The sequence below is a fragment of the Phyllostomus hastatus genome, unplaced genomic scaffold (genome assembly GCF_019186645.2).
Source record: "Phyllostomus hastatus isolate PE091 unplaced genomic scaffold, TTU_PhHast_1.1 phas_contig_5, whole genome shotgun sequence".
In the NCBI taxonomy this organism is placed as follows: Eukaryota; Metazoa; Chordata; class Mammalia; order Chiroptera; family Phyllostomidae; genus Phyllostomus; species Phyllostomus hastatus.
In genome coordinates, this window is record NW_025333897.1 from 4,415,076 (window position 1) to 4,556,093 (window position 141,018).

Genomic DNA, 141,018 nt, shown 5'->3' on the forward strand with positions numbered 1-141,018 from the left:
TGGTTGTTAATGCTATTGTTGAGTTCTGTTTACATTTACATTAGTGAAATATTATGTTATTTATGTTATTAAATATTTTACCACATTTCTTGCTCAAGCTTTTTTCCTATTTTCCTCCACTAAAACCTAGATGCATCTTATGGTCTGAAAAATATGGTATATGTACAACCCATGGACATGAACTAAGGGGCAAGAATGTTGGTGGGAGGTGAGGTGTAGGACAGAGGAGAACAAAGGGGAGGAAAAAATGTAACACTTTAATAGCGTAATCAATAAAATATACTTTAAAAATAATGTGTCCAGAAAATGAGAAAACAAACTACAGACTGGGAGAAAATATTCTAAAACACATATCTGATAAAGGATTGTTATCCCAAATATACAAAGAAATAATAAGAATGAGCTCTCAAGCCACAAAAAGACATGAAAGGAACTTAAGTGCATATTGTTAAGTGAAGGAAGCCAACTTGGAAAGGCTACATACTGTATGATTCAGACTATATGATCTGGACAGGGCAAAACTATGGAGCTAGCAAACAAAATCACTGGTTGCTACAGGCTGGGGAAAAAGGAGAGGAAGAGAGGGATGAATAAGTAGAGTACAGGGCACTTTCAGGGCAGCAAAACTATTCTGTGTGATATTATAATAGTAGTACATATTATTATACATTTGTCAAATCTATAGGCTATACAACAGAGAGACTGAACTCTACACAGTGGACTTCAGTTGATGTTAGTCAAAGTTGGTACACTGATTGTTGTGAATGCAGCATACCGACACTGGATGTGGATGGTAGAGGAGGTTGTGTGTGTGTGTGGTTGGGGAACAGGGTATAGAGGAACTCTGCTTTCCACTCATTTATGCTGTGAACTTAAAGCAGCTCTAAGAATTAACTGTTAAATTAAAAACGTTAAAGTGCCCTGAGAATGTATGCTGGTTTTTCCAATTGAAATTCAGAATTATTAGGTGTTTACTTAAACTTTTATTTCTTATACCCAAATCCCTTTTTCTCATCCAAGAATCCTGAGGCACAGGAGATGACAGAGCTAGAATATCCAATAATTACTCGTTTACTTCACCTCATATTTTACACACTTAGTCTCAGTGTGAAACACTAATGCCACCTCAATCACCGTCATTCCTGAAAAAAGTTTAAATTTTTCCATATGCTTTCTTCACACTCTTATCCTGCCCATTTATAAATAGCTGTGCTATATCTAGATTGTCAGAGCACACAGCCATTATGTACTATACTCTTTCGTTTTAATCTTCTTTTATTCTTAACCCCACAAACAACCACATATTTAATGTTCGCTTCCTCGAGTTGATGTCTCTGTAATCACTTTGGTTCTCTGAAGCACATTCTCAGATGCTTCCTCCGGAAGGACTCATGGGAACAATATTTCCTGAATTTTACGTGCTGGTAAGAGTTTGTACCCTTTCTCCTTGAAAGCCAGTTTTCTTAGATCCCTGGTTCGTATTTTATATTCTTGAGCATCTTAAGTATGGTATTCTATGTTCTTGTGGAACAAGCATTGCAGTCAAAAAGTTGACAATGATCCAATTTCCTATCCCTTATAAATCATGAGCTATCTCTGCTTACTTAGAGGATTTTTATTTTTCTTTAAAGTCTTGCTATTTTCCTAAAATTAAGCCCTGATGTTGGCTGCTCTGGGTCAATTGTCTCAGGAATGTGGTGTGACCTTTAGCATGTAGTTTCAACCTTTTCTTATTTTCTGAAAGACTTTCTTGAATTATTAAAATTTATTCTGTTTCCTGCTTTTGTCTTTTTCCCTTGGGGATGCCTATTCTCTGTATGTTGAATCTCCCCACCTAGCTTCAAGGTTTATTGCTTTCTCTTGGATCCTTGTATCGTGTTCATTTCTTTCTGATTTCCAAACATGTCTAGTTTTTCCTTCTTCTGTTTCTTCTAAAGCATTATCTGTCATGTTCACTTCTGTATTCTTTTTAGTTTAGTCTTAATTTCTGAATTTTTTTCTTTTAAACCAATTATTTCCTGAGTTTTTCATTACATTTTGAGTGTTTCTATTTCTGACTTATGTTGTTTGTTCATACCTGGTAACATTTTATTCATTTCTTTTAGTTATTTTTTGAAAGTAGGTTATATCTTGTTTCTTCTTTCTTTGGTGGACATGGCTTTCTGGTGTGCTTTCCTTTGTTGAGATGGTGTTCTACTCATCCTCTTTTTTCTTACTTTGTGTGGGTTATGACTTGATCCTTTTCTGTTGCACATTTTTGTAAAGATTAAATTAATTTTTCTGAGCTTCTAGGAGGAGGTCAAACTCAAGATTGTTTTTCTAATTTCATAAAGCTCCCGGCTTCATCTCATTTACTTCAAAGATAGGCAGTTTGTTTTCCAAGATTTTGGCTCTTACAAACATTTTCCACTTGTATCTGGATCTTCTGTCTCCTTCTCCTCTGCCGTTCATGCTGTGTTCAATTTTGATTCTTCTTTCAGCAGTATCTCCTCAGGGTGGCACCGGCTCTGGAAGGAAGACCTGGCCCATCAGTTTCAAGAGCTCACAGGGGCCAGGCAGCTCCAGTCCCTTCAAATCTTCTTGCCTGATGCCCTGTGCACTTCCATACTATTGGAGTAGACAGAATGCCTCCCAGTTTGACATACTTTTCTAAAATGGGATCTCTGTGCTCTCCAATAGCTATTGGCTATTTTGGGGTGCTTCTGTTCACAGGCATGACAGGCACCCTGTTTCTTTTCTTTGCTGGTATTTTGGTGTTTGAGGGGATACATTGCCCACTAGTTTTACTGTGGATGTTACCCACAGATTTTCAGTCTTGCTGTGTAGTTGGTCTGTTTTTATTAGAGGATTCAAAGATATTCAAAATTATACCTCTAATACTGCCACCATCGTCCCCAAAACACCCAAGGAGGATTTTCATACTGACACTTTAACGCCACTGGGAAATGCTTTATCACAACTAAGCTGGAAGAGAAAACCTCAGTAAGCAGTCATTTGAGTAGAGTGTCTTATGCTAATTATGACATTGCAGCCGACCCTATGAATTCTCTCAGCCCCTCTGAGGTCAGCCCAGGGGCAGTTCCAACCTGAAGCTCCTGCATCTCTCTCCTCTTTCTGGAGCATTCTCTGATGGCACCCAAGCTTGTTGGCTTGCCTTGTACTTCCTGAGATCACTCTCAAATAAACCACCCAGACCTGAATGGCTGTCTCAGGTTTGCTTCTGTGGAAACACAACCCCAGGTAGATGCTAAGCTGTGTTCCATGAACCTTGTCTGTTTCAAACATCTCCCATGTAGTAAAAGCTGCTTATGATTTTCAAAAGTGGAATGATGTTAGTTTAATGTTGTTAATAGCTTTTAGTGAGACTTTTTTTATTATACACAAATAAAATGCTTGTCTCTCTTTGTCTATGCCCTCTTTATTCCCTCAGAAGGCCCTGGTTGATTAGCTGACTGCCCTCGACATTGTCTCTCCTAAAGCCAGGCCTGTTTATCAGAGTTCAACAAGCCTACCTTGTAATGACAGAGTCGATCCTTTTCCTGGACATGGAAATGAGAGTCCTTTATCTGCACGTGCCAGTGTATCCTTTGTGTTTAACACAATGTGTATTGAATTATCATCCCCCTGGTTCTTTGTGACTGTGAGTCTTAAGAGTAAGAACAGGCCAGGTGAATTAGGTCAAGTCAAATGCCACCTCCTCCATTAAACCCTCCCTGATCTCATGGGAAGATACCTCAGTCATCTGTCTTATGGGTGCCTTTTAATATGACTTGCATTCTAGTCTGTCTGCCTCTCTGCCTGTCTTCCCCCTTGACTATGAGCTGCTCTCCCCTTTGCCTTCCCCCACCCTGTCTCCAGAAGTCCCTCAGCAAAGGTTTGGCTGGGCCGTGTGTGTAAAGTCAGGTGACTCAGACATTTGTAAAAGGGCCTGGGCTTTTATAACCTTGAGCCTGGACCAGCTGGTGCATCAGGTCAGCACCTCTCTCACTGGGGCTAAGCAGGGCCTGTGTCCGACACCCCTGAATCTTGGACAAGGTACTGAGGCTGTGATAGGCACAAAGGGTGGACTCATTTGAGCTCAAGACATCATCTCTGAGACCAAGCAGACAGGAAACTCTGTTTGAGGACAGGAATGAGGGACAGAGTGTGACAGGCTCCTTGCTGGGAACTGCAGGGCTGCCTTAATGCTACAGGGCCCTTTGCGTGGTGTCAAAAGAGGAGATTTGGGTTGTCTTGTTTTTTTAAAGCTAACTTTAAACACTACTGACAGCAAGATGTCTCTGGCACGAAAGCCGAAAGCCGACAGGGAGGCAAGGACTCACTGTTTCCATAGCTACTGACAGGACGCCACTGGGCAGTGCTCTGAACTCCAGAGCATGCCGGGCTCTGCCTGCAGGATGAAGTTCCTGGGCTCTGGGAGAACTCAGCAATGAAGTGGAGGTTGCTTATCTCAGTTTCTGCTGAAACTGCCTTCTGTTTTCAGAGACAGTGTTTCATTTCTCCCGGCGTCCAAGGGTTTCCCTGCAGAACACTCTTGCACCCAGAAATCAATCCTGTGATGCTGAAGATTCCCTTCCCCTACACCTTCTGCAGATTGTGCCATCTTCTTCCGAAGCCTGGTGCATCTTCTTTGGTGCCTTCTCAGCACTGAGGGATGGTGTAGCAAGGCTGGGGCGGGGGTTTCCTGGCATGGACAGGAGGGGCTGAAAGTAAACTTTAGCATTATCTATTTCCAGCTTGGGAAACCTTTGGAGGGCCTGAGAAAGCAAACCCTGTCAGGCATTTCCAGTTTCTCCTTCAAGGGAATGTGCAGGGCACGGTTTCTCTCCAGGCTAACCTGGACATGTCCTGTTGAGTGAGTGTCCTTCCACCAATGCTGTGGGTCAGAGAGGGGCCTGGTGTGGGTGCTGGACTGGGGCCAGCTTTCCTCATCTGCTTCCTCGGATGTCCCTCTGAAGGGAATGCTGCTGGACGGATGGCTCCTTCTGATCTTGGCTCTATGGACACACCAGCCACCAGGACATAGTCCTCAGTGCTGGTGGAGAGAGACTCAGGCCGCCAGGTGTTGTGTGGGCTCCTGGCACGAGGTGAAAGTGTTGCTTGCTCAGGGCCTGAGACGGGCAGAGCCTGCCACTGTTCTTCCAACTCCACTGTGGCCGCCACGAGGTTTGTGGCACAACCTGCCTTGCTAAGAGGGTGTGAGAAAACCTTGAGACTAACCAACCTCATATGGGAGATTTTTAGTCGGTCCTTGGCAAGCAGCAATTGCTGCTGAGCTTAGTGTCCCCTTTGCACTCCAGCTCCAAGGGCTCCAGAACGAGGCCCGTCCAGCCTGGCTATGAAGTTGCCACATGCGTGTCCTCTATCTTTGTATCCTACCTCTAAGCCCATCTGATTATAAACCTCCCAGTTCAGGGAAGTCTTAGGGTGCACATCTTTACCCAATGGCATGCTTCAGTGTCATCTGATACATGTTTCTGAAGTGTTCCTATAGAAATATTTTATTAGTTTAAGCAACCTTTCATTTCCTTTCAAAATCTCCAAACCTGATTCTTACTACTAAGCATTAAATTTAGAATAGCATTGAAGTTTGCACTTTAAAAAATGCTTCTAGCTATCTCAGGAAGTCAGGAGATACTTAAGCTCCATTTTTCTACCACATGATGGAAAGTGATGAACTGATTTATAACCCCTGGTAAGGGCACAGGCATTCTGGAAATGCACTCTGGGCGGTGGTGCTGGAGAGATTCTGCTCTCAGACACCCCACTGTCTGTCTCAGGCCCCACAGAGTCCTTGGTGACGCTGACAAACCTACAGTCACTCTGCTCTGGGGAGCCACCAGCCACCCGGCAGGCACATGAAAGGAGGCTGAGTCATGTCAATAGCAGCTAAGCCGGAGGGAGTCCCAGAAAATCAGCAAGCTCTCCCAATTAGGGGGCGTTTAAAAAGCAGTGCCATTTATTTGTGTCATACAGTAATTTCCTCATCTTAATAGTTACCTCAGTTAATGACTAGCAACATATGGTCAAAAAGGTCAGCCAAGCACATCTGATGGACCAGAGAGAACCGTTACTAATGAACTTACTGATATCTGGATGCAGATAGATGCACAGAGACAGCACGGAGGCAAGAGGAGTCAAAACTCATTTGCTCTCCCAGGCAGGGGGATGTGAGCCCGCAAGCCTGTTTCCCACTATCTTTGACTGACAGTGAAAGAGTAAACTTCAGTCCAGCCCTGCAGGACATGAATGCTGAGTTAGCTTGGCCCAAATTAAATAGCCTTCACTGAATTGTGACATAGAAATATTCTAGAATTTGAAACTCTTTAGCCCAAAGTCAAGAGGAAAATCTCTATTGTTTCAGCTCAGGGTTCCCCATGTAGGCAGGCCACTGGAGGCTGATTGGGCTCAAAGATTTGTGGGAATTCACTGAAGGAGTGGGACCAGTAGCCGACCAGCCCAGAGTGATTTTTTTTAATTAAGAAGCACCAAAATGAACTTGAGCTTGGCAAGAACTCAACAGAGAAACCAGGCTGGCTCTGAGCCCAATTTACATGGATGGGCTGGACTTGGGCTTGGGCCTGGCTCCTTCCTGGACTCTGGGGTCAACAAAGGCCCATTTGCAGACCTGCTTATCTTAGGTCGGGGGAGAGGGTGTCCCTCCTGGAGACCCCAGTGGTTCTCTGTCCTCCTGGATGCTCAGCTCCCCCTCTACCCTGGGAGATCCCCCAGTGTCTTTTCAAGGAGCCTCTCCCTTTTTGCTCGAGTTAGCCACAGTCACCGTCTATTGTGTGTTTCCCAGAAAACTGGATCTGTTCACTAACTCTCGTCTGTGCTGAAGATGGACTCTGGCATCACCTTAACCTGCCTGAGACCTGCTCTTATGCCCTGAGGGATGATGGTGGAATTTCAGAAATTACAACAAGCATATGTGATGTGGGGGTGCCTGGAAGCCCCAGCAGCGATGCTAATATAGGGGACTCTCACACAAGCACGCTGACGTCAGGAAACTTCAGGCAACTTAACACAGAAAAGAGCAAAGCAACCCATTTTCTCCAGCTTCTTGGAAACCCAAAGGGTGACGAAAAGGGAGAAGGGTCACGAGGAGAGTAGGCAAAGGGCAGGGAAGGGACATTCATTCAATAAGTTCCTGGGTGACTAAGGGGAGCCTCAGGGCCTCCTTTCCAGATGAGAAGTTTTTAGGAATCATGGAATCACAACCCAGGCCTGCAGGGGGCCTAAGAGCTACAGTTCCCTCACTGTTCAAGGCGGGGCAGTGGCGGGGGGCAGGTAGCCATGGCCACCATCCCACACCAGGGCCACAGCAGAGGCAGCTGGGAAGGCTGCTCTGTCCTGGAGGAGGAGTCTCCCATCTGGACAGTGCTCTGGTCAGCATGTCACAGTGTGTTGAACTGACTTGGGAAACCTTGGGGTCATAATGTTTCAGAGCCAGCACAAGGCCAGATGTTTGACACCCATGCTCTGAGGTGGCTGATCTATGACTCAGAGGAGGTGGGGACCTCACTTTCCAAATGCTCTCATGCCTTTCACACGATCTGAGTGCCCCCACTGCTATGAGCAGGGCAGGGTCTATTGTCCTCATTTTACAAACAAGGGACCAGGTTGGGGAGGGCTAGGAGGCATGCTCCAAACTGCCCATCTAGCACCCTGAAGAGCTCAAACAGACCCTCTGGTCCATCCCATTATTCTCTTCTTTCTCCCATGGTATTCAGAAAGACAGGTGTTCCCAGACCTGCCGCTCCAGATGGCTCCCATTTCCTTCCAAGGGCAGCACTCTGGTTCTTCTCACAGCGACAGAATAGAAGGTTTAGGACTCAGGCCTCAGTCCTGTACCTGGTTTACCTGCTCTTCACCACACACAAGGTGCCTCCCCACAGGGCCGTCGTCAGTCCCTGCTCAACAACGGGCGGAAGTTTTTGCTCCAAGAAATGTCCAGGGCTCACGGGCAGAGGAGGAGGCACTTTGCCTGCTGCCCACCTCTAAACCTGGTCAGGGCCCCTCCTCCCAGGCCCATCCCTTTGGCAGCAAACACAATGCCTGCTGAATGTCTCTGTTACCTTTTCTGGGGCTTGGGTTGTGGACTGAAGGGGCCACCCAATGAAAATATCTTTTCATCTTAGGAGGGGTGCAAAGGGACAAGTCTGCCACTTATCTTTCAGAGGAAGCACACATATCAAAAACTGCAAGTGGGCACAGGGTTGTTGTTTTTTAACCAGGATTTGCAGCATTTTTTCTGCCTCCCTTACTGCAGAGGCTGGGCCCAACTTTCATAAAAAAGGGTATGCAGCCCTGGGCAGATCTTACGTCGGAAAGCTCGATGCACAGCAGTGCCATCGGCTTCAAGCCCCCCTTTGGGGAATGAGCCCAAGGACCTATCAAAACAAGAAGCAGTCTGAGTGACAAATGGAAAGCATAGCAGATGCCAAAGGAATGCAGCATTGTCGATTCCTAGAGGCGTCTGCCTGGATATTAGATGCAAATAACTGCTAATAAGTAGTTAGAGAAGCTAATGGACTAACTGTCCTTCCCAGGAGGATCACTGCATGCAGATGCGAGGGGAAACTGAGATGGCCTGACCAGCCACACTTGCTGCTGGTGTGGTCTGGGCGAAGTCTGTGCAGACTTGTCCTGTAGAAGCAGAGCCTGCATAGACTCGTCCTGTGGATGTGCTTCTGGTGTGGAGCCTCCTCCTGGCTGTAGGGTTGGCTCCAGGGAAAGAGACCCCTTCTCATTCTCTCCCCTCTCACTGCCTAGTGAGAGTGTGTGCATGCGTGTGCATTGGCCCAAGGGAGTGTGCATGGTACTGAAGAGCTCCCCGGCTTGGTTAACCAGGGGCCATGACCCCAGGTGGTGAGAAGGCTGCAGGTGTGGGGACAAGAGGACACAGAGGCAGGTACAGGGCCAGTGCACTTGGCACACAGCTTTCTGCTCACTTTACTGCCACCCCACCTTTGCTCACCATTTTCTTTCCTCCCACTCTGCTTTGACAGCTTCTGGATGTGAGTTGGATAAGGACCACTGTCCTGTTCCTCCTGACACACTTGAGTCCTTCTACCTTACATTCCCTACAATCTGCACCTGAGTAGCGTGATTCCAGCCATATGCATGGCCCACCCCCACAGCCAGTGGAGCAGGCTGGGCCAGTGCCCTGAGGCAGCCACAGTCTCTGAGCTCAGGGTCTGTGAGGGGGAACCCCAGCACTGCACTTACCTCACTTTGGAATCAGCAGCCCCTGGTCCTGGCTCTGCATTTTCATACCTGGATTTCCTCATCTGTAAACCAGTACTGGTAATGCCTATGTCCTTGTTGCAGGAATTAAGGAAGATCCATAGATAATGCTGGCAAGCTTCAGTTTGCCATCTCATTGTTCCTGTTCTGTCTCTGAGCACCTTGAGCTCACCTCAACATGCATATGGCCTCAGGGCTGCCTGGGGCAGAGTCTGGGTGCCACCCAGGCCTACCAGAGCCCTGGTTCTGGGAGTGCCCAGCTCTTCCTCAGGAGAGGCTCTGCTCTCCTCCAGGGCTGCCCCAGCCATACCTTCTCTGGCTCTTCAAGGGCCACGAGTTCCCCCGAGTCCCTGCTTCATCCTGCACTCTGTCAGCTGATGGACTCACAAGGCCAATCAAGCAGCAGATAAAATGGGAGGAGGGTAAGCACCCCTTCACCTTATTTACTAAAGGTTCCTCTGAAGATTTTTTTAAAAAAATACTGGATGTCCCTTCATAACTAAAAGGTGACTGATCTACATAGCTTTACCTAGTTCCTGTGAGAAGCCTGCCCAGCCTCCTTCCTGGCACTTGCTTGCCCCCTGCACGGGGTTGGGGTGCGGGGGAGCTACCTCTTCTCAAGAAGACCATGAACTGGAATCAGAGCCCCATGCCCCTTCACATCCCTGTTCTGTGCTGGTACTGTATGGCTGTGGATCTGGCGCGTCCCCTTCCCAACTCAAAGAGATAGCCTGCAAGGGCGAGCCTGGGTCATGGGGCACTTTTTTGGTTGAATCTATAGCCCCAGGAATCGGTCATTGCCATGGACAGCGGGCTGAAGCAGCGCAAGACCTTGGCTGAATTTCAATAAGGCTGGATTTCTTAGAATCGTCCTCGGAATCAATCCTCTGTGTTTCGCCAGCCCCGCGCTCCCAAAGTGTGGGGTCCTGGGCCCGCAACACTGCCCAGCTGTGGGCATGGCTCACTCTGGCGACGCCTTGTTGTTTCCCCGAATCGGCGCGGGCGTGCGACCCACGGAGGCAGTGGCAGCGCTCTGACCGCCGTCTGGAGATAAGTGACGGCCGGGAGGCCAGATCTCAGGGAAGCCGGCAGCTGCGCGAGGCCCACGGCACGACTTCCCCCCACCCCTGCCCGGCCGCGCCCAGCGGCGGCTCCTTCCCAGCGCCCAGCCCGTGGGGCCGCGGGAGCCGCAGAGTGCGCGTGGGCGCGGCGCCGGTGAGCTCCCGGAAGCGGCCAGCAGATCCTAGGAGTGACTCCCTCGGTGCCCGGCCACCGTGGTAACCCGCACCACCGCGGGGCGGGGCCCAGACCGGGGGCGGGGCGCCGGGCGGGTGCGGCGCTATTTCCAGCCTTGCGGAAGGCTTCGCTGGCACTTCGCTGGGAGCCTTCCCGGCACTCGAGCCGGCTCCCGCAGCGCTGTGCGATAGAGAGAGGAGAAGGAGGCGGCGGGAGGTGGGAGGCAGGAGGCTGGAGACGGACCGGGACCCGGGCCGGAGGAGGAACACGCCGCCGCGCCCTCACCCTCTCCTATGCGCTCCGGCCGCCGGCCCCACGCTGCTCGCGTCACCCACCGCTGGGAGCCGGAGCAGGCACCCGGCCCTAACGTAGCTGGGGCGGAGGTCCTCCTCGCTTCCCAGGAACCCCAGAGCCAAGCATTCGCCGCGGAGGACCACTCCGGGGCAGGAGGCGCCCACGGCCCCGTGAGCGAGCGCCGGCTGCGCCAGGTAAGTGCGCTGCTCTCCCGCACCACCCCTGGCCCCGCCCTGTGCAGGTTCACAGCCGCGGGAGCGCGGTGAAGGGTCCTGAGAGGGCCCAGGACTGCACTGCGCCCTATCCCTGTGAACCAACGCGGATACGAGTGCGAAACGGTGGGCGGAGATAGGTGCGCAGGGTTCTGGTCTGGCAGCACTTTGGGGACCGGTTCCAGTAGTGGGAACCCGCTCTTGTAGTGGGAACTTTAATTAGACTTTTGCTTCTTGGATTTCACTTGCCGCGTGTCCATGAACTGCCGCCCCTCCGGCTCCCTGGATCCCTGCGGATCCTATGCTCCTCTTCCCAGCTCCGGGTGCTCGGCGCGGGGAGGCAGCATCGGACTTGGAGAGGGCCGGACTTAGGGCGCCCAGGGCTTTCCCGCGCGCTCGGGACTGGGACTCGGGGGCGAGTTTTGGTGGACAGGGACCAAGGAGGAGTTAGAGACTGCCTCGGCTTCCTACCAGGCGGTGGAAGGTGCCACGGCGCTCCATCGCGCGCGTCCCCACCCATAGCCTCTCCAGGGCACCGGCCTGTTTTGTACTCGAGGCGAGCGTGTGTGCATCCGTGATTGGTGAAGGTGTGTGCGTGCGTGTGTGCAGGAGTGCGGGAGTCGGAGTCTCGGGCGGCTCGGGTGGGCGGTGAAAAAACCCGCTTTGCCGCGGGACCCAGCCAAGCTGTGGCGGCGGCAGCAGCAGCAACCCCAGCTGCTGGCTTCTAGTTCTGTACACCAGTTCTGGCCTCACCGGAGGCCGGCCGCGCCGGGCCGAGGCGCCTGTGCGGGTTTTGGCAGTGCCAGTACTGGCGCTTGGTTCGGAGGTGATTTCTCTCCCTCCTTCCGCGCCGGACTGTCCCCGCCCTAACTTTCATGGTGCCGCTTGTCTCCGGACCCAGTGACCCTCACTCGGAGCCGGTGCGGCGGCCGCACAGCGTTCTCCGCTGTGGGCACCAGCTGTCTGACCTGACCGAGAAGTGCGGGCCCGTCCTGGGGCTCCCTGTCCCGCAGCGGTCTCTGGTTGTGAGGTGGACCCCGGTTCCTTGGGCCACCGCCCTCAGCAGGGACTGGCTATACTGGGGAGAACGGGCGTCGGGGCCCTCCCTGTGTGCTTGGCCGGAATTTACCCCCGGCGGCAGAGCAGGAGCGAGATGCAGTGGAATGAAAGGGATCCCAGTCTCTCTGGAGCGGAAGGTGGGAGGGGCGGTGGTGAAGGGGTAAGCGGCAGACTAGCCCCTTCGGAATCTCCGGGGTGTTCACAAGATGCACTACCAAGTCCTCTTTCTCTGGGTAAGCTGACACATCTGAGTTCACCTTGACCCTTGCCCGTGAGGTGGGGAACTTCTCCTAAGTCCTGCCCTACGACGGCAGGAGTGTCCTAGTCCTTTTAAAAATATCCGGTCCTCATGGCATCCCCTGCTCACCCTGTGTCCCTGTCCCAAAGGCAAGGCAGACAGGCTGCAGGGAGGTGTGACACTCTGGTCCCTCCAGGAGACCCTCTTTTGATCCATACAGGCCACTGTGTACCGCCGGACGGGGTCTGGGGAGCCCTGGGTGGGGCGAGCGGGAGAACATTCTAGAGCCTCCCTCGGACTTGCCTCTGGGAAATGGCCCACAGGAGAGAGAAAATTCAGACCTGAAGAGATAGGGCTTATATGGTGATCAATAACTCAACAGCATTTGAACACAGGAAACCTCAAAGTCCGACCCCATCCCATCGCCTGGCCCGTTCATCCTGGGACACACGGATGGCACTGCTTATTGATTTTATTTACCTGGAGTCAGACTCCACAAGAGTGAATTATGTTCCCTAGGTATTGATTGCTAAAAGACCCCAAATTAAAAAGTCAAGGCTTTCTTAAAGCAAGGTCAAGGATTAATTATTTATAGAGAGACATCAATCAGCCAGTGTTGGGGGCTCATTTATAAATTGCTTGTGTGGGCGAGAAAGGAGCATCTTCTGACTCTGCTCCCGCTGGGAGGGGCGCCCGTCTGACCTCCTGGGTGTGGCCAGCTCCCCTGGACTGGGACCGAGGAGGTTGCCTTGTAACTCAGCCTGCCGTCGGGGACGCCTTTTTAATCTTGTAGCCAGAGTGCCACTTGGGAAATTTCAGGCATATTTGCTGTGTTTCCGTAATGAACATTTACTGATTACAGAGTATCAAGGGAATTTCATTTTTTAAACATTTATTCAAAGCTGTGTTTATGGAAGCTAATAAGTCTGGGAAACTTTTTTTTTTTTTTTTTTTTTTGCCGTATGGTTGTTGGGAACGTATGCCTGGTGGGTTCATCTCAGAGTGTACTTCCAATTTGAAAGGAGGAAAGTCAGACTCTCCTGATTGAAAACATCATGCTCTTTACTCCCCGTTCGTGCCGACATGGACCCGATAGGCTTTTTGCGGTTTTCAGATTGCAGAGATGGTCACTTAGAGCTTTTACCATCGTTTGCTGATGCATCTCTTCGGAGGCCCTGGAGGTGAGCTCTGGAGCCTTGTGGGGGCTGGCAGGGGAGGTGTGCTGCCCCATCACCTGCCCGGCCTGGCGTCGGGGACACCGGCTTCACGGCACCGGCTGTGCTTCCCTGATTTACCAGCGTGTGGCAGCCCCGGTGGGCACATATGGAGCAGGGACGGAACCTGTGGACAGGAGCATGGGCTCAAGTTCATGGCATCTCTTTAATGAACAACCTTGGCAGTGAGAGTCAGTAAACACTGGGGGAAACACGTGGCTAGCCTTTCAGCCAACCCGCAGACGATGAAGCACAAACAGGGGATGTGGCAAGCGCTGGCCCAGGGAGAGCAGTGTGGCCCTGCTGCGGGGCACCAAGAAATTAAGACGGGAAAATGGAGGATGGTTCTCTGGGTGTGTTTATGGCAGTGCTGTCCTGGAGCCCCAGGAAGTCACTGGGGAAGGTGGCCTGTGTGGGGACAGTGTGGCCAGGGTAGGCTGCCTGGCTCTGTTTGGGAGTCACAGCCAGGACTTGCTTGACTCCACAGTAGCTGTGTTCCCTCCATCCTGGGAAAAGACTGCCCAAAGGCAGAGGAGACTTCTGGGCTTGGACAGTCAAGGGCCAGAGCTGCATGAGCTTAGGTGGCAAGGGACACAGGACACACCATCTCATTCCTTCCTGGCTGGAGGATGCATGACACCACTGTTGGAACATCACTGTGGCGGAAGATGAGACTTACGAATTGGCCATGGGACAATGTTGTGACTTTCACCCCATACACACTTCCTGTCATTTGTGGTCTGGAGCTCTAGTCTGCACCCATGGCCGTAAATGCCGCCTTGGCCACCGACATCATGGGGAAGCCCACGTTCAAGTACGTTGACACCTATAAGCCACCCTGATGCCATTTCAAAAGCCACCTCGCAGGAAGCCAGAGTGTCTGTACGCAGGAGGTGAGGTGCTGCGCATGGCAGACTCGGCTGCACTCCCAGGCCAGCGACCAGGGTCTCGGCACTCCCGCTTCCCACTCTGAACGGTTGGCAGCTCAGCGCTTCATGCTGCCCACGGCTGGGGCAAGCCACCAGAGCTGGCTCTGGTAGGTGACATTTATTTTAATTAAATGGGAGTTGTCAACGCTGAAACCTGAAGCCAACGGACCCTCCGTCCCCCGCTGTCCGTGTCAGGCCCACTGCCCGCCTCCTTCGTTCTGCCATCAAGGGACACGTGTTGGGCATGTGTTTGGTGTCTGTCATTGTGCCAGGCTCTGGGGACACGAGAGGAGAGAAGCTAAGAGTGGCCCTTGCCCTTGTGGGGTTTGTAGTCTTGTGGGACGGAAAGTTCCTCATCACTCCTTTGTCGCTCATGGATGCAGGCTCTGCCAGAAACACGATCACTAAACATACAAGTGATCACGTGAGATTCAAGCTGATGACAAACACAGGAAGGGCACGGCCAGGGGAGAGTATGAGACCCACAACAGAGTGGTCTGACCTACACTGAGGGGTCAGGAGGACCTCCCTGAGGAGGTGACTCTCAGCTGAGACCTGAAGAAGCTGGAGCTAAGCAGGGAGGGGTGGGAGGAAGAGACAGAGAGAGCTTTCCTGGCACAGAATGTGAGTGAACGAGAAGGAGTGTGGAGCATGGTCCAGGAGCTGTGACTGAAAGAGGGGAGATGTGGTTGGAGACAGGCGGAGCTCTGGCCCCATAGGGCTTTGACAGTTGGCAGAGGCGGGGGTCAGGGGACCGGAGACTTGACTCTACCAGCTGCTGCAGAGGAGGGAGTCCAGTGAGGAGGGAGCTGCAGTAATCCTGGAAGAAGGTGACCGTGGCCCTAAAGAAGAAGGGGTGGACACGAATTCACCAGGGCTCGATGCTGGATCAGGTGGAGGAGGAGATGGAGCGGGTGGTTGGGGCTGTGGCTGCTGGATCAGGGCTGGGAGCTGTTAGTGCTCTGACGCAGGGCCCTCTGGACCAAGTGCCTGTCCACTCTTGTTGAGTTACGTCCTTCAGGGCTGGAAGGGGTCCAGTAGCTGCCCATGTGACCCTGCCCACCTGGCCCATCTTCCAGCTTTCCTCCAAGCCCTTGGGTCTTCTGCTGCCTTCCCCCATGTGGTCACCATTTAGCCCTGGCCCACTGTGAGCACTCAGCAAGTGATAGCCCTGCACCCTGTGCCCAGTGATCTCTCGTGAGGACAAGTTTCTCCAATGCCCACATTTCTCTTGGCCTGGGTGTCATCCACTTAGCTTTCTGGTGCCCTGGTAAGTCCTTGACCTGTCATCCACTTGTATATGGCCTGGCAACTGGCTGGCACCTGCCCTTCCCTCATTGCTGGCCTGCTCTCCTTTTCCTCTGACCTGCGGCAGTGAGTCTGCACCTGCTCCCGCCTTCTTCGAGGGGCTCTGCCCAAGGCTCAGAGCTCCCAAATGCCCTGGGATGTTGGTGTGCCCCTCTGAGGCTGTCTGTAGCTCAGCTCAGGCCCCAGCATCCCTGCAGACATCACAGGGTCCTTGCAGCTCTGTCTTCCATAGCTGGGGTGGGACAGCGGGTCTGTGAGTCACCCCACTTCCCGCTGTGCCCACGCTGCTGGCTGCAGGCCCTGATCCAAGTAGCTGCTGAGCTGCAGGCAACAGCCCAGGTCACTGTCACCTTGTCCTCACTCTACCTGGGCCTAAGCCAGCTCCTCCCTGGCTGGGCCAGACTCAGGGACAGGAGGGATGAGAGCCAAGAAGAGGATGCTAAGAGGTACAGATCTACTGCTTGGACCCCTGGCCTCTCTGGGCTGATTCCTCCAACCCGCGGGCTTGTTGCATGGAGAGTGGACTCATCAGACTGGTCTTTCTTCCTGTTCTGGCCACTGCCCTTGCCTCCATGGACCAGTGGACGTGCCCAGGTACTTATCAGTGGAAAGGCGACACAGGAGAGCCCCTCTACCAGCAGGCCCTAGCCAGAGCACAGGCTGAGTTGTACTTGGCAGACAAGTCCTCCCACCTTCAAAGCTGCCTCTTCTTGGGGGCTGACTCATCTCCCAGGACGAGACCCATCTGCCCAAGCCTGTGAGCACTGAGACCCTCCTTCATCCCTGAGAGGTGGGGGCTTTGCTTTCTGTGTTCCTGAGGGGACCATCCAGGCACCCAGCAAACACTGGCAGGGGCCATTCCATGTGCAGAGCCTCCTGCCAGGCCCAGAAGAGGCTGAGCAAACATGGGCAGGTCACCATGCTGGTGGGAATAGTGCTATCTCTGGCTGCGTTGGCCTTGCCTGATAAGATCGGCATGGAGAAGGTTCTAGGTGATTGCTGCTGGCAGGCAGAGTGGGCTGAACTGTGCATTCTGTCTACACTGGTGGAGCCAGTGTGTAATGCAGTGTAATGTCTGCACTGGTTGAGTCTAGAATGAGAGTACCTTCCATGTAGTCAGTGCCTGTCTCGCCCCCTGCTGGGGTCTCTGCACAAGGTTCAGAGCTCCCAAACTCCCTCCAGCTCAGTGAACTTCCGTGTGCCCAAGCTTAGCCCAGACCCCCGCTTCTAGGCAGACAGGGGCCCTGTGCATGCAGCAGATCCTGTCTCCCAGAGCTGAGGGTGTTGAGTCTAGTGTGCCATGCAGTCTGTCCACACTGGTTGAGCCAGTGCACAAAGCAGGCACTGTCTACACTGCTGGAGCCCAGTTCTTGCTGTAGGCTGTCTGTTTACACTGGTTGAGCTCAGGCAGCCTGTCTACACTGGTCACGTCATGTGTTACACAAGCCTCTGTCTGAGCTGTTTGAGCCAGCGGTCAAGGCAGGCACTGTCTCCTGGTAGGGCCGGTGGGCCACACGTCCAGCCTGTGGCTAGCAGAGGCCTGTGTTTGGGGCTCCTTCTGCTCTTCGAACCAGGAATATTCTTTTCTCCCCTCCCACATACACATCTGGGTTCAATTTAAGTCCTGCTTCCAAGGAGCTTTACTTGGTGTCCCCTCAGCTGTCCCTTGCCTCACTCCAGCCTCTTCAGCAAAGACTGGCTCAAAGCAGGGAGTGGTGTGCATGTGGGGCATAGTGAGGCATCATGACCTCACCTGGATGCCCCTTTCCCCACTGTGCTCAGGGGCTAAGCCAGCGGCCCCCAAGGGGTACAGAGGCTGCCTGCTGTCCATGGTCATGGCACCTCGCCATCCCTCATCACAGCCACTCACACGCCTTTTTCTCAGGAAAGCCACCCAGGTGTGGATCTCTGCTTCTGTGTGCGTGGTCAGCTACCCCTGCTGCCATACAGCGTCCATCTTGCCACCTCCTCTCTTAGCTTTTGGGCCTCCAGCTCCATTGCTGTTATTTCCCCTCCCGGGGGTTGGCCTTATCTACAAATTCAATTTCGTGACCATTCATGCCTGTGAAAGCACAATCTATGCCTATTATTCAAGTCTTCTCAGTTCCCTGTGCCATGAGTTGAAGTGTCAACTGACAACCATGGCAACCAGATCCACCTCACGCAACCCCTCACGCAGGAGGTGTGGCTGAAGCCAGTGCCCGGGTGCAGATCTCAGCTTCACCACTTGCTCGCTATGTGGGCTAGGGACTCAGTGTCCTCCTCTGTAAGATGGGGGTGACAATAGAAACCACCTAAGAGCCATGTGCCCAGCTGCCAGCCAGCCCACAATCAAAGGCAGCTTATAGTGTTATTATTATTATCATTATCATCTCCTGAGTTTGGTCTCTCATTTGAGGCTCAGCCCCTCTTCATCTCAGGTGCAAGGAAGCATGTTAATCAATGGCCTTGCCTGGTGACGTGACAAAGGCTTGTGAAGGGGCATGTGAATTCCACTGGCTAGTCCCCTCAAGTCCCGCCCTTTCTAAGCAGTTTCCTATCAATGGCCTTTTCCTGTTCTGCATTCAGTACATTTAACTTTTTTTATTCCAGCCCTGGCTGGTATAGCTCAGTGCCTTAAGCGCGGGCCTGCAAACCAAAGGTTTGCAGCTGGATTCCCACTCAGTGCCAAGCCTGGGTTGGGGCCAGGTCCCCAGGAAGGGGCGTGCAATGTGCAACAACACATTGATGTTTCTCCCTTTTTCTCCTTTCCTTCCCCACTATCTAAAAATAAGTAAATAAAATCTTTTAAAAATCATTTTTATTCCAAATACATTATGCACATGAAAAAGTGCACAGACTGTGTGTACAATACAGTGAACACCAGCAAACAGAAGCTGCCGGTGTGCCAGCACCAGACCAGAAGTCAGAACATGACCCTCAGCCCAGAGGCCCCGGGGCTCCTTCCAGGCAGCACTTGTGCACCTTCTAATAACATTGCTTGGTTTTCCTTGCTTTTGAACTTGATATGAGTGGAATCACAAATCTGTACACTTTTGTGTCTGGCTTACCATCATTTGTGAGATTCATCCACATTGCTGTGAGTAGTTGTGGTTTGTTCACGCTTATTACTGCAATTCCATTGTGTGAACATGCCCAACTGGTTTATCCATTCTCCTCTTGAGTGACACTTGGATTGTTCAGAGTTTGGGGCCCTTATGGACAGTGCTGCTGTGGGTACACATTCTTGCCTGTGTCCCTTGAGCACACACACACATTTTACTAAGTAAGCATCTGGAAGGAGGGCATTGGTGCCCGTGTCCATCCTTGGCAGGTGTTGTCAAGCAGCTTCCTCTGACGTGGTTGTGCTGATCCCGCCCCTTGCCTCTTCCGCAGAAGCGTTCCAGTTGCTCCACGCCCTTCCTGACACTTTGTGTGGTCGGCCTTTTACATTTCAGCCTCTCTGTGAATATATAGAGGTATCTTGCTGCGGTTTTACTCTTATTTTTTCAGATGACTAATACAGTTTATTTTTTTGCCAAAAATGTTTTGAACTTGAAAGCATTATTCAACAAATTTGAAAATTCACTTCTATCTCCAAATTGTAGATGTCTTAAATGGTGGCGGTGCTGGTGGTTCACTCTGTTGGGTAGGGGTGAATCTGGAAGGCAGTGGGTGAAGTGTAGGCAGTGTCTCTCTGGGTGAGGCTGGGAACCCCGTCTCCTGCCCTGAATCACCTGGGGAGTTCACCAGGGCTGCAGACGCTGGGCCCTACCCCAGCCCCCAGTCACCACACGGACCCCTATGGTCCATCAGTCTCTCTGGGGCTCACCTTTTTTCTTTCCCTTCACAGATTCCATGATCACTGAGACCACCTTGTCTGTCATGCTCACTGCTGTGTCCCATTGCCTAGAACAGTCCTGGCACAGAGTGAGACCCCAAAAATACCCACTGAAAGACGGTCCAGAGGACCAAGTGCTACCTGTGGGTTTCTGCCCTCTCCCACCCTGGCCGACTTGACTAGGACTTGTTGGGAGCCTGGGCTGCCATGAGCAGGGCTCTGGAAGTGGGGCTATCATACCCTAGAAGGGTGTCCTGTTCTGGGGCTCTGTGCCTCTGAATGGCTTCCCCCTTCTCCAAAGCCAGCTTCCAACCAGGCCTGCAGTGCCAGGCCCCAGGCTCTGTGCTGGCGCCCACAGGGCCATGGTCATCCCCTGCACTCCAGGCACTGGCTGTTGAGGAGCATCCCCTGGGTTACCTCTTTCCTGAGGGGCTTCTCTGTTATTGGGTCCCTCTGGAGAAGCCTGAAAACACTCCCCCTGCCCCAAAACAGCTTTCCATCCCTGCTCTGTTTAGCCTCCTCAGCTTTTCTTTTTCTTTCTCTTTTTTAAAGATTTTATTTATTTATTTATTTATTTATTTATTTATTTATTTATTTTCAGAGACAGGGCAGAGGAGAGAGATAGAGAAGGAGAGACACATTGAACGGTTGCCTCTCTCACGTCCCCAATTGGCCCACAACCCAGGCATGTGCTCTGACCAGGAATTGAACCGGCGACCTTTTGATTTGCAGACCAGTGCTCAATCCACTGAGTCCTTAGCTTTTCAACACAACCTTTTTGTGGATGACATGCCCTCTGGTCAAGCGAAGGCCGTGTCTGTGACCACCTGATCCACCTCTGCTGCATCACATTTTGATGGGGACCATGATGCAGTGTCTTTCTTTGGCTGTGGCTTGTCCCCTTTCTCCTCACGTCTGACACAGTTATTTGGAAAGCAGCCTGGCCCTGCGGGTGGGAGCTCTGGGTCAGGTCCCTCAGGTTCAAATCAAGGTTCTGCCCGGCCGTTGCCCGTAGGGGAGAGAGGCAGATTCACAGTCAGCTCTGATGCAGCCAGCAGGTATGGCTGGGGTGGCTGAGATCTCTCAGGCTGGAGAGGGAGGGCAAAGGTTCTGGCAGGGGCGTCTGCTGGGTGCTCCACAGAGGAGGGAGGCCTGGGCTGGTCTTCAGAGATGGGGAGGTAGGAGGTGACACCTCACGGGCCACTCAGTGTGGGCCTCCCCGCCACCCATCAGCATCAGCAGTGTGAAGCCCTCGAGGAAGGAGGTGCACTGAGCCCCCAGGAGACTGAGGTCTAGTTGACGCAAGTGTGAGGGCATGGAGCAGTGAGCAGAGTTCACTGGGGAGGTTTCCGGGAGCCCAGGGCCGGGGTGGGAACTTTGCCCTGGTGCCGCTAGAAATTCTCTCCAAACTGCGGGATGACGGAACATGAACAGTGTGGGCCAAACACCAGTCACTCCGAAACAGGGCGACAGAGAATGCACAGCACACATCGCTCTGCGGCGTGGAGGCCGGCATGCCAAGATGGAGGAGCCAGAAGGAGTCTGGGAAAAACACCACCTTCTTTTGTGGGAAGACAGATTAGAAAGGTTTATACTCTTCTGTGATAACTAATATGAAAGGTTTATCAAATTTTTTTTTAAAACCTTGACACTTTCTCCAAAATTGATTTGAAGACTTGGCAGATTTGAGGAATCATTCAGTAACGTTTTATGGGTCGATGCTAATTTGATGCAGCGGGCCCGTGCACTGCGCCAATTTACTGCCAAAGCAACATTAAGCACCGACCTTTCGTGCGAGGTTTATAGGCGGATAGCTCATAAAGATGCACGCTTGACAAGTATTTTGCTTCTCTTAGGATGTGCAGTATGAAGTGTTTATCAAAAAGCAACTAAATCACCCCTGCCTGTTACTGGTGAACAGTCTCTGGGGTTTCAGTCTTGGATGCCGCGCAGCCCTGCCCCACTCTGGGTCCTGGTCCTGGGAGCCTGTGTCTCCGAAGCCTTGGCAGAGGGAGGTCGAAGGAGCCCTCTGGGGCAGAGGATGCCCTAAGGGACCACTTTGGAACTAACTTGTAACCCAGGACATGCAGGGCCGGCAACACCCTTCCGAAAAGGAACCAGAGGTTGCACCCAAAGGAGGGCCATGGCTCCGAGCAAGCCCACCCCCTGCTCAAGGTCCCCCCGGGTCGATGTGTGCTGGACCCACGCAGCTGTCTCTGCTGCTGCCAATCTGCACGGTGAGAACCCCTTCGGGGAGCAGATCCTCAAGCTTTGTTTTGCATGTCAGAAAGGAGTTAACAATACAGATTATCAAAACTCCTGTCTTTCTCCACTGAAAGCTCATGTTTTCCACCAAGGAAATGCGTACTAACATGGTATCCATCCCCTCCACCCCCCTCAGTCCGTCCCAGTGTTAATTACCTGGGCTTAATGAAGAAGGTCGCTGGCGGGGGCAAGTGCACAGACTGCTGTCAGCACAAAGCCTCCTGGGTTCTCGTAAGGGGGAATTTGATCTTGGGCAAATGTCAGGGTGTTTTTGAAATCTGTGTTATGATATCAGCTCTTTGCCAGTGTAGGGCTTCATCTGGATTTCATAAATATTGTATGGGGCTCTCTTACAGCCATCTCGGCCAGCTGGAGAACACAACAGCCACCCCCCCACACACACGCGCACACACGCATACTCACTCACACTCACACTCGCAGGCACCCCACTGCAGTTGCAATCTATTGCAGAGTTGTCATGAAAAGCCAATTGATGATATTTCAATCACAATGTTCCTGTAACAAATTCCATTCAAATTCCCTTGGAAAGGGAGTTAAGGTTTCCTCCTGCTGCTAGGAGAATGATATGCTAAATGTAGCTTCCTGGGGCCCTGGCAGCCATCCAGGGCTTTGTAATTCATAGTTCTCCTTCGTGGTTTTCCAAGTGACTTTGGAACCTCCAACCTGGTGGATTCCTTAGGTTCACACGTTGCCCTTCAAGTCTTGGGAGAATGGTCCCCAGTGTGAGCAGCGAGCACCCAGCAGGCTGGAGCTTGAGAGAAAGGATGTGAGCAGGGGTGCCCAGAGAGCACATGGTAGGTGACTGGAAGGCTGCTTGTTGCTGCTGACCTGTCCTCTGAAGCTTGTCAGCCACGAAACAGTCCACTATTGTGTTTAAAGGCAGCCCGAGGGTGACAGGAGCCTCTCCAGCCCCAGCACACCTCAGGTAATCCTGCCAGAGAAGGGGAGGGACAATCCACAATTACATTCATCAGCTAGTTTGGGTTGGGGAATAAACAAAATGGCCCGAACTGCTGCTGTTACAGATTCTCACAGAGGAGTGGCATGTAGGAAAGATTAATGTACAATTAAAACCCGTGTATGGGTAAATTACAGGGTGACAGCTATCTAGTGCAAACACCGCAGCCATGTAATTAGGAGTTACAGGCTCTCGAGGATGGATTCACCGAGGAAAGTGCTAGGAGCTCTCTGAGGGGCGGGAAGGGCAGCGACGGGCGATGGGACAGCGTGGGGGCATGCAGGTGGCGGGGAGGAGCCCCCACAGCATCTGGGGGCAGTCTGAGGCCTGATGGGGGCCCAGCCCGTCCCTGGCTCAGGCTGCCTCTCCAGCCTCCAGCCTTCCCTGGAGCCACCCTGCTCTCCCCCTCCTCACCTTGGGCTCCATGGCCATGAGCACCGTGGATGTCTTCCTTTACGTTCTTAATTTCTCCTGCTTTGTCAGCTTTTTAAGGAATATGTTACATTATGTGGAAATTGGATGCTAACAAGATTTGTATGAATAAATTAGACTCTTAACTTTTTATGTTATTACAAAATTGAAATGGACTCTAATGACAGTCAGAATTAATGTTCTGTTTCAAATAAATGCCGGGATGTGACTAAATTTTCAGTGCATTCTCCTGGGTTTGAATCTCTGGCCCTTCCTACGGTCCTCGCCTGTGAGGGGGTCTCCCTCAGAGCCCCTCCCCTTCCAGTGAGGCAGCCCTCTGTCTCCCACCTGGCACGGAGCCCAGGGTGCTTCCCTGATGACCTTGGGGTGCTCCACCTTCCATGGGGGCTGCTGGGAAAACCAGCTGCTGATGCTCCCAGCCACACCCAGAACAAGAACTGTCCTCAGCTTCACAGGGAGGGTGCTCCTTGTCCAAGGTTACCCGAATCCTGTGTCCAGGGACTGGCTGATGGGACACACCCAGACCCGGAGCGCCCTGGCCCCGTTGCAAGGCGTGGCAGCTTCTCCCTCTGCCTGTCCCTGCCCTGGCAGAGAAGGGACCCATCCCTTCCCCGGTAAAGCCCAGATGGCCAGGGAACTCAGCCCATGACAGCAGCTCCTGGGGGTTTCTGGTTTTCCTAAACCAGCGGCCAGGTGAATGTCACCTGCTGGGATCAGAGTTCCCAAGGACCAGGATTGTTGGTTTTTATTCTGTGTCCCCTTTCTGAGCCCAGGGCTGGGGTGAGGCACTGGCCAGGTGTTGACCTCGGTCCGGTCCCCAGAGCAGGATGGGAACGGCAATGGGGCCAAAGGGCTGCTCTGGGTCCCAGGGGCCACCTCGGGCTCTGGGTGTGGGTGGACTCGGAGGGATTTTCTGCAATAAAAATCCCAGTGTCCCAAAGGGGCAGGGAAGAACAGGGACAGGGCACTGGGATGCAGGCACCTGCTTTTACAGCTGACAGTGGTGGCAGACAGGACCTGGTGAAGCGGGAAGAGAACATGAGGCAGCCCAGGCCTGGGACAGCTCAGGTGGAAAACCCAGTCCCCAGTGCAGCTGGGCGAGGGAGTGGTGAGGCCCAGGGATGCCCAGGGACACTTGCCTCTTTGAAGGGGCAGTGGAACTCAGCCAGCTGCCATCACAGGGAGCTTGGGGGTTCAGCATGACCAGATGGTAGATTTTATATGCAATAGCTTCCCTTCTAAAGTCTGGAGACACATTCAAAATTTAAAGTCGAAGCCCCGCACTGACCAAATAATATGTCTCTGAATTGCATTTGGCTTCTGGGCCGGAGGAATTTGGAATCTAGGGCTTCGCTGGCAAAGTGGACACTTCCCCACCTTTGGGCCAGAAAGTGAGGGCCAGAGCCCCAGGGAGGGACAGTGACTGCTGAGATTGCTGAGACTGCTGAGACTGCTGAGACTGCAGGCCTCGGCTGCAGAGCTGTTGGCTGCAGGTAGCTGAGGCCTCTGTCTTGGATCCCTACCCCCATCTGATGGAAGTGGTTTTTCACCACAGGGACTGCGCAGCTGAGTATGGCTGGATACTGACAAGCCCATGCCAGGCCACTTGGGCCACTTGATTTGAGGCTCAGTGGATAACGGGGTAGCAGAGGGGCCTGTGCAGACGCCCACCCCACATCCAAGGGACCTCACCTCAGCACTTCTGCCTCCACCTTCATGAGTCTGAGCAATTCCCTGCAGGAATGCTGTAACCAGAGCAGAAGTAGGAAAACAGATCTCACCACCCAGCCCCTCTCTGGACCTGGGGCTCCAACACCTTGTCACAGAGAGGAAGTGTCTTATGTTTAAAGCACTTTATGTACATAAACTCAGAGGTCACATGCGTTTTAGGAAAATGCAGTCATTTTTATCCCTACTGTGCACAGCCTGTTTCACCACCTTATGTGCCACGGACGCCCCTCTGAGGTCGAGGTCTATTTCCTTCCTCCTTTTGACACCTGCATGGCATTCCTTCGGATGAATTTATCATCATTCATACAAACTGATCCCCCCTTGGACACTTCGGTGGTTTTCATTTTTGTTTTTCGGTTTGAAAGAATACCAGAGTGACCATCCTTGCTGTAGCCCTTGGTCATTTCGGAATAAATCCCTGGCAATAGAATTGTTGGCTCAGAGGATGTGCGAGGTTTGAAGACTGCGTACTTCCAACAAATCACCTTCCAGAAGGACCCAGCGGTGCACGAGTGTGCCTTTTTGCTCACCCGCAAATCTTCGTTTCTTAGATCTTTGTCCATGTGATAGGTTAAAGAGGGGTGTGCTTAATGCTTTTTAAAAAGTAACTATACTTTATGTAGTTTAAAAAGCATAGCTAATACAAGGTTTATAGTATACCTAACGGCCCTCTCCCTCATTACTCACTGTACCTCGCCCTGCAGGCCAGCTGCCCAGAGGTGACCACCTAAAACCCTCCGAGCTGTTTCCCCGCAGGTGCTACCACGGCTGCATGTCTGCACAACATTCGCGTACTGCAGGTGTGAAATGGCCAACGTCCCAGTACCATCTAGCGAGTACTTACTCTTCGCTTACTCCTTTAAAACGCCAGCTTCATCATCTGCTTCATTCTTGTATGTCCTGGGACTGCTTTGGGACTCTTTGGGTTCATTCTGTTTACTATTGTACCGGAACCCACTATTTTAATGGTTGTAGCTCATGAACACATTTTTACTATCTTAGAGGGTGAGTCTTCTCTCATTATTCTCATGTGCTATCACATTTTTATTCTTTTATGGGCACTCTAGAAATTCTGGGCCAAGTTTCCAGTAATATCCGATAGAAAAATATATTGGGATTGTGTTTCATTTATTGATAAATTTAAGATGAATTTTCAAGTAAATTGGTATTTTTACTTTATTATGTTTTACCATATTGCATCTTCTGATCCATTTATTCAACAAATATGTATTGAGAACTAGCTGTGTGGCAGGCACTGGAGGATAGATCAAGAAACGAGGCAGAGGAATATCCCAGCCTCCATGGTGCCAACATGGGAGTTGCTTTGAAAAGCCAGCAGGGTAAGGGGGCATTAGCATGGGGCTGGAGGGAGGGTGGGCCTTACTGGGGAGTGAGAACTGAGACATGAGCAAAGACCATATCTGAGGGAAATGAGGGCATGGGCCACGCAGATGACCTAGATCAGTGGTTCTCAGCCTGGGGCAGTGGTGCTCCCAGGGGCATCTGGCAACATCTGGGAGTGCTGCTGGCATCTAGTGGGTATGGGCCAGGGATGCTGCTGAACATCCTGTGATGCATAGGACAGCCCTTACAACAAAGAATTATCTGGCCCCAAATGCTTATAGTGCCAAGGTCGAGAAGTCCTAAACTAGGCAAAGATTTTCCAGGCAAAGGGGACTGTTCGTGAGAAGTCCTAAAGCAGGAGTGAGAAACAGCAAAGAGGTAGAGCTGTGGGGGGGGGGGGGCGGCGGGCAGGGGCAGCTGGGAATGAGGCCACAGAGCTGGGGGTTGCGGGGGGTCAGGGGGAACATGAGTTGAGCCTTGCCAGGCAGGGCAAAGAACCTGACTTTACTCCCAGTGAGGTGGGAGGCGACTGCTGGGTTTTGAACAAAAGTGTGTGTGATTGAATCGCCTGTTGAGAGAATCACTCTTGCTGCCGTGATGAGGGACGTAGAGAGCTGGCAGGCTGTTGCAGTAAGAGATGATGGTCTGGGCCGAACTGGGGGCAGTGATGTGGAGAGAACGGGTCAGGTTCCAGATATGTTTTGAAGGCAGAGCCAACAGGATTTCCTTATGGATCAGATGGGATGTGAGGAAAGAAAGCTTTTGGTCTGGGCAACTAGAGGACAGAGTTCCCCACAACCAGGTTCAGTTAACAACATACAGTACCGTGTTTGCGATGTCCTTAACACGCCCAACCCCAGATGCTGGAATCTGGTTGGGTGTACCAGTCCCTAGTTACAGAGAGGGGTTAGAGCTGGAGGCAGAAATTTGGGAGTTGTCAACACATGAGTTTTGAAGCCGTAAGACTGACTGAGGTCAGTGGAGGAGCGAGTGCACCTATGTCAAATTCTGGTGGCAGATCAGGTAAGACGAGGACTGAGGATTGCCCTAGCAGGAGTGGCCCGGCCCCGGTGGAGTGGGGGAAACACCGTTCTGATGTAAGTGGGCCTGTAGGAGGACAGGAAGAGACTGCAAATCTCCGATTAATTCATGTTTTGCTGCAAAGGAGAGCAAAGAAATGGAAAGACAACTGCTGAGGGAAGAGGTGTTGAGGATTTTAATTTTTGTTTTTGTTTATAAGATGCAGCCAAGTTCCTAACAAGGTGAGAGAGCATCGGAGCTGGTAGCAGGGGAGGGGTCAGCCCTAGGAGCACAGACATTTACCCTCTGGTCCGATCTGGGGAGGCAGAATAGCAGGTGTAGACACAGTAACTGAAATCTGAAAATATCTCTCTCTCTCTCTCAGACACACACCTTTCTTGAGCTATAACCACATATGATTCCATTCACCCATTTAAAGTGCACAATCCAGTGGTTTTCAGTATATTCACAGAGCTGTGAACCATCCACACAGTCAATTCCAAAACAGTTTCACCACCACCCAGAAGCCCCTGCACGCAGAGCAATCACTCCTCACATATACCTTCCTAGTCCCAGGCAACCACTCATCTACTTTCTGTCTATAAATTGCCTATTCTGGACACTTTAGATAAATGGAATCATATAATATGTGGTCCTTTTTGGCTTTTTTCACTCAGCATAATGGTTTCTCTGTTCAGCTACATTGTGGTACTTCGATCCTTTTTATGGCTGAATAATATTCCCTTGTAATGTATTTACCACATTTACTATCTTATTCTTTGATCAGTGGATGGGCATTTGGGTCATTTCCACTTTCTGGCTATTGTTAATGAAGCTGCTGTGTACACATGCCTGTACGAGATTTTTGTGAACACGTTTTCTTTCCTTTGGAGAGTGGAAATGACCCACATTTGGTAACTCTAGGCTCACTCTCTTCAGCACCCACCAGGCTGTTTTCCAGAACTGCTGCACCATTCCACATCCCCACCCTTGGGGCCGAGGGCTCTGACCTCCACCTCCTTGCTAATACTCCCTGCCATCTGGCCTTTAGATTATAGCCATCCCAGAGCACGTGAAGGGGAATTTGGTTTGTACTTAGTATTTGACGTCATTATGGTTTTGATTTGCATTTCCCTGATAATGAAAGATGCTCAGCATCTTTTCATGTGCTCATTGGTCATTTGTATATCTTTGGAAAATGTCTAGTCAGATCTTTTGCCTATAAATTAATTTTCTAAGTAACCGAGTCGTAAGAGTTCTTTGTATATCCTGGATACGAGTTTCTTATCAGATATATGGTCTGCCGGTATTTTATGCCATTCTGTGGTGTCCTCTTCCTTTCTGGACAGTGTCCTTTGCAGCACAAGTTTTTAACTTTTGTGAAGTCAAATTTACTACTTTTTTCTTTTGTTGCTTATGCTTTGGTATTATGTCTAAAAATGCCTTGCCTAACCCAAGTTATGAAGATTTACACCTGTCTTTTTTATTTATTTGTGTTATTTATTTGATTTTTCTTTTGTTCTTAAATTTACTGGGGTGACATTGGTTATTACGATCATAAAGATTTCAGATGTACATTTCTATGACACAGGATCTTTATATTGCATGGTGTGCCCCCCACTAGAAGTCGAATCATCTTCTGTCACTCTATAATTGGCTCCCTTTACCCTTGACCACCCCTCCACCCCCTTCCCTTGGGTGACCACCATCCTGTTGTCTGTCTGTGTCTATGAGTTTCAGTTTTATATTCCACATGTGAGTGAAGCCATATGGTTCTTAGCTTTTTCTGAGTTCTTTAGCTTAGCATAATATTCTCAAGGTCCATCCATGTTGTCACAAATGTCATATTTCATCTTTTCTTATGGCTGATGGTATACATGGACCACACCTACTTTATTCACACCTCTATCAAAGGACACTTTGGTTGTTTCCATGTGGCCACTGTGAATAGTGTTGCAATGAATGTAGGGGTGCCTATATCTTTGTAAATAAGTGTTTTTCAGTTTTTCGGGTAGATACCCAGAAGAGGGATTGCTGGGTCGTATGGTAACTCTATTCTTAATTTTTTGAGGAACCTCCATACTGTTTTCCATGGTCGCTATACCAGTCTACATTCCCTCCAGCAGTGAATGAGGGTTCTTTTTTCTGTGCAACCTCTCCAACACTTGTTATTACTTGTCTTTTTGATAACAGCCATTCTAACAGTTGTGAGGTGGTATCTCATTGTAGTTTTTAAAAAAGATTTTATTTATTTTTAGAGAGAGGAGAGGGAGGGAGAAAGAGAGGGAAACATCAATGTGTGAGAGAAACATTGACCAGTTGCCTCCTGCACACTCCCAACTGGGGACCTGGCCCAAAACCCAGGCACGTGCCCTGACTGGGAATCAAACCAGTGACTCTTTGTTTCATAGGCTGGTGCTCAATCCACTGAGCCACAGCAGCCAGGGCTGATTATTTTTCCTGTTTAACTTTTCAGCTCTTTCTACCAATTTGGAAGTCACACATTCTATTTTTTTTTCTTTTAGTGATGGCCTTTACATTTTTAATATGAATGTTTGGCTTAATACAATCTGCATTAAATCAAAATGTCCGCCTTCCTCCAACACAAAGAACTTTAATTCTGATCATATTCCCATGTCATATCTTTTGTCTAATTTTAGTACCATATTGTTAATATACACCCCTAATTTTATTTTTTAAATTTTTTTAGATTTTTATTTTTATTTTTTGAAGATTTTATTTTTTTATGTTTTAGAGAAGGGAAGGGAAGGAGAAAAAGAGGGAGAAAGACATCAGTGTGTGGTTGCCACAACCCAGGCACATGCCCTGACCGAGAATCCAACCTGCAGCCTTTAGGTTTACAGGCCCACACGCAATCCACTGAGGTACACCAGCCAGGGTAATAAACCCCTAACTTTAAAAATCATTCTTATTACATACAATTAAGGATTATGCAGACTTGCAGCTGCTTATCAACTGTTTTGCTCACCTTTGCTGACTGTCTGTCTCTCTTTGTCTCCGGGTTCCGTTTCCAGCTGCGTCACCAGCCCCCCTCCAGTGATTCTGTCTGGGGAGGCCTGTGGAGCCCTCCTGAACTGTGTTCACTTCAGTGCGATTTTGCCCCAAATGGTTGAGGTGGGCACAGGATTCCAGGAAGGTAGTTATTTTCCTTTGGCCCTTTGAAGGCCTCCTCCCTGGTGTCGCCATCTCCGCTGCCCCTCAGAGAAGCCTGGATGAGTCTGTCAGGCCTGTGGGTGATGTCTTTCTCTCCAGCGTTTCCTTCTCTTTGTTTTGATATTTCTCAGCTTCACTCACAAGTATCTGGCATATAATTTGATTTTTCCTGCTTGGAAGTTGAAGCACTTATTTATTCAATCTTTCAGCTTTTTTAAGTTCTGAAAAGCTTTCAGTCATCATGTCTTCAAATAGTTCCTTCCCTTTGTTCTCAGCATCAGCCTTTGAATTGCCAGTCACATGTGTGAGGGGCAGAGTGCACAGTGGGGAAGAATATGAACTTTGCACGTAGCTACCTGGATTTGACTTCACCTCCATGCTTAAACCAACAGTTGAGGAAAATTACTTAAACTCTCTGATTATCAGTTTTCTTACCTGTAAGTTGGGCATAACAATATTACATACACTTGGGTTGTTGTGATGGTTAAATGAGTTAATATATGTACAGTGGTTAAAAGAGTCTCTGGCATCTGGTCATCTCCATGCGAGTCCTAGTCGTCAGTGTGCCCTGGGGCACCCCAGAGACCCCACGCTGGCATTGGCGTGTTTGCCTCGGGGTCTGCGCTGTGTGTTTACTGGAAGGGTCCGACTTTGCTTCAGTCCCCAGGGATTCGGTCCCTAGGGATTCAGTCCCCAGGGACGCGTCTCTGCCGGCATCTCCATGACTGCTGGTGTTATGTTAGACTTCCTGTCCCGTTCTCTTCCTTGTGACCTCGGTCCCCGCCTTTCCTGTGGACGTTCTGGGTGGTCATGTTGGGTTTATCTCCTGGGTCCCCACATCTCCTGGTTTACTAATTAACCTGTTGTTAAACTCCTGGATTGTGTTTGTCATTTGAATCACTGCCTGTGGGCTGATTTTCCCTCACTGTGGACCATTTCCTTGAGTGGATTATAATTTCTATATGATATTCTGGGAAAGCAAAAATTATCCAAACTAATGTAAGACTGGTGATTTTTAAAAAACGGTAGCCCTGTGCTTTCTGGGTTATAAAAGTGTTGGGATTCTTGCACGACCACATAGATAGTGTAACTTGGACTCCACGGCCATGGTGCAGGCTTGGCATTTCCGTTCTTTCTGGAAACTCTGCCCCCCTAAGATTATTGTATTTCCCCAGACGGGCTGAGTTTTCCATCCCCCAGTTCCAGTGACGTGGGTTACCTGGTAGAGCCTGAGCTGTGTGCAGGAGCTCCATCCAGCTCCTTGTCTCGGGGGAGTGTAGGCTGCATCCCCAGCCCCTCGTGGGCACCAGCACCCGGTGCTGGCCTCTGCAGTCCACCAGCAGTTGTTCATCTCTGGGGCACGGGCTGACAGATGATCGATCGCTAGCTCTCGCACCTCTTCATTTTTGGCACCTAAGGATTTCCTTCCTTTTCTTTCCTCTAGCTCACTTATGTATTTAATTATTTTATATTGTATTTTATCCAGCACTTCTGTGCATTCGGAGCTAGGGGTGTTGGTGGCAGGGGCTGCCTGTGTCTGCCTCGATCTTTTATTTAGGATTTTTACATCTAGAGTGACAAGCAAGATTAGTCTGTGGTTTTATTTTTGTTTCATCTTTGGCAGGTTTTTGTACCAGGGTTATGCGTTATTCATAAAATTAATTAGGAAGTTTTTCTCCTTTATCCTCTGGAACATTTTAAGTAGCATAGAAAATTTCTGTGCCTTGAAGGTTTGAAACTTCCCAGGGAAATGTGCCCGAGGACAACACCTCTGGGGAAGAATAATTGTTTTCCACTTGTTTCCTATTCAGCTTTTCCACTTCTTAAATCAGTTTGTATGACTTCTGCTTCCCTAGGCTATCATGCTTCAATCAAGGTTTTTAAATTTATTAGCATAGAATTCCACATGGTATTCTTATATTTTAATAATTTGCATGTCTGGTTATCCTCTTTCTCATCAGAGTTGTTTCTCTCTCTCTCTTTTCTTTCGTGATTAGAGTTTACCAGACAGTTGTATATTTTATTGGCCTTTTCTAAGGTACTACTATTGAATTTATTTATTCATCCTACTATTAAACTCTTGAAAATCTGCACTTCCTCCTTTCATCTTTAATCCCTTTTTAAGGTTTATTGTCTTGCTGTCTTTCTAATGTTTAAGCTGAATGTGCAAGTCATTTATTATCTTTTTTTCTTAAGAATAAAATTCTTAAAGCAATAAAATTTCCTTTGAGTACAGTTCTGGCCATATTCCATAAGTTTTGGTATGCATAAGTTGTCATTATCATAATTTTTCATACTGTAAAATTGCTATATTTATTTCCTTTTTGATATAAGAGAGGTGTTCAGGAGAGTATTTTAAGGCTTTTTATATTTTTCTTTTGTTATTAATTTCTAGTCAGATAGTATTGTATCCCATACATTTTTTAAAACTCCCATATTTTCATGGAACCTAAAATGATGCTGATTGTAATGCGTACTGTTATTTTTGTACAGCCAAGAGAGGGGGAGAAAACCACTACTAGTTAAACTCTAACATTCCATCTATTGTAAGATGTATCTTGGCTTCAGAGATGATGAGAGAAAAGTGCATCTTGGAATGTATGAAACATGGGGTTTATCATTCATTTGAAATTTAAGTAGGCTGTGGTGAGAGGCAGTGACCTGTGCTATATTAGTTCCTTGCAATAACAGAGTGTAACCTGGTAGGGGGTCAGTTTTTGGAAGTGTTTTACAAGTACTTGAACATAATACGTCTCCTCTATTTGCTGGTTGTAGGAATATATATATTCACACCCACACATATTTCTGCATATTCCCTATATGCACACACTTACATGCACATATAAAATTAGTTTTTGAAACTGCTCTTCCAATTTTCTGTATGCTTGTTAATTTTTTTATCAGCTTGATCTTTCCATTTCTGAGTGAGACCTAAAACTTTAACAGTAGATTAGTGAATTTTCCTTGTAACTGCCACTTTTTGCTTTATATATTCTGAGGTCCTGTTGTTAGATGCCTACCAGTTCCTGATTGTTATATATTTTTTTATTGTTCTTTTTCTCATTATGTTGTGCCACTCCTTACCCCTATTGATTGCTTTTTGCCTTGAAATCAAGATGATCATGTCAGCTTTTCTTTGGTTAGTACTTACTGGCATTCCACTTTCTATTGCCTTATTTCCAGCTATTCTGTGTTGCTTTTAAAAGGTTTTTCTCCCCCACCAAGTTTGATGGTCTTCATCTGGCAAGCAGTAGGCTCTCTATGTGTGTGAGCACATGGGTGTGAAGGTGGCAGAGAATGTGCTGGGAAACCTGCATACTCAGGTCTGGAACTCAGCTCCGCTCTCTACCAGTTGTGGGCACTGTACACATTCCTTAGCCTCCTGGGGCCTCAGTTACCCATCTATAAAATGGGATAATAATGGTACCTAGCTCATGTGCTTGTTTTGGGGATTAAATAAGCTGACACATGTAAAATGCTTAGACCATGGCCTGGCACATAGCCAACATCATTAAGTGTTAGGTGGACTTAATCCCTTATTATTTATTGTCCTCACTAATATTTTAGATTTATTTCCATCATCTTACTTATGGCTTCTGTTTACTCGCCTTTATTGTGCTCAGTCCAAGCAATACATTTTTTTTCTCTATTGATTTGAAAACTATAGATTTTCCCATATCATTTAATTGAGTACCCTTAAAATGTTAACATACATATTTAACTATAAAATTTTTTAGCAAGTCTAAAGTTATTTCTGTCATCCTTCAAAATAATCAAGGATCTTTGCACATGGGACTGCATACTACACACTCTCTCCCCCCGTCTTCCTGCCGTCAAACTGTTAGTCAACGATTGTTTTCTATCTTAATACAAAAATGCATTATTAATTTGTAGAGTCAATAGTTAATTGAATTTGCTGACAAATTTTACCAGTGTTCATGGTTTTAAAATCCTGCTCGTGCTCTGTGATCACTTTTCTTGCAGAAATGTATCCTTCAGTAATTCTTTCATTTTAGGTGGCAAAATGTTTCTGCTTTGCCCACATTCTTGATAATTGACCAGAAGGGCCTTTATTTTCCTACACTGCTCACCAGAAAAACGATATCCCTCCACTGTCTTCTGGGCACCTCTTGAAGCTCAGATGGCTGCTGTTAGTCTAACTGTTGGTAGATGATATCTTTTCTTTCTGGTAAACTTTACGGGTTTTTTGGGAGGGTTGGTTTTGATATTCTAGAGTTTTACCAAGATGGGTAAATTAAAAATTTTTTTTACCGTGCTTAGCACTGTGTGTATGTTCTCAGTGTAAGAAATCGTATGTTTCTTTAATTCTAGAACATTCTTAGCCATATCCCCCCAATTTATTGCTTTTTCTACTAGTACCCCATTTTTTTCTTCTGAAACTCTGTATCAGATAAATGGGGCAATTCCTTTTAACAATTGCATAGGATTCCAGAGTTTGGATGGACCAAAAATTAAGTAAGCATTCTTCTAGTAATGGGAATTTATGGTTTTCCATCTTTTTTTTCTGTTAAAAACAATGCTTTAGCCAGCATTTTAATCTCTCTCCTTTTTTGTTAGACTCTATTTTTATTGCATTATGGTGAGGTAATGACTTCTACTGAGATTTTTTTTCTATAGTCTAATACGAGCCCATTTGTCTAAATGGTCTATGAGACTGAGAAAACTATCCTGTTTGCTGAGCACAAAGGTGTGAGAGGGAGTGTCAGATTTTCATTACTGAAATCTTCAATATTCTCACTTAATTTTCTTTGCATAATTTGTTCATTTAAAATGTGTTAACACCTTTATGACTGGGGATCTGTGAAGTCTCCTTTTTGCCCTAATTGTTTGCTACGTTGTGAGACATCTTGGTGCCTGACTTAGAGGTCCCTCCACAGGGCTGACGCCCGGCACCTCCCTGGAGGCTTCGTGGGCCTCCTCTGGGGGCCCCTGGCCTCTACCCAGTGCCCTGGTCCTTGAGGGGCCGCCCCGCCCCGCCTGTCCTGTGTCCCTGCGCTGGGCGTGCAGGATGCCTGCCTGTGCCTGGTGTGCTGCCGCGCCTGGAGCAGTTTCCCTCCATGGATACAGGCTCCGCCCCACTCCATTTTTACATTTGTTCAATTCTTTTGATGGAAATTGGGAGAGAAATTAGACAAATGGTGCTTGTTACCATTCTTAACACAGAAGTCCCTCTCCTTCTGACAGCTTCTTTTCCAAGCATGAAAGTTCTTTCCCTTGCTCAGGTTGACCCCTTCTCTAGTGCCAGCCTCCCCACGTGCACAAGGTCATGGCAGGAATGACCCTTTCTAGCACCTCTGGCCCCTCCCTGGGGACTCACAAACCCTGTGGGGCTAGCAGCCTGGGCTCGATTCCAGGGCGGAGGCTCCCCACGTCCTGCTGGTCGGCAAGGCCCAGGACTGTCTCTGCCAACAGTGCAGGTCTGCCGAACACCTGCGGTGGGCCCAGCACTGAACCCGGCGTGTTCCTGTGTGACCGCATCAAGTTCTCACAGTTAAGCCCTGAGGACTGCTAACGAGGAGGACCCTGAGGTTAAGCGCCATGGACGTGGTCATCCAGCCGACCAGTAACCCAGGGGGATTTTTAACCAGATCCTCTCTCCCTGGCCACCTCCTGAATTTCAGCTGGAGCAGAGCTCAGCAACCCCGGAGCTCCTCTCCCTTCCCCCAAGGGAGGGTCTGTGGGGCTCTTTGCACGAGGGACAGTCTGGCTTCCTATGGCTGGACTATCAGGAGAAAGGCAATGCCCACTGCCCAGCCACATTCCGCCCCTGCCCCAGCCTCCGGTGGAATCCCTGCTTCTTTGGCCAGATATTTACCCGGCACCACTCTGGCGGCCTCTGGGTGGGCGGAACAGCTGCCTCCCACAGATCTGTTCCCCACCAGCAGCCAGCATAGATCTTTTTTTTTAATGCTCACTTGAGGACATACTTTTTTCATTGCTTTTAGAGAGAGAGAAACATCAATCGATTGCCTCCTGTATGCCCCAGCACCGGGGATCAGGGGTTTAGGATCGAGCCCACAGCCTAGGTATGTGCCCCTACCAGGAATCAAACCTGCCACCGTTTGGTTATGAGATGAGACTCCATCCAACTGAGCCACACAGACCAGGGACAGAATGGGTCATCTTGTTTTAATTTTTATTTTATTTTTTAAACATATTTTATTGTTTATGCTGTTACAGTTGTCCCAGTTTCCCTCCCTTTCCCCCTCACAGGCTGGGTGGAAGGGGGCAGAATGGGTCATATTAAACAGAAAATTGCCGACCTGTCAGAGGGAAAGGTTCACGCCCATCCCACCAGACCCTTGACTGGAGGGCCCTCCCCGTCTCCCACCCCGTACCTGCCCCACCCCTCCTTCAGCTCTCACCTGCTGTCCTAGGTACAGGGCCTTCTTTTGCCCAGACCAGGGCCACGTACCACAGCCCGTCGCTGAGGGACTGTCTGCCTCCCTGGGAATCCTGTGTGGGCTGGCACAGAGGGTGTGCAGTGCTCAGGGAGGGTTCGTGGAACAAAGGGATGGGGTGAAGGTGGGGGAGTGGGTGGGGGCCTGGGACAGAGGGGGAGGTAAAAGGGTGGGGGTACTGTTGAGCCCCGCTCCAGGCTCTGCTGTTCTGAATGCCCGCCTTTGCTGCGCGTTCCCAGCGGGTGCCAGCTCTGAATGCCTGTTTAAGTCACTCCACGAAGCCCAGCTTCTCAATCTGTTTTGTATTTGCCAGGGCCAGATTCATCTTCCTTTTTTAAAAGTCAAGCTTCTGAGACAGTCATTTAAATTCACAATGATTCTTCTCACAAATAGCTTCTCTGAATGGGGCGTTCGGAGCTGTGGATCTTAGGGACTCTGCCAAGAGTCCCCAAGGGTCAGGCAAAGACTCCTTGACAGGGGGCTTGCTGTCAACGACAGGGGGATCCCAGGGTGGGGCTAGCTTCACTTAAATGTGGTGTATGTCGGGGGTTGGCAGTCCATCTGCTGAAGGTCACTTTCTGAGGTGACCTGTGGGTCCTGGGTCCTCTTTCCCGGGCGGGAGGAGAGCTGGTTCAGCAGCCACTCCAGATGTTTGTCTGCACTGAGCCTGGACATTGCAGTACCCACAGCTTGGAATATTCTGCACAGTTGAAAAGCATGAGGTAGATCTGTATGTGCTGCCTGGAAAACACATCCAAAACGTATTGTTAAGTGAAAAAGCAAACTGTGAACGATGCATACATCTCTACTATTTGTGGCTAAAAAAACACATACATGCAAAAAAAAAGCCACAGCTATATATTCACCATTTACACAGTTGTAAGTACATATCTAGAAAGCAGTCTGGACTGGGTCAGTGGCTCTCAAAGGGTACCTTTGATTGTATCGTTCGGGGACTGTCCTGTGAGACTGCACTGCTGCGCCCATGTGTGTGGTCTGGACAGACCAGTGGAGTTAGGACTGGGGATCCGCGGGACTTACTCTGAGCTTCTGGGACTTTCACTTTGCTTTCCTCGAGGGGTGCTGTTGGATGCCTTTCCCAGTGCTCATTGGATATGCCATAAAGCTTTCTGATGGACACATTACAAGTAAATCACATCTGTAGTTTAGGTCAGAGGTAGCAAACTTCTCTTTAAAAAACCAGATGGTAAATATTTTAGGTTTTGTGGCCCAGAAGGCCTCTGCTGAGACTGCTCAACTCTGACTCTGTAATACGAAGCAGCCATAGGTAATAGGAGAATACGACAGCAGGTGTTGGCCTGTGGGCCGTAGTTGGCTGACCCCTGGGCATTCAATTGACCTGTGAGGCATGGACAGAGAGGAAATAGAGACAAACAGCAAATGGAAATATTTCAGGAATTGAATCAGAACTATCATGTTGAAAGGATTGTTCAAGGACCTGCCAAATTGGAACAAAACAATGAAAACGTTGCTTTCCTCAAGCACTGTTCTGTAGCCTCTTCCAGCCAGACCCAGGTGAGGCCGGGGCTGTGAGGCCAGGGAGAAGGGCCCCATGAGGGCCCTAGGGGAACAGGCCCTCTGGGAGGGGCCCTGGCACCTCCCTGCTCCTGTGCAAGTCTGTCAGTGGCCGGAGCTGCACATGGTTGGCCCTCAGGATGGTTTGATGATGGGAATGGGGCTCCAAGGGGCATGCCCAGCCCTAGGAGACAGTGGACAGGGTCGGGCTTGGGGCAGATGAGTGACATCCTTAGGCTTGGGGAGGAACTAGTGGCATCCTTGTGGCTGGATGCCGAGAGCCTGGCTTCTCCTGGGGCCAGCCTCGGCCCCTCCTGGCTGGAGTGCCAGAACCACTCTGCCTGACCCATTTCTCAGGGTCAGGGCTGAGGCTAAGCACTGTGGGCTGAAGGACAGGCAGGACTTCCTAGTGCCAGCTACGTGGTCCATGTTAATTGGACATGTGGTTGCAGATGGAACACTTGTGTCTGGGACTGGGCACCTCATGCCTCATGTTACCCAGAGGGTCAGGGACCCCTGGGGCCAGTGCGTTTTCTCTCCTCCATCCCCCCAACGCCCAGAAAGCAGCCCTCCACACTGACGGAGTAGGGAAGTGCATGGCAGGGAAACAATCACTAATAGGACCGAGGGCTTCTCCTCCCAGACTCACGGGGAGAATTCTGTCTGCTGTCTGCCTCAGTGTGGTCAGGATGGTGAGACAGAGCAAGGCTTGGAGGGAAGAGGGGACAGGGTCACCCAGGGAGGAGCAAAGTTACCGCAGCTGAGAGAAGAAGGGAGTAGGAGCTGAGAGGGGCTGGAGCGCCCAGCCCGAGGCTGGGTATGGGGGAGGAACAGACTGGGGTGTTCAGGGAGATGGAGGAGGAGGGGCTGGCTGGCTGGCTGGCTGGCTGGCTGCTGCGCACATTTGCAAGACCTCAGATGGGGAAGAAGAGGGGGCTCTCACCAGCAGCTGGCTGTGACCAGTGGGATCCTGTCATCACAGAGAGTGTCAAGAATAGGTTTAAGTGGGCATTTTTCTGAAAGGGACCTCAGGGATGCCGAAGCCAGCCTGGGGCCAGGCCCTTGCACTCACAGGCACACACACACACGTGGCACACCTCTGGGTTTGGACATGCCAAGGCCAGCCCAAACGGGCACTGCCACATCATTTCACCTTGAAGAAGGAGGGTCATAGCAGGAGGGAGAAGGGTGTATTCGTTCTGTCTGTGTCCTTGCAGACAACGGCCAGCCCCATGTGGATGTCACCCAGAGACCCTCTCCCTGGGTCCGGGCTGGCTGTGGACAGGTGGTGGGAGAAGCCACCGAAGAGGACACTTCAGTGAAACGCCAGGAGGCACACACTCCCCGGCCGGGAGCCAGAGCCCGTTCGCACCCTGGCGCAGCCCGAGGCTGGCACCGGTGCCGGCTCTGTTTGGGAACATCCCAGCAGTCGCTGCCTCGTCTCTATTTTGGTTCTGGCCGCTGCCGCTGCTTTCTGCACCTTTCAAGACGTGTTCCTTCCTTTTGGAAGGCCGTGGTGCCGGCTCCCCCAGCTCCTTCCCGTTTGGGTAAATTAAGGAACAAATGGTGCCAAATTGTTCTCATCTCTTTCATGAGATTATTCGTCACCAGCTTATTTTCTCTCCCTCCATTGAATGAGTGCATTAAAACTAGAATTCAGCCTTTGCCCGAAGCACAGACGGTGCTCCCTTCATAATTACATCCTCTTAATTGGCATCTGAGGGCCCAGCTCATTTTAAAGCTTGTTGGAAAATGTCTCAGGCACATTTGATTTTTTTTTAGGTTTAAAGGTCAACAAGAATATCTTACCTTAATTTGACAAGTGTGCAAGAAATAATGCTCGACTGGTTTATGTTCAGGTAATGCACAAAGAAATCCATAAATCAAGCTGGGGGAATATTAGATGATGCCGTATCGGAACCATCTGCCTTCGTTCTCAGAAGAATCGATACCACAGAGAAAGCGCCGAAGATGTAGTGATTTATGCTCTCGTGTCGGTGGAGAAATATTGGTCATTTCTAAAGTCACTTCCTGTCATCCTAAAACAATGGGGCCTGCGGGAGAGAGTGAGAGTGGCCATAACCCTGCACGTGTCACAGAGCAAATCTGGCACTTGGTTTTGATAGTCTCTGCTCAGAAGCGACGGCTCTGAGGTCCCTCTGTGCCCAGGATCTGCCCCTTCCACCCTCGTGTGCAGACCGTTGGATGCTGAGGTGGTGTGGGAGGGAGCTGGCCCGCAGCTGCGGCGTGGCTGTTGCCAGAGGATGGAGGCTCACAGCTCAGGGACCCTTGGGTTTCCATGCCAGGCCTGCTGCCTAAAATCTGCCTTCCCTTCCAGAGCCTTTGCTGGCCTTCTTCGCCCCTGCGCTGGGAAGACGCAAGGCCTCAGGGAACTCCATCCTCTGTCATGCTGGATGGCGGGGCTTTCAGACCGAGAAGTCTAAGTGGGAGTAGGTGCTGCAGCCTTGTGAGGAGGGAAAGAACATCTCTGAGCGATTCGAGTTTGGAAAAACAAGTGGCATTGTTTCACCACCTTTCCCAGAGGTGGCGGCCAACAGCAGCCCTTCCCCGGGGAGCTGGGAGGAGGCGCAGACCAGGCAAACCCCAGCAGGTGTGTTAATCTCTAGGGAGGGAGAGGAGGCTTTGTGAGGCTTGCAAAAGAATATTTTGTAATTGGAGAGGTTTATTGGGAGGGGGGTTCAAAGTGTTTTTCGAATTATATTTCCATAAGCTGTAGACAGTAAGCTTCTCACAATTTTCCTGGTCAGGAAATTCAGATGCAAGAGATCCTGAGACTCCGCTGTGTGGCACTTGCATTAGATGCGCTGTGGACTGTCACTGAATAGTGATGTCATATGCATGGCAGTTCCCATCATGTGCCAGGAACGTAAGTGTCTTCTGTTTTAAGGTGAAGCTGTGCTTTGAGGGACAGTGTGATTTTTGTGTTTACCACGGGCTCGCACACGAAAGGGACCAGGAGCCCATTGCATCTCCAGTTTTATCCTTTCCAGGAGTTGAAGGTGATCCTAAGTCCCACACTGGAAATCCAGGTGGGATCATCCCCACCACCACTGGTGCAGTGCCCTGCACTCCTGACTCTTTGTGCTGGGCAGACCCACTGTCGCATTCCTGCTTCCCAGAGCCCGGGCACGGGCGGCACCTGACCTGCCACCCCATGCTGACCGCCAGCCACGGAAGTCACACTGCCGCCTGCAGACCAAACCCGCCCGAGGCTCAGGCCTCTCGGTTTCGCTTCCTCTGTCCCCTTCAGGGGAGCTGATGACGATGCACGAGGGCCCCATCAAGGGTGGATGCATGTCTACTGCAAAGATGGGGCGCACCTTCCCTGAGGTGCTGGCAAGTTCTGGGCAGTGATGCCCAGCCACCTTTATACCTTAAATCCTGTTGGATTCAGGTCACATGAGATTCATTCTAAAACCGGTGGGTTTTATTATTTCTTGCAAAACTCCCTTCTCTGCCTTGCAGGACAGAAAGTAGCGACAGCACACATCATCAGGATTGGCTCCCATCCATACAAAACCTTACAATCCTGACGGTATAGATTCTGGCCTTGTTGGAAACTCCCCTGAAACTGGCACTGGGGGCATCAGACCTTGTGCTGGCAAAGAAACTGAGAACTCGGCCCAGGGGAATTCACTGGGAAGGCCAAAGCAACAACGTATCGAGGTTGGCAAGCTAAAAGTCTGCCAGAGGTCGAATCTGTTATTTGGCTATTGGTCGCGATGAATGGATGAGGAAGGAAACCATGCACAAGCAGCCAGGCATGTGTGACATGTGGAGACAGAGACCATTGGAGAGGGAAGGCTGCTTTCCTGAGCCTTGGAGATCACCAGTAGAATTGATTATGTCCCTGAACTGGAGTCAGATTTCTTCGAAATAAATGAGCTGAATTGAAAATAATATTAGATTTGCATTATGGGTGTTCTTGCAATGCCAAATTCGAGACAAGGACTGTGTGTGTGTGTGTCTGTGTGTGTGAATACAAGGAAAAACCTCACAAATATTTTCAGAATATACTCCATCATTCTCTGCCAAGCTTCAGCTTCTAGCATTTTGCCAGTTTTTTTTAGAAGACTTCAACCTTGCTAACAATGTAATTAATGATGTAAAAGAAATCCAACCAGCCCCAAACACTGCCAAGCCCAGCGGTGCCGTTTCCCTAGTTCTGTGAGGGTCTAAATGCCAGTGAAACCAAGCTGCATGCCGGGTTCTTTTGATCTGAACTGAAATCGTCAAAGGTGCTTGGTGAGTAAATAGGCTGAAGGTAGATGTTACCATATTTTTAATCATCAGGGAAAAGACCAACTGCATTAAACTTTCAAAATCGATCATTCCGATGTGCTTGGCATACTCAGCAGGCATGATGGAAATAGTTTTGCAAACACAGAACTTCAGAAAAAATGCCCACCCCACTGCTCGCCACAACACACGCCTGTGGTGGTGGCCCACGTCCAGTGCTGGCTGCGGAGGCGTGGCGCCCAGAACAGCTGGTTACTTCCCCTTCCTGATGCAGTAGGTGCTGGAGGGCCAGTTTCTTGGGAGCCCTTTCCAGGGGTGTCACGTTTCCCTGAGGCTCTGCCTTATCCTGAGCTCCTGAGACATTCCCTGGTGACCTCCGAGGAAGCTCCACGGCTCCTGTTTCTTGCTGGCATTCGGGTTTTGCTAGATGACAGGCAGCAGAAGGTTGTTTCTCCAGCTCCAGGTGGACAGACTGGCCTGAGAGAGAAGCACTTTGGGGAGCTCTGTAGCACGATCGAGCACTCCTCGTGTGCCAGGTACTCCTTCAAAAGCAGCACCCTCATCGCCCACTTAGTCGTTATCACAACCTCGCAAGGTAGCCATCACTACACCCATTCTGCGGGTGAGAAAACCGAGCACAGAGCACTGAGCAGCTCACCCAGAGTCACATAGTTGGTAGATGATGGAGCCAGGACATGGACCCAGGCAGCCTGGCAGCTCCAGGGCCCTCCCCCCAGTCATCACTGTGTCACCTCGTCCCATTTCTATTTCATTCACACCTACCAGGCAGCTGAGTTTCCTGCCCTTCTCGAGGGCCAGGCTTAACGTGAAGGTAACATAGTTTTGCTTTTTTAAGATTTTATATATTTATTTTTAGAGAGAGGAGAAGGGAGGAAGAAAGAGAGGGAGAGAAACATTGATGTGAGATAGAAACATTGATTGGTTGCCTCCTGAATGCAACCTGAACTCACAACCCAGGCATGTGCCCTGTCTGGGAATCAAGCTGGTGACCTTTTGCTTTGTGGGATGACGCCCAACCAACAGAGCCACACCAGTCAGGGCAAGAGTTACAGTTTTTCAGGATGTAGAATGCACGAGGAAAGCTTATGGCCAGCAAGTAACCTAAGACATAATACCATCACAGCATCAAAACAAAAACATGTAATTTTTTAACATCAGAATAAAATGTCCTCTGAAAGTGTCAGTTCCCATGAGAATGGCAGACATGGGTCTTCATGTCACAGCTGAAATTTCTCACCAGGACTTAAGGGGTCCTCTCCCCCGGCCTCCCTGCTTCTGCCCTTGCCTGCTAATTTGGCCAGAGGGTCGCTACTGAAATCCAAGTCACATCATGTTCTTTCTCCACCCCCTCCCACTCAGAGTGAAAGCCAGCGTGCTTTGAATGGCCCACATCACTGGCCCCCACATTACTTCTCTGACCTTATCTTCTCTTCTTTATGTTTGTTTCTCCGCAGACACACTGAGTGCCAGGGATGCCTGCACCCCAGGGTCTCAGTGCAGGTGGTTCCCTAGACACCCCCATGGGTCAAATGTCACCTTCCTCGTGAGGCCCATCCCACATGCTTAGGTCTGGAGACGTTCCTGGGGCTGCCGGCCTTCCCGGCCCCCCTCACTCTGCCCTGTTCTCCTTTGCTCCATAGCCTTCCTCACCCTCTGAGGCTGTTCATGAGTGTCTAATTTACTCAGTTTCTAGAACCCTCCTGGTTGCAATGGAATTCTATGAAGGGAGGATCTTTGTCTGTTTTGTTCACCAGTGGATCCCAACTACCTAGAACAGTGCCAGGCACAAAGTAGGTGCTCACTAAATATTTACTACATGCGTGGTTTCCTCTAGAGGGGAGGGGAGTAGGAGAAAGGAGTACAAAGGAGACTCCAAATATTGGCCATTGCTTATTCTTTAAGTTGAGGGTAAGTGCACTGAAATATTTTATAATGAATTTTTAAGGACCCAACAGGGCCCCAAAGTAAAATGTACAGATGGCTGGTATCAGCAGGGCAGTCCCCTCTCCCTCCCCATCCAAACACCATGCCTCATCCTTGTGTATCGTCCTGTGTCAGTGGCTGTAAGGACAGGTCCTTAGGCAGCTGTTTGTAATGGGGAGGATGTGGACAGACAGGAAAGAAACGCTGACCAGGGGCTCTGACTTTCAGGGCAGCTGGGCTTGGAGGGGGAACAGAGCGAAGGGAGCTGAGCTGACCTGCAGGCGGACTGTCGACACACATTGGAGATAGCTGAGAACCAAGACAGAGCGTCAGCCAGGCTCACGGTGGCCCAGGGTCGGCTCCTGCGAGCAGGATGCCTGGGGGTGGGTGTCTGGTGACCTTGGCAGTGGGCCTGGTGCCCTCCTGTTTGTCAGAGGACAGACTGGAAGAGAAATGTTTCCTGGGCCACCTGGAAGGGCTGAGTCAGGGACCTGGTCCAATAGGTTAGACATAGGCTTGGCCTGAGCAGGTCTGTGACTTCCTGCACCACGTAAGATCCCCAAATGCTCGAAAGAAGAGCCAGTTTCTGAATTTGTTTTAATCACGATCAGTTCATGTCTATGACCCTGATGGAGTGAGTGCCGGCGGTGTGGATGCTCTGGCCCAGCCAGGGTGGTGGTGTGCGGGCGAGGTGAGCTGGTCAGTGTCCCGGCCCTGTGGCCGGGAGGACCTGTCTCCCCCCACACACCAGGCAGCTCCCAGGACGTGATCAATGCCTCTGGCGAGCACGAGTCCTTCAGAGGAGCGCCATTGATCAGGCTAGACAGAAAACAAGTGGCAGCGATCAGGGCGAGTGAATATTCATTTGGAAATGTCGGTGAGCAACTGGGATTATGCCTTCGGTGACTTGCCTGGCAGGATCGATCCCTGAGGTGAGGTGACCCGGATGTGTGCAGAGGCGGAGGGCTCAGGCCAGGGACCTGGGCAGAAAGCGTCTGGAGCAGTGAGGGTCCACAGTTCCCATTTCTCTGCTGTCCCACCCCTCCTCACTGCCCTTGAGGTGCCGATGAAAGTCGGTGCTGATGAAAGTCGGTGCTGACAGTGTGTTTGTGGAGTGAGGGTGGGCATCCTAGCTGGGGCCTTTGTCTTCAGGTGGGTCACTCTGCAGTGGCCACTAGGCCTGGGGACATCTGTATGCCTGGGAGGGGTTGAGGGACTTCAGGACACACAGTGCTGGTCTCCTGAGCCGGCTTTGGTCCGAGGCCCCCTCTGCCCCCTGCACACTGGCTGTCCAGCTGCAACAGCCTCCAGCCTCCAGCTGAGAACCCCACCTCTGCCCCAGCTCTGCTGACATGGGGGCTAGGGCTAGGGAAGGGTGTGAGGTTTGCGACCAGGGTCCCATGTCGTGGTGCCTCCTCACCCTGGGAGGGGTGGGTGGGGGTGGAGGTTTGGGTTTGCCTACTTCACCCTGGGAGCCCTGTTCTCTGGCCAGAAGCTTCCTAGACAGAGGCAAGAGGTCATCACTGCTGACCTGGGAGGCCAGGGACCCTGTCAGCTCATTGCCAGGTGCACTGCCACCGAGGTACAGCCATCCTCTCCCCCTCAGGCCCAATTAACCGTCTGCAAGAGCTGCCACTGGCATGGGGAGGGACTTGTTCTGCTTCTCCATGCAGACTGCTCAGCTAATGAGGGGGTTTGTGAAATTTTTAATTATGGCTTCCATGCCTGGCTTAATTATTTGCATATGGCTTTTGCAAGTGAGAAGAGGACGCCTGCACACAGCGCTTCTCCCAGCCCCACGTTTGACTTTAATTAAAGGCAGAACCTGAGGTCTTTCCATCACTAATGATTGTGGAAAATTAGCTTCCCATTCCCAGGGGTCGCCAGAGCGATGCACCCCAAGGCGGAGAGGGGATGGAGCAGGGGATGGAGCGGGGAGTGGAGCGGAGGCACAGATGGCAGATGGCCCTCCTGGGTGGCCACTCCTGAGCCCCCCTCCAGCCCACCCTCCAGCCCACCCTCCCCCCGCCTTCCCTCCAGGCCCAGGTGGAAAGGGGAGCCTTGCTCTGCTCTGCCGGGAAGGAGGCCTGACCCCGGGCAGCGGCTGTGGGGAGCTCCGCGGAGCTGCTCCTGGTCACTCTCTGGGCTGCAGTGGGGCAGCTTTCACTGCTCGGAGGGACCGGAGGCTCTGAAACACCCGCACATGGGTGCACATGTCCACTCCCACAGGTGCTCCCCTGGTACACAGGCCTCACCCGCTCCTCCCCAGGATGGAGTCACAGAGACACATCTGCATGTGCACACACAACGTCACAGAAGTGTTTACATCTGAGACGAAGGCCCTCTCGGGGCCTCCCTCGCTCTCGCTGTCCCTCAAGCTCTCGTGGAGGCCAGGGTTTGCCTGGGAGTCGGTGGGCTGCTGCAGCGGGCCAGATGTGGCTCGGCTGGGTGGGCTGCTGAGAGTGGTAGAGTGGACTTGACCACCACCCTGCTGACCGACACAGGTCTGTGCTGGCCTGTGTCCAGGGTATGGCTTCCCCAGTCACATGAGGCAGGGTTAATGCTGGGAGCAGTGGAGAGCATGTTCTTTGGAATAAGACCAGAATTCACATCTGCCTCCACTTATTAGCAGTGTGGCTTTGGGCAGGTTACACAGTCTCTCCGAGCCTGTCTCTTTATCTGTAAAACGGGGGTTGTAATTGCTCATGTGGCTTTTGCAAAGAGCAAAGGAGAGAATGCGTAGTGGACTCTGGCCAGCTCTGTTGCCCCTCCCCCTTGGAGGGGCTGACCCCCTGGCTAGCTTCAGGGAGGGCTGTTCCACCCACTGGTTCTGGTAACCCAGGTCTGCTCCCCCCAAAACAGGGTACTCCTGCAGCCTCTGGCATGGGGTCAGGGAGGTGTCTTTGGCTCTGGGGCCAGGAGCTCTGTTCCACGGCTGGAGGTGGGGCTCCCTCTGTCCTGCCGGATGTGAGGAGGATTCCTGTAGGCTGGGCTGTGGCTGCAACTGTCATGCAGTCATGAAGGAGCCGTCTGAGAACAAAACCTGCCCCTAGGGCAGAAGAGCAAAGCCACCGGAATGACTTGGGTGCCCGGTGACATCATGGTGCTCTGGGACTCCCACCGAGCTGGGTTTTTTGTTATTCCCCTGCAAACACGTCCTGGTTGTCACAGGCTTCGTGTCCAATGCTCAGGCTGACACCGTCTGCACACGATTGATGGCAGCCAGAGAACGAGGCAAAGGCCTGTCTCCTGGCAACACGCCAGGCCCCTTCCGAGGATACCGCCCTGCAGGCCAGGGCTGAACCAGGGGCTGTGTCAGGTGCCGGGGCTGCCAGAACAAGGAGCATGGACTGGGGGCTTAAACAACCATTGTTTCTTAGAACCATCGGAAACCAACCGTGTTTCTGCACTTGGACCCACTGTCTTGGAGGCTGGAAGTCTGCAACCACGAAGGTGTCAGCAGGGCTCCTTCCTTCCGAGGGGGGTGAGGGACAGTCCGTCCAGACCCCGCCCCTAGCTTCTGGGGGCCGGTGGGCCCTCTTCCATGTCCCTTGGCTGGGAGAGCTCTGCTTTCATCCTCACACAGCAGTCTCTGTGTGCATGTCTCTGTCCAGATTTCCCCTTTTATAAGAACAGCAGTCCTACTGAGTGAGGGGCCCACTCTATTTCAGCACAACCTCACCTTAACTAGTTACCTCTGCAATGCCTCTGTCTCCAACTAAGGTCACATTCTGAAGGACGGGGGTTAGGGCTTTGACACATGAAGTTTTTGCGCAGGGTTGAGGGATACAGGTCAACACACAACAGGCACACCTGACACAAGTGGGTGCACACGTGTGTGCCACCACTGGGTGGGGCTTCCGAGCCACTGCTCCTGTCACACCGCAGCGGCCGTCCTCCGGGCCAAGGCTGCACCCTGTGCCTGGCCCCACGTGTCTGCACGGGGGCCACCCAGCTCCTGCCCGGGTGTTGGCAGGTGGGCCCCAGGCCAAACTCAGCTTGGACCTGAGTTTCGATTCACTCCAGTAGGTTTTATTAAATGGGCATTGCTTGCCAATTAAAGAGACAGGAAATTTCAAATGAAAATCCGGGTTCCCGTGTTGGAAGATCAGACTGAATGTCTGGGTCTGCTACCGAGGGTCATTGGCTATGTCGTTCTAAAAACAGTTTTCATTAGAAAAGCGTCAAATGGTTATTACAGGAAATGGGCTGCTCCAATAAGTATTCCCTGAAGACCTGTAATTGGCCACTCTTGGTCTCATCATAAAAACATGTATTTCCCCCTGTGTCATCCTCTTTTCTTCAACCGTGTAAGACGTCAGGGCTCGAGTGACCCTCAGATGACAGCGTGGCACAAGGGCACAGTGTGGGGCTTGTGTGGAGCCTGTCTGCTCCCAGGTGCTCCCAGTCAGCTGTGTGCCGCCTGTACCCTCGGCCCACCACTCCAGCCACTGAGTGCCATGTCCAGGAACCATAAAGGGTTAGCACCTTTTCTGTGCCCTTGAAGTGGAAGGATGAGGACATCTGGGGCCCAGAACAGCACAAAGAGGCTGCAGACTTGGGGATAGAAACACCAGACCCCCTTCTCTATTATTCAAGATAAGCAAAGAAGTCGACAAAGCCATTTGGCCGGAAGGGCAAGACCAATGGCAGAGGAGCATGTGCCCTGCCTGGAGAGCACGGGGACCCAGCATCCCCCTCTGCCGTCCCAAGCCCCTTCCCCTCCACTGTGGGACAGCATCTCCCCGCAGCAGGGATCTTCACAAACAGTCCCGTGGTATCAGTTTACCGGGGACTGACTTAGCCGTTGGAAAAACGGAAGCTCAGAGATGTAAAATGATGATGCCCAGGGTCTCCCAGTGAGGAAATGGGATGCTGAGAAGCTGATGCTCTAAGCCCAGTGCTCTTTTCTCTGCACTAGCCTCTGTTAGCTGTGTTGGAGGAAAGCCCAGGGGACACACACACAGGAGGGGTACCTCACCTGGCCTGAGGGTCGTCAGGGAATGATGAAAGATGAGACTGGAGGTGGGAGGTCAGAGAGACTGGTTACTCACGGGCCTTGTGGGACGTTCTGAGACATTCAAACTTGGACCGTTGGGCAACTGGAGGCCCCAGACGGTTTTGAACAAGAGGGCAACAGTAAATGTACTGCACTGCAGGGGCTGGTGTGGATGCAAGGAGCTGTCCAGGCCCGTGGTGCTGAATCAGCCTCACTGAGGGGCTGGAAAAGAGAGGCAGGACACATCTGCAGGAGGCAGAGCTACACTTGGATGTGAGGGAACGGGGAGGGAGGATTAGAGTGGGCCTACATTCCTGGCTTGTCAGCACCCTGTGGTGAGAGGAAAGAAAGGCACTGGGGGTCAGAGTGGCAAAGGAGACTTGAAGCACAGGAGGTCAGCTGGAGACATGAGGCAGAGACTCACAGAGAAGACTGGCGCTTGTCTCATGCATAATCACTCATTAGAACTTCCAGGTCACTCCACAGCCATAGCCCCATCCCGCTAGCCCACAAGAGACCCAATTATCCACAGAGCAACCGGGATAAGGCCAACAGACTTGATTGTTCTGCCACATTCTTAGTCTTTGAGCCTTCAGATTAGAAGAAACCAACTTGTTTTGAGGAGAGCTCTGGGGGAAATCATGCTGGACTATTAGGAATCGAGTATGTGATGGTTGGCCTTGGAGCCAGTTTAGGGAGGCCAGCCTCCTCTCAAAGAGGACAGCTGTGCGCGTGCGTTGTGTAGACGTGCAGGGCACACCTGCTGGACTCCACATGGCCTCAGTGCCAAGGACCCAGCTGGCCCTAGTGGGCAAGTGTCCCTTACCCTCCTCACTCCTCTTGCTGGCTCTCTTTGTTTCCCACATGTTGCCCAAGTACCTACTCTGTGCCAGGCACTATTGGCAGCAGGGTACACAAAGCAAGTCTGCTGGGGCCTCCTGTGCCAGCCACAGGGAGAGGGATTCCCTGGGAGGGAGCCAAACCTGCTTGCCATTCCCTCCTGCTTTGGAGTCTGTGGATCTCCGTTAGCAGCTGGAAGGCAGTGGCACCCCGTTAGAGGCCAGGGCATTCCGGGTTTACTCATGCACTCCTTTCTGTTCATGTTATACTCCAACTTTCAATTTTAAGAAGTAAATATGCAATTTTTTTCCTTCCTGTAATTTTCCCTGCTATGGCTGTGAATGTCAGAGCAGCTGGAAAATGTGAATAGCTCAGTGTTTTCTAAAAGTAAAAGCAGGCTGCACAGCATCGTGCCTCCTCGTTTGCTGCTCTCAGCCAGATCCCAAGCTCTGCTGCGGGGAGATGCGCTTCAGGTTGAACTGTCAGGGGAACTTTAACCCAAATAATGTGTCCCCGCCTTCCATTAGCAATGAGATAATTGCCAGGGAGTGGACGTGCGTGTGGGTGCATGCATGCGTGTGTGGGAATCTGCTTACACAGTCAAACTTTCTGCGTTTTCCTCTGGAGACTTTCGAAGGGCAGGACAGTCTGGTACCTACTTTTGTTTGGGAGAAACAAGTCAGACAGATCTGGGTGGCTTAGTTGCTGCATAACCTTGGCCATATTTAGTCTCTCCGGGTCTTAATTTCATCATCTGTGAAACAGAGTGGTAGGCTTGGAGATACGCTGCTCAGATCCTCTTTCTGGAAGGACTCACTGATCACCCAGGCAATATGTGGGCAGCAGCCAGCCCCCAGCTGTCAGCTCCTTTGGGATCTACCTTGGCTTCAACAGACAGCCTCATTGAAGGTCGAGCCCTCTCCTGAGCAACCCATATCCAGCTCCTGAGGAAGGGGAGGCTGGGAGGTGCGGCCATTTTGCCTGCCGGGTGACCAGAGACAGGCCGCACCAGCTCCAGAGCTCCTCGTCCAGGTGTGGCTGGACCTGAGTCCCTGCTCAATTTCTTCTGCCCGCCTCAGCATCCTCCCTCTTCCCTTCACAGGTGTGGATCCTTAATACACACCTTGCACCCCAAGCTCCATCTCGGCATCTCCTACAGAGAAGCAGACCTGTGACAGATAAGGACAGTGATCTTCACAAGATCACTGTGTAGAAACTACGTAGGATGTTTACCTGTGGCTAGTGTAGTGCCTGGAACATTAACAGAGCATCATAAACGTCTACTTCTTTCCCTTGCCTTCCCTAAAAGTGGTGACACTGAGTCCCAATCCAGGCCTCAAGCAGGCACTCGCTGCCTGTGCCCTGTCTCATCGGTTTGGATAAAACCCGGAGAGGAGAGTGGTCCTGAGAGGCTGTGCCAGCTGCTGAGTCTGAAGGCCCAGCCGAGGGCCCTGGAGCCACTCTCATCCCTGGGAAGCTCACGATGCCCGGATCACAGTGGCCCTCTTCAAGGCTCCTTGCTGAAAAGAAATTGAGCATGCAAATGTTCTTTTATCATAATCACCACGTATCTACAAAGTAATTCATAAAAGTGCTGGAAATATATTGGAATTCAATATTGTTTTAGCCCAAATCAATATTAATAATTGTTTGCATTTTTAAAGTGCACTTTGCAATTGAAAAATGCACAAAGATCAACCAGTAGTTGCTAACACATCAAATTTTCCTATTAAAGGCATAGTCCCTTAACTTTAAAATGTTTCTCATACAACAGAGGATGGCGCTGATCCATGAAAATGGTTGTTTATTATTTACGTGCACGACATTAGAATTTGCTTCCATTATGCATGAGCTGAAAGGCCAGTAGCTTTTATTTTAAGTTCTTGATTTTTAAAAAAATTAAATGTTCTATTTTAAGATAACTTTTGATTCACATATGGTTGTAAGAAATAACACAGAGGAATCCTGCGACCCCTGACCCCACTCCCCTCCGTAGCAACAGGCCACACGACTGTAGCGCAGTGTCACCGTGAAGACACTGGCACCCAGAGTCAGGATTGAGCACATTTTCACCCCTGTGAGGATTCCTCATGTTGTCCTTTTAAATTCTTTAAAAATTAATGCTCTTTAAATGACAAAGGTGACTATAAATTCAGTGGGATCCCCCTCATTAGCCCTGTTTAGATTTTTGCCTGGAAATGATTTCTATCAATAAGTGAGGCACTGTCCCAGCTGGGCTCAGTGTGAGTGGTCACCTCAGTGCCGGGGTGTGGGGGGACTCACCTCAGCCAGGCAGGCCTCGGGAGCACGGCGTTGTGGATTGGAAAGAACCTGAGGAGGCAGTTTCCAGTTCGACACTTGTGTCAGGGGCCTTTGCTCCCTCCACAAGGACAAAGTCGTCTCAAAGGGAGATGGCGGGGCAGCTCTGGTCCACAGGGGCCCAGCAGCAGCCCCAATTTGTGGCCAGGGTGTGGGTGAGGGACGTTCTCATCAGAGGGCCACCTGCTCTGCCTGAAAGTGGCCTCATGCAGATGAAGTCAACCAGGTGGCTTTTGTTCTCCAACACATTTGTCTCACACTGGGGTTACAAGGAACTTGGGAACTCACCCACAATGGATATTTTGGCTGCAGACTGATTACAAGATTCATTTATTTTACTCCAAGGAAAATAAAATCTTGAGGGTCTCACAGGTTATTGGAGGAGCAGCTAGGCCTAGAACCTGAATCACTCACTCCCCACTCTTAGTCCGTGTCCATGCCATGAATGACATCCTGCTGCCTGACCCGCCTTCCTGGGGCCACAAACTCAGCTCCCTAAGTCCTGGTCATGTTTCACGTGGTCATGAACTTGACCACTCTGGTCCTCCTCAGCTCCTGGGCCCACACCCAGTCACCTGTGGGGTGAGTGAAACTAATAAGTAGAGAGTGATTTCTGCTAGGTATCAACCTTGTGTTTGCTTTCATGGATTTGTTTTATTGTGGTAAATGCATATGTAAAATGTTCCATTTTAACCATTTTTAAGTCCATAGGCATTGAGTACACTCACATTGTTGTGCAACCGCCACCACCATCTGTCACCACCATCCATCTCCACGATTTCCCCACCTTCCCCAGCGGAATCTCTACGCTTGTTAATTAGTGACCCCCTCCCCCGGCCTTTGGTAACCACTGCTCTACTTTGTGTCTCTGAGTTCCGCCACTTGGAACCACACAGTATTGGTCCCCCTGTGACTGGCTTGTTTGACAGCACGGTGTCCTCAAGCCACACTCATGCTGGTCCAATTGACTTTCGATCGACATAGTCAAACTGTGCTTTTGTTCAGGAATTCTCTAATATGATACTATATATTTGGAGATAATCCATTTTCTGACATCTAAATGTCTTGTGTATTCACACATATATTACATGTGTTAAGGGGCATGGAGATAGAGTGAGTCAACATTTACCTCTCCCGGGGTATGAATTAGTCCTCAAGCCCCACGAGCTGACGTCTGGCTGGTCCAGGAGGGTTCGGAAGTGCCGCCCTGGCGGGACCTGTCACTGTGTGGGAGCTGTCAGGCTCCGTCAGGCTCCTGATGGAGCCCCCTTCCCTGCCTCTTCTTCTCTCATGAGTTTGGGCTACACTTCGGACCTGATGCTAACCCAGACCTGGCCAAAGCAAACCCACAGCTCCCTGAAACATAAATGACCTTTCTAAAAGTCCGGGTTCATGGACTGCCTCTCGGCACATGGACACCTCCCTCCGTTCGCCGCCGTTCAGCTGCCTCAGGGGCCACTGATCCCCTTGCTGTGCCAGGCACTGCACAGCAGCACTGGGACCACGAAAGTGGGCAGAGGCCCCAGCCCTGCTCCTAAGGCTCTGAGAGCCTGGAGCAGGCCTATGAGTGCTCGCCACTCTGTGGGGGAAGGGCTGTAAGTGAGGGGCACACACGCATTTTGGGTACTGAACCCCCTTCCAGACTCTGCCATGGTGGGAGTGGGAAGGGTCTTGGCTTCTCCACTTGCCCCATTGGCATAAAATGCCCTGAAAATAGGGGAAGTACTGGACAGAGGTGGCATTTATGGTGTGGTTCTACTCCTAACAGCTGTCAAGGGCCTCGCAGTCTGTGGCGCCTGGGCCAGGCTCTCCGGAGCCCCTTGCCACAGCTGTGTGTTTGCAGGCTTCCCCCCAGCATCTCTGTGTGAGCGCCTGCGGGAAGCTGGGTGGCGGCGTTCCTAGTGGAGCCAGTAGGGCAAGGCTTTGAGGCTGTCGGAGCCTGATTTACGCACCTCAGCCTCTGCCTTAGCACTCTCTTCTCCCCACTGCACGGAGCGTGGGGCATTAAAGGGAATATCCGCGTTGTAACAGAGAGGTGGATAGCGGAGAATTGCCTGCCCCAAGAGTGGGGTGCAGCCTTAAGGGCCTGGAAAGACAGGGCTGGGCCCTGGGTATTTCAGGACCCAGGTCAGCGCTCCCCTGCTAGAGCCGTTCCGGACCGCAGCCCCGCCCCGCAGCCGCGCCCCACAACCCCGCCCCGCAGCCCCCTGGCAGCAGCCTTCCGTCACCTCGCAGAGCATTGCAACTTTGTGCCTGTGTGGGAAACCTGGAGGGGCTCGTCCCCGAATGCGGTGCCGCCGCCGCTGCCATTAGAGCGGTTTCAATTAGCTGCAGGATTTTAATGATCTGAAATCAAGGAGAACCCCATCTCAGAAGTAAAGCAGGAGCCGCACACACGGAAGAACTTGTCTAACACAGATGGAGGTGGTGTTCTCGGGGTACTGGGCTGTGTGCTCCGTTTCAACACGGGGCAAACGAGTTCCCCAGGCAAGGAGGCTGCGGAGGGAAGCGGTGGTCAGCCCCAGCGCCGCCCCAGCGGGGGCCCCGCTGCCGCCAGGGCTAACGCTCCGTGCCGGTGCCGGATTCAAGGTGAAGGCAGTGCCTGGCTCCATTCTCCTCAAGTTGCCATAGCAGCCTCTCTCTCTCTCTCTCTCTCTCTCTCTCTCTCTCTCTCTCTCTCTCTCTCTCAATGAGCAGCTTCTCCTGGAGCCCTCAGCCGGGAGGGAGGGACGTCATTGTTTGCTCCTGCCCCTGGGAGGAGGAGACTGACCAGACAGAGAACTTTCCCAGGCGGGTCTGCACACCAAGTGGGTGCACCCATAAGCACGTGCCCCGACGCCTCCTGCTGCCTCCCCTGGGGAGTGGGATGGGTCCCCACAGCTGGAAGGGGCCCTCTGGGTGGCTGGGGAACATCCAGGCCTTGGAGCAGCCTCAGCCCAGCATGTCCTTGGAGCCGTCCGTCCGTGCGTGCGCCTGCCAGCCTGTCACCACTGGAGGTGCGTGTGTTTTGGCTGAATTCCCAAGTCCTTGCTTGTGCCCTGAAGTGAATTTTCCAAAGAGACACATTTGAAAATCAGATCAATGAGGAAATGGGAGGAATCCTTAGCCCTGTCGTGTGTCCCAGGAGGTGTTTACAAGATTAATTGGATTTTTTTTCTTACAGTAAAAATTGGTGACGCCGTTCAGGTCTCAGAGAGAAAAGCCACCGGGAGGACTAGGAATTGTGATAAGGGCAGGACCCTCTGGAAACTCAGTGGGCTGTTTAATTTTCTTGCTGTACCCCACCCCACACTGCTCCTGTTATTCGAGTTTCCTGGTCTGTGGGTCTCGGAAGGGAGGCAGGGAGATGGAGGAGGGTGTCCTGTTTGTCATTGGAACAGAGGGGGATGCAGTGCGCAGTGAGGATGCTCCAGTCCCAGGTTGGAGCAGAGGCCTGTGACTGTTTATGGGGCCCTGGGCAGTCTGGGCCTGCCTGGGACCGTTCCCAGCATGCACCACCCAGGCAGCAGCTGGGCTCCCAGGAGAAGGAGGTAAACAGCCTTTGGACCAGCATCTCCCTGTTGCCTTGAAAATAACCCGTGACTTTGGAGACAAGGGCCCTCAGGGGAACAATAGATCAGTTGCATACTCTCTGCAGTGTCTGGTGGTGTATTGATGACCGCCCACCAACCCCCCATTAAAGAAAGGAGATTCTTACAGACTCTGTGCCGTTGGCCCCCTCCTGGGGCACCCAGACCCAGCCAAACGCCAACCAGGTACCCAGAAGGGGAGACGTGCTAACCTTTTGATTCCTGTTTGCATGGAGCAGGGAGCTAGCTGGCTAGATGGTCTCCAGCAAGAGCACTGACAGGAGGGTGTGAGGCTTTGGGGCTGGGCAGAGGAATCCTCAGTTCCCACCCCCTGGGTGTGCAGAACATGCTTGTGCTCCCCCAGGGCCAACACAGGGAAGGGGCCCCAAAGCTGCTCATGAAATGCCCTGATGTCAGAGGTCCTCCAGGATCAGATTGGCCCCCTGGCCTGGGGTCAGGTTCCGGAGGCCTGTGTAGCTGCAGAGTGTGTCTGACCCCACAGCCCCCAGGATCAGGGCTCCATGGCACTCTCCTTATAGCTAGGGTCTTGCTGTGGACCGTCAGTAGTGTGGGCGTGCAGGTGCTCACCAGTGCACACTCAGGCGTGTATGAACATATGTGGTAGTGCATGTTGCCTGTGTCCTGTCCCCATTGCATCATTGTGTGTAATGTCATCCCCCTCTTTCAACTCTGGGAATCCCAAGGGGTTAAGCCAACTGCTGGGTGGGGGCAGAGTGCGGGTGGGAGAGAATAGCTCCACCTCCCCCATCAGTGGCTCATACTCCCCCGGGAACTCAGGGCTGGCCCGGTGGGCCCTGCGTGCAGTGCCAGGGGACCACATGGCAGTGAGCATGCTGTGGGCAGCACTGAGAAAGACCTTGTCCTTCAATAAGGACAAGGCCTGAGGCCTGCACTGGCCCCCAGGACAGCTCCATCCAGGGAAGCCCCAAAGGGGGAGGCCATGACCCCACATGAAGGGTATCAGAGTCTGAGTCATGGGGGATGAGGACATGGGGCTGCCCATTTTCACCCACTGAAAGACCAGGGCAGGGGGTCCCCGGTGATGGTGGGAAGCAGCAGTCTTTCTCTGAGGTGGGGGCTGTTGCAGTGAGGTTGGGGCAAGCCTGAACCCCCAGAGCCAGCTCCAGAACAGAGCTGAGCCTAGCTCAGCACTACCTCCCCAGCGTAGAAGCTGGGGGGGTCATGGGAACCACCTGTGCAGCACAGCCCAGAGAGAGCCGAATGCAGGCATGTTCCTCGTGCATAGAGGCCTGGGGCAGGCTAATTAGAGTTAACTGAGTGAAAAAATAATTACAGAGCCTGCAGAGGGGAGAAACCAAAACCTGCAATTTAGTGCTCCTCAGCCCCAGAGCCTTCCTGAGCACCGTCCAGTCCTTGGGATTTGTGGTCCAGGCAGGGGAGAGGGGCTTCTGTTATTACCACCTCCTGCCTCACGCCCCGCAGGCTGGACTCAGAGGGACCGTAGCTGGGACTCCCTGCCCCAGTGCCTGGGTGCCAGGTCAGGCACCGGTTCCCTCTGCTTGAGGAGACCCTAACAGAGAAACACCCCTGTGCTAAGCAGACATCTCTCCTCTGGCCTGTGGCCCCTCCAGCCCCCACCTGTGTCTCAGAGGCCGCTGGGAGCTGCCCACTTGGCTCAGCCTCCCTCAGGCACTGCCCTGTTTCAGGATGGGTGAAGCCAAGGCTCCTTGGGTGGAAAGAGGGTGGTGTGTGCCCTGACTGTGTGGCTCAGTGAGCGGTGTGTCATACCGCAAACCAAAGTGTCGCTGGTTCAGATCCTGGTCAGGGCACACACCTGGGTTTTGGCTGGGTGCCCAGTTGGGAACATGCAGGAGCAACCAAACAATGTTTCTCTCCCTCTCTTTCTCCCTCCCTTCCCCTCTCTCCAAAAATAAATAACTAAAACCTTTAAAAGGGAAAAAAGAACGAAGGTGGTGTCCTGGGCCCAGGCGGGTAAGAACTGGAGAAAGCGGGGGCACAGAATGACCCTTTTCCAAAGGGGCAGTCCTGGGGCCCCTGCCCACCCGGTGCAGCCTCCCATGCGGGCTCTGCTGCAGCACCCGGGCTGCCCACTGCAGGAACTCACATCCTTCCTGTAGGCAAAGGGCCTTGGGTTGCCCCATTTTGACCCATAGCCTGGCCCAGCTGGGGTCACAGGTTGATACTGGGGCCCTGGGGATTCCTTCCCCTTCAGGAGGGGCCCAGGTAAGGGGCGAGTTGCCTGCAGGCCATGCGTCTGCAGTGGCCCATCTGCAGGAATGTGAGGGCTGTTGGCAGCGACCTCTGAGCCTGGGATGGGTCAGACTCGGGTCCGGTTGCCCTGCTTCAGCCCCAGGCCCGAGGGCCTTGAGATCGGGGACAACCACGATCTGGTCAGAGCTTCAGCTCCCATTAGTGTGGCTATGTCCACAATCCCACCAGCCCATCCACCCATCCGTCAGGGGGCACAGCTCTGGGTGCTGTGGAGCAATGGCTGGGCGAGGGCGTCCGTCCGTCCCTGACATCCTCTGGGCCTGGGAGGCTCCTTCTCAAAGCCTCCTGCTCTGTGGACACCCTTGTCCTGAGCATCTCAGAGACGGGCCAGGACCGAGGGAGATCCGAGGACTTCTTGTCTGCCAGGCCAGTTGCAAGGGAAAAGGACCCAGATTCCTGCCTGTACCTGGAACCCACTGTGGGGTACCTGCATACCTGTCTAGAGGCTCAGAGTATGGACAGTGCAGGTGGGTGGCCACTGTCCCTGGCTCTGGGCTTCAGGGCCTTACTCTGGGCCCCCTCAGGCAGAGACCAGGATGTGCCTCTCACCACAGTTTTTCTGAGGGTGCCAATACAGGAGACCCTGAAGTAAATCTGGTGTCCCAGCCACAGGTGGTGAGCGGACTTCCCTCAGCCTTCCTGGGCTTGAAAAGGTGGAAGGGACACACCTGAGTAAGCTGGAGGGCTGAGGGCCCTAGGGAGCGCACTTGGTCACCAGCAGTGGCTGGGGCCTCCACCCGCCCGGGAGGCCCTGTGCCTCGGTGATGGACCGTCTTTCTCCCCCTCTGCCCTGTAGACCGTGGCCTGATGGACACCTGGTGTAGACAATGAGGGAAGGACTCGCTTCCCACACCCAAGAGGTGACCCCGGAGCAAGGCTCGGATGACCCTACGTGCTGGAACAATGCAGCTGGCCTGCATGTTTTCATCCATCCTGCTGTTCGGGGCCGCAGGCCTCCTCCTCTTCATCAGCCTGCAGGACTCCACGGAGCTCACCCCCCGGCAGGTGCCAGGTGAGTCCTTGAATTTGGCCCTGCCGCCTGCTTGCCCTCTAAGGCTGCCCTGGTGCCAAATCTGTGCTGAGACCCCTGGCAGGAAAAAAGGAGGGGTCCTGGCCTCTTCCTGGGGGGGATCAGCCTCCATGTGGGAACACTGTCTGATGTCAGACTGCTAGCCTTAGGGCTGTGGCCTCTGACCTCTGGCCTCTTGGCCTCTAGCCCCCACACTCCTTTTGGGAATGATGGCCAGGCTGCCCATCTCTCAGCTGGTTGTTGCCTTTGGTGAAACTCAGATTTAAAGAGGATTCTGTCGTCTCTCAGGGCCTCTTCCACATGGTCTGAGGGACATCAGAGGGTGAATAATTTCACCTTGAACCCATGCCCAACCATGGGGACCACTTGAATCCAGCCCCTCCAGCCTGGGCAGATGGGTTAGGGGGACCTCCTGGCTTTTTGAGGATGAGACTGCTCCTGCTGGCGCCCTACCTGCTGCCTCCTATCCCACCTGTCCCTAGTGGCCTGCTGGAGGGGCAAACCTCCTTGACTGGTGGAGGTCTGCTGGGGCCAGGGGCGATGGCAGTGAGGGGAGAGCAGGACAGATGGTTCTGGAGCCTTTGACAGATAGGATGTGGACAGGGAGCTTGGGCAAGGTGCCTGCTGGTGGGACGCATCTCCTGCCTCAGAGAACACAGCAGGGTCAGAGGGCAGCAGGCACGGGGCCAAGGCCGGAGTCGCTCTGCTTTGGAGTGAGAGGGAAACGCCATTGCCTGGCCCAGAGCACCTGTACCTCTCAGCAGTGGTCCCTGGGGCCTTGTTAGGGGGAGATCCATGAAGACACCCAGGTACACTGTGCTCTGGGACACGGACAATATGAAGGAGGTCTGGGGGCTAGGGGCTCAGTCAGAGGGTTTCTGCACCATCTCTGCCAGCTGGACATAGCACAGGAGGACGGAGCTGGCCTGGGGGCACCTGGCCCTCAGGGGCTGGGGGACACGGGGTGCTCAGGCAGGCAGTCTCCTCCCAGTTCCCCTCAGTGCTGGCTGGCGCTCACTCTCAGGGTAGAATGTGTGCCGGCAGCCAATAGGGGGAAAGGCAGAAGGAAGCACGAGGAGACCAGGGTCAGGGCCCCCGGCTTGACATCTGCTCCCAGAGGCCCTGGTGTGGGAGGCCTGCGGGTTGGGTCTTTCATCACAGAGGGTCGGTGAGAGGCAGCCAAGGCCTTTGTCCCGGGAGATGGCAGCGAGTCATTGGTGCTGACTCACGCTGGGCCTGACCCTCACAGATGGTGGCTGTCACAAGTGGGTCTGGCTGTTCCCCAGCAAGGACATGTGACCAAGCTGGCTCCTCAATGGGGACTTTGCAGCTTCATGTGAGGCTAAAAACGCTGCCAGCAGAACCAGGCCCATGGGCAGCGCCATCAGGACTGACTGACAGTCGGCCCCACAGCCATGCATTGTCTATGAGGAATCAGGCTCCTGAAAAGGGGACTTGAAACACAGCTGGGGGGACCTGAAACACAGCTTGGGGGGAGTGGCACCACCACCCTTGGTGTGTGTCTTTGTGTGTGGGGCGGTGCACACGTGGGCAGAGGGGCCTCGTGGCTACTGTCTGTGTTCTCCTGTGCGACCAGCCGGGGAGAGCAGGCAGAGTGTGTCTGCGGGGCGCAGCTGGGGCAGGGCCGTGTGCCTCTCTGTGGTACACCCCAGAGGCAGGGGCCATGTCCTGGGTGGGGTTGGGTCTGGTGGCTGGGATCTCCCAGGTGAAGCAGTGAGCTGGGTGGGTGGAGGCGGATCGCAGAGGCTCGGGCTGGCAGAGTGTGAAGGATGGAAGGAAGCTGAGGCCAGCATCCCCTGCAGCCGGGCGGATGCAGGCAAGGAGCAGCTTGGGGTTTGAGCCGAGTTTCTCAGGCTGTAAATGGAGCTCGACCACCCTCGCCACGTGCTGGGTGATGGGCAACCTTGACACTCTGCGTAAATCACATCAAACAGTCATAAAACTTTAAATAATGCTTACGTTACTTTCCCTGAGCAAAGTGTTCCTGACACAGGCTGTTTGTGTTGATTTGTTACTATTCATTTATTCTTTCCCTGTACTTCTCATAGCAGCCTAATTGTGATTCGGTACCAAGAAAGCAATATCAAAGTAATTTTCCACAACATTAGTTACAATTTTCTTCTGATCTTTCAAGTGAAACAATCCCATCCTGTTGGCTTCTCTGAGCATATAAACCTTGATTACATTTATCTGTTGGAAACCAGTGCTTACAAAGTATATGTATCCAGTTGCAGAGGTGGGTGGCCCCAAGGGCCCTGGCAGAGCCTCTGGGTGGATTTCTACCTGTGGGAGATGCAGATGTAGGAGGCTGCCCCGCAAGATCAGGAAAGGCGGGGTGGCGGTGGGGGCAGGGAGAGGTGGGGCATCTACAGGGGAAACTCCACGCAGGCTGCTCTGTCTTTCCCAGGGCAGAGAGATCTCTGGGAACAGAGTCACGGGCGTCGGCCGGTGGTGGCACTGACCACGGTGGGAGGGGGAGGGTGCACAGGTGAAGATTCGGAAACACGCTTGGGAGGGCGGCTGGGAGCTGTTAGCTACTTGTGGTCCCTTGGGGTCTGGGCGTCAGAGAGATTTCTCCCATGCAGCTGCCAGGTATTAACAGCAGCTGGGTTTCTCAGGGACCAGTCAGCAAGCCTCATGTAGCTTGTGCATTAGACGCAATCCTATGGGGTTGCCAACTCTTGTAAATCAAGCTGTATTTTCAAAATGTTTGCTATATTTAAATCAAATCTTTTGAAATGTGAGTCACTGCCAGTTAACCTACCTTCATTCTAAGATTAGATTTTCTTGTATCAGAGAATTCACCTGTTCGACTTTTTATTCTTCATCATTGCCAGGCCCTGAGGCTCCAAGAACCTCATTCCTTGACCCAGGAAACTAGACTTGCCCCTCCCTAAGTGGAAGACTCAGAGAGCAGGCCAGAACCGGGAATAACAGCCCAGTGTGAGGACCCTGGGGGTGGGGGTGCAGAAGACAGGCTCCACACCCATCGCTGGGCAGCCTGAATTTTCATATGCTGGCTTTCTTTAGGAACGTTTCCTTACAGAGGGCTGGGGACAGGCAGAAGCAGATTCGAGCAGCACCATGAACCCCATGCGCCCATCACCCACACCCCCGTGCTGTCAGGCGGGCCCCTGCACATCCCTGGCCTCCTGCCTCCTTCTGTCTCGTTGGAGGCATGCACCAGATGGAATGTCCATTCACCCGTCAATATTTCAATATGCTTCTCAGTTTAAAAGACGCAAGCTCTTTTTTAAAATGTTCAACAATTTCTTAATATTATTAAATGTGCAGCCAGTGTCCAGCCTTGCTGTCTCACAAATATTATAAATACTTTTATTTCCAATTTGTTGTGTTCAGTTCCCAGGTCAGGCCAACACACTGCAGTTGGGCGGGTGAGCCTTTAAATGCCCTCCATCTGTAAGAGTCCATCTTTATTTCTCTCTTGCTGCTTTGTGGAGGAAACTAACTGGGTCACAAGTCCTGCAGCATTTCCCACAGTTGGAACTTTTGCCGATTGTGTCCGCTTGGTAGAGTTCAATATTGTCTCCTGGTCTTTGTACTCCCTGTAAGTGAATTAGCAGTTCGATCAGACACAGGCTTGGTTTTCCCTTCTTTCTCCGGCCAGGAGCCACCTGTGGTGTGAGTTTCTCCTTCAGGAGGCACACATCTGCCTGCCTGGCGTTTGCGGGGTGGTTGCCAGGATCTTTCCGTTCGTTCCCTGGGGCTGACAACGTGCTGTTTGATTTTGTCATTCCTTCTTCATTCTCTTCAGTGGGATGGATTCTGTTTTAATGGGGTGAAGCAAGTCATCGTTAGTGACCCACGAAGCTGAAGTGACCAGTGGATTGATTGGTTGACTCATTGATACATTTTTAAAAATTGACTTTATGATACAATTTTGTTGCTAGTCACACTATAAATAGGTGTGGGTTTTTTTTTAATGTTTCACTTTGGCAGAGTGAGTTTTCCAAAAGCTGGGCCACCCGTGTTTCAGTGACGAAGCTGTGCTTGTCTGAAGTTGTGGATGGTGCAGTGGCGGGGGGGTGGGGGCTGGGGCTGGGGCTGGGGCTGGGGCGCCGAGGCAGAAAGGCAGCTCTGTGACAGCAAGCGCCCCCAAGCCAGGCCGAGTGCAGACCAGGGGGCCGGGCAGCTCAGATGCTGTCTTGGCCCACAACCTGCCCCAGGGCATTCCTTCTGGGCACAAGGGCATCCAAGGGCGATAATAATAACAACCACCACCAGGCATTCACCACGTGCCAGGTCTTGTACTGAGCACTCTACACGTTTCAGTGCATATAATTTTTATGAGCCGTGATTATTCCTATTTGCAGACAAAGTGCCAAACACTCCTTAGGGTGGACACACCACCAGCATCACTACAGATGTGAGTGCACATGCTCGGGGACCCACCGCGTGACAGGTACTGTCACGAGCACTTTACACGTACTTGGCACTCATTTAATGCTTTCAGACCCATGAGTTAAGTGCTATTACACCATTTGAGTGAGAGATGAGATTCCTGGGGTAAGGGAGGTGAACAGCTGCACCCGAGGCCTCACGCTTTGGGCTTCAGAGCCACCTTCAGAGCTGGCTGCTGCCCCCCGGCACCTGCTGCCTTCCCAACCACTGCGACACTCTTATTGCCTGGTCGGGGCCCCGAGCAGAGCCTGTGGGGGAGGAGAGCGTGGGTCAAGGGCTGGAAGCACAAGAGGATGTGGCGTGGCAAGAGCTCCCTGTGCGTCCAGGGCTTGGAGTGTGACCTGTGGATGCAGACTCTGTGGCTGAAGACGCAGCCAGGCTGGGGCCCAGGGAGCCCTTGGAGCTTTGCAGGAGAGCAAACCTTTGCCACAGGGCGTGGGGAGCTTGGGAGGATGTTGAGGGGGGAGTGGCTATCAAAAAGCCCACTCTAGTGGCCACATGTTGCGGTGCTGCAGGCAGGAGCAGGGAAGAGGACAGTCACCAGGAGGAGACCAGCTGGGAGGGGCTGAGTGAGATTGGAAGAGATGGCAAGGCCTGGGATGGGAGGGGCCAAGGTGGGGTGGACGCAGGGGTCAGGTTCAGAGTTGGACCACGTGGGTGGGAGGATGAGGAGGGTGAGGAGGGCAGCCGTCTTGGTTCAGGGTAAATTCAGCTTGGGGTTTCTGGCTCTGGCAGATAGGGGTCAGGGGCACCTCTCTATGAGGCAGACAACAGACGGGGCATGGTCTGGGGGAGGGGCCTGGAGACCACACGTTCTGTTTTAAGAAGACAGCATCTGAGATGCTTGGCAGGGTGCATGGAGCTGCCCTAACACCCCTCCACCCAGGGCCCAGCCCCACAGACTTCAGAACCCGGCGAGAAGCAGGAGGCCCCGCCTCGCCTCCACCTGCGTCTTCACTCTCAGGTCCCACACCCACCCCTTCCCTCTCACACACGGAGGGCAGAGTCCTGGCTGGAGGGGTCAGGAGGGCTTCCTGGAAGAGGGCAGTTGTTTCTTGGCTGCCTCCTCCACCTCACCAGAGGGGACCGGCACTGACCCCCAGCAGAAGCATGTAGTGGGTCTGCATGAGACTCTGGAGCCGGGGTTTCCCCCCAGGGCACACAGAGCTGAGTATCGGACCCCGCAGCACACAGCCAGAAACCGACAGAGCCAGAATCCCGACGCCCACCGGCCCGGCTGGCTCTGGGGTCCCGCTCTGGTCCGGGGGAGGGGCTGTGGCCCTCGCTCTTGGGGCACGGGGACCAGAGACACACAGTCCTGCCTGAGCCCGTGAGGAGGGCCGCGATGCCAGGTCAGGGGTTCATCTTGTTCCTGCCATGACCAGTTTTATCCAGGTGTATCCTGCTGGGGCTCGGAGAGCACACCCCCAGACCGAAGGCCTGGTGGGCCAGGCCACAGGCATGCCTGCTGTGAGGCCCCAGCAGCTCTGCCATCGCCCCTGTGAGGGCAATGGGGAACACAGGAGTGTGGTGGCCGTCCCTCCAAGGCCCCGTCCAGGGAGGGGCAGCCTGCTGGGCCAGGGGAGCCAGCCCCTCCGGCTCCCGTGGAGCCATCTGCTTTCCCTGGACAAGTAGGTTTTATTGGAATCCTCTGAGTCTGTTTCCTGAAACCATTCTCTAACGGCATTGCGGAACATCATATATATTTCCTACAAACCTTGCGAGGCTGACACATCCTTGTTGTGACTGTTAATATCAGAAGTGACATGTAATTGCAGTGATCCATCCTGTTAAGTAGCTGGCAATCTATCATTGCAAAATCAGCAGGGCTGGGACTCTCAGCACCCGGCGTTTCTAACCAGTGCACCTGCAGCCTGTCCAAGCTCTTACCGAGTGCCGCTGGGCTCACCCGGGCCGCCCCGCCCTTCCTCCACTCGCCTGTCCGCAGCCACGGCAAAGAAAAGTGACTTGGGGAAAACCACCCACTGACTTTCATTCTCTGGAGCGCCCTGTCCTCCTTGCAGCATGCGCCAGGCTCTCAAAATCGGGGCTGGGGGTTAGGGTGCTTGTAACAGTGGCCCTTTGGCTTCCTGCCCCTCTTTCTTGGAATCTCCACAATAGCTGTGTGAGGGTCCTTCCTGGTGTCAGGGAGTGGTCAGCGAGTTGGAGCCCTGGTGGGCTCTGTGTGGACAATGTGAGGGCTGGGGATGGAGAGGGGACCGTAGATGGCCAAGCCCGCCTCGATGGGGTGGGTGCATTGAGGGAGGGCCTGCACATTTGGGAGCACCACCCATACTGTGCTAATTACAGGGTAGTGTTGACTTAAACTGCACTGTGAAGGGTGCCCCCTGGAGTTGTGCAGAGGGCAGTGCTGATGCAGGGGCAGCCGTGGGGCCTGCACGTGGTGATTGGCCAGTGAATGCCCAAAAGGGGGGCAGTGTCAGATATGCAACCCTCGGGTGCAGGCACCGGGGGTCAGTGGGCTTGGGGGGCCCTGGGGATGCTGGCTTTGGGGCCTTCTCTGATTGTGTTTTTGGGGACAGGGCTTCACAAAGGATCCTCACTGCTGCCTCCCCTTTGAGGCCCCGACCTCAGGGCGTCCATGTGGGCCCATCTCTGCGGTGGGAGCTGGTCTGCCATAACCCTCTCTCACCTGAGCACCTGCCCTCAGCTCCCGGCATCTGCTTCCCTGATGTGATCTCAATTTCCTGGGTTCCTCCACCGGCCCGCAGGTGGGGGGACGTTTCCCTCCTGCCTGCAAGACACCCTGGGGTCTCCAGCCAGAGCCTCTCCTTCCTTTGGTGCATTAAAATATGCTAAATGAAAAGTAATGAGCATGTAGGAACTAATAACAGGAATCACCTAATTAAATTAGGAAACAGACATCATATTGCTGTAATCTGAAAATTCATATTAATAGAAAATGGTCCCAGAATTGTTATGCTAAAGGTTCCTAGAGGTGGGGAAATTAAAAAGGAGAGCAGAACGGAATATTGGGACAATCATATCCAATAAGAGCAAGACTTACGTTTTAAAGGAATTAAAGTAAAATACTAAAAATAGAAGATGGGATCCTCGTGTGGCTCTAATGAAGCCATGGACAAAATGGCTTTGGAAGCCACGGAGCCCCCCCCTCGTGCCCAGCGATGATTTTGAAAACAAGACAACGCAATTAGCTTCTGTGCCTGGAACACGGTCCCAGCCCTGGTTTGTCGGTGCCTGGCCCTGTCCTGGTGCCCCATTTCCTCCCCCTTCCCCCTGGGAGGGGGGCGTCATTGCTCTCAGCTTCGACTCAGAGAGGTACATCAGATGCCCCCAGTCCTGCAGCCAGAGGGGCCCTGGGCAGGATTCGAACCCAGATTCTCCTGGTTGCAAAGCCTTTGCTTGGCACGCTCTGCCCTCACCTGTTGCTACTAGTTAATGTCATGGTCTGCATTTCCGGCATTTTCTGTCTTTCTGCCGTTTCCTCCAAGGGCTTTTCTTGCCGACACTCAGCAGAGTTGGGCGGCAGCCGCCTCCCTGACCCCAGCCCCAAGGCTCTGCTGGTGTCTTGGTTAACAAAGGCCACACAGAGACACCTTCTGAAATTACAGTCCAGCTGGAAAACTGGGTCTCCCATTGTGACCGGGCCTGAGTGGGGGCCAAGCCTGGCTGGCGGTTCCGACGCCGACACCAGCCTCCGGAAGACCCAGTTTCAGGTGGTGTCTCCACGGCGGTTAATTATCCCCCCAGGCCCTCTATTCAAGGGGTGAATCGGGCTCTGTTCGCCTGAGACGTGAGTCATGACTCAGAGAGCCCAGAGCAGGGCTCAGGTGTGGGCTGACCCCTTTCCCACTCTCGGGGGCCCAGAATGAATTGGAGGGACCTAGAGAGGAGGAGGAGGGGCCAAGATCTGTGTGTGAGATGCCCCAGAATTACATCTGTCCCGGGACACTGTGACTGCAGCTGGGCTGGCCTCGAGCCCAATGTCAGGGTGGTGCTGGAGAGGCGTTCCAGATGGGGCAGGGCCAGACCTTCTCTCCCTCCGCCTGTGCCCACGCCTCCCCGCCTCTCTCCCCATTCACCACAGAGGCGTCTTTGGTGGGAGACGCCTGCCTGCCCTCAGAGCCGAGCCCCCGCTCAGCCCAGGGGACCTGCCAGGGAAAGCAGGAGCACAGCACAAGGCTGCAGCCCCAGAGAGGCACAGGGTGCGCGGGGCTGGCCCTTCTGCCTGGCTTGCCTCCCTGCTCAGCCCTCCTTGGCCTGTGGTCTCAGGGCTGTGGGAGGGGTGAGCTCAGGACACAGTGAGTCTGAAGACCCCACCCACTGCCAGCGTGGGGAAGGGTCTGGTGGAGCCCTGCTTGTAGGCCCTGCCAACCTTCCTGATGTCCCCAATCACTAACAAGGGCAGCAGAGAAGTGGTTCTGTGCCAGAACAGGTCCAAGGACAGGGCCGGTGCTACGGTTGTAGTCCTCTCCATGGCCACTGTTTTTAAGCCCCTGACAAGGTCACGGTGGTAGTTGTGCCAGTGGAGGTGCCGAAGGGCTGGCTCTGGAGGCTGGTGCACGTCCACGGGGCAGTGGGCCCCTCAGGGGTGTCCTGGGAGGGGTGGGGGTGGTGATGTGGCCCAGAGGCCTCGGCTGCCAGCCTCTCCTGTTTATGGGGACACCTTTCATGTGGCTGTAGGGCCAGGGTGGGTGTTCTCCTTCCCAAAACATTTGCAGGAATTTGGGAGCTCAGGCAGGCCCTGCCTAGGCCAGGAGCTCATAGTTACGTATCCGCTGCTGTTTTCATTATAAATCTTATTTCCCCAGAATTAATTTCAACCATGGTGGAACCCAGTGGACAATTCTTTCATTCAAAATCTTTACTTATGTGGGAAAAATGGCTGGACCTAGATGGGTCCCGCTGCCCCCAACAGCCACTGCCTGGGGGGCCGCCAGCCAGGCCACGTCCTTTTCTAGCCCCCAGAAGTCCTGAAGAGCATGCATGGCATAGGCTAGTCCCCATCTGAGCTCCCCTTCTCCCCAGCGTGGTTTGTCCCCAGAGCAGGTCAACGGTCTAGCCCCTGCCGAGTGGCTCTCAGCCCAGGTGGTTCCCAGCCTGGGTTGCACTGAACTCCCTGCCACTTTTTGCTTGTGTTTTCCAATGTGCTCTGTCCAGTGAAGGGCAGCCAGAAAGGAGCCTGGGACTCCCCTTCCCCGACCCAAAGCTACCATTTGTGAATGCATTCGACCTTTGCCCCGGAGTCTGGACCAGCCCTGGAGGGAGGGTGATATGGAAGAGGAAAGGGTGCTGAGGCAGGTGTCGGTGAAAACTGCGTGGGGTCTCCGGTCCATCAGAAAACGGATGCTGAGCAGGGTGGGGGAGGGGAAGTGGACGGACAGCTCCCGCCAAGAGTTCCGTGTGGGACGCAGGCCCCAGGTGGCCAGATCCTCCTTTTCACCATTTTCAAAGAAACTGGGAATCTATAACATACACCTATGTGAATTCTTCTGATTTTCAAGTGGCAGTTCAAACTTTAGAAGGTGTTTCCAGAGTCCAGCAGTGTCAGCTTGGCCCCCGCTGTTGGTTGGCTGGATGGACAGGGTCTGCCAGTGCCCCTACCCCTGGGCTGAGGCCTGCCCTCCCACTCTCCCTGTGCATCGCTGCCCCTCACCCCAGATAGGTGGGTGGGGGGCCCTGGTGGGGAGGAGACTCAGATCACGCCAGACCCCAAGGAGTCATGGGCAGAGCTCTGCCAGGTGCCTGCTGACCCCCGTGGCCTCCTGGGGCGCTGAGGAGCCTCTGCGTGGTTCAGAGGGTCAGGAGCCCTGCCAGACACCTGTTCATCATGCAGGCGTGAGACCTGGGGGCTGAGAAGGGGACTGGTCAGCAGAGGTGTTGGGGAGGGGCGAGGACCAGGCGGGAAGACTGGGAAGGGCAGGCAATGGAAACTTCCCTTCACTGACACACGGTTACTCCTATGTAGGTGTTTGCACCACGAGCAGGCTACTGTTTCAGTGAATAAAGGGTGAATCGCTTCTGGGCAATCCTCCCTACAAAGGCGGGCCCTTCACCAAGGAGCTGGAGGGTGGGCTGCGGAGTGGGCTCTGGTTTCGATGGAAAATGATTTCCTGTTCCCCACGGTGATGGCATGTGGCAGGGACAGCTCCAGGGGCCTTCTTGCTTCCCCACCCAGCACACTGTCCAAGGCAGGCAAGCCTGTCAAGGGTCCCCCAGGAGAAGGGCCAGATCTGGCCTGGCAAGGGACACTTTGCAGCCAATCCTTTCACTGCTGCTGCTACTTCAGGCCAGGGCCAGCCCTGGCCTGAGGGCTCAGTGAGAGGCGGCCAGGCTCCCTGCCCACACCTGCAGGCTGTGGGGATGGGAAGAGCCACAGGCGCCCCTTACCCTCTGTCAGAGGCCGGCTGGGTCCCCCAGGCAGTGGCTGTTTGGGGCAATGGGACCCATCTAAGTTCAGCTGTTTTCCCCACATAAGTAAAACTTTTGATGAAAGAATTGTCCACTGAGTTCCACCATCTTCACTGGGGGTGTCAGTGGAACCAGAGAGTCCCACTGACAGCATCTGGGAGGCAGCCCCTGGGGGTGTGGTCTGACTGATGCAGTGAGTGCTGAGTGCCTACTGTGTACCAAGCACTGTACTTCACGTGCCTTACGCACGTTCTCCCACTGAAGCCTCACAGCACCCTTCTCCATTTTACAGATGGGGGAACCGGGGCGCAGAGAGGCAAGTTACTTGCCAAAGATTACACAGCCAGGAAATGTCAGTGCCTAAAATAGAACCCTGGGCTTCAGATCCCAGACATACAGGGGCTCACTGGTGACTCTGACAGTCCCTTGGAGCTGTGAAACGCCACCTTGTGAGACTCGAGGTGCCAGAGGGCCGGCCTGGGGCTGCATGGCCGGCCACAGTGATGTCTGGGGTGTGCTTCATTCCCGTGCATTGCAGATGCATTCTTACTTGTGCACACCTGTGTGCTGGTGAAGGAACGGAGACCTCTGGGAAAGTGCTGGCCTACCTGGCTTTCATTCACAACCGTGTGTACAAAAATGTGTGTGCACAACCATGAGGTGTGTGCATGCCTCAGGCTTACAGCTCACGTGGGAAACACTTCCCACCAAAGTTTGGGGCTGGCTGCTCTGGGTGCCCCCTGACATCTGAACCTGCCAGGAGCAGGCGTGGGACACAGTCATGCCCAGGCTGAGGCTGTTGACTTCGGCAGCCATGGGGGTCCAGAAGTGGGTGAGGAAACACCACTTCAGCACCAAGTCAGCAAAGCCAAGTAGTGTAACCTCTGCCTGAGACCTGAGCAGACCAAATAATGAAACTATATTCGTACTATTTCAAGTCAAGTGATCACTGCTCGAATTTGTTCCTTCCCAGAGCCCAGCCAGAAGGAGCAGCAGCAATTAAAGGATTTTCTGGGCTTAAACCAAGTCTGCTCACCAAGCGGGTACAATATACAAGGGCTGGCAAGATGTGTGTGGGCCTTGCCCCTTCCTGGGGAACGGGAGGGACAGTCAGAACAGGAAGACCGTGGGCCAGGAGGAGCTGGGTCCTGACTGCCATGGCACTTTCCCATCTGCACTCATTTATTGCAGAGACTAGGACCATAAGGTCCCCGTTCCAATGGGACTCACAGTGATCAAGGTGGCGGGGGATTCCTGGTGTCTGCCCCCACTCCTGCCTAAGCAGACATTTCAGCGCTATTCCCAGGAGCTCTTGGTGTCTGGAGCCGCTTCTTCCTTCCATTCTGCAGCTGCAAACCAGGGTCTGAGGCCAAGACGTGCTGGGACTTCCCACCAATCAGAGAACAAGAAAGGGAGGGCATCAGAGTGGCTTGACTACTTCTGTGTCCTAGAGAGAATGAGGCGGCAGGCCCAGCAGCAGACGTCACACCCAGGCTGGGACGTCGCCCCAGTGAGCCTGGTTTTCCTTTCCTCCAGTTGCTTCGTTGAGGCGAACACACAGCACCTCTCAGGGAGCAGAAAATGCCAGCATGTCGGTGGTGTGGGCTGGCTGAGTTGCTGTGCCCACCTGGCCTGAGTAAAAGGGAACCTAAAACTTTTTAAAAACTCAGGAAGGAGAACTCCCAGGAGCCAGAAAAAGGGGGAGCGGGGAGGGAAGCGGTAAACTCCAGGGAATGCCTGCCACGGGGCGGGGGGCTAGGGCCTTCTAAAATAAGCTTTATTCGGGTAAAATTTACATGCCATACATCCACCTATTTTACGTGTACATTTCAATGATGTCTAACAAGTTTTCAGAGCTGGGCACCCATCACCACCGTCCAATTTTAGGACGTTTTCTCTGCCCCCCAAATCTACCATTGCCTTTTTCAGCCCCTCCCGCCGCCACTACCTACTTGCTGTGTCTACTGGTGTGCTTTTTCTGACATTGCACACACATGTAATCATATGGTACTCAGTCTTTTACATCCGGCTTCTTCAGCTTAGCGTGACGTTTGGAGATTTGTCATGTTGTAGCTTGTACTAGCAGTTTGCTCCTCTGTCTCGCTGAGTCGTGCTCCACTGCGTGGACGTTTGGTTTATTCCTTCACTAGTTGATGACCATGTGGATTGTTTATGCTTTTCATCTGTCATGCCTAATGCTGCTATTAGCATTCACATGCGAGTCTTTGTGTGAATGTATGTTTTCAGTTCTCTTGGGGAGATATTCAGGTTGCATAGTAACTTTCTGTTGACTTTTTAAAGAAACGGCCAAACTGTTGCCAGAACAACTGCACCGTTAACGATCCCACCAATAATGTGTGAGGGCCCCAGCGTTTCCACAGTCGCATCAACACTTGTTACTGTCTGTCTTTTTAGTTACAGCCATTCTAGTGGGTGTGAAGTTGTAGCTCATTGTGGTGTTAATTTGCATTTCTCTAATGACTAATGATATTGAGCTATTTTCATGTGCTTATTAGCCATTCAAATATCTTCTTTAGTGAAACATTCTAGCCAAATCTTTGGCTCATCTTTTAAATTGTTACTTGTCTTTTTATTGAGTTGTTATTCTTTATTTTCTAGATACAAAAACTTATTAGATTTGCAAATAATTTGTCCTATCTGTGGTTTGTTTTCATTTTCTTAATGGTGTCTTCAAAGTGCAAAACTTTTGAAATTTGGAGAAGTACAGTTCATTAATTTTTTTCTTTTATGGATCATGCTCTTGGTGTTGTATTTAAGAAATCTCTGCCTAACTTAAGGTCATAAAGATTTTCTCCTCTGTTTTTCTCCAAGTTTTTCTAGTTTTAGCTCTTACATCTATGCCTGTGATCTATTGTGAGTTAATTTTTGTACTTTGTGTGAGACAATGTTCTACCTCTGTCTTTCCGAGTGTGGCTGGCCACTCGTCCTGGCTCCACCCATTGGAGACCATCTCTTCCTCCCCGTTGAATTGCTTTGGCACTTTGCTCAAAAATAAATTGGCCATAAATATAAGGGTTTTTCTTCTGGTGTCTCAGTTCTATTCCGTTCATTGGTATGTCAATCCTTACTCCAATAGCATAGTGTCCTAATTATTGTGAGTTTACAAAAAGGGTCACACACCATGAAATCAGGAAGTATAAGTCCTCCAGGTTAGTTCTTCTTTTTCAAGATCACTTTCGCTCTCTAGGCCTTTGTAAAACTCTGTAAATTTCCATGTGAATTTTAGGATTAGTCAATATCTGCCAACAAAAAGCCTGCTGGGATTTTGATCGGCATTGCATCGAATTCAACAATACATTTGGGAAGAAGTATTTTCTTAACAATATTGAGTCTTCCAATCCATGAACATGGAATGTCTCTCCACTTATCTAGGTCTCTGGTAGCTCCTCTTAGGAATAGTTTGTAGCATTCAGTTTAGAACTCTTACCTTTCTTTTGTTAAATTTATTCCTAAGTATTTTATCCTTTTTGATGCTCATAAACTTTATTTCTTAACTTTATTTCTGGATCATTTATTGCTTCCTTTTTAAAAAAAAATGCCATTCTTTTTTTTTTAACATTTTATTTATTTTTTTTAGAGAGGGAAGGGAGGGAGAAAGAGTGAGAGAGAGAAACATCAATGTGCAGTTGCTGGGTCCATGGCCTGCAACCCAGGCATATGCCCTGACTGGGAATCGAACCTGCGACACTGGTTCGCAGCCCGCGCTCAATCCACTGAGCTACGATAGCCAGGGCTATATTGCTTCCTTTTTAAAAAAGATTTTATTTATTTATAGAGAGAGGGGAAGGGAGGGAGAAAGAGAGGGAAAATAACATTGGTCTGTTGCCTCTCTCGCCCTGACCAGGAATTGAACTGGTGACCTTTCCCTTTGCAGCATGCCGCCTAACCAAGTGAGCCACGCCAGTTAGGGGGCAATTGATTTTTCCATATTGATCTTGTACCCTTCAATTCATTGGTCAATTCTAGTAGTTCTTTTTGTGAACTCCCTAGGATTTTTAAATACAGCATCATGTTATCTGCGAGTAAAGAGAGTTTAATGCCCTGACCAGCGTTGCTCAGTTGGTTGGGCATCATCCCACCAGAGGACAGATGGCCAGTTAAATCCTGGTGGGGGCACATGACCGGGCGGCTGTGGGCCAGTCCCAGTTGGGGCGTGGGCGAGAGGCAGCTGATTGATAATTCTCTCACACTTCATGCTTCTCTCCCTCTTTTTCCCCCTTCCTTTCCCCTCTCTAAGAATAAATAAAATCTGTTAAAAGACAGAAAGAGGGTTTTACTTCCTTTCTGATCTGAATGCGTTTTTTTCCTTTCCTGACTGCACTGGCTAGTACAGCATGGAATACAAGTGGCACGTTCTGCCCTCAGTGGGAGGGCACTCCCGCTTTCAGCAGTGAGTGATGGCAGCTGCAGGGCGGTACAGGGTGGCCTGTAGCAGTCTGAGGAAGTTTCCTTCTACTGCTACTTTGTTGAAAAAAATTTTTTGACCATGAGTAGGTGGTAGATTTTGTCAGCTGCTTGTTCCACATCTACTGAGATGTATAGGTGGTTTTATCCTTTATTCTATAAATATGGTGTGTAACATTATTACGTCAATCTTGGATTCTCAAGATAAAGCCCACTTGGTCTTGTGTATGATCCTTTTTATATGTTGTGGATTTAGTTTGCTAGGATTATTCTGTGGGATATTTTGAGAGATAGCAGTCTGTAGTTTTCTGTTCTTGACATGTGTTTGTATGGTTTCAGTATCGGATTAATATAGATCTTAGAATGAGTTGGGAAGTGCTCCCTCCTCCTCCCTATTTCTGGAGTGTTTCGCAAAGGATTGGCATTGTTTCTTCTTTAACTGTTTGGTAGAACTCTACAGTGAAGACATCTGGAGCTGGATTTTTCACTTATTTGTTTATTTTTTTATGGAAAGATTTCTTGAATTACTAATTCAATTTCTTTACTATAGGTCTATTCAGATTTTCTGTTTCTTCTTAAGTCAGCTTCAGTAATTTCTGTCTTAGTAGGGCTTTTCCCATTCCATTTAAATTATCTCATTTGTTGGCATAAAAATGTTGATAGCATTCTCTTACACTTATTGGTGATGTTCCCTCTTTCACTCCCAATGTTAGTCATTTGTGTATTCTCTTTTTTCTTTGTTAAGTCTAGCCAAAAGTTTGTCAATTTTGTTGATTTTTTTCAAAGAATTAGCTTTCATTGCTTTAGTGTTTTATTGTTTTCTGTTTCACTGATTTCTACTCTAATTTTTATTATTTCCTTTTTACTTGCTTTGAGTTTACTCCTTCTTTTTTTTTTTTTCAGTTTCTTAGGTAGAAGCTTAGGTTATTGATTTGAGATCCTTCTCTTCTAAGAACAACCTCATAGCTATGAATCTCCCTTTCGAACCTGCTTTGCCTGTTGTCCACTTCAGTCACCTCCTGCCCCAGATCTGCCTCTAGATTTCTGTCTGGTCTGTTGGTCTGTCGCTTCCCCTAGCCAGTGCCACAACCCAGGCTGGCTGAGACTTTAGAATTGTGGTTTTCACCAGCACACCTGGGCACAGCCTGCTCTCCCATGTTAGGTCGGCACCCATCGAGGCACCGGGTGGGGGTGACGGAAGAAGCCCCGGGCTGAAATGCTACAAACTGGGTTCAGTAGATTTTCTTGAAAAAAAATTGCTTCTCAATATGTTGTAAACCTTTGGTCAATTTCCAGAGTTCTTCAATTGCTTGCTTTTCTTTTTTCCTGTTTTGTCAGTTTTTGGGGGAAAGGAATCTGTCCAATCCTCACCCAGCCATTCCAGAGGCCCTCCCTGCAGGCCCGGGCCTGTGTCTGCACAAACAGGGCACGAGGTCTCTGGCCTGACCAGGTGCTGAACTGGAGGGCAGCCTCTCTGTGAACATCGCCCTCAGAAGCCCTCAGACCTCTGCCCTTTGGCCCAGCCTGTCTGGGACAGTCCCAGTTTACTCTGTGGTGTGGTGTAAGTATTATCGGTGCCCCCTCACTCTCAGAAGTGACTTTACTTTTATGACAGATCACTGTATAGATGTACTTCTCTAAGAAGAAAAACTCAGCCAGAAAGAATGGGGTAGAGATGGAGACGGTCCCACCAGTGTGGGCCCTCACCCCCTGGACAGCAGCCAGGCCTCAGTGACACAGCCCTGAGCTCACACTGGGGTCTCTGGCACTTGACCCCCGGCCTGCACAGGAAACCCCACCTCACCTGGCACAGGCCCCTTCACCCCTGACCCATGGCTGCATTTCAACAACCAGTGCAGGTCAGTGGGTGGATGAAGTGAGGTTCCACTGGCCACTTGCAGCTTCTTCTGGCTCACAGGGGTCTGTGGAGGTGCCCCATCTCCCAGCGTCCACTCCCCCAGCAGAGGAAGGAGGACTGGCCACCCTGGCAGGAGCTGGTACTTGGCACATGAGGCCCATAGCAGCGGTGGGAGCAGCGGTGTGGCAGGCCCCCTCCCCAGTGGTGTTTGATGCATGGGCATTTGTGTTGGTGCCACAGCTGCCTACCTCTCTTCCCTCCCTGGGGTCTCCATTCCTCAAGGCATGGCTACCAGGCAGACCTTCGAGGCAGAGCCAGGCATTTCAAGCTGTCTCCGGAGAGGCTGGGACTGGGGCTTTGAGCCTGTCATTCTTTTGAGCTACAGAGCCTGGCTGAGGTGTGCGGGGCTGAGCGACAGCAGCCACAGAAGTACAAGTGCAATGCCAAGGCTTCCATCTACGTGGCACTAGGAAGGGCAGCTGCTACTTAGAGCAACTGTTCTGTACCTGGGCAGCTGGTTAGAATCGCCAGCCTAGGCATGAAAAGCCTGATGTCCCAGATGCATCCCAGGCCAATCAAACCCACACCTTTAGGAGAGGAACTCAGGCAACAGCTTTCAAAGCTCCCCAGGAGACTCCACTGTGTGAACAACTTTGAAAGCCATTGGTTCAGAATAGTGCTTCTCAGACTTGACATAACCAGCCACTTGGACCACCTGTTAAATGCAGGTAATGATCCAGGAGATCTGGGTGGGGCCCAAGGTTCTGCATTTCCAACGGCAAGGGTTTATGTGTAGGATCATGCCACGCAGAGTGTGACTGTGGACCGCCAGCAGTGGCAATGGGTGGGAGCTCCCTAAAAACACAGATTCTCAGGATGGACCCCAGGTGTATGGGTCCAGAATCTGCTCTTTAACGTGACTCCCAGGTGGTCTGAATGCGATGGGAGGTTGAGAAGTGCCGGTTTAGGAGACGGTGATGGCCCAGCATGTCTGAGAGATGGGGAGGGTGATTCTGGGCCTCATCCCGGGTCACAAGCAAAATCTCTTTGTCATCAGGAATGACAACGTCCAGGCTTGGGTCCTTCCAGCTCCGTAGTTCTTTTATCCTCTCTCTCTGGCCCCTGTCTACTGCGGGAGGTGACACCGCTGGGTGTGGCTCTCTCTCTTAGCCTAAGCCCCTGCTTCAGCTCCCCCTTCCCCATTCTTTCCCAGAGGCGGATCCTGACTCCAGTCCTGCCCCACACTGCCCCAAGCCTCTGAATTCCGCTCAGGCTGCAGCCTACAGACTTCAGAGTGCTCTCTGTAACCCGCCTTCGGCGCTCTGCCCCACCCTGTGAGACCCAGCCAGCCCCTCCCAGCCAGCCCCTCCCTCCACCGGCCCGACTGGGGTACCAAGGTGTGTCACCTGCTACAAACTCACGGCTCTCCGGCAGACTCATCCAGGATGCTTGCTCTGTGCCATTTTCATGTTTGCTCTGTTGCCCTCTGAGCTGCCCCCCTTCTCCAGCCAGTAAAGGGCCCGAGCCCTGCCCTTAACAGTCGCTCCCTCACACCCTGCCCCTGCTCTTCCCATTCCCCACACACCAGGGGCTGACGTGTGGTCAAGGCCATGGGTGTGCTGTGACTGGCCCAAAGCTCCCAATCTATGGTCTGGCTGGGCTATCCCCTGCCTTGTCGCTGGCGTGAGCTGAGCCCTGCAGGAGCTCGGACTCAGGCCACCATGCCTAGGGGTGGATAACATGGGGATCTTGGCTGGGCTGTTACAGCTTCTCCTGACACCTGGGGTCAGGAGAGGAAGGAGACATGGTTTCTACACTGTAGAGGGACGGTTTCTGCACTGACAGCGACAGGCCTTGAGGGAGCACTGATAGGATGGTGATTCAGGAAATGGAAGACAGGACTTCCCTGGGACTGTCGGCTCTGCAACCCATCACACTTCTGGTTGCCTTGGCAACTCAACAGGTTCAACTTCTTTTCTGGGCATCTTGTCTGCTCTGCCAGGAAGTGACAGGGCCCGGGGACGTGTGCAGATCTCAGGGCGCAGACACCCAGTGTGCTCAGGATGACTCCCACCACCTTGCTGGCCTCGCTGCCCCGGCTGTCACTAGCCCCCTGCCTGATCATGTGATCCTGTCCGACCAGCCACCCATCCCCCATCCATCTGTCCATCCACCCATCCATCTGTCCATCCGTCTTTTCATCCAGTAAGCAGTCAGTGGACACCTGCTGTGTGCCTCGCCTCATGTGGGCTTCCTCAGACACTCAGCTGCTGTCTCTCCACATCAGACTGGGATTCCTCTGTGGGTCCTAAGGTGTCTGAGTGAGCAGAGAGGTCAGAAAGTCCATGGTGACTGTTTTTAACCTGGCACACATGTGGGCCTGTGTAGACAATATTCTTAACTTCTCAACACATCCCCACGGCAAGCCTGGCAACCACCTTCCGCCAAACCCTTCTTATCTTCCTGCCATTTGCACAAGCGCAGTCACCTGCCCGGTACTGTCATCTGCCTTCCTTTGCCTAACACTGCATGGTGGGCCCTTTGCACGCTGACACACGTGGGGTGTGGAGGGGCAAGCCCCTCCCAGCAGCTTCACAGTGTTCATGCAGACGTGCCTCTGGCTCACTGAGCCGGCTCCCTCCGGGTTCATGTCTGAGTCGTTTACAGTTCTGGGCTAGTTCATAGATTATCTTTGTTTCCACTGGGGTCACCTATTTCTTTTGTTCTTTCTTATGTCGGAGGCTGTCCCCACATACCTAGTGACTTTTAGGTATCCACTCAGAGTTGAGAGTGGGACAGTGAACGCCTGGCTGATGTAAACGGAGGGCAGCGGGACTTCATTCGCAGAGCAGTGACGAGTCGCGTCTTGCTGGAGCGCTCCAAGGAAGAGGGTGTGTCAGTTTGCTGGGGCGGCCACACACCGTCACAGAGTGGGGGCTTGAACAATGGGAAGAGTCTCTCAGGGAGGCTGGAAGGCCAAGGCTGAGGTGTTAGCAGGACTGGTTTCTTCCGAGGCCTCTCTCCTTGACTTCTGGATGGTCCTCACCCTGTGACTTCCTGTGGTCTTCCCTGTGTCTGTTTGGATTTCCTCTCTGTGTCAGTGCACCAGTCCCATTAAACTAGGGCTCACCCTAACGACCCATTTTAACTTAATACCTCTTTACGGATTCTATCGTAAGTCACATTCTGAAGTCCTGGGGGGATAGGACTAACATGAATTTGGGGAGGACACCACTCAGCCCATAACTGAGAGGCTTGTGATCTCCGGCCGCGTGTGTGGAGGGGACCCCTGGTATGTGTGGGCCAGACAGGGAGTCTGGGGCACTGGCATCTGTCCTCCTGAAGCCTGTCAGTTAATCCTCTTATTTTGGAGCCGCCCTGCTCTTCTCCCAGCCTGAGGGCGGGGTCGTTTGTCCTTGCAGGTCCAGCGGATGGGCATCTCCCATCTCCTGCTGGGAGGGGGTAGGGTGGGGGCGGGCAGCAGATGGGCACTTCAATCTCCAGTCCAGTGAGGTGGGTCAGTCCTCCACACACGCTCCCTGACCTGGGGAATCTGATACCGCCCTCCACCCACTGCCTGGTGTCCAGAAACTTGGAATCTGTCGCCTGCTGCCATCCCCTCCAGGTCTCTTTCTTCCTGTGGTACTGAGTCTCATGCTCTGCCGTCATTCCACTGGGATGTTGAGAGGAAGCTGAGACAAATGCACGTGTTCAGTCCCCTGTGTCCTGCAGGGAAGCAGCTGGGGTGCAGCGAGAGCACTCAGGCCCCGTGGGTCTGGTGGGAGGGGCCGCAGCCCCCTGGGCTTGGGAGCGCTGAGACAGAGGCTGCAGCTGGGGCCTCAGGCTGCCCTTTGAATCCGGAATCCCTGTTGCTACTCAGAGAAGGGAGGATCCCAGGCCTTGCTCTGCCTGGGGCCGGTGGGGTGGGCTCTGGACCCCAGGCTCTGGCTCCAGGGCCTGGAACCTGCCTTGCCTGCCAGCCTCCTCCCCGCCCCCCCGGTGATGTCATAGGTGTGACTCTCTAGAGCCAGAGACAAGGTGGACGTCTGACACCTCCAAAATAATACTGTTGCTGAAGCTGTTAAAAAGTTCTGTTTTGTTTTGTTTTAAACATTTGCACTTCCCTTGATGTAAGGCAAACACCTACTAGTGCTGGGCATGGGTCAGCTGGGGGAGCTGGGACTGAAGAAGCAGGATCTGAGTATCTCCAGGCTTTAATTCACCCCCCCACCTGCCGGGCATATGGGGAGGCTCAGGGCAGACCAGGCCTGGGGGAGGGCCCTGTGTCTGTACACACTCACTATGCCCAAACACACCACACACACACACCATACCCTAAATACACACACTATACCCACACCACACACACACCCCGAACTCACCACACACACACACAGGGGGCAGGGAGCTGGTGTGCAGTGCAGGAGCTTCCAGAAGCAAGACCCTGCTTGCCCATCCAAATGCCACCAGGGGCCAGCCTCACCTGGGAGCTGGGGCCAGGAGTGGGGAGTCCCCCTCAAGGATGGCCGTGCCCATCGCTGCTGGAAGCATGAGCAGCCAGCACTGTGTTCCGGCTGGACCTGGATGCAGAGAGGAATGGTGGTCAGACCCGGCCCGAGCTGGGGTGGCCAAAGCTCCGTCTGACCAAAGAGGCCCTGCCTGTCCTCGGCCTGCCCCTGTCCCCATGCCCAGGCTCAAGGCCATTTGTCCCCATATGCCTAGTTTGTGGCAACAGGAAACCCAAAGTCCACATAGCCATGAATGAAACCTTTGCAGGAGGTGATAGGGCCTAATAGGAAGGCTGATGGTCCCTAGGGACCCTTACCAGACCCCCATGACCATTCCTGGATGCCCAGTTCCAAGGTCTTCTAGAGCCAGTGTTGGCTTTAGAGGTGTGCATTTGCTATGCCACCAGCAGAGGGCACCCTGTGCCAGCCCATGGGGTACTAATCTGCCCTCTGTCATCTGTCCTGGTCTGAGACTGGGCACCCCCCAGGACAGTGCCCAGATATGCTCCTGGCTCTGTTTACCCCCAGCCACCTTCCCACTTCCCATAAGCATAATGGATGCCAGGATTAAGCGCTGCTAGGTGCTTAATAAATGTTGAGTGAAAGGAAGGGAGGGAGGGATGGGTAGATGGTTAGATGGTGGGATAGATGGACAGATGGGTGGGTGGGTAGACGAAGGGTGTGTGCATGCATGGCTGGGTGGATGATGACAGACAGATGGATGGACGGATGGATGGACAGACAATGGATGAGTAGGCAAATATGCTGTAAGAACGGAAGATCAGTAAAGGTTTATTGATAGACTAAAGCCAGAGTCCCTGCTGTGGACTAAATTCCATCGGGAAACAGAAAGGAAGCTTGATGCCATGTCCAAGAAAAGAGCCCAAATGCTCTTTGTCGTTTTGGCGGCTCTCACGAACAGTGTTTCCGTGGGCTTGTCATTAGCTTTCCCTCCATCCTCCCTGTTCCCTGGTCACAACCCTTCCCCTCTCCAGCCTGGCTGGGTACTCGGGACCAGGAACCAACCCTGGAAGGGGCGTGGCTGCATGGATGAGGTTTCTGAGCAGAAACAGCTGTTTCTCCGCAGCACCCACCCTCCCTGGCACGGCCCTTCCCTGCCTTGCTGCTCCTGATCTTCAGCTGGTCCCGGCTCGGGCTCTGGGGTTGCGGACCGAGTGCACTAAGTGGATCAATAACGTGTCAGCCCTTTGCTGAGAGCGAACCGCATCAGTCAAGGGCTGACTGACAGCTAATCATTTCCAGCTGGTGTTCACCCTGCCAGAGATCCTCAGGCTGTGCTCTGGAGCCTGCTGGAGACCGAGAGGCAGGACCAGGCTCAGCTCCTCCCCTGCAGGCCGGGGGTGCTCCCCTGGGCCGTGTTTCCACTCTGAAACACTCAGGAGTGTGCAGTTTAGTGGGAACGTTTGTGCGCCCTGGGCTCATGAGAACGTGTGTGCCTGTGAGTGTGAGCGTAGCTGCAGGGTGAACACCTCATCTTTGGGGCATGCCTGAGGGCTCATCTGCAGGTGTGTGTGTGCCTGTATTTGTCTGAGATTGTGCATGTCTGTGTGTGTGTGGCCACATGAACATCTGCACATGTCTCTGAGCATTCATGTGAGTGTGAACACACAGGTGTGTAGGAGTGTATGTCCTGGTGAACACACAGCTGTGTATGCATTGCGTGTGCCTATGTGAAGGTATGGGCCTGTGTTTGTCATCAGGGTGTTGCCCACAAGCCAGAAGCCACAGCCCCCTCCTGGGGGGAGAGGGCTGAGATGCTCCTGGGTTCTCTCTGGGGTGGGGTGCCGCAGGATGCCCCGACCTGGGCCGTCTCACCATCCCCGCCTGGCCAGTGTCTGGGAGGGAAGAGTGGTGGCTGAAACCCTGACTTCACCCATTGTCCCCCTCTGGGGGGAAGGTCCTGGATGGACAGGAATGGTTCCGTAGACGGACGGCACCAGGTGGGGCCGCTTTCAGGAGCTGTCCTGGGGCCATCAGGACTGAGCATCTCCACTCCTCACCTCCACTTCCCCCACAGGCTTCGCTCTCAGGCAGCCTCCCCCCAGGGGTGGCCTGGCATCTCCAGGCCTCCCTTATCAGCCTGGCATTGTCACCTGACCCTCCAGGAGGCAACTCCTAGGGCTGGGGGATGGTTCAGCTGAATCCCACGCCCCTCCCAGAGTTTGTGGTGTCACCTCATCCAAAGCACAGGGGCTGAGAATGGGGAGGGGAGAGCAGGTGCAGGTGGGGGAGGAATGGGGAGACGGGTGGGCAGAAATCTGTTGCACTTTGCTCCCTGACGTAGGTCTCCTGTCCCAGGCACTAACAAGTACGTCCTGATGGGTGCTGGGCCTGCCTCCTCGGCACCCTTAGCCTCACATGGGGCTCACAACAGTCACTGTGCAGGCCCTGGGTGAGGCCAGCTGCTCTCGCTTGCTTCAGGCTTTCAATGACCCTGGTCTCCGACCATGTGCACTTGACCAGACTCTACTGCTTACCAGCCACCCGGGCTCTGAGCTGGTTCTGGCCCCTCAAACCCAAACCCTACCCCAGATTTCCTGGCCAGGCCTCGCCCTTGTCTCCACAGCCAGACCTGACTGCACCCTGGGCATGGGGCCCCAGCTCTGTGAACCCTCTCAGAAGAAGGGGAAGGTGCTGGGCCGGGCCCCTACCCATGGGGTCAGGTACAGTGTCAGGGGGCTCGCCTTCCCCAGTGGTCCTCCCATCCAAGATGAGGACACACACAGCCCCCTGGGGGCACCGCCAGAGGGGCCCCAAGCAGCCTTCTGCAAAGTGTGGCTGCAGGGCTGCCCTGGGCAGGCAAGCAGCTCTTCCAAGTCCCCATGAATAATTGAAAACACTTTAAAATGTGCTCCTGCAGCCCTGTGTGCAGGAGCAAGCCAGACAATGCCCCTGGGGGGCCCATCTGCCAGGGACGACTCTGGAGGAGGGTGGAGGCCAGGCCCAGGCCTGCCCAACCTGGGCTTGTCCCCCTCCCCTCCCCTCCCCTCACCCTCTGTTTGACCCTGTCCCTTTCCCCACCACCCTCAGAGCCCCCAGGTCATGAAAGCCTCTGCCGGGAGGGTGGCCCAGCAAGCTCTCCCAAGGGCTCCTAAACCCTGTCGCAGAGCCCAGCTTTGGGTGAGGGAGGTGGTGGGGCTGGGGGGCTGACCTGGGGTCGTTCCCAGCAGCCCTGCCTCTCTGCAGCCACTCCAGGGGCCCGGAGGGGCAGGCCACCCTGCTCGGTTGCCCGAGAGGCGCCGGGCTGGAGCACAGCTAGCCTGCAGCTGCTTTCAGGCAGGTCCCTGGAGGAGGACCCCCATGAGTGACAGGGAGACAGGGCCGGAAGTGACTGCCCACAGTTCCAGGGGGCCGTTGAACTTGGCTGTGTGCACAGGCGGGTGGGCAGGAGGGGGTGGGGTTGTCACAGGGCCACGAGTGTGCGTGTGCAGGTGTGTCACACCGTGTGGGTGCGTGGGAAGCTGTGTGGCCGTGGAAATGATTGAGGGTACCCACTGGGTCCCCACGTCTGTGGCCCTGCGCGTCGCAGAGACCTGCTGGGGGTGAGGGGGCCCAGGCCTGGAAGGTCATCTCCTTTGGCTGCAGTCTGACCCTGCTCACAGCCCCTGCGCACCCCCGGGGCATCCTGTACCTGACCTGTCTGCCTGCTGCCATCCCGACTCCGTCCAAACCTTCACTTTGAGAGCTGAGCCTCAGGTCCTAATCCTTCAAGCCTGAAATTCCTGGTAATGAAATTTGCAAAAGGTGAAAATTAAACACCAACTGCCCGGCAGTTTGTCACTGTGCTAGCCTGGGCTCCCTGCTGGGCCCTGAAGGAGCTCTCGGGGCCGGACCTCTGCTCTTCTCCCAACAGCTCTGCTCTCCCAGAGGAACCCAATCTCCTCAGGGGTGAAAGGGGCCGCTCCTCCTCATCCGTTCTGAAGGCTGCATGAGTGGGAGGCAGGATTTCTCCCTGGCTCTCCTGCCTTCCTGGGGCTTCAGGGCTCCCAGGAGAGAGGCCTGAGGAGGGAAGGGGTTGGGGCCTGAGGGGAGCTGGAAGAGTTGACCTGGGGCATTCAGCTGGGGGCAACCCCTCACCTCTGGCCCCGAGTTCCCTGTCCCCTTGTGTTCCCTCACCTGGTCCTGGTAGATGCTTTGGGAGGTGCAGGTCAGAGTGGCTGGGCTCAGTGGGACTTGCTGGCTCAGGACACTGAGAATGGGGCCACTTAGGGCAGGTCTGGGTGCACTTCTTCCAACTGCCACAAAGGAGGGAGCTCCCCTAGCAGGGGCGAGGGAGCCTTGGGCTGAGGGCTGTGAGCCAGGGGAGCGGGAGGGAAATGTGGCAGCAGGCAGGGCCTCCCGGCCCGCATGTGCCTGGACGCAGGGCCTCGGCTCCCAGAGCCCACCAGCACCCACCACAGTCCCTGACTGCTCCTCACCTGACAGGCCGCCTCCCAACACGCAGGTGCCGGGAAGATGGGCCTCATCCAGAACCACTCAGGAGCTGCTGGCGGCCCTGTGCCCAGCTCTCCGGCCCCACGAGTCACGGTCCTCTCACACTATCACTCGTTCTCCAGAACCACGTGTTTTCTTGCTCTGAGGCCGAGCCTCTGTTCCTGCTGGGGAACAACCTGGTTCCATGGGCATCCCCTCCTGGAAGTCTCCATCTGTAGAGCTAGAGATGGAGAGGCAGTGCCAAACCACCACCTGGTGCTAACCCCGGAGGCTAGGCCAGGCTCCTGTTCAGCACCGCCCGGTGGGGCTTGGGACTGGGGGGCAGGACTGAAGCTGTGTATTCGGTGTGTGAGCCCAGGCCCCTGCAAGCTTGTGGACACATCCCTCCACCCATGTGAGTGTCTGTGCACATATGTGTCCCACAGAGTCTAGAGTGGACCTCGAGGGAGCCGGGTGTCAGTGGCTGGTGGGTCCCCTGCTCCCAGCGGTGGAGCGGCACCGGCAGTGCCGAGGGGGGCTGCTGCTGGCTGCGGCTGGCTTCTTTATTAATCCATTTTGTGAGCCGACTCGCGAGTTCATGTTGTGAATCTGGCCATTTGCTCCCGTTTCCTCTGTGCCCCCCCGGGAGGAGGAACACATGTTAAATATTTGTGGTTGTGCTGCGTTAGGTTTTAAAGTTCAGCAGTAATTACCGTGACCAGGTGCCAAGTGCAGCTGCTCCCTGGGGAAGCCTCCCTGTGCAGCGGGCTGGTGGCTGCATTCCAGACCAGCGGGTGCGCGCCATTTGCACAAACCTGTGTGCCTTCCCGTCCGGAGTCCCTCTCTCCCTGGCCCCCACTGCCTGGCCAAGCCAGGAACCCAGTCCAGCCACCCCGCCTGTAAAGGGGGCACCGTGGATGCCCTGCAGGGTGCTCTCCCCAGAGTGCCACAGGGCACTGCTGTAAGCAGACACTGGGGGCTCCAGTGGGCACCTGAGCCCGATGGCCAGCTCTCAGCCACACCTGTGGCAGTCCGCAGATTCTGGCCTCACACACAGAACTGTCTGTATTTCCAGAATAGATCATAATCGTTCTCTAGACCTCTAGCCTGCCTTGTGTCACTGCTTCGCTACTCTTGCAGGCAAAGTGTGTCCCGTCCATGGTTTCCTGGACAAAGTCAGGATAATGACACCCTCCCGTGCAGTGCGGCATTCTCTCCAGGCACAGGCCTGGCTGAGGGGTGGCCTTCCTGTCCTCCCTCTGGTTGCAGGGGCTGCTGCTTTGGGGAGGCTCCTATGGAAGAGTGGAGCCCTTTGCTTTCTAGGTACCAACTGCTTCTCCCCTTGGCCTTTCCCAGGACTACACGTCATACCCCTCAGCAAGGGGTGTCCTTCAGGGTAGCTGCCAGCTCCAAAGAAGGGGCAGGGCCATGGCACTAGGCAAAGAAAGGGCACGTTTGGGCTGAACCTGCCATCACCACACCCCATGGCCTCAGGCAGTCCTGGGAGAGAGGTCCTAGCCCCTGATACTTGAGTTTGGCTTGATCAGCATCCTGGCCTCCCCTCTGCGGTCCCTGAGCTGGCTGTGCGCTCCCAGACATGTTCTGGGGCTCACAGCTCACTGGGAAGAGGGGTGGAGGAGAGCCCAGCGAGAGGGGGGCAGACCTCACACCTTCCAGCTCTCTGGGAAACTGTGAATGGAGTCAAGAGGATCTGGGCACCCACAGGAGAGAATGCACTGTAAGTCCGTCTGGCCCAGTGAGGGAGCCTTGAGCCTCGGGATAGAGGCAAGCTCACACACCCATAGCAGGATCCGTTCTAGTCCAACCCCTGGCCCCACCTTCTGTGGACCTCGTCTGAGTCCTGTGGGAAGGGCTGGAGGCAGAGAAGAAGAGCGCCTAACCAAGTGCCAGCAAAGCATTCCAGCACAGGGAGCTGCTCAGCTGGCATCTAGCAGGGATGGGGTGAAGGGAAGGAGGGCCCACCCCCATGTTCTACCAGAAGGCCCTGTATTTGGGCATGCCAAGAGCTCCAGGCCTGGTTGCCAGTGGGACTTAGTGGAGGCCCAGTGGGAGGCCCAGTGGAAGCTCAGAGGGAAACAGGCCACTACCATCTGAAGGTTCGATGGAGGACAGAAGTGTTTCCAAGCTCAGCCAGCTGGCTGTTGGCAAGATTCACTCCTCTCGGGCTGTTGGCCAGGGTGCTCCCTCGGGTCCTGCCACGTGGTCCTTCCCACAGGGCGGCTCGCAGCCTGGGAGCTGGCGTCCTCCAGCGCAAGTGTGGAGGGTGAACAAACTCGGAGTCTCGGTATCTTTGTGACTCACTCTTGGAAGTGACCCCTGTCATGTTAGCTGTGTTCTTTGTGTGTAAAGCGAGTTTCTAGGTCAGTCCACGCTGAGGAGATTGCAAGGGCAAGTCACCAGGCTGTGGGGCCACTGAGGGCCACCCTGGAGGCTGCCTACCACGGGGGAGGCGTGTCTGAGGTGCTGTGTGGGGAAATTTACTATGTAAAAGCAGCACTCTGGCTGCCGTGGAGAAACCATGGGATGGGGAAAGGATGAAGCAGGGAGACCTTTGGGAGAAACTTGGCTGGACTCATTAGGTGGGTGAAAAGTTACTAATAGAGCCTTCCCCAGAGGGCATCACGACATGTGGACTGGGATGACATGTGGTCTTTGTCCTTTGGACACACCACTTCCCACCCCATCTGACCCCCAGGGTCTGGCATTTGCTCCACCCCCTCAGTTGATTGGATGTGTCTTTGTGCATCCATGCCTGTGTGAACAATGATGGGGGACAAAGTTCACCTTCCTCCTGTGGAGCTCCCGGCCGTGTGCAGAGGAGGGGCGGGGCAGGGGGCGGGGGTGGCCAGAACAGCCCAATTCTCTGGTCTGCCCAAGAAGAACCTGGGCAGAGGGCTGGTGTGAGGACACACCGTGCTCCCTGTGGGCTGCCTGAGACCCCACTCCCACCCGAAGCAGCTCACAGCCTCAGGCACACAGGAGAGCCATCTAACCCCCTCAACCACAAGGCAGAGACTGAGGTGCAGGGGTAGGGGCCTCTGATCCACATGCTGGGGCAGCTGAGCTCCCACTTCAACCCCCAGGCCTGCCACCGCACTGCATTCCGCTGAGAGCTGGGTGTGCTGCTGCCTCTTTCTTCAGAGGGTCTGGGAAACAGGCTCTGAGGCTTGTGCTTGCTCTTCAAGGATGAGGTCAAGCACATAGAAGACCGTATTGTCTAATCCTTAGACCAAGAACCCCTGCTCCGCATTGGCAGTTGGGAAGCTCATGCCTGATGCCTGCCCAGGTGCTGTTCCTCCCCGCCGGCTGCATGGCAGTGTAGTTCTGACGCCAGCCCCTGGGTTAGCATCAGCGCCTACACGTGAAGGGCAGAGTCCTCCGCGAGACCCAGCTTGCAGCAGGCAGCAGCAAGTGGGGGCCCCTGGCCGGGCACACTGGTGGTGAGTGCGAGACAAGTGCAGGGGATCCCATTACTTCGGTACTTCACTAGAAAGACTCACAAAGCCCAGGAAAGTGCCACATTTACAATTAGTTTTATTGTAAAAGAACACGCAGGTCAAGGTGTGGGAAGCTTCTGAACACAGAGCTCCCGTGTCTCCCCCACGGAGTCAGGACACGTCACCCTCCTGGCACGTCGCTGTGCTCAACCTGGAGCTGTCCTAGCCCGTGTCCAGGGTCTCCTAGGAGGCGTCAGTTCGTGAACATGTTCAATTCACTGTGGTGGAGCTGAGCCACCAGCCCCTGTCCCCTCCTCGGCCAGGCCCTGAGGGTTCCAGCCCTCTGATCGGGTGGTGACCTTTCTGGTGACCAGCCCCCATCCTGAAGTTGTCTGGGGGCACCACCAAGATTCACTCGTTAGCATAACAAAGACACCAATCACTCAGGAAATTGCAAGGATTTTGAAGCCCTGTCCCAGGAACTTGAGGACCATAAACATTTTATTATACCCAGGGCCCATTCCCAAGCGAATCTGTGAATCTGTGAATCTGTGAATCTGTGAATCTGCGGCTGTGAAGCCCACTTTCAGCCTTACTTCTGAAGGGGGATCCATCCACTGCCCCTTACTTGTTTTCCTTCTTCTGTCACTTTTAATCTGTGCCATTGTTCTTGTGTGCCATCCTGAGGCCTCTGCATTAGATGGAGTAGGACAGACATATTATTGCTGGCTCTAGCTTCAGCACCAAAAGAGCATGTGACACAGGAGCGGGAGCTTCCTGTGTATGTCACACCGACATCGAGGAGCACTGTTCTCAAGGCCCCCGCTCCGCACTTGCTGCGGAGACCTCAGCGGCTGACCTTGTGGATTCTCCTAGCCAAGTCGTTGCTCTATGAGCAGACAGTGACAGGGACCCACGGGGCATGCACGACACGGGTGGAGTGGAGGTGAAGGGATGGGGATCAAGTCAGGCCAGAGCCCCCCAACTTCCCAGAGCATGCCCTTCCATTGTCCCCCCAGTGGCAGGAGCTCGGCAAGGGGAGAGGAAGAAAGGAGAGCACTTGGTGCCCAGGCCAGGAGGGACACCAGCAGCAGAGTCTGCCAGGACCCACTCTCCTGCTCCCAGGGCTGTCCCGGGCTTGGCCCCTCCTCCTCCACCACCATACCCGACATACTACACTGGGAGCTGGACTTACCTTCCGCAACCTTCCTGCCAGGAGCAGGGCTGGAGATGGGGTTGGACTGGGCCAAGACCCTGCAGGGTGATGTCCCATCGACAACCATGAATCCTTTCCAGTTGGTCCCCGAAACAGCCCTCACCCCCCACATCAAGCTGAGCAGAGGGTGAGTGGGCTCTGTTTGAGGGTCCCCCATGACATGGCCCAAGCAAGGCCAGAGGCTATAGCAAATGTCAGGGAGGGAAATCCCCGGCCCAGGAGAGAAGGAGGCAGCCCTTAAATGTACATGTTTGCTGGCAGGCAGCAGTGCCAGGCCTGGCTTTTGATCAGAAAATCCCAGCTATTGGCAGAGACAGACACAATCCCTGAAACAGCCTGGCTGAGCAAAGATGGAACAGAGGGTGCGCACAGCTCCAGGCCCCTCCTCTACTGGCCCCCAGCCTCCCACCAGGGTGGCCAACCTTGCTGCTCAGTGGGGAACGAGGGGCCATATCCAGACAGGCTTCAGGAGCCTCACCCGCAGTGAAAGCAACTGAACTGGAGAAGAGAAGTCACAGATGGATAGGGAGAGGCAGTAAATGTGCCCCCGGCAGCTTGAGGACTGGATGTGAGAGGGGCCATGCCTGCCTCAGCCAACGGCTTCCCTCCTCCTGACTCCCCAGCCCACGGGCAGCCAGAGGGTCTGTTCTAGTGCATTCTCTCTCAATCTCTCTCTCTCTCTCCACCTCTCTCCCTCTCTCCCTCTCTCTCCCCCCTCCTCTCTGTCTGTCTCTCTCTCTCATACACACACACAGAGCTCTCTACAGCAGTCCTAGGAAAGCATACTCTCTGCTCACACCCGTGAGTGGAATGGCACACCCCTTTGCCTGTTCCTAGTTAAGGATGCGTGTTTTCAAAGGTATCATCCCACCATCTACAAAGAAGACTGTTCCCTGTTAAGGGGCCACAGTGGCCTCAGCCCAACAAAGCCAAGAATTTGGTGACTGAGACAGACACCAGGGGGTGGCTGATATTCCAGCCCCAGACCTCTCTTGCAAGGACCTCACTCCTGTCATGGGCCCTTAACCTGGGGACAGTCTTGGAGGTCATCTGGGTGGAGGCAGCCCGTGTAATTCCTGCCAGAACCTGTGCTCCACTGTGTTTGGGGAGTCTAGCAGCACCCTAAACTGCCCTCAGGCTGAATGACTGGCTTTCATTCTGTCCCTGTCAACTGTGCCCACTGAGCTGGGACCTGGGCCCCAGGAGGGGAAGGAAGGAGGCTGGAGGACAGCAGAGAGCCAGAGCTCTAAGCCCTGGTGGGATCGGAAGTTGGGAGTAAAGAGCTGGCCAGGAACTCTGTACTGACCTGGGCCCTGCCTGCCTTCCCCAGTGCCTCCTGGACACCATTCCCAGCCTTCCCCACTGCCCCCCAGCTCCCGGGGCCCCTGCCTTTCTTCATCAACTATGAGCATGCTGGGGTGGGGGGTGCTTAGTCTAACCAAGTCCTTTCGACCTTGGACACACCAGGCTCTCCCAGAACCTCCTAATCAGAATGGGGTGGGGGCTTCCCAAGGCCATTTAGAAAGGCTCCCCAGTGAGTTCTGATCCCACCCAGCCTTCCTCCCCCTCCCCCTCCCTCAGCTGCATTTGCACCTGCCTGTGCCTTCAGCCCGGCCTGCCGGCCTGCCCTCTCCGGGGCAGAGCAGGGCCTCACTGTCACACAGCGGGGGCCCTCTGAGGCCCTTTCGAGGCACTCGGCGACTTTGGTTGAGCTCAGACTCGCTGCAGAGTCCAGCACCTGCTGAGCCAACTGGGTGAACACTTACCTGGCAGACGAGCGGGGGCAGCTCTGGGGACCTCGGGCACTGCAGTGGGGTCTCATGTCCTTGCGTCTGTGGAAAATGCCCTGCCCAGGCTCCCTTCCTGTTCTAGAAGAGCTGCACTGGCACCAGCGGACACTCTGGCCACCGCCCCAGCCTCCCACCCCGCAGTGAAGAGGTCGGGGAACTGCGGCCGTGGAGGCGAGAGCCCACAGCCCAGTGCCCAGCACACACGAAAGTCTGTACGGCACGTCGTTGTTGTCCCGCACCTGAGCACAGGGCCAGTGGGGTGTGCACTCGGCGCTGTCCCCAGCCATGGAAATGGCTGCCTGGTGATCAGAAATAAGGGTTCATGGTGGCTATGATTAGAGCTGAGACAAATGGGGGAGATGGCTCACCGCCCCACGCTGCGATGTTCAACAGTCAGCTTTTCAAAATCCAGAAAAAGTCCACAGGACAGAGCTCCAAGAGGGACATGTCCCCAGGGGGCACCTGTGCTTGTCACTCTCCTCTGAAGGATAGCTGGAGGACAGGTGTCTCGGCCAGCTCCTCCCGGGGGCTCCCCCGGGCCTTCTCCAGTTTGTTCTCTGCCCGGCTGCATCCTCCCGAGCACTCGTCCCGTGGCCTGTGTTTGATAGCCCTGCGCCTGGCTCCCAGGTCGTGATAGCATTTATCTTTGAGTCCTGCAGCATTTTCTCCCGTCGTCTTCTGCAACAAGTGGTTGCAGTTTTCATTATGAGACTTAAAAAAAAACTGTAGCTGAGAAAAGAGATGTGCTTTCCACCCTACACTGGGGACGTTGTGACATTTAAATCCAATTATCCTTTTCCCATTCTTGATGAGGATATGACATGCAGCTAGAGAGCATTCTGCTGGATAAATACATCACAGCCTCTGACTGCTCAAAACTCCCCAGGGCTGGTTGGAGGGCTCTGGGTCCCCGGGCACCACCGGCCTGTGTGAGGGGACTGGGCCGTGGTCTGGCCGCGTTAGAAGGCCCTGCAAATGCATGTCTGGAACATTTTTGCAGCACTTGATCTCTGCCCTTCCCTGAGTCATCAGCTGGGAAAACAGAACAGCAGCAGAAGCGAGAGAGAACCCTTGTCAACCTTTGCAAAGTGTCTGTGGTCACTCCGAGCTCCCAGCCCTGGGCTTTCAGCAGAATGCCACAAGCCAGTTGGCTGTAGAAGAGCGTGATTAGTTCAGCACATTCTCTTATTAATTCCAAACTGCAGTCTCCTGGAAGCAAAGTGTGGTGGACTCCAAGTGAATCAGAAAGCTAGTGAGGAGCGTTTGTGCTATTGTTCTGAGGTAAATACTGGTTCTCTTTGGCATCTCAAGGGATGGAGTGCAAATTGTTTAGCAAGGTGCACTGAGTGTTCCCTGGATGGAGAAGGAGACAGTGGGAGGAGAGGAAATTGTCGGGATTAATTAAGGCTGTGAGAATCCTGCCTCTGCCTTCCAGAAGGGCTCCCGGGCATGGCCAGTATCCAAGGAGACCAGCCCGGCTCCCCACTCCCACCCTGCCCCACTGCAGAAATCCCCTAACCACTTAACGTTATAGGGCTGGCCTCGCCTCTGCCTGCTGCATTTCCATCTGCAGAGAGAGCGAGGTCAAGGAAAATGTAAGTTCATGGAGATTTAGAGTCTCATTTTAACTTGGTTCCAGCCACCGAATCTCTTGCCCAGCTCCCTCCTGGGCACGACTGTTACCAGCCCGAACTGACTCTTCCCTCCACTCCCACAAGAGGGAGTGTGAACAAGCAGGAAAGGGGAACCCCACCCCAGAAGCCGAGGAAGCAGAAAGGCCTTTGTCCCTCCCTCGACCTCGGCGCCCTCCCACAGAGTGTAGCCTTGTGGTGGTTTCCGGCTGTTCAGGATCTCCCCGGCACGTCACTTCCGTGCCCTCCACGGTCTGCACACAGTCCCATCTGCAGCGTTCAGCCTGGAGTCCTCGCCATGCTGTGCGGTGTCCCAGGAGAACGCTAGCCCAACCCCAAGCCCTCTTCTGCTTCCGTGTTCTGCTTTCTGAGCCAGCACCCCCAAGTCAAGTTCTGTGTACACTCCCAGATCCTGCCAGTACCGGTTTCTAGGTCGTTCACCTCTCGGGGGACAGCCCCCCCCTCTTCGCCGGCGTCAATCCAGGCATCCCCATCCCATTTCTCAGGGCCCTGTGCCTTCTCATTCTGGTGCCTGACATTGCTGAGAACCAACGGTTTGCAGCTGGGCCTGGGCCCCTTGCTGCAGAAGGCGAGAGTCTCTGTATAGGCTGCAGTCCCGTTGTCACTAAATGACTCGTTGCCCGTATTCCCCAGCCCTCTGAGGCTCGCTTGTACACGCTGGAACGTTTTCTCCCACTGCTAGGCCATGCCAGTCCACCGCCGGGAAAAATGTTAACAGGTGCAGGACTGTGTCCTGCCAGGGGGTTATCCACGCCCCACCTACCGCCATTGCTAGGGGCCCCATTGCTGGTCGGTCACCAGGTGATTCCACACTAACATTTCAGCTTTGCATCTGCTTTCTTAGACCACTGGCACCAACTGTCAGATTCCTGGGAAGGAGAAGGGAGACAGGTGGGCAGTGTTCAGGGGAGGGAAGGAAGCAAGAGGGGGTGGAGTGTGGGGTTGGGCGAGATGCGGTCAGCTGGTCCCACGTGGAGCTCTGGAGCTGGGAGGGCCTGTGGAGGGGCCCAGCGTTGATGCGGGGGCCTGAACCTTCATGCCCCAGGTCACTCAGCTGCTGGGTGTAGGCAGCCCCTGGGAACAAGATGTGGCCTTGGGTGAGGCGACTCTCTGCAGCCGAGAGCAACGTCTCGAGGGAGACTCAGCGGTGAGCGTGTCACTGTGCTTCCACAGCAGCCGCTGCGCCCACAGTCTCGTCTGACCCCGCCTCACTGCAGCTTCCCCGCCGGCTGCAGCCCCACCCACTGGCCCCTCGTCCCACGCCTGACAAGGAGTGCCTGAGGCTTTCTTTGTGAGGGGGACAGGTTTTCCAAATCGCTTAGCTTACTTAGGGATCATTGAAAATTGACTGTAGCCGATGTTATTGAATTTCCTTTTTTTTTTTTTGGTCAGTTTTATGAAAGGCTTTTCCTTCCAGGTATTGCCATTTCATTTCTGAGATACAAGCAAGATCTCGGCAAAACTGAAATAGCATTTTTTTAACATGGCACTTCAGAGTTCTAGAGTAGGTTCACACAACTTTTTATCGATTTAATTGAGGTATAATTTATATACAGGAAAACACACTCATTGTGAGTTTGGACAAGTGTACACCATCACCCCAATCCAGACACACAGCATTCCCCTCACCGAGAACATTCCCTTGTCTCTCTGCTCACTCGCCCCTCCGCCACAGCCCCCGGGCAGCCCGGGGCCCCTCCCGTGGTGGGAGGCTGGTTCTGCGTGTGGAACTGATGCTCGAAGTGCCACAGGGAGCACGGTGTGGCTCACTTCACTGGGGCTAACGTTCGCGAGCTTCGTCCGTGTTGCTGTGTGTATTGGTCGTTTGTCTCTCTACAGAGGGTAGCATGCCGGCGTACGGCACGCCATAGCTGGTTTATCCATTCGCCTGTCAGTGGGTGTGTCGTTTGAGTGTGACCTGGCACACTCGGACACAGGTGTGGTCCATAGTGACATTCGGGCAGGAGGTGCAACCTGTCCGCAGTCGTGAAGCCAGCGGTGCAGGGAGGGGGCTCCGTGGGTCCGGAGGGGGCTCCCTCCAGCCTCACTGAGCTACAGAGCCCTGGAAGCAATGATCTGGCCAAGTAACTTGCAGTTTTCCAGAAGGGACTCCAGGCATGTCCTTTGGATGCCCCTAGAGTTAGCACCCTGCCCAGCAGAATCAACTCTCCTTTCCTAATTCAACTTGGGGCAATAGCAGTGGCAGGGCAGACTTGCAGAGCAAACTGTCGACACACGCGTGTGGCATGGACTGTATATCATGACATCAGACATTCTGAGAAAATTGCTTTTCCTCCCTGAATGCCAAGTCATAAATAATTTTGGGTTGAGAAGAGCTCAGGTGAGTGTGTGCTTGACTTCTGTGAGCCACAGAGCAAACAATGAGGGGACCAGCTGGTGGGGTCACTTGCTCTGAGATCAAGTGGGCGCTGTGGGTGCCCTGCCCAGATCTGCTCTCCCGGCCTCTGGGAGTGTGGGCTGTGCACGGCTCACAGCTGCACCCTCATCAGAGATTTGAGCTCTTCTGGAAGGTGGTGGTTCCCCTGGAGGCATGCTGGTAAACGTGCTTTGGGGCAAGGCACAAACCAAGGAAGCCCTGGTTTGTAACATTTGCCAGTTTCTGTGGCGTAAATACTCCCACCGTGGCCAATTCCAAGCTACCTTGCAAACATAAATAAGTTGCTTACGGGTATAAGTGAATGCAAAAAATGGTTAAAAGACAAAGGAGTGATAAACACAGACTTTAGTGTTTCGGTCCTCCCCAGCCAGGGCGAAGCGGGGGTCTGAGGGGCAGAGGGAGCCCGATGACGCTGGTAAAACCGTTTCTCAAACTAGGTGGTGAACACGGGGGAGGGGCATGCTCTTATTCTTTATAGTGTCTATATTGTTACATATTTCCTTTTACGTGCATGAAAATTTCACATCAAAAACAATTCTAAGGAAGCCTTTTAAGCTTTGAACTTGCTTTCACCTGGGCACACGGGGCACGGCTTTTGGTGGGGGCGCATCAAGCAGCTTGAAAGTGGGTCTAGGTCCCCCTGCCCCTTGGGCATGTCTGCAAAGGTCACATTCCCAATGAGTCCTGTGCAGGAGAAGCGTGGTTCCGTGGATGGAGACTGCTGTTTCCCTCAGGATGGACAGCGGGAGGACATGAGCGAAGGTGGTGGACAGAACTGCCCTGTCCAGCGTCCCCTCCAGTGAAGACCAAGGGGCATGCCGCCCCCCACTCACCTGACACAGCTCTTCTTTGGACCTAGTGGGCGGTTCGAGCCAGGCCGTCCCACCGCCTGATACTCAGCATTCGGGCCTTGAACGTCCAAACCTGCCCGGGCTCTTACCAGCAGTAGATCTTCTGCCTCCCGGCTCCCGCGCATGAGCCTGTGTAGCCCTCTCCACAGTCCCCTGTCACCCCACGGTCCATGTGAGGAGAAGCAGGGCCAGAGCAGCTCTGGAACTGGCCAGGGCCCCGCAGCGGTGGGAAGTGGAGCCGCAGCTTCCACAGGATGGACTGATCCTGCAGCCAGTTGGTGCCCCCGCCGCTTGGTGCCGGTGCCGCTGCTGCTGAGCGGCTGCAGCACTGTCCCCTCAGCAGCCCAGGCTCCCCTTCACCAGAGTGTCCCTTCCCCGAGCTCCTGCTTCTGCATGCAGCCTATCCTGAGGTCCCAGCCAGAAAGGGGAGAGAGGGGGTCTGGCCCTGACCTGGGCACCTGGGGGCTCTTACTGTCTGAGCACACGCCGGGATCCCCAGATGCTGCTTCACCAAGCCCACGGGCCAGGCTGTTCACACTGTCCTTTCCTCCCAGAGATGCATTCACCTTTGCGCGCAAAGCCAGTGATTTCCCGCTATAGAGACGGGGAGGTCAGGGCTGCGTAGGGCTCCACAGGGGCAGGGGTCTCATGGCTCAGGCCTGCGACACTCAGACTGCATTCCCCAACCTGGAAGCCAGTGCGTCGAGACTGGAGGGCCCCCTGTTCAGGGAAGGTAGCCAGGGCTGAAGGCAGCCAGCCGAGGAGAGACTAAAGAAGGAAATGAGCCTGGGCAGCTGACGCCCCATGGGCGCACAGACACCTGAGGGCATCAGAGGAGTTCCAGAAGCTGTTTCAGACAAGATCTGGGCTGGAACTGGAGGCGGGCAGCTAGGGGAATCTCCTTCCTGAGTGGACTCCAGAGAGGCCCCGTGGGATGGTGGGGGGTTCAGGGCTGAGAGAGGAGGCAGGGGCAGCTGGACCCAGTGGGCCCTTGCAGGACCCCCCTGCAGCCACAAGCAAAACTCCATGGGAAAGCAGCAGGTGGAGAGGAGAACAGACCCTGGGCTCAAGGACAACCAGGTTCCAGTCCCAGCTCAGCCATTTGCCTGCTGTGCACCCTTGTGTAGCTCGACATGTGGGCATCTTCGCTTCTTCATGTGCTACATTGGGTAGGCTTCTTGGGAGGGTGCAGGGCTGCAAGGCTACTGGGAACCTAGAATCAACAAATGTCCTCACTGAGGAGGACAGCAGGTCAGTGCAAGAGTGGGCCCAGTGGGGGTCTGCCGTGGGTACCCCCTGCAGGTGGTCTCTGCATGCCAAGTGGGCTGTACCACCCTGAGCCCCCAGGCTGCTGAGGTAAGAGACCCAGTCTTGCAAGCCAGCATCAGACCCTAGCGAAGGGAGGCCGGAGCCCCCACAGGGGAATGGCCCTGTGCCAGCAGGCTCACAGATCACAGCTTCACAGAAGGAGTGGGGTCAGTGGACGCATCAGGCAAGGGGGTCACCAGCAGACACACTGGGTCTCCGGATGGCTCTTGCCCTCCATCTGTCCACAAGCTGATCAAATGCATCCTGCAGGGCCCAGAGGCCTCTGTGAAGCCTGGTACCTGGGCTAGGGGTGGTCCCAGGCAGGTGACAGAGGTGGCTGCAGCACCCAGAGACAGACCGGAGGGGTCGGGGTCGGGGCTGGGGTCAGACACAGGCCCTGCTCCAGAGTGCTCTGCACCAGGCCTGCCTGAGATCCCGGAGGAGGGGAGGCGAGGCGACTGGGAACCTGAGGGAGAAACGGTGCCCGGGGCAGGCGACAGCATGGGGTCATTTAGGAGATGGGGCCAGTGAGTGGGGCCTCAGGGGTCATCAAGGGCATGACTAGAGGAGGGTTACCAAGCAGGATCAGGGAGGGTCACAGCTGAACTCAGTATTTTCAGCTGCATGTAGAGCTGGGTGCCCGGCAGGGGACTCTGGTCACCAACAAGGACATGCACAGGGACAGACTCCCCCTCCGAGTCTCTCGTTCATCCCCCTGTGGGCTGCCGGGTCCCACAGTCCTGTCGCTGAGGAAAAGCCCCAGAGCTAGCACCTCCGGGGCCAGCCCTGTCTTCGTGCCGCCCGCCTCAGCCTCGGGCCAGGCCGTTCGGCTGGCAGCAACTGGCAGAGGAGAGAGCCTCGTGCCCGCTCTGCCGGGAACCGGCTCCGGGCGCCCCCTCGCAGTCCCCCTGGCCCTGACCCCACACCTATCGGCTGCCTCTTCACTGGTTGCCCACAGGGGACCAAAGGAAATAATAGGCAAAGCAAAATAAAACATTCTTTTTAGTTTTCCACAAGTGTGGGCACCAAAGTCTCGTGGTTCTCACGTGAGACCCTGGACACCAGACCCTCAGACGGTCGGACGGAGCCTCCGGTCTGGGACAGCACAGCAGCCTCAGCAGCAGGTGGACGTGCCCTACCAGCCCTGCACCGCCCCCCTCCACAACCCAGCCGTGCGGAGCAGGGCCTGAGTGGTTCATTATGAGCTCAGATTTGTATCAAGTACAAGAGGGAATGAAGGGGACATGATAAGCTCTCCTTTTAATAATGAAGCCCATTTCCTCTTGCAGTCGGTTTTCTTGCAACAGATGCTGTTGCAGAAAATGGGACAAAATGGAAAAGATAAAAAGGCGACTAATTAACTCGGCCCCAAAGCCTTCCTGGCAGATGTCAGGGACGGCCAGGCAGGGTGCCCAAGGCCCGCCCACAACACTGGCCCGGCGTGTCTGCCTGCTGCTGTGGTGGGGACATATGTTTGCATGATTCTCGGCCCTCCCGCTGTTTAGTGACTGATGACCATTTTTCTCCAATTAAACTGAAATTGAAGGATCTTCAGACTAGACACGCAAGTAAAATAATTAGTGCTTCAAACATTAATTGTGCTCAGATGTGCCTATGGAGGTCAGCCGCAAGCGAGCATGTAGGAAGCTAATCCTCCGTGGAGGGGACCTGCCACCTCCCCGCCCACCCCAGCAGGCTGGCCTCCCCAGCAGCCCCTGTGCGGACAGCCCCGGGCCAAGACCCTGTGACATCACTGTGACGGCCGGGTGAGGCCTGCTGTGACCCTCTGCATGGCCAGCTCTCTGGCCCCGGATACCCACAGGCAGTGAGTGTAATGGTTAGAACACGGGCATGGGGTCCAACAGGTGCGGCCTAGACCCCAGCACCCCACCCCTGCTCTGACACCCACTGGGCCTGCCGTGTAGACCAGGGCAGCTGTGTCACCCCTGAGACTCACCGCCCTCAGACAGAACACCAAGCGTAGAGCCAGTCCTGCTGAACACTCGAGAGGCCGGAGCATCGCTTTGTGTCCACCCTCATGTCCTCAGAGCCCACAGGCCCAGATGGGTCATTCCGGAAGGGCAGATTCACTGTGTTCTCTCCTTGTGGGCAGTTAGGGGCTAGTTCTGTGCAGCCTGTTTGCTCCGGGCGAGCCTCGGCAGCTGCTGCCTGCGCCCCGAGAGGAAGGAGCATGGGGGCCGCCTGCACCCCCCACCCTGCTCACAAACAGGGACACCCCTGTCCCCGGAGAGGAATGCATGTCCTAGGGCTTTTCCTGCTGTGACTTTGTGCACACGCGAGCCCCAGCTCCGCTCTCTGCAGAGACGACAAACCTAAGAGGCTTAGGCTCCCTTCTGCTGTGCGTCCCAAGGAAATCCACTTAAGATATTCCGTGTTCCCTGATCTGCCACATAATATGATTCCTTTATCTCTTGTTGTCATGGGAAGTGTATACTAACTGATTAATATTAATGTGTCAGCCGATTAATATTAATACCTGAACTGACTCATACTTCACACAGCAAGGACACTGACGAGCACCACAGCGCCCGGGCCGCTGCGGGTCCCGGCAGCCCCCGGGGAGACGGCAGAGGCCGCCGCTGACCCCCGCCGCACACCCGATGGGCGCCGAGTGCTCCCCCAGAGTCTGTCAGAGCTGGCAGGGCAGTGTGTTTGGACTCTGATTGTCGCAATTAAAGTCCTTGCCATCCGAGACAGCATATTTGATCATTTAAACAACATTTTGCATTCTCCTAACATATTTTCCCGGTAATGTTGTTAAATTGGGTGATAAAGGTTGAAATACAACCCCCTTATTCCTTATCTGCCTGGAATTAGAAAGGTTTCAGTATTACATGTTCTAAAGGTTTCATTATCAAAATTTGCCAGACTTTATAAAACAAACATTTTTCTGCCCTTGTTTTAATCAAAGGTGGACAGAAGTGTTGCCTTCTGCCGTGCGGGTCCCTTTCAGCACCGGTGGGAGGGGAGGCACCCTCAGGGCTCAAGGGGGCCGGGGCGGGGGTGCCTGGCTTACCTTCGATTTGGACCCTTGAGCATCAGGGGAGCCAAACAGCCAGGGGGGGCCCAGCGTGCTGTTCCTCTTGCCCACAGGGAAGGTCCAGCCACAGGGTGCACTTTTGGCAAATAGAGCTCGTCTGGGTCCCAGTCCCTCTGTCTCCCCTCCAGCTTCCAGCTACCTACCCGTCTGGCCCCAGACCTTGACCGGCCCCCATCTCAAATCCTCTCAACCTTGAACCATCAGCCCCCCATCCACCTACCATCACCCACTAGCTATTATGTATTCACCCACCATCATCCACCTGCCCCCCTTTACCATCTCGGTCCCAGCCGAGGTCAGTGTGCCATCCACGAGCCCTGCCCCCATCACCTGTGCCCCACCACATCTGGCGTGGAAGATGCCCCTCGTGCAGCACCCGAACCCCTCCCCACCCTGGTCCCCCTGCCCACACGTCCCAGCGAAGGTGCCATGAACAGTGGCTAGGGCCACATACCCGGTGATGGGTCGCTTCCCCCAGTGCCCAGCATCCCTGAGTCACCCTGTGTCATGACCCCTTATGTTGCATATTAGGCCATCGGGCCCTTAGGTGAACACATCTCTGCCTCGGGAAGAGGGCACCTGGGCCTCAATGTGTTCCCCTGGGATGAGGGGACCTTCCCCTGAAACTTGACTCTGGCCCCTGGCCCTCTGTTCGGATGCCAGGGGCAGGATTAATTTGACCAATGAGGAGGCTCCTGCTCTCACAGACTTCTGGCCAGAACTGAGCTTTAGCTGGACTGGTGGGAGCGGCCTAGGTTGCTCCATGGCAGCTCCTCAAGTGTTCTCCAACCCTGCCTGCCACCTCCCACCTGCGCCACCTGTGAGGACAGCCGGTCCCAGATGTTGGGGGCGTGGGTGACAGCATCTCTGACAGAAGACCTCAGCCAAGGACAAGGGCAGGAGCTGGGGAAGCGGGCTGCCAGTTTCTTCCTGAGCCAAGGCTGGGTCTCACCTAAATCTGTTATGGAGGCGAACCTTGACCTTGACTTCAGGTGCTCAGAGCTCTTCTCTGTCAGGTGAGGTCTCAGTGGAAAGGGACAACTCTCTGCTCATCACTGAGTGAGAGGGGCCAGCTCAGGGGCAGCTCAGTGGGTCCTCTTTCTTTCAAGGAGGTCAGCTCTGCAGAGCCATCCTAGCCTGGCCCCACCTGGGGCTCTCCCCACCCAGGACAGAGCTGCAGACTGGGAGATGTCCCCAGTATGCTCCAGAAGCTGTCCGGGGCACACAGGAGGCTGTAACCCTCAGGCGGCACATGTGGGCGGGGCTCCTGACCGCAGCTGGCTTGAGTTCTCAGTCGGGGATGCAGCAGGGCAGACAGGAGCAAAACACTGGAAGAGACATTCTCAGGATGTCCGATCCGCCACGCACATGCCACCCCGCAGCGCCCAGGAGAGTGCTTTCCTGTGGATTTCCAGCTTTTCCAAAAACCCTGCCATCTCGAAGCACAAATCCTCACCAAAGCCTCAGGCGTTCAAACCCCTTGTTCAAGCTCCCAGGACCTGACACCGTGTGTGTCCTGCGCCCTCCCTGCCCTGAGTGTGCCTGGCACCGCAGCCCCTCTCATCTGCCATCCCCGCCCTACAAACGGAGACATGCTGGTCTCCATTGTAAGCATCCCCGGTGTGATTTATTGCCATCATCACAATATTTTGTTTGGAGCTGTAAACCTCCAGACATAAATCAAGTCATTAGAAGGAATGACGTGTGATCCTGCAGACGATGCCGCGGTGGGCCGGGCAGCTCCCACCCAGCTGTGGACTCATTAATTCCGGAGAGGATGGCCCCTACACACCTCCACGGCAGCTCCTCATCTCCGCCACACACAGCGTGGAAGGCCAAGGGCACAAGCCAGGCAGCGTCGTGTCTCGGAGCAGCACGTTCACGTTCACGACTGCAGAGAGGGGCCGAAACGCACTCGGGCTGGTCAGGCTGGTCAGGCTGGTCGTGGAGACCGGAGCCTGGGCTCCGCAGGGGGCGCACAGCCGGGAGGGGCCGCCTCCGCAGGGGGAGGGCTCTCTCGTCCTGAGAGCCGCCAGACTTCACAGGCGGCAGGAAAACCTCTCTGAACGTCTTCCACTCTCCCCTCACAGCGACCCTGCCATCCTTCAGGCAGCCATTATGCAGGGACTGCATTCTATTTGCGAAGCAACAGGTCTAGTTCCCTGGCTGGGCTGTGGACGTGCAGACCTCCACTGAGACTGGAGAGGGGGACTCGGGGACCTCGGATGGGCCTCCCGGGACCTGCAGCCCCCACCCCGCCTGGCGAACGCAGACAGCGCACGCAGTTCCCTGCAGGTGGGGCCTCTCCTCCGTCAGGAGACCTCCCCCTCATGCCGGAGAGGGAGCGGGGCTGGGCATCTCCACGGAGGGGTTGCCTTAGTCTGGCAATTCTGAGTCCACATGACAACTATGAAAATTCTGGATGACATTTCCAGCGTTTGCTCCTACTTCTTATTCTTGTACACAGTTAATGAGGGTGCTGTTTTGCAGTGCGGGCCAGGGAAGCTGGAGGTCACAGGGCTGGGTTGCGTGGGTGGTGTCTGGACGCTGTCTGTTTTCCCCACGCTCGGCACTGCTTCCAGCTGCAAGCTCCCAGCCGCAGGTCTGTGCCTCTGGTTCCTATGGCCAAACCCAGAGTGGGAGCGTCTCCCCACCAGCTCCTCCCTCCCCCAACCTCCCTCGGACAGCAGCAGGGTGGGGGGCAGACATTCCCTCACCTCACTCGGTGGACCTCTGAGTCCATGAGCCCCCCAGCCCTGCATGGGGTCATTCTCCAGAATCTGCCCTCCTTCACCTCCTCTCCCTGCCCTCCCCGAGTTCAGGCCCACCATTCCTCACCTACCTCAGGATGTAAGAACCCTAGCCTGTTTCCCCTTCCTTTAGGCCTGACTCCAGGCCACCTCCCAGCCACCTCCAGAGAGACCTTTGAGTGTGCAGCCTGCAGGCTCCTCGCCTCTGCCCCCTTTTCTCAGCCACGGAGAAGGCATCCTGGGATGGGGCACCATTCACCAGCCACGGGCTGGGTACACAGCCCCTGCAGGAGGACGTGAGCCTTGGGCAGATGTCGGGGGAAGGCGGTGTCCCCACAGCAGCCCCTACAAAGGCCAGGATGAACGTCTGTACTCCGGGCCTTACCCCTCGGAGAAGCTGGGAAAATTCTTAGACCAGAGGCTTTCTGAGCTGCTGGTGACCCAGTTCTTGGCTGGACCAAACTCCAGGTTCAAGGCCTTGTCTTCAGAGTGTCAGCACTCTTCTCAGATGTGCGTTGCAGCTGTCCAGGCCCGCGGTGCAGAACTGGACTGACTGCCAGGGCTCCCGGGTGCTGCAGGCACCTCCAGTCTCGCCGTTTCCACCGGGAGTCGCCGGAGGTCCTGCTCTGCTCGGGGCACACAGGATGATCCCTGCAGCGCAGCTGCCCGTCGTCCGTGGTGCTTGAGTAGGGCCGGGGTGCTCTGCTGCCCAGCACTGTGATACGATCAGTGGGCAGTGGTGACCACTGGGGCACAGCCATTTGGAGCTGTTTGATGAGGATTAGTGCATCCATCCCTGAGCCCCCAGGCAGCCCTTAACAGGAGCCTGACTCCCCAGGGGGCCTTGGGGGCCTTCCTCAAGAGAGAGGGGCCCCTGCAGCAGGTCGGGGGTGTGGGCACTTTAAGGAAGCATCAGCTAGGACAGATTTGCTTTTGTGGCTCTTCAGGGTATCGCAGGCAACAGCTGTGACCATGCTGACAGCCACAGGCCAGCTCAGTAATTGACGCCTCGGCCAGAACGACTCATCCTGAAGCCGGCTAGAGCCGGGCTGATCTTTATCTCGTGGCCGGGCCACCTCGGTAATGAGCCTGCCCCGCTGGTGGCCTCCAACAGCCTGACTCCGTTCCAAGAAAGAAGTGTCTGTCATGGGGCCAGGCCAGTCGGCGCTGCTGGCGCGTCTCCTAAACACAGGCAGCCCTCCGGTGGGGCCGCCACTGCCTCCAGCTCCAGTGTGACTCACTCATTTTTATTCCTCAGTAACCCCCCACCGGGAATTCACCAATGTATAAGCCAAATTAGACCACTTGCTGCAGAGCTGGCCGGAGAGCGGTCACTAGGTGCCCTGACAACCAGACAAGAGGAGTTGTTACGTCCGTCCCCTCTGATCAGCCTCAGCTGCTCAGAGCAGATGCCAGGCCTCCCCTTGGGCTCCGGACAAAGGCAGGACTCGGGCCAGGCCTGCTGCTGGGGCTTCAGGTAATTGGCTGCCTTGGTTCTGTGTTCTCTCCTGTGACAAGTGCTGGTCCCGCACTCTCACTGGGCCCCAGAGGGCCTCAGGCAGTGGAACGAGTTCCTGGGCACATATGTGTGACCCTGTCCACCACGTGCCCTGGGGGCACCTAAATGGGGCGGCACACAGGCACCTCAAACTTAAGGACGGTCTGCGCTGCTTTGCAGGCAGTGGCACTGGCGTCCATGCACTGTTCAAGTCAGAGACCAGCGTCTCCCTCGTCCTGCTTGCAGGCAGCCCGGGTCCGGCTGCACAGCGGGGCCGGGAGCCAGCTCCTGCCAGCCCACAGGGCCCAGCTCCACATTCACATGAGCAGCTGGGAACCTGCCGTGATGAGCACGCACACCACAGGAATCAGCACACACCCCAAACGAGGCTGCTCCCCCTTGCCCAGTCGGCACGCCTCTTCCAGCACAGCCCCCTGCTGACTATCCCTCCGGAAATGCGCTTCGTGCCTTCCTCCGCATTCTGCCCTCAGCCCCCGGGTCCAGGCCCCGGATGGCCGCTGCCTGGACAACGGCAACGTTCACTGACTAGTTGCCCTGCTTCTGTCTTCAGCTCTTCATCTCAGAAAGGTGGTTAAATTCAAAATAACTTCCAGCTGAAGTCCTTCTAGGCTCCCTCTGGACCTTAGGAGATAGGATCCAGGGCCTTTGCCTGCTGGCCCCCACCAGCTGCCGTGGTCCTGCCGTTTCCCGACACCCTCCAGTCTCTACACGCCTTTGTCCCAGGAGCCCTGCACTGGAGGCGTGAGGCCACCAAGTCCCAACCTCAGGGAGCCCTGTCCTGCTGCCCTCGGCTGCTGACAGTCCCCCAGGCCATGCCGCCTGCCCTGTCCTCCTTTGCTACCACTGCGCTTGGGATTGCCGTCTGGTGCCTCCTTGCTTTGGCAGACTGGGAACCCCATGAGAGCAGGGGCCATGGCTGCCTCATGAGGGGCCAAGACACTGTCACGTGTGCCTGAGACACACTGCCTGGCACCCGCAGGTGCTCCAGAGTGAAGGGGCAACTCGTGCTGGGCAGAATGACTGCTGCCGCCTGGTGTCCTTGCTGCCAACGGACTGGGGGAGGCAGCGATGGGGCCGCCAGGGGAACCGTGGCCTTGCTGGCGAGTTCTTTCCCATCTGCAGCGGCCTGCGCTAGCTCTCACTCGTGCTTCCGGCCCACATGTGCTGAAGGGTACACAATGGGCAGAAAAGGCATGTACTCGCAGGAACCACACACTGACATGGACACACATGCACTCCCCACCCAGCACATCCACAGCACATATCAGGAAGCGCACACATGTGTGGTGCAGAGTGGTGGGACACATCCCTTTAGCGAGCACAGTGGAACGCAGGGCAAGACGTCACCAAGTCCCATTCCGTGCAACGTGCACCTGCTGGGGCCGCACACACACCGACCATGGCAGCTGTCACCCCAGGCTTTCACAGGGCAGCTTCGAAGCAGGATCTGAGGACCCCTCTCTTGTGGACAGGCGGGCACAAGGGGGATGCTCAAGGACACCCCCGCACCCACCGAATGTCGGGCCGTGAGTGGGTGGGGAGGGGCAAGACAGCTGCTGGGCGCGAAGAGCGGCTAACTGGCTGGCTGGCTGGTTGACTGACAGGCAGCTCCAGTGTGCCACTCTGACAGCTCCAAGGGAATTCACAGCCTAGGCTGAGCTGACAGGGAACTACCCAGTTGAATCGTGAATCCTAATCACAGAAGCGAGGGAATGGAACTGCTAAACAAAACAAGTAGCGGCCGGAGCTGTCAGGGAACTGTCAGCCCAAGACGGGAAGATTCCTGCCCCCCACCCCCCACCACCACTCACACTGGTCCTGGAGCCCCTGCACTCTGCAGGAGGTAGCAGGTGCCAGGAGCACCAGAAGTGCAGCTGCTGTCCCGTCCCCTGGGCTCTTGGTGCCCAGCACTGGGCATCGCTTCATCTGCACATTTGCAGACCTGCACAATGGGCATTTTTTGTCCTGTGTTACAGATGAGGCAACTAGATTCAGTGAAGTCAAGGACTTGTCCCAGGTCTGTCTGTCTCTCTGCCCTTTCTTTAAACATATATTAACCCCTTGTTAAAAGCTGTGACTCAGAGTGGAGTCTTCAGGCGAAGGGATCAGGGGTCACTGTGTGACCCCACCGTGGGTTTGGTTTTCTCGGAGCAACTGGAAGAAACCCACCCACAGGGGCTGAGGCAAGAGGAGAGGGCCCTGCAGGGCCACCTGCTGCCCTGCCCAGGAGCACGTCTGGCCAGACTCCCACCTTCCCCTCAGGTCCACAGGGCTGCCTTTGTGCTCCAGGAGCAGCCAGTGCCTTTGTCCGGGGCAGCCCCACTGCCTGGGGCAGCAGGGCGGGCATGGCTGTGACAGAGGCTGGTCTCTGCGGTGTGGTGGAGGCCTCAGCAAAGAGACTAATGAGCTGGACTTTCCTGTGAACACAAGTGAGAATTTAAGGCCCTTTGGTAAGGCTTCTTCCATTTGAATTCTGTGCCTTGAGCCCAGGCTGCCCTCTAATTGCTAAGTGTGTTTAAACTTTAGTTTTGCATCTGATCTGCATAAATTAACAATCTGCCCAGGAGAAGGGAGAAGCTCCCAATGAGGCAGTCAGAGGCAGACGCTGGGAAGTGCCCCTCCGAAGGGCACCGCCTGGACTGCTGGGAGAAGAGCCAGCTGGGGCGTGGCCACCAGGAGGCTCTGTGCCCAGCACCAGGCTCCGGCCCTCGCCCCACAGGTGGCCTGGGAGGCAGCCAGCTGGGTGCGTTGTAATTCTGACCACACGGCTGGGGTCAGGTGGACAACCTTCAGCTGGGGCAGCTCCTGTCCACATCCAGCCCCTTGGCGGGCAGCTGCCACCTGGGCGTGCAGACCCTTCCCAGCCTGCCAGTCCAAGCCAGAGAAGTCCCTGCCCAGAGTTGGTGGACTCCAGCCAGAACCTGGGGCCTGCCTTCTGCAGGAGGAGCCCAGTGCCCACCCTCACCTCCAGGCCCAGTCCTCAGTCCCAGCAGCATCAGTTTTTCCACAAGCATTTATTGAGCCCCTGCTGTGTGCCAGGCATTGTGCCAGCCTCTGTCTGGACACAGGTGGGCCGACACCGTCGCTCCCCGAGAACACAAGAACTAACACAGCCTCGCACCACTGGTGAGGCAGACCAGCCCCACAGCGGTGACACATCCTCACTTTCTGCAGGCTGAGGCCGCCCTGCCTCCAGAGTGCTCTTAGAGCCCCCTGCAGTCACATCGCCCCCTGTTACAAGTTGAATTGTGTCCCCCAAAATACACTGAAGTCCCAACCCTGGAACCTGGGAATGTGGCTTTATGGGGTCTTTGCGGGTGTAATCGAGTTAAGATGAGGTCATTAGGGAAGACAACCACGTGAAGACAGAGGCAGACACTGGGCTTCAATTGCCACAAACCAAGGAACATCTGGGGCTGCCAGAAGCTAGAAGAGGCTTCAGAGAGAGAGCTCTGGTGACATCTCGACTTCAGACAGCTGGCCTCCAGAGAGAATACATTTTTGCTGCTGTAAGCTGCCGGATTTGTGGTCGTTTGTCACAGTGGCCCCAGGAAACTCACACACCTCTGTGATGCTTAGTTTTTGTGTTAGGCAGGCCACAGCACCCAGATGTTTGGTCAAACACCAGTATAAATGTGACTGTGGAGGCATTTTAAAGATGTGATTGACATTTAAATTGGTAGACTTTGAGTCAAGCAGATCACCTTCTGTGAAGGGGTGAGCCTCATCCAGTCAGCTGGAAGGAAAGACTGAGGTCACCGAGAAAGGAGGATTCTGCCCCCGACCCAGGCAGCAGCATCAGCACCCCCCTGGGTCTCCAGCCTTGGCCTGCCCTGCAGGTTTCAAACTTGCCAGCCCTGCAATTACAGGAGCCAATTCCTGAAAATAAATCCCTCCCCCACTGTTGCATGTATACATCCTATTGGCTGCTTCTCTGGAAGACCCTAATAACAGGCTGTCATTCAGAAGCCTCCCATACTCCTATGGAGTGGGGCCTGGCAGTTCCCTCAAGGCTGTCTCCCCCGAGCGCAGAACACCCACCCTGGCTGTGCTTTCTCCTGCCAGCACCCTGGCGTCACACCCTGGGGCTCGTCACCACCATGTAAGTCCCACACACTGATGAACATGTTCGGGGCGCCCCATGCAGGAGGCCTTTCATGCAGCACACACGTTGCAGGGTGCAGGAGCTGCTGCTTTCTAACTGGGGTGTGGAAGGCGGAGAGCAGCACACTGGTTTTTGTCCCAACAACTGCGAGTAAGTCTGGGGTGGGACCGAAGCTTGGACTCAAGCTTTCACCCTTGGGAGAGCCAAGACGCAGTGGGCACCTCACCTTCAAGGCTCTCCCCTGACTCAGGCCAGCCTGAAACCCCTGGACGGTTCCTGGCCTGAGGGGCAGCCTAAGTGGGTGGATGACACAGGTGGATGTGGCCACACAGGCTCAACCATGAGAAGATGTAGGACACGGAAAAGGCAGCTCAGTTCCAGAAGCTCCAGAGATCCAGAAACCGTGAGTCTGAAAGTCCACACAGCGCAAGGACCTCACACTTACACCATACGTGGTGGCTCCTCCTGGCCCCGTCAGTTCTCTCCCATCTCTGCTCCTCGCTGTGTGTCTGGCCCTTCGGCAGAGCCTTACCTCCCCCCAACGCACAGTGTCCGGAGAGGCAGGGCCCTCTCCCCACTGCCTGCCAGGGCCTGCAGCTGGGACTTGAGCAACCAGAACAGAGTCACTCACCTTAAACGTGACCAACCATGGGCTCGGGAGCCACTTCCAGCTCTTCCCGGGCACGTGGGTCCTGGTTTGACCCATGTCAGGGTCACTTGTCTACACCAACAGACTAAAAGGCTGGTGATCCTCAGCCCTCATTTCCAGTGGGTTCTGGGCATCAAGGATTTTGAGCTTTTGAGTCGAACCCAGCAGGACCCCCTCCTGTGACTGGAATAGGATTGGGCAAGGGACCCTCCTCTCTGACAGCTCCCATTCCCAGTGAAGCCCTCTTCTTAGTCCTTGCCTCCCCATGGCAGGTAACCAGGAGGCTTCTCACCCAAACACTCAGAAGAAAACCTATGAAGGGTTCACAGTGCAGAGCACAGTGGGCAGTCCCAATAACTCACACCTGGTTTGTCCTCCCCGATGCTCACTTTCAGTGTGTTGTGTGTGTTCCAGCCGCTCTCTGGATGCCGTCTGTCCAGAAAGGGGAAGCAGTTGTTTATTTTTACCAAAGTGCAAGGGGATGGGGCTCCCTTAAAGACTGTTCACATTATGTTGAAAGGAGGGAACGGCCCTGACCAGGTGGCTCGGTTAGTTGAAGCATTGTCCCGTACACCAGAAGATTGTAGGTTCGATCCTCGGTCATGGCACATGCCTAGTGCATGGGTTCAGTCCCCAGTTGGAGCACATATGGGAGGCAACTGATTGATGGCTTCTTTCTCACATCAATGTTTCTTTCCCTCTCTCTGTAAAATCAATAAAAAATATCCTTGGGTGAGGATTAAGAGGAAGGAAGGAAGGAAGGAGGAAGGAAGGAAGGAAGGAAGGAAGGAAGGAAGGAAGGAAGGAAGGAAGGAAGGAAGGAAAAGAAAGGAGGGGACAGGTAGCTCAGACACTGAAAGTGGCATGTATGTGACTGGCCTTGGGAGTCCCAGTCCCAGGGTGGGGATGGGTGAGATGGGATGTGCATGGTGGCATTGACGACATTGGTGAGACATTGGATGGATGAGAGGTCACGGCTTGTGTTGCTCAGGAAGCCCCCTATTTTTATCTAGATTGTTTCTTCTGGGGGCTTGGGAGGGGCTGGCTGTGGTTATATTGAGGCCAAGTACCCCATAAGTCCCTCATGGCACCAATTCTGGTGACTTGGTGACACCACTTTCCTCTGCGGCAGGGCTCTTAGCTGCCTTGCCTGGGCTCCCATAGAGCTGTCCGTGGTCCTGAAGTGCAGCCCACTGCGGGACACACAGACCCCAGCCTCAAGACACCCAAGGCTCTGGCCTCCCCTTGCTCAGAGCTGGGGTGGTCTTTGCTTCAGCCTTTGTGCAAGCAGTGCGTGGAAGAGCAGCATCCTCCATGCAAGAAGCAGGGACACGGGGCCTCTGGTGATAGGGAGAGCTCTTTACATTTCCTTTGTTAAAATCCTGCCTGTGCTCAAAGTGGCCACGTGGGTCAGGGGCAGTCATTGCCCAACAGGCTGCCATAAGGTTAAGGGCGGGGAACATGCAGCCTGTGGCAAATTCAGTCTCCCCATACGATGACTTTTCTTTTCAATGGAGGGACTTGCAGCCAGGTTGGCTTTGTTAAACAAAAGTGGCCAAAAGGTCAAGAGACTCACCCAGGGCTGGGCTCAGCCCAGCTAGAACTTTCTCTTCAGCCCATGCCCAGGGCTTTGGGCCCACCAGCCTCCGCACGGGCCAGCCTTGGAAACTCCTGTCGGGTCTGCACAGATCGAGTGGTACTGGCCCCCAGCCCACCCCCCTCCAGGCTGTGGGGCCAGTGCACGTGGGAGGTCATGACCGTAAGGGCTGTGACCCCAATAAGCACACCATCATCCGGCTGCACCCACTAGCAGGACGCCTTTGGTAAGTGGCTCCTCAGCCCCACTTTGGGCGAGTCTGGCAGGACTCACGTGCTCCAGAAAATGACTATAAATAAGCGCCACTGCACCTTGACAAGCTGACAGGATTGACAAGCAGAGTAAATTCCTGTGTCTGAAATTCTGAGGAGGAGAGGTGATTTAGCAGAGCCAGCTGCCGCCACCAGAAGAAAATAATTAAGGAAACCCAGCAGCGTGGAGGAAAACTGAGTGTGTGGCAGGTCCCTTCTGGAAAAGGGACCTGTGATCATTGTCTGCGGAGGAAGCTGCACATGCCAGAAAAAATGAGCTCGAGAAGCTCCCACTGAGGGTGGCTGCCATGAAGAGGAGGAGGGGCGGGGGGGTTGGCGCTGGAAGGAAGCAGGCTCCAGGCTCAGAAGGCTCCATTCTAAAGGCTCCTCCTCAGGGTCAGGCGCACCCTGCACAGGTCCCACACCCTCAGGGTGCAAACAGCTCAACACGGAGCTTCCCCTCAACCTCCATGGAAAAGTCCAAGAGGCCTGTTGCTGAGCCCACCCACCTCACACACAGATGCACATAACCTTGGGAATGCTCAGGAAGGTGTGGACACTCTGTCCTCTGCCTACAGAAGGGCACACCCCTGTTTTGAGCCCAAAAGGACCAGAGAATAACACTGCAGCCCTAGAAAGATGCGGTGTGCCCAAGTTCTTCCTTCATTCCCTCTCTCTCGAGACTTGAGAAAAGCCCAGCAGGCTCAGGGCCTTCCGGCTTCCCAGCCCAGGGTAACCTCAGGTGCCCCCTGGTCAATTGCTGATGAATGAAGGAGGTGTGTGGGTACATCTTCAGAGTGACCAGGATGAAGCCAGGGCCATAGCAGTGGCTGAACCTGTACAACTGGACTTCACAGAGAAATCACTGGAGTTCCTGGGTCAGGGGCAGAGGACCTGGATGTCCCCTTGCCAGCCGGCCTCCAGCCACTGGACCTCTGCCAAGTACACAGACAGCAGGGGAAGGCAGGGCCTCCAGAACACCCCACCCCAGGCGGCTGCCAGAACTCAGTCAGGTGCGGTCAGACACCAAGCCCCACCGTGTCAGCTGGGAGCCCTAGCTCTCCACTTGTTCAAAGGGTGATTGGTTCAAGATTATGACTGGCTTTTGGCAAAGCCTCAGAGCGGAAGCCAGTCACGTGGCACAGGAGCAGGAAGAGCCCCTGATGCCTCAATGGCCAATCAGGGACGGGGGAAGGAGGCCCAGACCGCTAAATAAGTTCCCAAAAGGAATCCCTTTGTCTTCCCAGGACATTCCCCAAAACAGACCGAACCAGGTGTGAGGCAGAGTCATGTCCTCTGCCAAAGGTTTGCCTCCCTAGTGCTTGTTATCCTGGCTGAGCCCAGCCCCAGCCCAGGCACAGGGCCACCCTGGGGGCAGAGGGACATTCTGGAGTGTGGCCAGTGATGCACTGATCTCTCTCCACCTTCCCACAGTCACCAGTGAGTGTCCCCTGGACCCTCTGCCTGGGTTCTGCTCAGCCCTTTGGGAGAGAGCAGGATGTGGTCAGCTCACGCCTGGAGCTCCAGCACCAGCTGAGAGGCCAAAACCACAAAGTGGGTGGCTGAGTCAGGGAACTTTGCAGAGTGAGTGGGGAGGCCCCAGTTCACGGGGAACGAGTGGGTCCCAGTCCCAGGCCTGGTGTGTGCCAAGGCGTGGGTGCCAGTGTGTCGTTTTTCAACATGGAGAGTCTGCACCAACTGCAGGGCTGACAGGGCACTGAGAGAGCATGGACAGAACATTCCGGTGTCCTCTCCCCGAGGGTTTGATGACCATGTGTGGGGGGTGGGGGGGACTGGGCTGTGGGTTCCTGGCTGCTCCACTGGGCAGGTGTGTGGGCACACTCGAGCAGGATACCTGGCCAGGCCTTCCAGGTCACCTCAGGAGCTGAGACACTGAGAAACGAGCATCCATAGGCAGGCAGGGGCCGTCTTTCCCACACCACCATTTTCCATGTGGATAGGGGAGGGGGTGCTCATACTGAGCTGTGCCTCCCCTCCCGCCCCACCCCAAGTGCCTTTCTACAGAGCCTGCCCGGAGTGCCCTCCCTGCCGGGGCCCACAGTCAAGAGGCCATAAGCAGTTCCCTGGGGACCACGTGGTTCTCCCACCGCTAATACTGTCCTCTCTGTTTTCTTTTCAGGTGTAAAGTTCGACATCAGGCTACAGCAGCCCCACAATGTGAGTGCTAAGAGTCAGATAAATCTCAGCACAGGCAGCCTGGGGAAAGTTGGTGAAGGCAGGGAAGAAAATTTGGAGCTCACATTAAATCCATTCTTGGAAAGAAAAATGCGTCCGGTCCTTCCCACCAGCCTTGGGAACAAAGATCCGGGCTGTGGGCCCGTGAATTTCCTGTTTGGAGCGCGCTAATTGACTCAGTAAATCTGAGCCAGCCTCCCCCAAGCCATCAGCATCGCACCCCTGCTCTCTCCTCACTAGGCCGAGCTTCCTGGGAGGCCTACGCCATCTAGTGGGCAAAATGGCATTTGCACCACAGACGTGGCCCGCTGAGAGGAGGGGTACTGCGAGGGCTGGGCGAGGGCTGGGCCAGGGAGGTCACGTCCTGCAGGGGCAGCCTGTCTCCCTCTCCCTCATCAAGGAAAAACTCGGGTCACAGAGGGGGCAGTGACCTCGGCATGGCAAGGCCCTTGCCTCTGTGACCCTCAGGACCCAGCTGACCTGTCCACCCTAGTATAACCATTTTTCTTCTTGCTCCAGGACTTCCCACCAGGCAGTTCCCAGGATGGTGACTTTAAGGCCCCCGCAGAGAGGGTCATCCGAGACGTGCCCGGCCCAGCACCCAGAGGCCTCAACCCGCTGGTGCCTGGCCAACCTCAAGCACGCCTGGGGGCCCGTCTGCGACCAAGGCAGCGCCGCCGCCGGCTGCTTATCAAGAAAATGCCAGCTGCAGTGGCCATCGCGGCCAACAGCTCGGCCGGTGCCTTTGTCCGGACAGCAGCCCTGGCCCTGGATGGCCACTGGGTCAGCCTGCACCAGAGGCAGCAGGAGCGCAAGCGGGTGATGTGGGAGGCGTGCGCCAAGTACCGCGCAAGCGGCAGCCGCAGGGCGGTCACACCCCGCCACGTGTCCCGCATCTTCGTGGAGGACCGCCACCGCGTGCTGTACTGCGAGGTGCCCAAGGTGGGCTGCTCCAACTGGAAGCGGGTGCTCATGGTGCTGGCCGGGCTGGCTTCGTCCACCGCCGACATCCAGCACAACACCGTCCACTACAGCAGCGCCCTGAAGCGGCTGGACACCTTCGACCGCCAGGGCATCCTGCACCGCCTCAGCACCTACACCAAGATGCTCTTCGTCCGCGAGCCCTTCGAGAGGCTGGTCTCCGCCTTCCGCGACAAGTTCGAGCACCCTAACAGCTACTATCACCCCGTCTTCGGCAAGGCCATCCTGGCGCGGTACCGGGCCAACGCCTCCCGGGAGGCCCTTCGGACGGGCTCCGGCGTGCGCTTCCCGGAGTTCGTCCAGTACCTGCTGGACGTGCACCGGCCGGTGGGCATGGACATCCACTGGGACCACGTCAGCCGGCTCTGCAGCCCCTGTCTCATCGACTATGACTTTGTGGGCAAGTTCGAGAGCATGGAGGATGATGCCAACTTCTTCCTGCGCCTCGTCCACGCGCCGCAGAACCTGACCTTCCCGCAGTTCAAGGACCGGCACTCGCAGGAGGCGCGGACCACCGCGCGGATCACCCGCCAGTACTTCGCGCAGCTCTCGGCCCCGCAGCGGCAGCGCGCCTACGACTTCTACTACATGGACTACCTGATGTTCAACTACTCCAAGCCCTTCGCTGACCTGTACTGACGGCCAGCGGCGGGGTGTGGGCGCCCTGCCCACCCACTCACCTGTCCCCAGGGCGGGGTCCCTCAGCCAGGAGCCTAGATGCGCCCAGAGCACGTGGGCTCTGAGGACAGAAGGCACTGTGGCTGGCGCAGGCCTTTGGTGGGGGACAGGGGCCCAGGCCTTGGTTAGGGACCCTGGCCTGAGTTTCATAGCTACTTCCTTGCTCCTCTGCTGAGGGGTTTACAAGAGGGAGTGTGTAAGCTGGATACCCCAGGAGCCCCAGCTGCCCACACACAGCTCAGCTCAGTGGAGAGTCAGGATGACCAGGGAAGCCTGAGGCCCAGCAGAGGAGGGCCCAGCGGTAAGGGATTTCCTACAGTCCCTTAGCCATTGCCTTGTACCAAACCAAATGGTTTGCAGCTTTTCTATGACCCAGGAGGAGGTTCCCTTGGAATGAGGTTCCAAATAAAGCACATGGTTTCCAGAGCAGCAGTGTCTACACTCTGTGTGTTGGTGTGGGAACACCTGGCCCCTTCCTGCTGCTGTCTAGGGCTCTTTCTCCCTCCCCAGAGCAGCCAGGGCCAGGCTCCTGCAGGCTGGGCTGCCCGGAAATCCAGGGCAGAAGTGGCCGGTGTTCGATAGGAGCAGGGAACCCAGTGGCTTCCATTTGGGACCTCTGAGGCCAGGACTCAGTTAACTGCGTCCTCCTGTCTCAGTACCAGCACCCTCATCCTGAAAAAGATAGACCTGTCCCCATGGAGGCCCACTTGGGGTCTCTTCTCATCAGTGCTCTTTGTGGGGGCCCTCTGAGGACCACCAGAGTAGTGACGAGCTCTTTAGGCAAGCAAGCTGCCACTTGGGGCTGCCACTGGGCTCCGTGTTGCCCTGTATGGGGCTCCCAATGGGTGTGGCACTGTTGGGCAGCGAGTGACGCCATCCCTGGCTTGCTGAACCTCTGGGCTCAGCGGGGCTTTGGACCAATGCTGTTCTCTGCAGATCCTCTGACCCTGCCCTCAATGCCTGGCTCCACTCACCTGGCAAAGCCACCTCGAAGTTGTCTGGATTGTCTGTCCCTGGGTGAACCAGCTCTGGGAGAGGGTGGAGACATGCAGAGGAAACTTCTCCAAAAACCATTGTGATTCCAGAAAGGTCTTGTAGAAAGTTCTCATTGGAGCTTTGAGTGTGGGTGTGACAGTGGCTGTTTGGGGGTCTTGTTTGTAGTGGGAAGTGCTGCCTGACTGTTTCTGGGGCTCTATCTCTGTCTGCCCTCCTACTTTGGGTCTCATTTCTCTGCTAGCCCGTGTCTCCCAAGAATCTGCTGTGTGCCCTCCTTGGTCCCCCTGCAGTCTGTCTGTGGAACTCTCCCAGGGGATTGCTCTCCGTCTATGCCCACTTGCTAGGGAAGATGCAGTGGACCCCTGAGGAGGAGGCACTGTGGTCTCCGAGGTGGGACATGCTGCTGGATCCCAGCCAAGCTTGCATTGGTGCAAGCAGCTCCATCTCCCTTTTTACTCTGCCATGGGCTCTGGAAACTGGTAAATGTGGAGCAAGGAGTTGAGGCTGCCACCTGCCTGTTCGGGCCACACACATCCAAGAACCTGAGCACAGTTCCAGCTGCAGTGGCCTGGGCCACCTGACAGAGGCACCCAGAGTGGCAGGAGGAGTCTGTGACCAGAGCCTGAGAGGCTGTCCAGTGTGCACAGTGGGGTGGCAGGTGTGAGTGCCTCAGAGGGCTAGGACCAGGGCTGAGAGAGCAGGCAGGGAGGGCTGGTGACCCAGCTGCCCCCGGCTGTGGGCTCACGGGGTGAGAGGGAGTGCAGTGCAGACAGTGTCTCTGGTCCCGGACACATTCAGTGGAGCCTGAGGCGGGGTCTGTGGCCAACTGCTCAGCAAGGGGGACGCCTGGAAGCCCAGCTGGAGCTGCCTGCAGCTCGGACACAGTCAGGACCGCCCTGGGTCATCTTCCTGAAGTCTGAGCATGGATGTGAGTGTGTGTGTGTGTGTGTGTGTGTGTGTGTGTGTGTTGGGGGTAGTCTCTCAGAGACAACCAGACCTGGGTTGGGCAGGTAGACATGCACAACACATCCATCAGAGGGAGTTTTCCTTCTGGGTGGTGATGGCAGGTGACATAGTCCAGGCAATGACCAGAACCACCCGCATGCCCCCAGCATGACCTCCAGAGGCCCAGTCCTGAGACCTCACGCTGCCTGAGTTCACTGAGGTGGTTTTAGACTCAGCTCCAGTCCCAACCCCAGCCTCAAGCCTTATATGGCCCTAGGGCTTGGAGATAGCAGACTGAACTGCCACCCAGGAAAGTGTGTGTGTGTGTGTGTGTGTGTGTGTGTGTGTGTGTGTTTGGGCAGGTGGGTAAGCGTGTGAGTCTGTGTAAAGGTGGTGTCTGCATGAGTGGCGTGTCTCTGGGCATACACATCTGCATGTGTTTCTGTGTAGATGCCTGGCTGTGGGGCTGAGCATGTGCATCTCTGTCCATTTGTGTGAGGGGGTGTAAGTGGGTATCTGTGTCTGGGGAGAGGCGGTGTGTACATGTGTGAGCCTGTAGAATGTGTCAGGGTTGGGAGGATGGTGGGCAGTCCCCCTCCTCTCTGCAACCACCTCATGAGGCCTGTCCTGGCCCCATTTCATCTGCTCCATACTTTGTGGGTATAGTCTGGAGGGAGGGGCTCTCTGGGTCAGGGACCCCATAAGGTCCCCACAGGATCACCCCAGAGGTCAGACAGGCCCACCAAGTTGGGGAAATAACCACTGACCCTGAGCAGCCTTCCCCAGACAGTCTTCCAAATGGGGGCTCTGGGGCGGCCCACGTGAAGGCCCTGCCAGGCCTGTGAGCTCAGAGCAGCTCAGACCTCCCCAGACGCCAGCCTGGCTCCCCGAGTGGTGGAGAGAATGGGCCCAGGGTCCTCCTGGAGGCCTGCGAGCCCCAGGAGGCCTGAAGTCCTCTCGGGAGATGACTTTTGAGGTTCAGCAAGGTGGTCAGATATGAGCTTCAGTCACCTCTGACCCCCAAGACACAGCCAAACCCTCCTCCTCCCCACTGTCCCCACTGGCTTGACCTCCCACGGGAGGGCCAGGACAGAGGTGGGCAGGCAGTGGATGAGGAAACAGTCCTTCAGCACCCTCTCCCGTCCCATTTGCCAATTCCATCCTCCCATTGTCCCCCACCCCCTTGGTGGGAGTGGGGCACAAGAGACTCAGGTGAGCCCTGGGCCCAGCAGGGGACTCCTCTCCCTCTCCCCATCTCCTCTGAGGTCATCCTCTTCAGAGAACACGCATGGCTCACTAAGGGAATTTCCGCCTGGCGTCTCCTCCTCACTCCATCACGTGCAGCAGGACCCAGAGCTGCACAACGGGAGGGAGGGATCAGGCTTCCACTGGCGTAGACACTGCTTGGCCACCAGGGGATGCTAAGTCCTCGATCCTGAGCACCGGCCTGGGTATCCCCGGCCCGGCCACAAGGTGGCAGCAACACCCCAACTGTGTGCAGAGCCATGCGGGGGCGGAGCAACCCCAGACCCACACCAGTTGGCGGTCTCCTACCCTCCTCCCTCTCAGCCATGGGTTCATGGCGCCCTGCCGCTCCAGCTGTCTCCGGGCAGACCCTGGAGGTCATTCAGAAACCCACCAGCCCCAGAGGACCCGCCTGCCCTAACACCAAGCCCCCAAATATTCTCAGCAGACCTCACCCCTCACATGCACCCAGTGAGAGCTCGAGCATCCCAGGAATGCCTTGCAAGCACGAACTGGTTAGCAAGGAGGACACAGTGCATGGAAGAGCCAAGGGTCACCAGGGCTGTGTGGGGAGCCACCGTCACTGGAGCTGTCTTCTTAGGCTGGGGGTGCAACCCGACCTTGGGCACTGCCCCTTCTGTCCGCTCCCTTGGCCAGCCCCAACCCAGCCAACCCCTCCAGCCTGCCTCCCACACTGCAGGGGGCATGGGCTTACTGGGCTTTTCTCACACTCGTGACCACACGCTTCACAGAGCCACCAATAGCTGCCGGCGCTTGTCTGCTACTCCACACGAGGGTGACAGCAGGCCTTCTTGACCGCAGCCACAACTCGCACACACCAGACACAGGCACAGGCACACTAGACATGCCCACACGCACACTCAGGACACACCCATCCTCACAAACACACATCCAGACCCAGGGGCACATCCATGGGCACATAGGCACAAACACGCATGCCAGCACACACACACACTTGTGACACACCACACAGCCCTAGATGCACGTGGACACAGAGAGACACACATCCACACACTCACACAGACGTCCCAGAAAGGTGCACAGCTAATGGTGTATTTCTGGCCGCAGTGAAATAAAAGGGAAGGGCCAGAAAGCCCCTCACTGTCTTATGTCAGAATTATGCTCCTTCTGTCTGCACTGCCCCCTGTACCCCGTCTCCCCCGATGCCCTTCCGGGGGTCAGCCCTCCACTTCCTCTCGGACCCCCAGCCCTAAGCCTCCTCCTCAAGAACCTCACTCACACGCTGCTGGGTCATTAGACTCTCCCATTGGGGCCCATCTTCAAACAAGAAAAAGCTTCAGCCTCACATCTCCTCCATCTCTTGCCCCATTCTTACTCATGTCATTCTCTCTGCCCATAACAGAATCCTTTTCTCCTCCTCCAGGGCCCATATCTTTTATTTTTAAAGATTTTGTGTGCTTATTTTTAAAGAGAGGAAAAGAAAGGGAGAAAGAGAGGGAAACATTGATGTGAGATTTGTTGTCTCTTGCATACCCCCAACTGGGGGACCGAACCTGCAGCCCAGGCATGTGCCCTGACCAGGAATCAAACCAAGTACCATTCGGTCTGTGGGACGGTGCCCAACCCACTGAGCCACAGCAGTCAGGGCGCCAGTTCCTACATCTCAACCCATCCACTTTTTCTCCTGCCTAGGCTCCCAAAGCAATAAGAATCATGGTATTTGCTGGTTTATCAGGTCCTGTTCGAAACATTTCACATATATTATCTTAATACTCATCGCACTCCTGTAAGACAGATACAATTATATCCTCCCCATTTTGTACAGATGAGGAAACTGAGACACAGGAGGTGAAGTGATTTTCGCACTCACACAGCTATTAAGAGGATGTTCCAAGATTCAAACCCTGACAGTTTGGCCCTGGTGTTTCCAATGTGCCCTCCTGCTTCTCCAGCAGCCCAGAGAAGAAGGCCAGAGCTGGGCTCCGCCTAGGCGTGTGTGGAAAAAGGAGAGAGGGGACAGAAAAACGGTGGCCCGTGGGAAGGAGGGGCAATAGCACAGGAGGGGCTGCTGGGCAGAGGGAAGGTGGGAGTTGGGAATCTGGGGCCTTGGACAGGGAGTGGCTTCCTGGGGTGACAAGGGCAGACTGTGGTGGAGGAGGAGAGGGTGGACAGGATGGACAGAAGAAAAGGTCACTGAACACAGAGGACCTCAGTTACAGACCTTGTAGACAGGTCATGTCCCACGGACACATTCTCTTCAGACTGCTCTGGGGTCCGAAGACACCGTCCCCCTGTACCTGTGCGGAACCCAGCCCCACAGACCACGCCTGCGGCCCGCCCACTCACCTGCCTGGCCACTGGCCCAGCCTGACTGTGCTCTGTGACTCCCGCACCTGCCCGTGTCTGGGTCTGCCTGTCAGCCTGGGCATGTGACAGTTGCCAGGGCTACAAGCAGGCGTCTCCTTGGGGTGCAGAGGTTGGCACAGGAGGGTGGGGGTGGAGCCCAGGACTCCTGAGGCCTGGAACCCGCTCCTGCGGAGACAGACCCAGGCACACAAAGGGCAATTCCCACAGACCCAGGAAAGAGAACTCGGCAGGGCAGGATGGGGCAGGGTGGGCGAACACAGGCCAGGAGCGAAAGCTGCATTCTTACTCTCTGAGCTGATGTGCTGAATTTTACTTTTCCTTTTATTTATTTCTTCTTCTTAAATCCTGTTTCTCTCCCTGAGGCATCTAATCTATTATTTAACATTGGATTGTGCGATTGAAACTCCCAGGCAAATTGAAAATTATTTGTGTTTGAGGTTTCAGGCGTGAGGCCGAGGCAACCAGTTCTGGGAGATCCAGGGAACCTGGGTGAAGGTGCAGAACCCGCAGCTCAGCCCCTAGAAGGGGCCGAGCGGGGCAGGCTGGGCAGGCTGGGCAGCGGGGAGTCAGGCCTGGCAGCCCCGGCCGCCCCAGCCCTGCCTCACTCAGGCCCTTCGCACCCAGAGCCCCCAGCTCAGGGTCATTAATCTCCACGCAGCATTGCACCAGGGAAATGCCGTCCAAGACTCCCACTGGCCAAAGTCCTCGCAGGCGGAGCAGGTGCCATCAGTCACCCTGGCCCCGTGCCCACCCTGGGGGAAAGGCCTCAGTCACAGGAGGATTAATGGCATGAGACAAGGGCCCGCCATCATTTTTCAGGTATTGGGCTCCCCATGGGATTACAGTCAGGGCTGCTGCCTGACTGGGTCTTAACTGAACCAAGGGGGGTGGCACCGAGGTGGGGCACAGGGTGGGGCTGTGGGCAACTGGGTGCTGAGGACCCGAAGACCTAAGGACACACAACCTTATAGGGCTGGCTCCAAGGACGTGCCTCAGGGCCACCCCCGAGCTGGAGCCGGCTGGAGCCCAGGGCACTATGCCCGACATGGAGTAGACGCCTGCCACACTGTGTGCAGGGTACAGGGATGACAGATGCCCGGTCCAGCAGAACTTTGTGGGCAATGATGAGGAGATCGGCTCTAGTGCTGAAAACAGTGGGATCCACCGAAGGGGAGGAGGGACACTTCCCATGTCAAAAAAGGTCCATAATGAGGCAAGGAGGCCAGAGCTGGCCTCCGTTTCACATTTTCTGAGTGGCCATGGGTGCCAGGCATGTACTAGGCACTGAGGACATGAGAGGATGGCACACGTGTTCTCCCAGCTGAGAACCAGGGCTCCTCATCCAGGAGGACACCGAGGGTGAGGGGAGAGCATGTGCAAATGTCCTGGGGTAAAAGAAATGGTGGCCAGGTGAGGGATGGAGGAAGGCTGCTGGGTCGAAGCAGAGGGAATGTGGTGGGTGCCACATGCCACCCAGACCCCTTCAGGAAAGAAAGATGGCCAGTCCCTGCTGGTGGCCGGCCCAGTGTTCTTCGAGGCCAGCCCTCTCAAGGGACTGCCCTCACTGCTCACTCAGGGTCCGCCACACCCAGCGACTCACCCCCGTGGAAGGAGAAGAGCCGGTGTCCTCCCCCAGCCATTCTGGAGGGCCACCCAGCTTCAGAGCTACACATGGTAGAAAGCACAACCACCGCCTGAAGATGCCCACATCTTAATCCCCAGAATTTGTGGGCATGTTAGCTCACATGTCGAGAGGGGTTTTTCGGATATGGCTGGGGACCAGGAGGTGCGGTGGTTACCCAGGATTATCCAGGCGGGCACAACGCAGTCACCAGGGTCCTCGTGGAGAAGGGCAGCGGGTCGGGGCCAGAGAGAAGACCGCACCAGGGAAGCAGAAGCCAGAGTGAAGGGAGAAAGGAGCCACGGACCAAGGAAAGAGGAAACCCCTAGAAACGGGAAAAGGCAAGGAAACACATTCTTCCTAGAGCCTCCAGAGGGAATACAGCCCATTTTAGATTTCTGATCTCCAGAAGAGCAAGGCAAGAAATTCGTATTGTTTTAAGGCACTTACATTTGTGATAATGTGTTGTAGCAGCAGCAGCAGAAAACTGACGCAGCATCAGAGCCCAGCTTCTCCTCTGTCCAGTCCTGCTTTCTTCCTCTTTGTTCCACAAGTGTGGGTCCTGGGAGCCGGCCTCACAACTGCTTTGGTGCCAAGGAGTTCTCCCAAGCGAGCCCTACCCCTCGGCAGGCAGTGAGTGGGGAGTGAGTGGGGAGGCCCCGGAGCAGGCAGGTGCAGGGGGCGGGGGGGAGGTGGGACTGTGAAGCAGGCTCCTCCACCCCCTCTGCTGAGCCACAGTGGCAGGGGCCCATAGGTAGCCCCTGTTACAGGATGACCATGCGTTGTTCAAACGTTCCCCGTTGGCGAGGGACGGCCTGCCCGTGTGAGAGTGTACAGGGCTGAGGCCATTGTGTTCAGGTACCAGAGAAACATCGGGGAAAAGCAAACCTACAGAATTAGTGGCCACCCCTAAAACTGACCAGCACTTTGAGAAAGGCACAGAAGATGGAGAGCAGTGAAAGGCTGAGTGTGGATGCCAGAAGGCCTGAGGTTGCACCGAAGGGGGTCCTTGGGGGCTATAGCGGGAGGACAGACAAAGCTGAGGACCTCGGAGCAGCCAAGTTCCAAGGAAAGGTAAACTCGGCCTAAGCAGGTCTGTTGTGCCAAGGGCACTGCCTGGTTCGCACAGAATGGCACCCTGAACATTTCTGATGGGGCGCCTGAGTTGATGCACCCCAAGTTGTAAATCCCTAGATTGCCTTGATCCCTCTCAGCCTACAGAGGTGGCCCACTCTCCCCTATTAAGGGTTAATGCCCCCCATTCCTTGGAGAAATTCGAGGTCTCTGCCCCAAAAGGCAGTGTGCAGCCCCTCTGGGGTCTGCCCTCACCTCACCTTCTGGCCACTAGACCTATAGTTAGAGATCGAGTCACAACATAATGGCTAAGAAGGCGCTGCCTCTGGTAGGAAAGGAAAGGAGCTACAGCACCTGTCACCCACAGGTACTGGCAAGGGCCAGGAGAGCACCAGTGGGACTGGATTCTGAAGGTACTGGGTCCGAAGTCGGGCGGGGGTGGGCTGGGTAGGCCCATGAGGTTAAAATGGGTGGGTGAGCGTATCAATGTGAGAGCATCTTCCTGGGATACAGGATTCAGTGTCCCAGCAAGGCCTACGGGGGTGGTGCAACAACACCGTAGGATGTGGGGGGAGCAACGGCCCGTGCTTTGAGAAATGCCAGAATTTTCCTGTTCAGTGGTGGCAAAAGGCTCTGCAAAGAGGGTGTGCTGCACAGAGTGGGCTACGTGAGGCCTGGAAAAGGTGGAAGAGGGCAGTGTTCTTCGGGAGGGCCCCGCGGACGCACCACCCACCCCACCCAGGGTCCGGCACAGAGAGGCCTGCGCCGCCTCACGTCTGCGGTCAGGATGGAGGCAGGAGAGGCTCTCAAGGCACATGGGTCACTGACAGCCTTGAGGACAAGAGAACCCCAAACCATAGAGGTCTAGTGGGGACATTTACGCACCAGAAGCGAGGCAGACACAGTTACCGTCATGAGTGACCGGGTCAGAGTGTGTCCTGGCTGCAGCAAGGCCACAGCAAAGCCAGTGACAGCACAGGGTGTCCCCAGATGAAACAGGCAGTAGTTGATACACTCCCTGCTCAGTCTGTGCAAAGAGGTCCAGAACGGACATCAGGAGCCCGAGTGCCAGCCTTCCGATTAAAAAAAAGAAAAATGCAACTCCTTGCCCAGTTTCTGGACTTGAGCCCATTTGCAGACCAGGAACCCGATGGCTGCAGGAGAGAGAGGGGAGCTCCTGAGGTGAACCCGTCACACAAAGCACACGTGTCTAGTAACCACAACCGGGGGCCCCTCCTAAAGGTGCCCTGGGGAAAGAGGCTCCCACAGAAATGCAGGGCCATGGGACGGGACCTGACTGGGGACGGATATGCCGAGGTCTGGTGTGTCATTCTGGCCCTCCGTGAGAGTGGGGGCGTGAGGGGCTGGGGGATAAACGAGTGCTGACCCGTCCGGCTTTCCGTGGGTCCGCCGGATGCTCGAGGCCCCACCCCACACAGTGTGATCAGATAGACTTACTTGGTAATCACCGCAAGTCCCCCATGGACTCCTCGGCCTGCAGCGTAAGAGCTTTTGCAGTGGGACCGGCAAAAAGGAACCTCTGACACTGACTTCTGTGCCCTTCCAAAATAGGACATAAAAAAACAATATAGCATCCTGGGGCGAGGGGTTGTGTGGAGGGTGGTGGCAGATACTGGAGCTACCTCCTAAAACCTAGAGGTTCCAGGGGTAGTGGTCCTCACCACAGCTCCACTGAACTGACGGTTTAGCTCCTGTAAAGACAGGACAGACCCTGGAGGCTGGCCGGGAGCCCCTGTAAACCCAGCCACACAGCAGTCAGACCACAGCTGCTGTGCCCGCGTGCTGCCCTTGCCAGTGTGAAGTGTCATGACCTCAGTGCACAGTGTTTGCCCATTGACTTGGCAAACATATTACTTTGCACCTCTATCAAAAGGTGATCAAACACAGTTTGCAGCCCTGGCTGGTGTGGCTCAGTGGACTGAGTGCCAGCCTGCAAACCAAAGGGTCACTAGTTTGATTCCCAGTCAGGGCACAGGCCTGTGTTGTGGGCCAGGTTCCCATTTGGGGCTGCTCAAGAGGTCACCACACATTGGTGTTTCTCTCCCTTTCTTTCTCCTTCCATTCCCCTCTCTAAAAGTAAATAAATAAAATCTTAAACAAATAAATAAACAAATTGCAGCCCTGGCTGGGTAGCTCAGTTGGTTAGAGCATCGTTGTGATATGCCAAGGTTTGGGGTTCAGTCCCTAGTCAGTGTACATGCAAGAACCAACCAATTAGCCCTGGCTGGTGTAGCTAGTGGATTGAGTGTGGGCTGTGAACCAAAGTGTCACAGGTTCAATTCCCAGTCAGGGTACATGCCTGGGTTGCAGGCCATGACCCCCAGCAACTGCACATTGATGTTTCTCTTTCTCTCTCTATCTCCCTCCCTTCTCTCTCTAAAAATAAAAAGAATAAATAAAATCTTTAAACAAAAAAGAACCAGCCAATAAATGAATAAATAAGTGGAACAACAAACCAGTGTTTCTCTCTCTCCCTTCCTCGATTTCCCTAAAAATAATCAATCAATAAAATTTTTTAAAAAGTTTTAAAACCACTTTGCAGTCAGTTGGAATGGAATGCAGTTTGCATTCAGAATTAAATGTCAGTGTATACATTTATATAGCCGTGCCCCAGAAATATTTTACCTCTCCAGTGCTCTGTCCAAAGAAGACCTGGATTGGCTGGATATCCTGTGGAATGTCATACTGGTCATACATCAACATCCTCACACTCATCAGGAAGGAATGAGCAAGAAGTGGCCAGTACGCTGCGGGCCTTCAGAAGACCCACGCCCTGCAGAGGGTCGGAGGACAAGCCCCGAGGAGTTCCGGGAGCCTGTCATGTCAGGAAAACTTTTGGGGGCTGCAGGGGGTGGGGCAGGCCAGGATAACCAAAGTCAAGGGCAAACTATGCCATCCCACACCTCCCACCTCAAAGAAGGAAGCGCCGTGTCTGGCAGGCCCCTTTGGGTTCTAGAGACACAGTCCCCACGGAGGAATTCTCCAGACCACGTACCAGATGACATGAAAAGCTTCCAGCCTGGAGTCGTCCCGGGGGGCGAGGTTGGGGGAGAGGGCTCTGCAGAAGCTGCAGGCTGCAGTGCTGGAGGCGCAGACCCGCACTGTGCCCCCCAGGGGACCCTATGGTGCTGGAGGTGCCAGTGCTGGGAAAAGATGCCTGCCAAGTTTCTGGGAAGCTCCCAGAAGAGAATTACAGTGCAGACTTTTAAGGCTCCGTCACCAGGCCCTACCACGTGGAGAATTACACATCTTTTGAAAAGCAGACCCTGGCGCGCTGTGAGCCCCAGCACGGGCGGCGTGCCTGGCCACGAGCACAGGACACCAAGGGGAAATGCGGCCGTAACTGCCTGTCCTCGTCCGTCCTGGCTGCTCTAACCAAATACCGTGAACTGAGTAGTTTATTAACCACAGATACTTACTGTGGACTTCCCACAGCTTTCGATAAGAGCATGGCGCCAGCACAGGTGGGGAGGCCACCTTCCTGACTCACAGCCTGCGCCTCCTTGCTACGCCCTCGCAGGAAGGAGGCAGCTAGGGGTCCCTCTGGGCCCCTTTTATAAGGCGCCCGTCCCACTCATACGGGGCTCCCCCTTAATAACCTAAGCAGCTCTCAAAGGCCCACTTCCTAACATCACTATCCTAGGGGGCAGCATGTCCACCTCTAAACTGGTGGTGGGGGGACGCAAACGCAGATCAGGGCACCACGCATCTGAGCCCGGTCCTGTCAGTCAGACCTGCCATGTCAGAGGGACCAGCAGGCCCAGAAGCACCTCCCACAGGATGGAATTGTCCATCCAGGACCCCGTGCGAGCAGCAGGACAGACACAAACCAGACGTGAGAGCAGGTGACCCAGACCCCCTTGCTGCTCACCGCTGCCGAACGGAGTCCTCCCCCGACTCCCGGGCCCTGCGGTGGGCGGTATGACAGGCCGATGAAAGGAGAAGAAGCCAGGGCTGGGGTCACAGGAGTGTTGCTTCGAACACGGGAGCAAGTAAAACTGGTGGTGTCTGCGCTGCAGCCCACTCAGAACGGCCTTGAGAGAGGTGACTCGGTTGGCTGGGCATCGTCCCGCAGAGGGAAGGGTGGCCAGTTCAGTCAGAGCGCGTGCCTGGGCTGCAGGTTCAGTCCCCGTCGGGGCACGTGTGAGAGGCCGCCGATCGACGTTTCTCTCTCACGTCACTGTTTCTCTCCCTCCCTTTCCCCTTCCTCTCCCTGTCTCTAAAAATAAATATAATCTCTTTTTAAAAAATTCTCCCGGGGGTAGAGCTCCGGTAACATACCTGCTCATCCACGTTGGTGGAAAGAAAAGTGGTCGGGGTCAGGAGACTGGTCAGGAGATAGGACGAGGCTGCAGGGCCGCCGTGTGGGTGGGTGGGAGCAGGGCATGAAGCTCGCTGCCTCCCACCTTACCACCCACTGGGGACGCCCGTCACGGAACACACACGGAACCACCAGGCCAGCAGGTGGCGTGCTCAGGTGTCATCGACCAGCTTCTGTCACTGGTCTCTCTACTGCTGGTGCGAAGAGTAGGGGAAAGGACGGACCAGTGTGGCCAGTGGGTCGGCTGTCATTCCGCAAAGTGAAAGGCCACCGGTCAGGGCACATGCCTGGGGTCCGGGTTCAGTTCCCAGATGAGGCAACCAATCAGTGTTTCTCTTTCACATCAGTGTGTCTCTCTCTCTCTCACACATGAGTGTCTCTCTCTCTCAGTGTCTCCCTCCCTCCCCTCTGTGAAAATAAACACGTGAAGAGAAGAGCATGGGGAAGGAGTAGCCGAGGAGGCAGGGACAGGGGCCGAGAAGAGGTCCCGCGGGGTGGCCACTTGCCCGCTGAGGCTAATCCGGCTGCTGCTGCTGCTGAGTGTCCCATCTTCTAGCAACGGAGCCCAGTGCTAAGTCCCAGACACAGTGCCATTCCTCCAGCACGCCAACCAGTTAGCGAGTGGCACGTCGATTACATTGGGTCCCTTATGTCCTGGAAGGAGCAGTGATTGATTTCGTCAGGAATAAACACATATTCTGAGTACAGGTTTGCTTTTCCTACCCAGCCTGCCCCAGATCACTATCCAAGGATTTAACAGAGTATCTGATGCTCTGCCTTCACGTAACATTGTATCAGATAAAGGGAGCCGCTTTGCAGCAAAGGAGGTGAGGGGTGGCACATGACCTTAGATGCATTGTTTGTATCCAGGAATCTGCCGATCCGATAAATCAGTAGAAGAGCCTGATAGAAGCATGGCTAAAGTGCCAGCTCAGAGATGGCATTTTGCAAAGAGGGGGTACCATTCTCCGGAGCAAAATGTACACTTCAAATCAACGTAGGCTGACACAGGTCTAGCCATGTGTGGCAGGCAACATAAAACCCCTTCTTCCCAAAATGTCCTGATTCCAAGAACCTGTGAGCACATTCCGTTGCAATGCAAAGGGACTCTGCAAATGCTTTTAAGTTAAGGATCCTGACAAGGAGAGATTATGCCAGATCACCTGGTTGGGCCCAACCTATGTGAAAGGGCAAGGCGGGGCTGTCAGAGTGCTGCAGCTGAGAGACAGGCAGCCACTGCTGGCCTCGAGGGTGGGAGGGAACCAGGAGACACGGAATGTGGCCCCTTCCTAGGAGTGGAAAGGTGAGGAAAGGGCTTCTCCCCTAGGTCCTCTAGAAGGGACCCAGCACTGCCTACACCCTGCTTTGAGGCCAGCGAGACCCATTTTAGACTTCTGGCCTCCTGAACTGTAAGATAATACATTTATATTGCACGGCATTATCTCCAAACTGGGGGTCACTGGGTACAGCAGCAATAGGAAACCAAAACACTATGTCACAGGGAAAATGGGTCTGGGAACCAAGGGGTGGAAGAAAAAGCACCGGCTTCCCACTTCTCCCAGCCACCCACGAGGGAATTTGTGCTTCCCTGGGCACTAGGGGTTTAGAGATTCCAACAAGGAGTACTTCTGCCCAGGAACATGACAAGACTTTCACAAACTACACGCTAAGATGCTGCTGGGGCACTTGCGGCTCATGGTGCCAAGGTACCAGCAAACAAGACAGCCACCACCTTGGCAGAGATAATGGACCCTGATCATCAGAGAGAAGTGACATTTTTGTTATAGAATGGGGGAGGGGCAAATACATCTGATGCCTGGTTAATCTACTTGGTTGCTTCTTGGTGCCCCTTGCTCAACTCTTAAAATATGTTTATTGATTTGGTTTTAGAGAGAGAGGAAGGACAGAGAGAGAGAGAGAAACATCTATTGGTTGCCTCTCACATGGGAGATCAAACCCGCAACCTAGGCATGCACCCCGACCAGGAATCGAACTGGCAACCTTCTGGTGTACAGGACGATGTGAGCCACCTGGGCAGGGCCCCCCCCCCACCCAATTCTGACAGTCATGGACAAGTGTAGCAGCTCTGGCCTGAGAAGGTCATGCCAGTCAGTGTCTCAGAACCCTCAAACATGAGGGTGTGGCTATCCCCCAGGTAAGCCCCTGAGGCCAAGACAGTTGTTAGCTGAGGGTGAAGGGAATTCAGAATAGACAACCAGGTGAGAGAAGATGAACATCGGTTGTAACTGCAACAGTGGGGGCTGTAGTTACTCCCACTAACCTTCCCTCTTCCAGGGTCCCCCACGGCACACCAGCATCCCGAAGGGCTGCTCTCCGGACGTGCGTGAAGAAGCGGGTCCTGGCTGTGCAGAGGACGGTGCACCACCCAGGCTCCCTTCAGTAGTGAGAATGTGCTCCTCCAGCTTCCAGAAGGGCTCTCTGCACAGAGCCTTCAGCCATCGTCCCTCCCCAGAGAACGCCTCAGGTGAAGAGCGACGTCTCGCCCAAGGTCACACCCCACATCCAGCGACACCCCCAGCCACCCGTATGGCCATGTAGAGGCCTGACGTGTGTGTCTGCAACGGGGGGACCACTCTGCATCCCTTGGGCCAGTGGCACCCCTGTTGAGACTGCATGAGAGCTCGACTTCTCCCTCTGCCCGCTCCTCCCTTCCACAATGTTGATGCAGAAAAACACTCTGCAAAGAGAGCTCCTGCAATAGCCTGCACCTCAGTCAGCTTCCCAGGGAGCCCAGCCTGCCATGGGCTGGGCCTGTGAGGGGTGTGTCAAGTGCGGTAGGGACTAGGTGGGCCCGTCCGCACGCACCATGTGAGGTGGTGTTTTACTGTAGAGCAAGGGAAGCCTCGGCAAGGCTTTAGGCAAGTAGTTGCATCATCTTTTGAAAAGATGCCTCTGGCTGCTGTGGGGAAAACAGATTGTAAGGGCAGGGCCTACAGCAGTGAGACCAGGAGGCGGCGGCACCTGGGCTGGAGCATGGTGGTGACAGGGAAGCGAGGCCAGGTCTGAGGGGCAATGGGGCAGATCTCGGGGATGGAGTGGAGATGGGAAAAGGAGAAGAGGGTCTGGAAGGAGGCGGTTGCTGGATGACTCCCAGGTTCCTGCCCGCACACCGGAGTGGTGGGGTGAGATGGGAATGCTGGGAGGGGGCCCGGTTTGGAGGGGGCGCGTTCATGAGTCTGAGTCAGGACATGTTGAGTCTGAGGAACCTCTGAGACACCCCAGGGGAGGCATCAAGTGGGAGGCGGAAGGAAGGACGAATCTGTGAGTCATTGGCGCTGCAGCAGATTAGGCTGGAGAAGGTGTGAGAAGAGGGGAGCAGGGAGCCTGGGCATGGTCAGAGAGAGCGGGGATGAGCCAGCCAGCGGACACAGCCGGGAGCATCGGCTAAGGAGGAAGGGAAAGAAAGGGTGTGGGTGCGAGCACTGCTCTGGAGATGTCAGGTGTTACAGCCAGTGCAGGCAAGGTTATGCTGCAGAAACTGATATTCCTGGAATAGCAAGTCCTGGAAAGACGACAGTTAACTTCTCCCTCCATGCACAGGTCCAGCGTGGGTCTCTGCTCACCGTGGTCCCCGGCAGCCTGGTTGGTGGAGGCTGCATCTCAAAGCCCGCTTCTACGACTGCCTAGGCTGGGTAGGGGCTGTAGGGACAGCACGCTGGCTTCTGGAGTTTCTGTCTCACCTTGTGCTGGCAAAGTAAGTTGCATGGCCGGGCCTAACTCCGAAGGAGGCAGAGAAGGCCGATGCTGCCGGGGAGCCCACGGAGGAGCAGAGCTGGGAGCTCTCAGGCAGCATTGGCCTCCAGCACGAGGAGAATGGAGGCGAGCCGGCTGAGCCAGCTGCTGCTGAGCGGCCCGTTAACCTGAGGACTGAGAAACGGCTCTGAATGAGGTGACATGGGTCCGGGTCCGTGCTGACCCGAGAAGGAGGCATTTGGGGACCTTAAGGGACTACGGTGGAAGGTGACAAGTTTGTTAGGAAGGAACAGAGGCGGGTAGGAGACGAGAAGTGTGGACCGCTGTTCCCACTGTGTCGGCTGGGACAGGTCGGGGCGGCAGAGGAGGGGCTGTAATGGCACATCCTGGACAGCTGGAGTTTTGTCTGTGTTTTAGGGGAGGTAACTTGAATGTGCATAAAGACCAATGGAAAGGACCCATGGGGTGGGAGAGATTAACTGCAAGAGGAAGCCAGGACAAGCAATAGAGGACTTACAGGCCTACCTGGACTGACGCACCTCGGGCCCTGGAAGTTCCTGTCCAAACAGCCCTAAGCTCATGACCAGGGCCTACACGGACCTCTGCCTCCGGCCCATCATCCAGAGGGTGGACAGCAGCCACCAGTGGATGTACCCCAAAGTCTGAGGGGTAGCCAAGGAGGGGCCACTTGCGGGGCGTGTGGATAGAGCCTGGCAGTGCAGGCACCCTGGCCAGTGGGGGATGGAGCCAGGAAGGTGAGTGAAGGGGGCTCCTCCCCTTCACCAGGCCCAGCCACTCACTTCCAGGAACCTGCGAATTCCAGCTGAACCTGGCCTTGCAGATCATTATGAAGGCATATCTGCCAAGTTTGGAGGATAAAATGAGTTTTATCTAACAGTTGTTTAGCTTAATTTATACCTTTTAAATATTTAGGCATATGGCCCTGGCTGGTGTGGCTCAGTGGATTGAGTGTGGACCTGCAAACCAAAGGGTTGCTGGTTGGATTCCCAGTCAGAGCACATGCCTGGGTTGCGGGCCAGGTCCCTGGTGGGGGGCGTGCAAGAGGTGACCACACATTGATGTTCTCTCTGTCTCTTTCTCCCTCACTTCCCCTCTGTAAAAAAGAAATAAAATTTTTTAAAAACGAAAATAAAATAAATATTTAGGGTCTCCATTTTTCCTCTTGTTCTGAGCCTTTCAAATGTTAGGGGTGGAGCACAAAGAAAAAAAATACACACAGTTTGATATAACATCTACATATTGTGTAATTATAATGCCACAGAATAAAATGTTTCACATAATCTCAATCTAATTTGTGTGGGAATGTATACACACAGACACAAGAATCGTTCATACCAGCCTGCTTTTGCTATGTGACAAGCACACAATTTCAGTGGCTTAAACATTAGGCATTTATTTCTCCTACATCTGGGTGGCTGGTGCAGCCCACCCCACGTGTCTCCTTCTGGGGCTCAGACAGCTTTCTTCCTGCCAGAACGGCAGGAGCCTACGACCGGATCTCAGCCACCACCGGGCTGTCCTCCAGGACTGCTTGTGCCCCATCTACTCACTTCCCCTCTGTGAAGGCCAGAATCAGGGAGGGGACAAGTACATTCTGCCAAGCATGAAGCCGTGGCAGGGTATACTGTCCAAAGCTGCTATGGGTTAGGGAAAAATTGGAATTAATAATTTAATCTGTCACATACCAAACTGAGTGTCCCTAGGAGGAAGAAAGTGAGATTACCAGTGTGTGTATGGTGTGTGTGTGGTAGTGGTGGTGGGGGCTAATTTGTAATTAATTCTAATTATTAAAAGAATAGATGTTTTAATTTTTACAACTTATGTGCATTCCCATACTTCTTCTGCAGTAAAGCAAAAATAAGAAGACCTCAATTTTCTTCAATTCCAGTCAAAATCCTAATATAAAATTTTTACTGGCCGATTCACTGGAGGACTGGCTAGCCATCTTTAAAAAAAATCCTTTTTAAGATCCTGAACTCAAACCATAAGCAAAACTTAATTCTGAAAGGATAAGAAAACTGCATGTAAAAATAGAACCATAAAAAACTGCAGGGAGACGTATTTTGAAACACATCAAGATGTCTTTTCTTTCTGTACTTCCTTGGGTGACCTTCCAGCTCTTTCAGCCAGAGGCTTGCATGCCTGGAGGCGGAGGGGATGGAGGGAGTCAGAGGAGAAGGGAGGGAGGAGGAGGAGAAGGTGGAGGGAGAGGGAGGAGAGAGAGGAGGGGGCAAGGAGGGGAGAGGAGGAAGGGGGAATGAGAGAGGACGGGAGCAAGGAGGGAGGAGGGGAAGGGTGGCCATCGCCCCCCCCCCAAACACCTGCCAGGCAACGTCCTCTTCCCCAACAAAGGGGGGGGGGAGGCGGGGATGGCGGGAGGTGGGAGGTGGAGCCTCTCCCTCCCTCTGACACCACCTTGGTCAGAAACCAGTTTTCAGCAAATGCATGGAAGACCCAATTCCACCATGAGAGGCCCTTTGGGGAGCTTGGCTTCCGACACGCAGAAGAGCAGAGGGGCCAGGGCAGGCGGGGGAGGCCCAGTGTGGACCAAAGGGGTGACGAGGGAGGGCGCCGCCGGGTCCAGTGATGCGAGAAGAGCAAGTGGCAAAAACAAAATGCAAGAAAGAGGATACACGCGCTGGATACCATTTCTGTAAAAGTTTAAAACAGCACAGATGTTATCATTGTTTATAAATACATTCATATGTTGCAAAGAGTATAAAAATGTGCTGAGGAATGTTGCAACTTCTGGGGTTTAAACTGATCTGTATCATTTCATGTGATTTTTAAAGAAGGATCTGAAGCAAATGTTCAAAATGTTAATATTTGGTATATCCTGGGTGGTGGGTATAGGGTTGTCTTAGGTTATTTTCTATATTTTGAAATACACAGGGAGGGGAAGACAGCCTGTGGAATAGTGTGAACAGTTTATACTATGTGCACATGTGCATGTCTGCATGTCTGTGCTCAGGCATGTGTCCACGTGTATCTCTGTGCTGTGTGACTCTGTGTGTGCACTGTGGGCCTGCTGCTTGTGCGGGAGCATGTGCGTCTGTATAGAGTGCGTGCATCTGTGCAAATCTGTGTGTGTGTGTGTGTGTGCACACCTGCATGACTCTGCAGCTGTGCGTCCGTGTGTGCCCATGTGCCTGTGAGCAGGAAGAAGGCTGGCTGGATGAACACGCATTCACTGACCTGTGTCCCTCTGCGAAGGGGAGACAGGAGTTGTTTCCTCTTCTTACATTTTACCATGGGTGTATCTTTGACAATGAGCATGTATCCCTTATTAGAAATTTAAAGTATTTTTTAAAACATAGTGAAGAATTTCACAGTTCAAAAAAAATGAAAAGAATTTACCAGCAAACCCTCGATGCCCTCCGGGGCCCCAACCTGCGATCCCACCCGCCGCCCCCACCCAAGTGCCCCGAGGATGGAGGAGCCGGCAGACACTTCCTGGCCCAGCCCAGGGCACGCACCAGGGCAAGCATGCAATTTTTCTGAAGTCTTGTGTTTATCTTTAAATGTTAGGCAACATTTACATTCTCCCCTGTAATGTACAAGTACCTGTTTATCTTGATTTTACGCCTCAAATCTTGGCGTCAAGGGGCCCCTCTAGGGCTCCCCCTCTCCCTCACTTCCCCAGCTCCAGTTTGCCTTCTGTGGGCCAGTGCTGGGCCAGCAGGGCCTGGAACAGGGCTGAGCATGCACCCGCAGCCCCACGGAGGCTCCTGGAAGCAGTGCGGACGCTGGGCTGGGCCGAGTTCTCTGCATGGGCTGTCACACTGGGTCCTCCCAGCAGCCCTATCAGCTTGATGCCACTGCTGTTCTCACCTCTCAGGGAGGGTACTGAGACTTGGAGAGATTAAGCTCAAGGTCACCCAGTCAGACTGACTTCCAAGTTCATGATGTCCATGGACTGTCTCCCTACAGCACAGGCCCAAGGAGAAGGGACTGCCTGTGATGAGGAGGGTTGGCAAACTGAGACTTGGCCCCAGGAAGGAACCCTGGGTGGGGTTTCTGACTGACCAAGGACTGTGTTCCTCACTGTCTCAACTCCCCCCTCCCTCAGACTTGTGCAAATGCTTCTGCTAGGCTCCTTGTCCTGTGACCCCAGGGCCACTTTGACGGTCACTTCGAGGCAGAGCGGCAGCCACACATAGTAACACATAGCCACACACTTTACAGGGGGACTTGGTAATGTTTCCCAGGGACGCAGTGAGGCTGACATCGACTAAGAGACCTGGAGGACCCCAGAGCAGGTGCACTGGCCCCAAGTGACAGCAACTGCTTCATCTTTCCAGAAATCTTTTCTATGTGTTGTGGCGTGACACTCCTGGGGTGGCTTTGTGCTTCTCCCTCAGGTGAGGCACCAGCACCCAGGTGCTGTTGGCAGGGAGCAGCCTCTCTCCCAAGCCCCGAGGGGCTTCTGGGAGGAATGCAGCTGGAGAGGAGAAGGAATCCTGAGAGGAACCCAGTTTTCCAAGGGGTGTCCAACCTGCAGCCCGCCGGCCACATGCATCCCAGGATGGCTGTGAATGTGGCCCAGCACAAAATCATACATTTACATAAAACCTGAGTTCTTTTATTGTGATTGCATGTCGCAGTGTATTTGATATGTGGCCCAAGACTATTCTTCTTCTTCCAATGTGGTGCAGAGATGCCAAAAGGTTGGACACCCCTGGTTTAGGGGGTCGGAGGGCCTGTGAGCAGTGGCCCGGCTTACTAGCCTGGAAGTAGCCATGCTCTGTCAGGCCACCCCCATGTTTGGGTCTTGTGTCTCCTGGCACCCTGGAAGGACCTGGAGCAGCATCACGGACTGCCTCAAGCTTTTTCGGAGGTGCCCTTTGGGGTTTGGGGTCTCTCTTCACTGCTTAGCTTCTACCTTCCTTCCAGCTAGGGGTTCTGGTCAATAGCTCTTCATCTCTGGAGGACAATAACCCCCAACACAAAGTCCACCCTTTCCTTCCCCCAGGCAGAGCCTGACTGTGCCCAGGGTCCACCCTCTGCCCCAGGGATCAGGATAGCAACTCCAGCCCCATGCAGACCAGGGGCTAAACCTGACTGGCCCAGGCTTATCCCCTTCCAGGGGTCGGCTTACAAGCTGGTCAATGGGATGTGACAGGGTGCTGGGGGGGGGGGGGCAGGAAATCCTTTCCTTGTCCTCCACTCCTATCCAGGACAGTGTGGAGTTTGAGCTGCACTCACCTTGAGATCAGTGAGGGGCCAGCTGAGGCCAGGCCACTGTGAGGGGGACAGCGGAGGAGGAAGAAAGTGGAGAAAGCCTTGAATACTCTCACTTGTCGTTAACTGAGAATCAACTTTCTTCATCGTGAAGCCATCTGAGGTAGTTTTTTTTTACTTGCACCCAAATTCACACAGACCCTTTGAGAACCTGGTCAAAATACTGACTTCTCTTGGGAAAAAGGCTCAAGTACAGAGTAGTGAGTATTGTAGGGGTTTCCCGGTCCCCCAGGGGCCACCCGCAGGTCACAGCACATTGGGATTCCTGGTCAGATCTCCTTGTCTCATCTCTGTCACTGCAGGGCTGGCTCCTGGGGAGGGCAGGTTGGTTTGCTTATGAGCAGCACACCCACCTGCAGGCAAAAGGCAGGAGAGGAGGGGTGGTCTGTAGCACCCAGAGACAGCCCCGGCTTTCTCTCCCACCAGAAACCATAGATGCCCACTGAGCATAGCGCAGAGACTGAGCAGAGCTCAGTGAGAGCTGGCTGGTCTTCTTTATTTTCTTCAAGGACAGGCAGGGGCGATCCACTCTCACCCCCATCCCTCAGGCAGGCTTGGGCCACTGCTTGGCAGAAAGCGGGTCTGCCAACTGACAGACAAGAGGCCTGGTTCGGGGCATGTTGTGGGGCTACCTGGAAGCCCCAGCAGTCCCACATTTGTCACTCCCTCTGCTCTCCAGGTTCTCTGGACTTCCTAACCAGGAAAAAACACTGAGGGGATTCCTGAGGCGAAGGCAGATGCCAAGTGCATGTCAGACTGTGATGTCTGGGCCAGGCTGGCTCCATCTGAGCCTGGTCAGAGGCCACCTCTGAGCCTTGAGGTGGGCACAGTCCTAGCAGGGTCTGGCTGTCACCCCAGGAGGCCTGGGGATGAGAGAGGAGATAGTCCTGTCTTAAAACCTCAGGCCCCAAACCCCACCGCCAGTGGCCTGTGGGTGCCAACTGTGTCTCAGCCTGTTCATCGGCTGTCTGGTCACAGCCTTGCTGAGGAGGTTGAGTTTGGCAGACTCTGGGATCTCATTTTAGTTTCCTTATTTAAGTCCTCATTTTTAAACACAGTCCACAAGCAGCAATAACAACAGTCACTCTGGAGACCACTTTAGAACATCTGGAGATGGACGACTTATCTGCGGCACCTGGATGCAGGGCCTGACCTGCATGTGCTTCACACGAGCACTTACAGAGGCACCTCAAAGCAAGGCAGGTGTGACCCTGCTTTGTAAGCCATGGACGGTGATGGCCTAATTGCTAGTCACATCTACTGACAAAGCAAGTTACATTCTGACTAGACTCACATCAAATTTCATCTCTTGGATCAAGATGTATTTCACAAGATGTTTCCATGTTTTCAGTCCTAATGATACACCTTCAATTAAAAAAAAGTCTCGCCATTGCATCATAAACCACAGATCATTAAATGCCTATCACAGTCCATGTTCAAGGCTCAAGTGTAAAAGACGGTTGACATTTCGCTGGGAACTTTTAAAACACTGAGACTAAATTATGACCCAAACTTACTCTTCTTAATGACACATAAAAAGTTCAACTCGGAATATGAAAACAAAGTTCCCAGCAATATTAAGGAAATAAAGGTCCTTCAAAATGGTCAGTTTTTGTTTTGATTAAATTGTGCATTTTTAATATATTTGGTATAAAGTGAAACTCTTAAAAAAACACCTAGGAATTTTAAAATAAAATGGAGCATCCTATTTTCAGGGTCACCAGTATCACAGCGAGATTTGCCTCTTAAACAATGACACTTAGTGTCTGTGTAGTTCCATGAATACTTTTGAAGTGTCATATTAAAACCAATCTTGTGGCCTTGAGGCAAAGAGAAGCAATTAGTCTTGGAGTTGTGAATAAATAAAAATCCATTTATACACCCGTCCTTGACATGTACCTTGCAAATCTTAGAAACTTCATCTAGTGGGAAAAGAAATGTTAAATTGTGAATACCAATACTAGTCACATTGCCATGTGGCTTCCCAAAATACTTTGGTTCATACCAATGTTTTAAGTATTAATTTATATGTATGTATTCATCCATAGTGAACACAACACAGAGAAGCTTTCGAAAGGCACATAGAAAAGAGGGAGAGACGAGGGAGGGGCGCCGGGGCCACAAGGGCCACCGTTAGCAGGTTTTCAATGTGTGCGCCTCAAACATAAGCATGGCGCCTCTGTCCCCCACAAGCACACAGAGGCCTGGGAAGGGGTCAGGTTCTGTCCCTGAAGGAGTCTGGGACACCCAGTGCCCTCCTCCTCCATTTGTGATCCCAACCACCACTTAAGGGAGTATCAGGAGGTCAAGGAATGTGGATCCTTGCATCACTTCTTATATGGATCCGTTTCTTCAATGCCGGGTGGGGTGTGTATAAATGGGGGCTTTGCTGTCCCTTGGCCTTGTGTGGCTCTGAAGAGATCGGGGCTGTCAGCCACCGAGCAGAGCCGAGCTGACCTCCGGGCCTGGCAGGGGTGCAGAGAGAAGGGCGCTGCGGTGCGGCAGGGGCTGGAGGCCCAAAGCCCGCCGCGCCAGGACAAGGGGAGCAGTGGGCACGCCGTCCGTGGGGCCGGCTGGAGCCGCTGCGCAGATCCCTGACCTACTTCCACGGCCCCTTTCGGTTCTAGGAGCAGCTAAAAATCCATAAATTAAGGATATTAACTGATGGGGCCTGCGGCATCCTTATAAGCTATTTAAATCTATAAATTTACAACATCTTCTGCATATATCAAGTAATTGAACTAACCTCAGGGATGTAACTTTAATGAGAAAATTTCCCCCTTCTCCTGTAGTTCAAGCTCTAAAATAAATAAATAAATAACATCTTCCCTTAGGAGAAAAGTTTCTGCTTGTTCCCGCGTGGAGAAGTTACAGAAGCGCGGACCTTTTTCCACGCGCGAGGTCCCCTAGTCAAGGGAAGCTGGACCCCCACTTTGTCCACCTCCTACCAGAGTCCCCCGCCCATGGCCGACCTCCAGTGCCCCCAGCGAGTGAGACCGCTAGAGGGCGCCGAGGTCTGGCTGGAGCTCCGGGTGGGGGCCCCGGCGCAACTCCCGGCCCGAGAGCACCCACCCTTCAGCCTCAGCCCAGATCTGGCCCCGGTGTCCCTGGAGCCGGACAGGGGACGCACTGCAGGCCCAGCGCACAGGCGTCTCCTAGCTTCGTTTCCTAGGAGCCGGGAAATGGTCCGGGGGTGTGGGGGGACGGACGGGGCTCCAGGGAAAGCGGAGGAAGGGGAGGAGGAGGTAGGTA

General features: G+C 54.2%; 1 protein-coding gene across 1 annotated transcript; it reads left to right on the forward strand.

The window, feature by feature from the left end:
* Nucleotides 1-10,744: 10,744 nt before the first annotated feature.
* CHST8 (carbohydrate sulfotransferase 8) lies at nt 10,745-116,586 on the forward strand. The gene is made up of 4 exons (XM_045846903.1): nt 10,745-10,973; nt 59,464-59,679; nt 114,504-114,541; nt 115,079-116,586. The coding sequence occupies exons 2-4, from the start codon at nt 59,550-59,552 to the stop codon at nt 116,177-116,179; spliced, it is 1,269 nt and encodes a 422-aa protein (XP_045702859.1). The 5' UTR covers nt 10,745-10,973; nt 59,464-59,549; the 3' UTR covers nt 116,180-116,586.
* Nucleotides 116,587-141,018: the final 24,432 nt, after the last annotated feature.

What these genes read in the sequence shown, in the direction of transcription:
- CHST8 (XM_045846903.1), top strand. Translation starts at nt 59,550, where the DNA reads ATGACCCTACGTGCTGGAACAATGCAGCTGGCCTGCATGTTTTCATCC. An exon ending in CACCCCCCGGCAGGTGCCAG is followed by an intron (nt 59,680 to 114,503) that starts GTGAGTCCTTGA and finishes TTTTCTTTTCAG; the next exon opens with GTGTAAAGTTCGACATCAGG. An exon ending in GGCTACAGCAGCCCCACAAT is followed by an intron (nt 114,542 to 115,078) that starts GTGAGTGCTAAG and finishes TTCTTGCTCCAG; the next exon opens with GACTTCCCACCAGGCAGTTC.